Below are 121,896 nucleotides of genomic sequence, written 5' to 3' on the forward strand. Positions count from 1 at the left end.
TTGTCTGGAACTTGGAGCGTACCATTCCACATGCAGCTACAATTACGGGTGATTTATTTGTTACAGTAACGAAGCCAAAACAATTGTTTTAAGTGAGTCCGCCGTTTTCACTTCTTGTGGTTGAATCTACCACTAAATAGCTTTCTCTTGAAAGCCTCTCCTCTCTTTTTACTCTCCAGGCCCATAAATTATAAATGCTGTTGTCCTGAAATGGGTACGATGTGCATCTTCTGTCTGAGTCAGTCAAACGTTTGGGGTTGTGAGTCATTTTTAGGGACCTCTCATCCTAGATCTTGCGTACGACCCACGCCATTCAATCAACATCCAGACCCTTGTGTATCATCATTGCAGCTGAACTGTCTAAGGTGGCTGGGGATGGTAGCTATGAGTCGGACTCCATGAGAGGTGCGCGGCTGGAGCGATATGAGAGAAGAAGTTCAAAGGCGCCCATAACAAGTTGATAAGGAACAGGGGGAAATATGTTTGTGTTTATAGTCGTGATGCCTCGGAAAAGTCTGGGTTGAGGTTAAAGACTGTGGGCTTGGATTCACTTTATAAACGCACACATGCAGGCAGGCAGGAACACAAACCCAGGCAGACACACACACACACACACACACACACACACACCGCTACCTGAATGAGGATGAAAACATGACATTTTAGGTCATCCCATCTACGTTTCCACTTAGTGCTATTGTGGACATAGACGAGTGCTATTTTTACACAGTTTGAGTGGATTATTGAGGATTGTTTATTTTTGCCCATGATGATTACATCGCATAGCTGACATGAATCATTAGTCCACAAGGTATTGCATTGCATAATATCTACTGCTAAGAGAGAAAGAAAATGTGGTTTTGTTGAAAATGTAATGATTCTTTTCACTACGCGTGATTCAGCCATTGCCTGTGGGATTGACTCATTCTCTTTAAGATTTATGTCATCAAACACTTGGCCGCTTTGTGAGAGAAACTGCCAGATCTCATTTTTATAGTATTTTAATCTGCAGGGCTTTTTGGGGTGCTAGCTTCATGATAGTCATCTGATATGGCACAGGCTAGACACTATTCAGACCCTGCAGTCTGCTACTTGATATACCTTTGTTCTGTACCTTTGAACAGTAGCAGAAGCTGCAGGGAAAAAAATAAGAAACTGTACTCTGTGACTTGGGTATAAACTGTACAAATATGGCATGGCCTGGGAAAAAAATATCTCAGTGTCTCTCAGTGTCAGACTCTTAGTTCATTTGACCATGATTGAGTCATACTGTCTAGTCTATAAAAGTCTGCCTGTCTGTGTAGTCTTGAGACAGTGAGGGAGAGAGGAAAGACGTTCCCAGCCACCTGTTTGATTAAAGCAAAGATAGTCTGGTCTGAATGCTCTGAATCTGAATCTCTCTCTCTCTCTCTCTACCTCTCCCTGCCTACCTCTCCCTGCCTACCTCTCCCTGCCTACCTCTCTCTCTCTCTCTCTCTCACTCTCTCTCTCTCTACCTCTCCCTGCCTACCTCTCTCTCTCTCTCTCTCTCTCTCTCTCTCTCTCTACCTCTCCCTGCCTACCTCTCCCTGCCTACCTCTCCCTGCCTACCTCTCTCTCTCTCTCTCTCACTCTCTCTCTCTCTCTACCTCCCTGCCTACCTCTCTCCTACCTCTCCCTGCCTACCTCTCCCTGCCTACCTCTCTCTCTCTCTCTCTCTCTCTACCTCTCCCTCCTCTCTCTCTCTCTCTCCTCCTACCTCTCCCTGCCTACCTCTCTCTCTCTCTCTCTCACTCTCTCCTCTCCCTCCTACCTCTCTCTCCTCTCTCTCTCTACCTCTCCCTCTACCTCTCCTCTCTCTCTCTCTACCTCTCTCTCTCTCTCTCTCTCTCCCTGCCTACCTCTCCCTGCCTACCTCTCTCTCTCCTACCTCTCTCTCTCTCTCTCTCTCTCTCCTCTCCCTGCCTACCCTCTCTCTCTCTCTCTACCTCTACCTCTCCCTGCCTACCTACTCTCTCTCTCTCACTCTCTTTCTCTCTCTCTCTCTACCTCTCCCTGCTACCTCTCCCTCTCCTCTCCCTCCTACTCTCCCTCTCCTCTCTCTCTCTCTCTCTCTCTCTCTCTACCTCTCCCTGCCTACCTCTCTCTCTCTCTCACTCTCTCTCTCTCTCTCTCTCTCTACCTCTCCCTGCCTACCTCTCCCTGCCTACCTCTCTCTCTCTCACTCTCTCTCTACCTCTCCCTGCCTACCTCTCTCTCTCTCTCACTCTCTCTCTCTCTACCTCTCCCTGCCTACCTCTCCCTGCCTACCTCTCTCTCTCTCTCTCTCTCTCTCTCTCCCTGCCTACCTCTCTCTCTCTCTCTCTCTCTACTCTCTCTCTCTCTCTCTCTCTACCTCTCCCTGCCTACCTCTCTCTCTCTCACTCTCTTTCTCTCTCTCTCTCTACCTCTCCCTGCCTACCTCTCCCTGCCTACCTCTCCCTGCCTACCTCTCTCTCTCTCTCTCTCTCTCTCTCTCTCTACCTCTCCCTGCCTACCTCTCTCTCTCTCACTCTCTCTCTCTCTCTCCTAACTCTCACTAACTCTCCCTGCCTACCTCTCTCTCTCTCACTCTCTCACTCTCTCTCTCTACCTCTCTCTACCTCTCCCTGCCTACCTCTCTCTCTCTCACTCTCTCTCTCTCACTCTCTCTCTCTCACTCTCTCTCTCTACCTCTCTCTCTCTCTCTACCTCTCTCTCTCTCTACCTCTCTCTCTACCTCTCCCTGCCTGCCCCTCTCTCTCTCTCTCTCTCTCACCTCTCTCACTGCCTACCTCTCTCTCTCTCTCTCTCTCCTCTCCCTCCTACCTCTCTCTCTCTCTCTACCTCTCCCTGCCTACCTCTCTCTCTCCTCTCTCTCTCCTCTCCCTGCCTACCTCTCTCTCTACCTCTCTCTCTACCTCTCTCTCTCTACCTCTCCCTGCCTACCTCTCTCTCTCTCTCTCTCTACCTCTCCCTGCCTACCTCTCTCTCTCTACCCCTCCTACTCTCTCTCTACTCTCTCTCTCTCTCTCTCTCTCTACCTCTCTTTCTCCTCTTTAGACTGTCTGGGAAGACTTTCCCTAGACCTCTCTTGGCACATGTATTTGGGTTTTCCCTCTGACTCAGAACTACTCCAGCCTCTCTCCCTCCTTTTCCAGCCTTTCTTTTCCTCTCCAAGCAGACTGAGACTGGGGCGTGCCACCATGGAATGGGCCGGCAAGTGGGAGGGAGCGAGAGAAATGAGACAGGGAGAGACGGGAAGAGTAAAGACTAAGCACAAATTTGAACCTGGAACAAACAGACGGATACAGACAGATGGGGAGGGGGAAGGAGAGGGGGGAGGGGATGAGACGAGGGGTCAGGGACCAACATGTCCAATGTACCGTATATTATTTTGTATGCAAAGTCATGCAAATACTTGCGAATAGCTAGATTAGTGACATTATTGCATACCTGAACGCGTTTTGATCAGCTGAAAGGGTTTGACCCATACATAGATGATTTGCATTGGGGAACCAGGCTGCAGACAGACATTCTGCAACCTGACCTTACAGTCAGCCATCATGCTTTTTATTCAGGAACAACGCACTCACCCTTCAAAAAAATACTTTCCTTCCTATTCAACCACTTCAAGAAAATTCCATAGGTCTTTTTGGAAGGAACTATCCCCCACAGAGAATTGTAATCTGTTAGCTTTTCATTTATTTTGCTGCAGCTGTCAACCGAACATTAAGCATTTTTAACGGAACAGATCGCGTCATTAGGTTTGGAACCAGTAAGTCATCAAACACACACAGGCTATAAATGGACTTTGCTTTCATCTAAGTACCCTAGCAACATCACATGCAGCTGGTTTAAAGGCCATGAAACGTTTTCTGGGTGTTGTCCGCACTCCCACATACCTCTCATTACCACTGACATTGGAATGTGCAGTATGCAGGCAAGAATGTGATAACACCAACAGTTTTGTAATTCCTCATCAATGTTTTCCAGTCTGCATTCTGTGGAAGTATAGGCCTCGAATTCTAACCGACACATTTCTGACATTATGACTGTGGAATCCTGCTTAAGATCTGTTCTCTTTTCACTAAGCCTGTGTCTTGGTTGCGGCCATCCAGCAGAGTGTATTGGTCTTGTTTTTTGAGACACGCGGAGGGAGGGAGTTAGTCATCTCTCCCACTCTCACAGGTACACCTAGTCTGCTTACACACACTCCTGTTCAACTTTACTGAGGCATGGGGGATTAGCGTAACATAGCAAGTAACTGACGTGGTTTCTATCTTGTCTGCACAACAAAGTTTTCTCTCTGTTAGTCTGGGAAGGGCATTGTTTGCCAATGTGGTGCACCAACAATACTGCACCAATGAATTTGAGAATTATATGGCAAGTGTATCTACTATGCATGTCGCACGTTGGTCAAACAATATGTTTTAAAATGCATAGATACTTCTGATGATCAATTGTTATCCAAATTTAAAGTGTGTTCAAATTGTGTGGAATTGGGGTCATTTTGAAGATAGATACAGCTCTCATAGTAAATCCACTGTATTTCCCTGAGAATCTGAATTAGGCCATGAAGAGGCTTCCGATGCACTCTCTTCTGAAATCTTTCAGGACACTCACGCTGTGCTTAACAGGAAATCTCTTGGGCATGATGACAATTTGGTTTTTGAATTTCACCCCCAATAACGACTTGTTTCTTTCACAATGTTTATGCAAGTACGTCATCGGCTTGAGGCAAATTGAAATGACCATAAAACTGAAGGGAAGGAGAGGCAAATCAACTTTACTTTGTGAGGAAACCAGGACAGACAGGCAAGTGGTTTTTGAAGTAGGTCGCCTGCAAGCTAACATTGCCTAGCAACTGGAGTGGTCTGGGTTGGAGGGTGGAGGTGTGGGGGGGACTCTGGACAGGGACGTTTGTTTAATCAAAACTGTCCCCTCTGTCCCCACCCCCCAACTCCCACCCCACCAGCTGTGTCAGCGTGGTGTGCGTCTGAGCGAGTCAGCAAGCAGGCAGCCTAGACTGTGAACCGAGCAGCAGGGACCCCTACATACACGCAAACAACACACACAGAGCCAGAGGCAGCGTCTCTGTGTGAGAGTTACTGGGTCACTCCCAGCGCTGTGAAAGCTGGCCGAATCAGGTCAAATCTGTAGAAAGAGGGGAAATGAGGCCCACTGATCTGTAATCTCTCTCTCTCTCTCTCTGTCTTCCTCAGGGTCCCAGGGCTGGCTGACCTGACCTTTTCCACTGTCAGTGGGAGGGGTGTGAAGGGGGTAAGGGGCTCTGAAGTTCACAACCTTTGGCCACTCCCCTTAAAACCAATACTTTATTAGATTATAGCCATTGTTACGGTGGGCATTTTCCATCCATTTTTCTTTTGTTCAACTTTTGCACTAAATATGAAAGTTAAAATCATCATAATTTGTTATATGTTTGAATAAAGTACTTTTGCAACAAATTGCTGAGCTTACTTAGATATTGTACTTTGCACATACAGGAATACGCCACCAGTGTTCAATCCCCCAAACATAGACATGTTGACATAATTGAAATATTCCCGAAAATAAAACACAAGGGGCTGTAGTAGTTACCCAGTAATGAGACACAGCAATGAGACACAGCAATGAGACACAGCAATGAGACACAGCAATGAGACACAGCAATGAGACACAGCAGTGCCTCTGCTGGGTCTGGGTATGAATCTCTACAGTGCAGTGCCCAGTGTTGGGGAGTAGTGAACTACATGTAGTTCAACCAGTAATTTAGCGACATTTTGCAGTAACTTGGTGGTAGTCAAACTAAATACAAATCTTTGTAGTGTTTTCTGTAGTTATTTACTTTTTTGCCATGTAGCGGTGTAGTTAACTACTTTTAAAGTAACTTTAAAACTAAACTATATTTTTCATAAAGGTACCTTTTGTGTAGCTTAACTTCTTTAACTGCGAAGTAATTGGTAGCTTGGTAAACTATATTTTCAGAGTGGCTTCCCCAACACTCGGGGCGCCACATGTAGGCTCCCATTATGCCTTGCTTATTAACCCTTGTGACCGCCTGACAGCCAGGGCCACAGTGAAGGCACAAAGCAGTTCCTTTTGCCTTCGTGGAACCATCCTGCTGTAGAATGGGTGCCAATGGGCCCGGTGTTAGGGTGGCAGTAGTGGTAAACGACAACTGTCTGTTCAGCAAGGGGAGGGTAGGATCTGTGGTACATGACCTCGCATAAACCCCTCTCATCCCACCTAAAACCTAGGTCACAGTGTGATTAGTTAGGCAAGAGGATCCTCCTGCTTGAGCCCAACGCTTCACCAAATCAAATCAAATTGTATTTGTCACATGCTTCATAAACAACAGGCGTAGACTAACATTGAAATGCTTACTTACGGGTCCTTTTCCAACAGTGCAGCGTTATAGATAAAGCTAAAGAATATATTTGAAATAGTAACACAAGGAATAAATACACAGTGAATAACTAATAACAACAACGAATACAAATATCATGCTTATATACAAGGAGTACAGGTACTGAGTTGCTGTGGAGGGGTACAAAATAATTGAGGAAGCTATGTACATATAGGTAGGACTAAAGTGACTAGGCAACAGGATAGACAATAGACAGTAGCAGCAGCGTATGTGGTGAGTGTGAAAGTGTGCGTGTGTGGGGTGGGGTAGAGTCCAGTGTGTGTGCATAGAGTCAGTGCAAGAGAGTTAGCGCAAAAAAAGGGTCAAGGCAGGTTGTCCGGGTAGTCATTTGATTAGCTCTTTCGCAGTTTTGTGGGGTAGAATTTTAGGGGTTGAATATTTTTAGAAGATCTGAGAAGAAAGTGTAACCCTTTCCCCAGACTCAGATAGATCCACATGGTAACAATGGTGAAAAGGACATCTCTGTTAATGAACTTGTAGGATGTTGACTCGCTAGGGGGAAAACGAGAGGCGAGGTATATTACTAATGGATAGAGAAAGTATTCACAAACCTTGACTTTTTCCACATTTTGTTGTGTTACAGCCTCAATTTAAAATTGATTAAATTGAGATTTTTTATTTTTGTCACTAGCCTACACACAATACCACATAGTGTCAAAATGAAAAGCTGAAATGTCTTGAGTCAATAAGTATTCAACCCCTTTGTTATGGCAAGCCTAAATAAGATCAGAAGTAAAAATGTATTTACCAAGTCTCATAAGTTGCAATAAGGACTCTGTGTGCAATAATAGTGTTTAACATGATTTTTTAATGACCACCTCATCTCTGTACCCCACACATACAATTATCTGTAAGGTCCCTCAGTCGAGCAGTGAATTTCAAACACAGATTCCACCACAAAGAACGGGGGTGTTCCATCCCTCGCAAAGAAGGGCACCTTATTGGTAGCTGGGTAAAAATAATAAAAGAAGACATTGAATATCCCTTTGAGCATGGTGAAGTTATTAATTACACTTTGGATGGTGTATCAATACACCCAGTCACTATAAAGACACAAGCATCCTTCAAACTCAGTAGCCAGAGAGGAAGGAAACCGCTCAGGGATTTCACCATGAGGCCAATGGTGACTTTCAAAACAGTTACATAGTTTAATGGCTGTGATAGGAGAAAACTGAGGCTGGATATAAAAACATTGTAGTTTTACTCCACACTACTAACCTGATTGACAGAGTAAAATGAAGGAAGCCTGTATAGAATAAACAAGGCACTAAAGTATTACTGCAAAAAAACATGCCAAAGCAATTCACTTTTTGTCCTGAATACAAAATGTTATGTTTGGGGCAAATCCAACACAACATATTACTGAGTACCAATCTCCATGTTTTCAAGCGTAGTGTGGCTGCATCATGTTATGGGTTTGTTTCCCCCTTCTGATGACCAGGTGGCGAATCGCATCTCTGCATGTCTGGCAGACATATCAGTGTGGATGACGGATCACCACCTCAAGCTGAACCTCGGCAAGACGGAGCTGCTCTTCCTCCCGGGGAAGGACTGCCCGTTCCATGATCTCGCCATCACGGTTGACAACTCCATTGTGTCCTCCTCCCAGAGCGCTAAGAACCTTGGCGTGATCCTGGACAACACCCTGTCGTTCTCAACCAACATCATGGCGGTGGCCCGTTCCTGTAGGTTCATGCTCTACAACATCCGCAGAGTACGACCCTGCCTCACACAGGAAGCGGCGCAGGTCCTAATCCAGGCACTTGTCATCTCCCGTCTGGATTACTGCAACTTGCTGTTGGCTGGGCTCCCTGCCTGTGCCATTAAACCCCTACAACTCATCCAGAACGCCGCAGCCCGTCTGGTGTTCAACCTTCCCAAGTTCTCTCACGTCCCCCCGCTCCTCCGCTCTCTCCACTGGCTTCCAGTTGAAGCTCGCATCCGCTACAAGACCATGGTGCTTGCCTACGGAGCTGTGAGGGGAACGGCACCGCAGTACCTCCAGGCTCTGATCAGGCCCTACACCCAAACAAGGGCACTGCGTTCATCCACCTCTGGCCTGCTCGCCTCCCCACCACTGAGGAAGTACAGTTCCCGCTCAGCCCAGTCAAAACTGTTCGCTGCTCTGGCCCCCCAATGGTGGAACAAACTCCCTCACGACCCCAGGACAGCGGAGTCAATCACCACCTTCCGGAGACACCTGAAACCCCACCTCTTCAAGGAATACCTAGGATAGGATAAGTAATCCTTCTCACCCCCCCCCCCTTAAATGATTTAGATGCACTATTGTAAAGTGGCTGTTCCACTGGATGTCAGAAGGTGAATTCACCAATTTGTAAGTTGCTCTGGATAAGAGCGTCTGCTAAATGACTTAAATGTAATGTAATGTTTGTAATTGTTAAGGACTGGACAGTTTCTCAGGATAAAAATAAACTGAATGGGGCTAAGCACAGGCAAAATCTTAGAGGAAAACCTGGTTCGTCCTGAATTCACCTTTCAGCAGGACAATAACCTAAAACACAAAATCTACACACTGGTTGCTTACCAAGAAGAGTAGCCGAGTTACCGTTTTGGCATCTGTTTGAAAATCTATGGCAAGACCTGCACATTGTTGTCTAGCAATGATCAACAACCAATTTGACAGAGCTTGAAGGATTTTGAAATGAATCATGGGAAAATGTTGCACAATCCAGATGTGGAACGCTATTGGAGATTTATCCTGAAAGACTCACAGCTGTAATCTCTGCAAAAGTGATTCTGACATGTATCGACTCAGGGGGTTGAATCTAATCAAGGTATATTAGTGTTTTGTTTTTCATAATTGTTTTACAAATGTTGTAATTGTTCTTCCATTTTGACATCACAGAATATTTTGTGTAGAATATTGACAAAAATTGACAAAATTTTCTCCCAATTGGACAAATGATCAGTAACACAATACAATCAATTACAGTGTATGGCAATAAAAATAGAAAGTCCCAGGGTATTAGAGTCTACTGTTATAAAACTCAGTCATTGACACTGTTCGACCTTGCAAGCTTGCAAGCTAAAGTTTGTGCGCACGTTGGAGCTCAAATTAAGGTATAACGAATTATTCACCAAAATGAATGGAAACCCAAGCAACAGTCCGTTTTCCTAAATGCAATTCGTAATCTCTTCCGATGTAAACGTTTTAAGCTCAACAACAAATAGTGTTGTTTCTTTTCTCCTTACATCTCGAGCAGAATCATGCCTTCCAGTGCCTCCAAAGTCCCGTGCTACAGCAAACCCAGAGTTCACACAATTGGCCCAAAAACTTAACAAAGGCTTCTAATTGGCTAAACCAAACCAGGTTACTTTAGTTCACATCAACACTACCAATCACAATCTATGGAAATAATTAAGTGGATGGTACATCAAATAACTCAACGTGATTCTTAAATTATTGACATAACGCTTCTTTGAAGTTGAAACATGAAAGCAACACAATTTTTTGATGTAATGCAATTCCAAAAAAGGCGAAAATGTAGTGTTTCTAATACTTGGTTTAACAGGGTATTACACAAGTGATGTGAGAACTAGTGTAGGACACATTAAATCAAGTTGTGGGCCAGAAATGGCCCCCTGGCCTCATGTTTCAGACCTCTGGCTTAGGGTATCTTCTTAGTTGAGCTCATAGGTCCATAGTAGTAGTAGCTAACTAGCATCATTAATTGGTCAATTCAATGCAAAAAGGGAGTGAAATGTAATACTATCTCACTGCAACACTCAAGGACAGGAATTCACAGACGTGCATTTTTGTCAGTGTTTGTTATGCACATACAGGAAAAACATACTGTTTGCACACTGTCTCGAACATTTTTCTTCCACACATATAATTATCATGTCGGATTGTTAGGTTTACTGCTGCAGGGGCGGCTAAACTCACCAATCCCCTATTTTCGTTTACCTGGTACCAAAGACATTGTGCGACAATGCATTTTGTCTTCGACCCTGACATTAAATTTGAGCACAGAAGTGCTAGACATTTTGGCAGTATAACTAAGACCAGAGCAAAACCATCACCTGGAACTTTGTATTTCTTCTTGGGGTTTGACGTTTGTATAGAGATTTCGAAGGAGACTCTCTTTCCCAACAGCCTTATGACATTTGGACAAAAGCTATTTATAACAACCCAAAGGAAGCTAAGGGAGAGTCGGGGTGGGTTTGTGATGTGAGATAACCAGTGAGTAAGAGCGTTGGTTTTGTGAGCAATGCTGTGGGGCTGTGGGGCAGCTGAATGTGGGACGTTTGGCTTGTTATGTTGACCCTTGAGGGAATTGTCTCACATTTGAACTCACGGCTTCCTTGGCATTTATTTCAAAAATGTTACTCTCGGTAGTGTGTGTGCGAGCGTCTGCGCATGCATTCATATGTTTGTGTGTCTGTGTCTGTATCTCTGTGTGTAGTCTCAGCCCATGAATGAGCAGGGGGAGTGCGGGGAGACAGTGGGGAGAGTCAGAGGGATCAGACGTCTCACTGACTGGCCTGGTGGGCGGGTGGGTGGGTGTCTACTCTGGGACTCTGTGTGCAGTTGTTTGGCTCATGTGCCCTGCTCAATCATCGTTATTATTACAGGGTGGAGCGCTGGCTTTCCAGACACTTTCAGACTGGGCATGTATCCCCGCCTGTGGTGGGGATGAGTCAGAGTGCACTCAGATCCTGCTATGAGAACATAGGTTCCGTACATCTAGGATGTCTGTTTTCAACTCCTTGTCCTGTTCCCTTAGAGTTTGACTTAATTTATTCCACAAAGGTACTTTAGCGCTTGCATGCACTAAAGAAAACAAAACAAGCAAGTAAATGCAGTAGCAACCGATAGACACAATCAGCCTCTGTGGTTTTTACATGTGACAACCGCAGACCTCGTGCAAGCAGCTGAATCATTTACTCCACGAGCCTGGAGAGGTTTCACTCAACCAAACGCTCATCATAGCAGCATGAGTTCAGTTCCAAGTGGAGTATCTATCCCCCACCACCCGCTCGTCCTTCGTTGGCTAGAAAATGGGAACAGCATGGAGAGGGCGTCGACTAGGGAGAAGGGGGAGGTGGTGGGTGAGACAGGGTCAGGGCGCCAGGGGAGGGTGTCTATTTTTAGGGACTGGGCCAGCCTTGCGGCAAAGGCGGACGGGAGGAGGGGGATACGCTGGGGTTGCTGGAGCTTTGTGATGTAAATGGTGGCACACGCTGCTGTGGAGATTAGAGGCGGGCAGTGGTGCCAGGGAGGAGTTGGCATTGTTCTCTCCAAAGTGCCAAATTTGTCTTTTATGAACAGATTTGACCCCTGACCTTGGGGGCCCTGCCATGCTTTCCTCTCCTGATACCATTCAAGGGATTTAGGCTACTCAGAAAGTCAATGTACACTCTGAACACATAAACAACCAAATTTATGAGCATAGTTTGGACAAGCACACAGTGTGTCCAGAGTGTGGGTAGGGGCAGTTTTGGTAGTATGACGCAGATTGTTGCTTCATCCCTGATATATTCACAAGCTGTAAGGATCGAGTCGAGAAGCAGGGAGCCAAACATTTAATGAAGAACAGACAAGGAACAAGAAAGGAACAGCGTCAGGACACAGCTGGGGGGTCAGACAGATATAGGGAAGGAAATAACACAAGTGATTGAGTCCAGGTGAGTCCAATTGATCGCTGATGCCCGTGACGAGGGAAGCAGATGTGCATAATGATGGTGGCAGGAGTGCGTAATGCTGGGGAGCCCGGTACCCTCGAGCGCCAGGAGGGAAGAGCGGGAGCAGGCATGACACAAGCCTTGTAAGATGCCACCGCAAGATGTCTCAGTTTGACATGCGATGGAATCAGGAACATTAAGAAGGACTAGCTTTAGTCATCCACTCACCAAAGTCATTTCCATGAACTCACCGAGTTACCAACCAATTAACTAACAGATACACCCCACCTCCAGCAATAACAACAAGTCAAATCCTCTTTTCATTGTGCTAATCTTGTTTGTAGTATCATGACTGAACACTGTGGAGTTAGAATTGTGGAGTAGTTCAGTTTCATTGTTGTTTGTATACCATGAAGGCCATGGGAAGTTGGGAAAGTGCTGATGAATAGGACCAACCCTGACCCCCTGACACCCAATAAAGCACGAGGGCGGGCGGCTGCAGCACACGTCGCCCTTGGACAAAGCAGGTGTCAGGCCAGCTGGGTCGGCCGGTCCTCATCCACCGTCAACAAACCCAACACAGAGACCTTGTCCACCTTAGTCTCTCTTTGTTCAGGAAAACAGAGAGAGGAGGGCAAAGGAAGGGAACAGAGTGGTAGGTGTCTCCAGAGGAAGGGCCGTTGACAGTCTGGTGACTTAACAATCAGAATAGCGGAACTTTGACTGTGACAAAGAGCGAGAGGGTTGTTTGGAAACCTGTAACCAACAGGTTAGTGCGGCACTATGTCATTATATCAGGAATGAGGAAGAAAGCTATTGTTGAGGGCTTGACATGTCACTCCAGACAGGTAACCTTACCAACGGCTGAGGTTTATACTCCTGAAGGTGTACAGTGTTACATCTGGCATCTACAGTCAATGGGGGCGGTCAAAGTCGCACTAATGACACAGTAGCACTAGTTGTCCAGTTTCACAGCATATATGATGGTTGGGTCTTAGAGAATAGGTCAAATAGTTCAGGAGACACCTTGAGTTCCTCTGTTGACACCTGGCCTAGTGAAATGTCTTTGATAGAGGACAAAGACTAATGAATAATGATGCTACCAGTACTAGGCAAAAGCCCCCTCTTCACTTGTTTTATATCACCTGCCATCACATAGTTGGAGTGTAACTTATCCAATAGAACGGAGAGTATTCTTCAATTGCAGCTTCTCTAACATCAGACACTATATGTTCAGTGTGGTATACATCAGGGCAGTTTCCTTGGACCGTTACTCTCTATTTTTACAAATGATTTGCCACTTTCTAGAAGCTAATTCTAGAAGATGATTGCACACTCTAAACATCAGCACCTACATCCAGTGAGCTCACTGAGACTCTTAGCAAGTAGTTAGTCAGTGTCAATAAACTGGTCTTAAATACATCTAAAAACCAAAAGCATTGTATTTGGTTCCAACCGTTCTATTAGACCTAAAACTTAAGAGTAGTTGTGTACAAAGGGTGTGACCATTGAACAAGTTTAAGAAGTTGTAGTAACACTGGGTAGTCTTTTATCATGGTAAAGTCATATTGACAAAGTTGTTGTGAAGAGGTTGAGAGGTATGTCTGTTATAAAAAAGATGTGTGTTTGACACAAAGACAAACTGTACTAGTTGTTCAGGCTCTGGACTTGTCTCGTCTTGGTTACTGCCCGGTAATGTGGTCAGGTGCAGCAAAGAAAGACCAAGCAAAGCAAAACAAAGCAGCACACCTTGCCATTTGTAACAGTTTTCTTCCGTTGAAGGAGAGGACCAAAATGCAGCGTGGTTAGTGTTCAACATGTTTAATAAGGACAATAAACATGAACACTACAAAATAGAAAACAACAAATAGCCACAAAGACATAGACACAAAGACAGAAGGCAATCACCCACAAAATACCCAAAGAACATGGCTGCCTAAATATGGTTCCCAATCAGAGACAACGATAAACCCCTGCCTCTAATTGAGAGCCAATCTAGGCAACCATAGACTTACATAAACACCTAGACTAGAAACACCCAATAAACATACAAACCCCTAGACCAGGAAAAACACATAAATCCCCCATGTCACACCCTGACCGAACCAAAATAATAAAGAAAACAAAGATAACTAAGGCCAGGGCATGACACCATTACTGCAAAATCAAATCACATTTGATTTGTCACATGCGCCGAATACAACAGGTGTAGGTGGACCTTAACGTGAAATGCTTACTTACAAGCCCTTAACCAACAATGCAGTTTTAAGTAAAATTACAGTTACGAAAGTATTTACTCAATAAACTAAAGTAAAAAAATATATAAAGTTACAATAAAATAACAATAACGAGGCTATATACAGGGGGTACAGGTTAGTCTAGGTAATTGAGGTAATATGTACGTGTAGGTATGGGTAAAGTGATTATGCATAGACAATAAACAGCAAGTAGCAGCAGGGAAAAAATAAAAATAAAATATTTTAAAAAGGGGTGGTCAATGCAAATGGAAGCCATTTGATTAGCTCTTCAGCAGTCTTATGGCTTGGGGGTAGAAGCTGTTAAGAAGTTAAGAAGCTTTTGGACCTAGACTTGGCGCTCCGGTACCGCTTGCCGTGCGTTAGCAGAGAGAACAGTCTATGACTTGAGGAGAAATTGACTTTTTTAAAGAAACATTTGTGTGTTGAAAATGCCTAACCATAATCTATTTGCATATACTTCAGAAAGATACATACATACCCCACCAGACATGCCACTATGGGTTTCTTCATGGTACCCAAACCATATATATATATATATATATATTGTATTATTATTAATTTAATGACCTTGTCTGTAACTGTTCTGTACTTTGTCATGTACAGTGCATTCGGAAACTATTCAGACCCATTTACTTTTTTCACATTTTGTTATGTTACAGCCTATGTTACAGATTTTTATTTTAAGAATCCCTCATCAATCTACACACAACACCCATAATGACAAAGCAAAAACAGGTTTTTAGAAATGTTTGCAAATTTATAAAGATGAAATATCACATTTACATGAGTATTCAGATTCTTTACTCAATACTTTGTTGAAGCACCTTTGGCAGCAATTACAGCCTTGAGTCTTCTTGGGTATGATGCTACAAGCTTGGCACACCTGTATTTGGGGAGTTTCTCCCTTTCTTCTCTACAGATCCTCTCAAGCTCTGTCAGGTTGGATGAGGAGTGTCGCTGCACAGCTATTTTCAGTTCTCTCCAGAGATGTTCGATCGGGTTCAAGTCCAGGCTCTGGCTGGGCCACTCAAGGACATTCAGAGACTTGTCCCGAAGCCACTCCTGCATTGTCTTGGCTGTGTGCTTAGGGTCGTTGTCCTGTTGGAACGTGAACCTTCGCCCCAGTCTGAGGTCCTGAGCACTCTGATCAAGGATCTCTGTGTACTTTGCTCCGTTCATCTTTCCCGTCTCCCAATACTTGCGGCTGAAAAACATCCCAACAGCATGATGCTGTCTTGGAGCTCTACGGACAATTCCTCCGACCTCATGGCTTGGTTCTTTCTCTTACATGCACTGTAAACTGTAAGACCTTATATAGTGAGGTATGTACCTTTCTAAACCATGTACAATCAATTGAAATTACCATAGGTGGACTCCAATCAAGTTGTAGAAATGCCTCAAGGATGATCAATGGAAACAGGATGCACCTGAGCTCAATTTCGACTCTCATAGCAAAGGGTCTGAATACTTATGTAAATGTGATATTTCCGTTTTTGTTTGTTTGTTGTTACATAAAACCTTTTTTCACATTGTCATCATGGTGTATTGTGTGTAGATTGATGGGGGGAATAAGCCTGTAATTTAACAAAATGTGGGAAAAAGAAATTATTTCCGAATGCACCGTATTTGTACATTTTATGTGGACCCCAGGAAGAGTAGCTGCTGCATGTACAGTAGTTAATGGGGATCCTAATAAACTAAACTAAACTGGTGATGTGTGTGTGTGCGTCCGTGTGTGTGTGTGGCGCACTAAATATGTAACCACACTGCAAAGGTCATGCAGTTAACCTTTTATCAGGTTCTCCTTGTGAACACTAAATGGCCTCGAATCGATCATTTACCCAAAGAGGAAACCAGCCAGAGCTATCCACTCCTTCACAAAGACACCGCTAAGAACAAAGTATTACAGGCTTTTGAACTGGGGGTAAAGCTGTAAATAGTATTTCATCTGACTCACACACTATCATGTCAGGTCACGTGACAAAGACATTGAGGGCACATTGAGTAACGACCGCCTTCTAAAGGCATGGAAGTCCTCTAGGTAAGGGAAGACCACTGAAATCAGAAGGAGCGCTCCAGTGCCTTTGATCTGCGTTCAAACTGAATTACTGCATCTAGATTAGAACACATATGCAAATGAGAAGAGCGAGTCTTTTTGACATAGTGAAGCGGTACGGGTCACATGATGTTATTTTGGTCACTCTCCAGCACTCTGAATATGATCACATTTACAGCTCAGACAGTTAGTGACTTCTCTGTGGTGAGGAAAGCACCAAGTATCTTGGACTGTGTACAGTATGTTTGTGTGAAGTGCTTTGTGGCTCATTGGGAGGACAGGCCTATTGGAAGCATATTATCTCTTCTTCACGCACATTTCAGTGACAAAGTGTGTACATTATGTGGCTAGTCACACCGTTCCTCCCCTCCACCCTCTATCGCGCTCATTATTTCTCATTCTTTAAAATATACTAAAGTCAGTTCACACAAGCACTTAAACAAATTAAAGACACTGATGCCAATGAGAAAGCTATACTTCAATTCAGAGCCTCATGGCTCTGCCTGAAACGTCTTGGTCTCTTTCACATTACTCACGTCCTTGTGCATTTCCAGCTACAATGCTAATCCCTACACGCACTACTCCCTCTACTCCCTCTCCAAGCCTGGCTGCCTCGGTATCACTGTACACCCAAACCCCAAACTGCCCAACTCTCTCTCTCTCTCCACAATCAGGAGTCTGTGGGGGTGTAGTGAGAGAGAGAGAGAGAGAGAGAGAGAGAGAGAGAGAGAGAGAGAGAGAGAGAGAGAGAGAGAGAGAGAGAGAGAGAGAGAGAGAGAGAGAGAGAGAGAGAGAGAGAGAGAGAGAGAGAGAGAGAGAGAGAGAGAGAGAGAGAGAGAGAGAGAGAGAGAGAGAGAGAGAGAGAGAGAGAGAGAGAGAGAGAGAGAGAGAGAGAGAGAGAGAGAGAGAGAGAGAGAGAGAGAGAGAGAGAGAGAGAGAGAGAGAGAGAGAGAGAGAGGTGTGTCCTCATGACTTTGTGGGCTCCCCCAGGTTTTACTGGTGCCTTTCAATTAGGCTGCCATTTTAGACAAAGAGAATGGCAATGTAAACAATGGCCTATCTTCAGTCGCAGAGGCCTGAGGTTGAGGTCAACTGGCTTCCAGTGACTTCTGCACCCCACCAGTAGTTTAACAGATTATTTTAAGTGTCTCCTCAACTCCATCCTCTGGAGTTACAGGACAAAAGCAAAACCAAAACAGCATTTATCTATTTTCATTGTTGATGTGAGTTTTTTTTTAGCGTGCTATGTCCTGCACATAAAAATTGTAGTTGAATGTAGTTCTCAAAATGGCTTTATGATTAGAATACAGAGGAACAATATGAGGAAATGGTTCCAACTGTGAAAACCAATGACAACCAAACAATTCACCCATAATGCAGCGAGTGCAAAACAGTAGGCATTCAGGAGGTGGCTTCTGCAGTAAGCTTCCTGTTGCTAGGGAAAGAAACCTATCACAACCCACTCTGCACACCATGTCATTTAAAAGTGGAAATGCTGGTAATATTTGATTGAGACGTTGATCAGTGAGATTTCAAACTTTATTCACCCACTCAAAAAGACAGCCAGAGGTTTTTTGAATTACCAATGTGTTATCACTATGCTTCCAACTGTCTAAAAGCACATTCAAATTCCAACGGAAAAACAATGTCAGATTTTTGGTTGAGTTGTCATCTAAATGTGTTATCACCACGCTTTCAACCATTTAAAAGCACAACAAAGTTCAAATGGGAATTTATACAATAAATGAATGTGTTATCACTGTGCTTCATCTAATAGCAAAACAGAATGACCTGGATTGCAGTTGAGATTACATTAAAAGTACATAGTGAAAGTGATCGATGCTGTTCCAAGACTCTGCACAGATTATTATTGTAATTGTGAAGGTCTCCACAGAGCTGTGACCTTTGCGTGCACACCTTTTATGATTAGATAAGAAGACATTCATAGTTACAGTAGGCCAACGTTTCCCAAACTCGCTTCTCGGGATCCCAAGGGGTGCACATTTTGGTTTTTGCCCTAATATTACACAGCATTTTTGTTTGTTGCCCTAGCACTGCACAGCTGATTCAAATAATCAACTAATCATCAAGCTTTGATCATTTGAATCAGCTGTGCAGTGCTAGGGCAACAAACAAAAATACATGCACCCCTTCAGGTCCCCAGGACCGAGTTTGGGAAGCCCTGCAGTAGGCTAACGTCGATATTTGGCCATTTTAAGGGTGAATAAATACTGTTACACAAGTTAGTAAGACAGCCTTAACTTTAGGCTATTTACTGTATTAGAAAAAGATGATTGAATTGTGTTTTGTTGACAATGGAGGATAGTTTCATCTGAGCCACTGGCTTAATCCTATTCTTTCACTTAGATGTTTGGTTTAGTTGGAGACGTGAATCCAACATACCATTTGATAACTTGTCAACAAGTTGATAGACTATTTACTATATTGCAAAAATTATATATTGTATTGTGTTTGTCATGGGGAGCCATGGGTCAGCCAAGGGCCCTCACGTCAAGAAATTCCAGTTTGTCTACAAATTAATAATTTATATGTTGTATTCACGTTGCCATCTCAACCAATAATCAAAGATAAAGAATGGGACTAAATCAAATCAAACTAAAAGTGCATGTAAAGTTTGATTTGATTTAGTCCTATTCTTTAACCGACCTTTCAGGAATGACTTCGATAGCAACAGTGAATATATTTAGTTATTAAGAGGTCTCTGAATAATCATTCTCACAATAGCGCATTGGACGTAGGTTACATAAAAACTAAGCTGGGCTTGTTTAAAACCCTGTAATGAAGACCAAATTAATAGATGTAGATCAACTCTCCAGTAGGCGCTGCCCAGACGATTGTTTCTTATTTGATAGTGGATATAACGTTGAAGATCTGACGTTGTTTCAAAGGTACAAATTCAACATCTTTGATACAAGGTTTGTCTATGTTGAAAATTGGTTACAATGATGACATATTCTTGCGGTTGAAATGTCACCCTCAAAATAACAGTTTACGTTTCTGACTTTTTTCAAATCCAATGTATTTTCTTTTGTACAGTAGATTCCACGTCACAATACGTTGATAAAGGATGTTGAAACAATTCAACCAGCTTGTGCCCAGCGGAAAGTGGGCATGCTTTCTATTAGGCTTTTTTATGACCTTATTCCCTATTTAACTGGCGCCCTAAAAGGCAAAGTAGCATATGTTTATGGGATGGTGAGGTCATAAAAGGACTGCAGCATTTGTGCAGGTGAGCGATACGTGGCCATGTAGGTACTCAACTCACTTCCTATTGGGTTTTGCAATAGCATGCTGTATATTTTCATTTTCTCAGACATTCTTATCCAGAGTGACTTACAGTAGTGTGAGCATACATTTTCATACTGGTCCCCTGTGGGAATCAAACCCACAACCATAGCATTGCAAGAGCCATGCTTTACCAACTGAGCCACACAGGACCAGGACATGTATGATTTCCCCCTCTTGCAACAGTTTCTTTAATAATTGATTGGAAGCAAAGAATCAACGTAATAAACGTTTCTGGGCAATAAGCCAGCTACAGTACATTGCACTTAACGAGACCACCCAAGATATGACTGTGCTAAAAACATTTTTTTTTTTACAGCCATTTAGATGAAAGAAGAAAGAAACTGACACACACACATTATAAACAGTAGGGTACAGTGTACAAACACAACCACAAAGCATTTTGGGGCTTTTCTGAATATGATTACAATGGTTAAAGGGGGATTTGTTCAAATTCTAAATGCAAAAGGTCTGATTTGTTTATTCTTATCTCATTAGTTTGCCTAATTATACTGCAAAAGGCCTGTTGTGGTATGGTATTCAGTAGAGAGATAGATAGCTGAGCATGCTGCTTTCACACCTTGAACAACTGATTCCAGTTCAGCTCATGGTTCCCCAGTCCTATCTTTAACCATCATGAGCTACACAACCCAAACTGATCCTGGGCTTACCATTGGTTTGACTCTAACTTCGCTCTTGTTCATTATAATTGAAAAGGTACATAGTAAAGGAGTGATGGGATCCTTATGGGAGTATGTGAGGGCATGGTTATATACCGTAAGCAAATGCTCTATAAACTTAATAAAGCATGTAAGTCCCACAGATAATTCCCATCAGACACAGTTGTTAATCTAAGGTTTGTGTCTCAGTGAATATGCAAAGCTCTGTCTTCAGCAGGGTTTACCTACATGGACACCTTGGGCATCCCCGCTGAGTCATGTGGTGAGGGCTGCCCCCCCCCCCCCTCCCTGAGGCCCCTCATGGGCCAACAAAAACTCCCCTTGACTCGGGATTTTACTCAACTCAAGTAATTCAGGATGACTAGCTCATGAAATGCAAATACACAGCATAGGCTACAACATGACTTCTCCGTTTGAGAACTGAAACTTCCATCTGTTGGTTGAGATATTATTATCTCCATATGCAAAACTGTATATTCTTCACAAAGGATCGTCAGTCACAGAAAGGACACACATGACGACCGCAAGGTTCACCTCACAAAGTAGAACAGTTAAGTTATTCTTCTGATTAGATGGACAAACCTTAATAAATGTCCCTCTGTTGTTCAATCGATTGTGAATTAGGGTAATATGATGTTGGGTTCCAGAATAAAGAGAAGTTGGGTGGGTGGGGAGTGGTTGGGTTAAGGGAGTGGGGTGGAGAGGTTGGGGAGATGGGTTGGGGGCCCCTAACGTGGGTCTGTAATTAAGAGCTACTGCTCTACACTGGCCCAGCCACCTCACAGGCACTGAGTCCCCATTTAGCACTCGCCAGCACACAAAAGAGTCACCACATTTCTCTGTAGCCATTTGAGGTGAAGGGGGGGATAACCTTGAGTGGAAGATTTAATTTCTTCAAAAAAGGAAGAGTCAATTGAAAAATCCCTCTGGTCTAAAAAGGCCCAGTCTAAAGAGGGTACCACTCCCTTTACATTTAAATATAGCCAGAGCCTTCTAAAAATAGTCCTCTCAGCCCGCTATTTATAGCTGGAGTCTTACAGATTTAATTCTGTCAGCAACATTAAATGGGGCAGAGTAAGGCTTTGCTGGAAAGAAAAGAGCTCCTGTTCCTGTAGTTTATTTCTTTTTCTAGGCTGGCTTGATGTCAGCTGGGCTCAGCGTGCGTGGCTCCAGACTGCAGCCGCCCTGTCTTGCAGTAGAGCCTGCGTGCAGAGACCATGAACACAGCTATTGTGCTTTTCGGTGTGTCGGCCGGGAGCCCTCAGGGCAGCTCCTAAAACATTTTCCACCGTTTTTGCAGAGTGGCTGTTGTGACTTGGAAGACACAGCAAGGCATTGTCTCTCAGTGTGAGAAGTGGTTGTCGCACAATAGATCTTATTATCGCAGGGCTCACACACTCGCACTCTCCGTTGACGCTATGAGTTACCTTTGCTGTTTTTATGGCTTTGGGGTTGAAGCACTTCTAAAATATCCCCAACCATCACCTTCGAAACAATAATGGCACTTTATTTTACTTCAAAGTTAGCCAGCCCATGATTCATTGGCACTGATGCTTGAGACACAGTGAGGGAGGTAGGGTATTTTATGAGTGCCCATAAGCCGAGATGTGAGAGCATCAAAAGTGTCAGGTCAAGCAGACACATGTCCAAAGCCTATTCCACGACTCTGCTAAGATGACAAAAGGTCTCACTGGCCTCATGAGTTACCATTGGATGATCACTCTGCCACCATGCAGTCGCTTAAAATATATCATCTTACCGTGTTTAACAGCTTGAGGTCATTTGACCTCAAGTACCCTGGCCAGTTGACAATAACGTGTTTGTTCTGTGGTTTTGCTCACGCACTTGCCTTGCTGCTTAGTCATGGTTCATTATCATTATGCTTAGCTCTTTTATCAGTGAGGGACTAGGGGACTTAACTATAGCTATGGTTTAACAAGGGAAAGTCAAACAACATGCTTATTGACTGTTTGGTGTGCTGTTGGCATAGTTGCTATGGGACCTGCCCTAGACAGCGAAACACTATCCACTCGCCCTTGCAGCTTCTGTATCTTGAGTCAACTTGAACCTGTGGGCAAGGACGGTTCCAGGCGCAGTCAGTCTGTCAGACCAAGTTCAACAATGCGCCGCATTATAATCGCCTTATTACATGCTCGGGGGAATATTGGACCGAAATAAACTCTCATTGTTTCTTCACTTCCTGACACTTCAGTTTCAACCCCATTCTCTTAATGCTGAGTACCGATATGACCGCCATGCAGCAGTGGCTGAGAGAATATTCTGTTCACTGGCATCTGCTGTAAACCTCCTTTCAGTGTGCAATTGAGGCCCAGTTTATCACTACTCTGCTACAGTTTATAATGTTGAAACAAAGCATTGATCCTATTCAGATTAAAGTGTTGGATTCATTGGCAGCTCCTGTTTGATTCGGTCTAGATTGCAGGATGGCATGAGGTCGTAAAACACGCCTGGTGTCTTTTAATTTCTGTTTATATGCAGCTTTGCTGTGACCTCAGACTCCTAGTCTGGCACTAAACTAGGTTAGCGGTGCTGTAGGCTGCGCTGGCTCTTAGGATCTTAATTTGATCACCCTGTTACAGGAGAACATTCCTGCAATGCAGGACATTTTTTATGTGTAGTGTATTTAAGGTTGAAATTTCCACGTAGAAATTTCAGACTTGATTTTCCCTTACGAAAAATGTATCAACCCCTACACAAATGTCCATTAATTATAATCCACATTTCCTGTTGCTGCAGACCTCCCCCGACAGACTAGCAGGCAGACAGACACAGTGGTAGGGTGGGTGGGAGCCATCCCAGCTGCACACACAGATCAAGCCTCTATGTTTTGTGTGAGTTAGCATTAAAAGAAGTCAGAAAAACTGGGCGTAAGGCTATGCTTGAGTATGTCTCCAACTCTGCCTGTCTGTCTGTGTCGAGAGAGAACCAAACTTCTCTTTTTAGCTGTATCCCTTTGCAAGTCTCCTGCCAGTCTCTCCCATCCTACACACTTTAGAATACTCTGACTCTACTTTTCTGCACTCAGAACCACGGAAGGACTGCTGTATTAAGCACCCTTAAGGCACCCATGCAGACATATTACTTTAAAGCACCCATGCAGACATATTATTTTAAAGCACCCATCCAGACATTTTATTTTAAAGCACCCATGCAGACATATTATTTTAAAGCACCCATGCAGACATTTTATTTTTAAATCATCACTAATACATCTAATAAATCACTGTGTGTGAATGTTTAATATATGAATATTATAATTGATTTCCCCGAGCTTCTTTGGGCCACTGAAATGCTCATTCCGACTGTTAGCGTGTGGATACATTTTTGAATATATTTACATATACAGCCTGATTGGCTGATAGAATTGTCTAGAGACCACCCCCTTACCCATTCAAAAAACATTTGGAGCTGAGCCCTATACCATGAATCAGGTTTGAAGAGTTAGCAAGGTAACTTTGGTCAACTCTGAGTTCAACTCGGGATAACCGGTACCACGAAAGTGGCTCACCTTTTAGCCTGGTAAGTTTCTATGGCAATGATCATACCCATCATACTCTCCCTTTCTGTCATCATCCCCTTCATTTAAGGAAGAAAACTGATTCAATATTTTATTAATCAAATTTTTTTTTTGTGTGTAAAGAAATAATGTCTATTACATTACACATTTAGTAATGACATAATTTGCTTTCCAAACAATGTGTATTTCGTATGATTGTATTTTGAAATTTGCGACAGGCAAACTGACAGCCGCAACCAACCATAGACATGTAATTCATAGATGGTAGTTCCCATTAAAGTCAAGACTAGCAGCCGAGCCATTGCTACCGTACCCATGAGTTTAACAGTCAATTTGCCAGGGTTAGAGGTTTCAAAACCCCTTCTATGGATTAAATGTCTATAGCCACAACGCAACAAGCTGTCCCATAGATAGAAGAAGGGAAGGGACGATAGGAGTGGGAAAAGGGTGCTTGTGATTCGATAAGCACACCAAAGCACGCCAAAGACGGCATTATAGATAAGTAATCAAATAAAAACTGCACAAGCCTATTTCACACCATAGTCTGCTGAATTTGCAACATAACTTTTCTTTCATTTTTGATATCAGGCACAAATGAAAACCGTGCCAATATATCCTCTAAACAACGGCTTCAAGGGCATTACCACTTTTACATGTTACCAAAATATTCAAATAATGATTGACATATTTTCATTCAAAGCGGTTTTTTAAATTCATTTATTCATACTATTTCATCCTTCCACAAGATATATTCCCGACGCAAATCTAGGGTTACTACCCAAGCCGGCTGGTTGTTCGTTCTATAGGTTTGGTTGCCAGAGACTGGCTGGCAACGTTCTTCCTAGTCATTTAGTCTTTTTGTTCAGTATCTATGGATATTTATTCTAAATGTTCCATTGCCATACTGGCTGGCAACGTTCTTATCCCTTGCTTGCTAGCTAGCCAACTATGCCTAATTTACAGTCACATCAAAAAGTGCAGCCAGAATAACAGCAAAATTAACACCGGCTGGAAGGTGCTTCCTGTACCAAACTAAGCATTTCTAGAGTAGTCCTCAAGTACATTGAAGTTTCACGCTTTTTGTTCTGACAATCAGCCAAATGTTAGCTTGGTCTTCGATCTGTTTGTGCGATATAAAAAATCAAATCAAATCAAATTTTATTTGTCACATGCGCCGAATACAACACCTTACAGTGAGTGAAATGCTTACTTACAAGCCCTTAACCAACAATGCAGTTTTAAGAAAAATACCTAAAAAGTAAGAAAAAACAACAACAAATAATTAAAGAGCAGCAGTAAATAACAATAGTGACAATACCGTTACAGAGTCAATGTGTGGAGGCACCGGTTAGTCAAGGTAAATAAGGTCATCTGTATATGTAGGTAGAGTGATTAAAGTGACTTTGCATAGATAATAACAGAGAGTAGCAGCAGCGTAAAAGTGGAGGGGACAATGCAAATAGTCTGGGTAGCCATTTGATTAGATGTTCAGGAGTCTTTTGGTTTGGGGTAGAAGCTGTTTAGAAGCCTCTTGGACCTTGACGCTCCGGTACCGCTTTCCGTGTGGTTGCAGAGAGAACAGTCTATGACTAAGGTGGCTGGAGTCTTTGACAATTTCTCGGGCCTTCCTCTGACACCGCCTAGTATAGAGCTCCTGGATGGCAGAAAGCTTGGCCCCGGTGATGTACTGAGCCATATGCACTACCCACTGTAATGCCTTGCGGTCGGAGGCCGAGCAGTTGCCATACCAGGCAGTGATGCAACCCGTCAGGATGCTCTTGATGGTGCAGCTGTAGAACCTTTTGAGGATCTGAAGACCCATGCCAAATCTTTTTAGTCTCCTGATGGGGAATAGTTTTTGTCGTGCCCTCTTCTCAACTGTCTTGGTGTGTTTGAACCATGATAGTTTGTTAGTAATGTGGACACCAAAACAGCATGATTGGACAATAAAACTCACATCGCTGAGCTTACTTTATGCAGGTTTGTATTGTGTAGTCCTGTCCTATGCAACTGTAGGCCTAATTGAAAAGTAACTCAGTCTGTGTCAGCTATTGTGTTTATTGATTAATTCCAGTTAATCATTTTGTATTAAAAAAGTCTAGGTATTCAGCCCAAGTTTACCCTGGCCAGAAGGACAGGGCGCATAGTAGGCTAGACTATGCAGCTGCTGTTGTTAGCGGCCTACAGTTGATCAGACTGAAAAATGGTCTAGTTTCCATGCAACACAGCATATCAGATCGCTAATGTTTAGGTGTATAGGCTGCTACATTTATGAAATCATTTTTGCTTGTGTCTGTCGTGAGTGATTTATTATCACTCTTGCTAAATAAATACCTGAGGAAAGCGGACAGCACACGACCTGCGATTTCCGATTTCCCTGAATCTGATTGGTCAAGATACACAAAGCGCCTGCAGAAACACTCGAATGTGAAGAACTCGGATGTGAAGGACAGATAAATTGTGCGACAGTTGACAATTCGTGATGCAAATTGGTCTAAAAAAACAGTACTTTGGCCCTCTTTTTACTTTGGCGACAATATTTTTTATTAAACTAAATCAAAAGTGCTTTGGCAAATTCTGCGAGTGGCAAATGTGGCCTCACTTTTTCCAGCGGACCTGCCTTGTGGTCCTCCTCATCCTGCAGGCTTTCCTCAGTGATGACCCTTAGCGCATAAGAAAGGGGACCATGAATGGAAGGGGATTGTGTAGCTACAAGTTATTAACCCGTTTGCCAGGTGGCAAAGTTACCTTTTATAATCCCAAGGTTTTCACTCTAACATTTGAGAAAACATGCAACATAATGTAATATTTGATAGCCCATAACTGAAATATTTATGATCATGCCTGTAAGTAGCTGTCAAACCACATCCTGAGCTTTCGTTGTCATTATCTATTATCATAAGGATTAGGCAATACAAACACAAAATACCTAATGTGCTGCTTGTTCACCGTTGTTGATTCACTGGTGGAGGAAAGGTCGGTTATTTTTATGCTGAAAGACAAATTCCAGAAAAATAGCTTAGCGTTAAAAAATGTACACTACCGTTCAAAAGTTTGGGGTCACTTAGAAATGACCTTGTTTTTGAAAGAAAAACACGTTTTTTTTGCCCATTAAAATAACATCAAATTGATCAGAAATACAGTGTAGACATTGTTAATGTTGTAAATTACTATTGTAGCTGGAAATGGCAGATTTTGAATGGAATATCTACATAGGCATACAGAGGCCCATTAGCAGCAAACCATCACGGCCTGCAACGAAAACATGCAGTCTCTCCTTCACTGCAGCCGAGGTGAGTAAAACATTTAAACGTGTTAACCCTCTTAACCCTCGCAAGGCTGCAGGCCCAGAAGGCATCCCCAGCCGCGCTCTCAGAACATGCGCAGACCAGCTGGCTGGTGTGTTTACGGACATATTCAATCAATCCCTATACCAGTCTGCTGTTCCCACATGCTTCAAGAGGGCCACCATTGTTCCTGTTCCCAAGAAAGCTAAGGTAACTGAGCTAAATGACTACCGCCCCGAAGCACTCACTTCCGTCATCATGAAGTGCTTTGAGAGACTAGTCAAGGACCATATCACCTCCACCCTACCTGACACCTTAGACCCACTCCAATTTGCTTACATCCCAAATAGGTCCAGAGACTACGCAATCTCAACCACACTGCACACTGCTCTAACCCATCTGGACAAGAGGAATACCTATGTGAGAATGCTGTTCATCGACTACAGCTCGGCATTTAACACCATAGTACCCTCCAAGCTCGTCATCAAGCTCGAGACCCTGGGTCTCGACCCCGCCCTGTGCAACTGGGTACTGGACTTCCTGATGGGCCACCCCCAGGTGGTGAGGGTAGGCAACAACATCTCCACCCCGCTGATCCTCAACACTGGGGCCCCACAAGGGTGCGTTCTGAGCCCTCTCCTGTACTCCCTGTTCACCCACGACTGCGCGGCCATGCACGCCTCCAACTCAATCATCAAGTTTGCGGACGACACAACAGTGGTAGGCTTGATTACCAACAACGACGAGACAGCCTACAGGGAGGAGGTGAGGGCCCTCGGAGTGTGGTGTCAGGACAATAACCTCACACTCAACGTCAACAAAACTAAGGAGATGATTGTGGACTTCAGGAAACAGCAGAGGGAACACCACCCTATCCACATCGATGGAACAGTAGTGGAGAGGGTAGTAAGTTTTAAGTTCCATCGGCATACACATCACAGACAAACTGAATTGGTCCACTCACACAGACAGCATCGTGAAGAAGGCGCAGCAGCGCCTCTTCAACCTCAGGAGGCTGAAGAAATTTGGCTTGTCACCAAAAGCACTCACAAACTTCTACAGATGCACAATCGAGAGCATCCTGGCGGGCTGTATCACCGCCTGGTACGGCAACTGCTGCGCCCACAACCGCACAACCGTAAGGCTCTCCAGAGGGTAGTGAGGGCTGCACAACGCATCACCGGGGGCAAACTACCTGCCCTCCAGGACACCTACACCACCCGATGTTACAGGAAGGCCATAAAGATCATCAAGGACAATACCCACCCGAGCCACTGCCTGTTCACCCTGCTATCATCCAGAAGGCGAGGTCAGTACAGGTGCATCAAAGCTGGGACCGAGAGACTGAAAAACAGCTTCTATCTCAAGGCCATCAGACTGTTAAACAGCAAACACTAACATTGAGTGGCTGCTGCCAACACACTGACTCAACTCCAGCCACTTTAATAATGGGAATTGATGGGAAATTATGTAAAATATATCACTAGCCACTTTAAACAATGCTACCTAATATAATGTTTACATACCCTACATTATTCATCTCATATGCATACGTATATAATGTACTCTATATCATCTACTGCATCCTTATGTAATACATGTATCACTAGCCACTTTAACTATGCCACTTTGTTTACATACTCATCTCATATGTATATACTGTACCCGATACCATCTACTGTACCTTGCCTATGCTGCTCTGTACCATCACTCATTCATATCTTTATGTACATATTTGTATCCCCTTACACTGTGTATAAGAAATTAGTTTTGGAATTGTTAGTTAGATTACTTGTTGGTTATTACTGCATTGTCGGAACTAGAAGCACAAGCATTTCGCTACACTCGCATTAACATCTGCTAACCATGTGTATGTGACAAATAAAATTTGATTTGATTTGATCACTTGACTGCTAAAAAAAAAACAAGACACAGAGGTTGCTGGCCATGTGCTCTACATGCTTCCAGCCAAACCAAGCACTGGCAATGTATTTGAAATTCCTGTTCTTTTCTAGATTTCTCATGAAAACATGTGTATCTCTGTGAAATGACACTGTTCTGTTGCACTGTGCTTATACCAAGCTGTTTATTCTCAAAGCCTTTGACATTTAATTCAGCTCGTGTCATGCTAATTCTGCTTTTTGTGACCTGCGAAAACAACTTTGAAGAGAAGATCACAAAATGTAAACTCCTTAAAAGTTGTTGAGTGAAAGCTGCATAACTATGTCAACAGAGCTCGGTGTTTATTATTATCGGTTGAATTAGGTAACGAAATATGGCATTTGCACCCATGATTATTCCCAATCATACAGTCATCTGCTGCTTCACTGAATTGTTTTATTGCATTTTATAATACAAGCTCTTATTTTAAATGATCTTTTATTTAGCTCCATTGTGTGTGCAAAAGTGAACGTGAGTGTGTCTTTAGCCTGCCTACCTGACTTCGCTCTGGAAAAGAGCGCCACACTGGCTATGCAAATTAACCGTTTGAAAAACCTACTCGAGCGCACTTCCCGTCAAGACGCGCCGCTCGGTCCGCATTCTTTGCATTCCAGCGGCCCTGCCTATGCACGACGCGCACGACACAGAACCTTGGCGGAAATCGTAGGAGATTCTCGTTTTCTCATGAGTGAACCAGACCGTGTCGTGGTGATGATGTGTAATTAAACAGCAATAACAAATATGTGACATTAGAGAAAATAACGAGTGTTTCCCTGTCCTGAGTGCCTTCTAAATAATATACAGTATTATAATGTTGTCGTTCGCGGATATAATTGGCGTGATTTATTTATTTTTTCTTCAAAAAACCTGCCACATTTCTCAGCACCAGAAATTCTCAATTCTGCTACGACTGATCATCTTCCTGTGACTGCGATGCAGCATCCAATGTCTCAAATCCAACTTTACATAGGAAATGAAACTAGGACCCTTTGTTTTATGTCACATGACCTGGATTTGATTTTTTTTTCTTCTAGAAATTAGAGTTACACCAAAATTATTTACATTTTCTGAGGATGGTGCTGGACCATCGACATAAAAGGAAAAGGGGACAGTTTGATGAAAACTCTTTAAATTAAGGTACAAATCCAGGTCATTTGACATGATTCATCAAAATAAAGGGACCGAGCAATGACGAATCCGCAGGACACCCATACGTGGTAGAATACATGTCAGTAGCCAAGTGTGGTTGCTTCAGGTTGTACTCTTTATTTAACAAAAATAAAGACTAGAAACACTGATACAGAGCCAGCAAAGATACTCTGGCTACCCCTTACCGTTTCTATGGCAATGTGACGCACACTTTATCGAACTGCATTGTGTGTATGTGGCCATCTCACTCCATAAAAACAGAGCAGCAATAGATCTGGGCATGATGCTATGAGAATGAAGACTTCAAAAATAGCCTTCTATCTCTGTAGCAAAAATATGCCTTCTATTTAAGGAATGCATGACACTCTGTTTTAAGATTTACCAGAGATATTATTGTTGCTTTCTAGTGCAAAATATTTATCTTACATGTCTACAGAATGAGACATATACAGTCTCTCATGTGCTTGCCTCATGTATTCCAATACATCTTAAAAGCTAGAAGGGAGATACAATTCTGGCTGTAATAATGGCCATGAATGATGTCCACAAAATGGCAATCAATATTTTTGCAAATGTTGAGACGAGAGAATATTGCGTTTTCTCTCTCTCTCTCTAACACACACACACATGTGGAAAACTCTGTGACATTTGTTTGATGTCTGTCTGGTTGCAGGACAGCCAGAACACAGGTATGATGTATATCTTGGAGCCACACACTGGATCCCATTTTACGCTCTAAACCACATGCTCTTCTGATAGAGAGTAAGTGTTTATGGCAAAAGCCATCCCAGAATTACATTTGAAATTTTTGTAGATGCTCTTATCCAGTGAGTACATTCATTTTCATACTGGTCCCCCATGGGAATCGAAACCCACAGCCCTGGCAACACAAGCGACGTTCTCTACCAACTGAGCCGCACAGGACCACTTCTATGGGGCTCCTGTTCTTGGTATCATTGGTTACATGTAACTCCTCCCGACATGTACAACGTGCTGCAGGGATAAATGACACAGTCTATTCTAAAGCCTTATCACACCAGTTTGGGGCCTATTTAGTCTCGGACACTGATCTGTGGTTGCCATAGTGACCTAATTATTGTGTGTGTGTGTGTGTGTGTGTGTGTGTGTGTGTGTGTGTGTGTGTGTGTGTGTGTGTGTGTGTGTGTGTGTGTGTGTGTGTGTGACCAATGATCCCACGGCACACCTACTACTAGGGTTTCTTTCACGATTCGCTTTCTCTCCCTGTCTATCCCCTTCTATTTTGTCTGGACAGGATTCCCCAACCTCACTGATAGAAACCTGCAAGTGCAGTGACAGTGGTTTTAGATTAGGCTATGTTCACTGTTTGCACATATGTACAGTAAAAGTCAAAAGTTTAGACACATCTACTCTGTCAAGGGTTTTTCTTTATTTAAAAAAAAATATTTTCTACATTGTAGAATAATAGTGAAGACATCAAACTATGAAATAACACATGAAATCATGTAACAAACAAAAAAGTGTTCTTCAAAAAAAGATTATTCAAAGTAGCCACCCTTTGCCTTGATGACAGCTTTGCACACTCTTGGCATTCTCTCTACCAGCTTCATGAGGTAAGTACCTGGAATGCATTTCAATTAACAGGCGTGCCTTGTTAAAAGTTCATTTATGGAATTTATTTTCTTCTTAATGCGTTTCGGCCAATCAATTGTGTTGTGACAAGGTAGGTGTGGTAAACCTATTTGGTAAAAGACCGTCCATATTATTGGCAAGAACAGCTCAAATAAGCAAAGAGAAACGACACTCCATCATTACTTTAAGACATGAAGGTCAGTCAATACGGAAAAATTCAAGAACCATCAAGAGCTATGATGAAACTGGCTCTCATGAGGACCGCCACAGGAAAGGAAGACCTAGAGTAGGTGAACGGATGATCTCCATGTCAAGATCGGACCAAGGCGCAGCGTGATTACAGTTCCACATAATTGAATAAAGTGAAACTATAAAACAAAATAAGAAACAAACAACGAACCGTGACAACACAGGTGCTACATACACTAACTCAAAAACAATATCCCACAAAACACAGGTGGAAAAAGGCTACCTAAATATGATCCCCAATTAGAGACAACGATAACCAGCTGCCTCTAATTGGGAACCATATCAAGCACACCAACTTAGAAATATGAAAACTAGAATACCACCCTAGTCACGCTCTGACCTAAACACCATAGAGAACCAAGGGCTCTCTATGGTCAGGGCGTGACAGTACCCCCCCAAAGGTGCGGACTCCAGCCGCAAAACCTGAAACCAAATGGGGAGGGTAGGGGGGTTGATTAGTGTCGGTGGCAACTTCGGTGCGGGGCGAAGAACCCGCTCATCCTGTGGAACCGGCAGCATCGGGGGCGGCTCTGGTACGGGCCGAAGAACCCGCTCATCCCGTGGATCCAGCCATGGACCTGGGCTGAACAATGTGCCTGGACTGGACCTCGGTGTCAAGGAAGGCTCCTGTCATGGAGTGGGACTGGACACCAGCCCTGGCCTGGACCTCGGTGCAGAGGAAGGCTCCCGCCATGGAGCGGGACTGGACGCCATATCTGGACTGGGCATCGGCGCAGAGGAGAGCTCCTGCCATGGAGCTGGACTGGACGCCGTGTTTGGAAGTTCGGGAACGTTGACCCTCGCTGAAGGTTCCAGACCGTTGACAGTCGCCGGAGGTTCTGGGCTGTGGACCGTCTCAGGAGGTTCCGGGCTGTGGACCGTCTCAGGAGGTTCCGGACTGTGGATCGTCTCAGGAGGTTCCGGACTGTGGACCGTCTCAGGAGGTTCCGGACTGTGAACTGTCGCCGGAAGCTCTGGACTGGGAACTGTCGCCGGAAGCCCTGGACTGGGAACTGTCGCCGGAAGCCCTGGACTGGGTGACACTCCACATGTGTGGTTCCCATTGTGAAGCATGGAGGAGGAGGTGTGATGGTGTGGGGGTGCTTTGCTGGTGACACTGTCTGTGATTTATTTAGAATTCCAGGCATACTTAACCAGAATGGCTACCACAGCATTCTGTAGCTGTAAGCCATCACATCTGGTTTGTGCTTAGTGGGACTATCATTTGTTTTTCAACAAGACAATGACCCAACACACCTCCCGGCTGTGTAAGGGCTATAAGGCCAAATTGTAGAGGGATGGAGTGCTGCAACAGATGACCTGGCCTCCACAATCATACGACCTTAACCCAATTGAGACGGTTTGGCATGAGCTGGACCGCAGAGTGAAGGAAAAGCAGCCAACAAGTGCTCAGCATATGTGGGAATTCGTTCAAGAATGTTGGAAAAGCATTCCAGATTAAGCTGGTTGAGAGAATGTCAAGAGTGTGAAAAGCTGTCATCAAGGCAAAGGGTGGCTACTTAAAAGATTCTAAAACAAAAAAATATATTTAGCTTTGTTTAACACTTTTTTGGTTTCTACATGATTCCATATGTGTTATTTCATCGTTTTGATGTATTCAATATTATTCTACAATGTAGAATGGTACTCTATGTACTGTATACGTATAATAAAAGGTGTATCAGAGGACATACACTGAGTGTGCAAAACATTAGAAAAACCTGCTCTTTCCATGACATAGACTGACCAGGTGAATCCAGGTGAAAGCTATGAACCATTATTGATGTCCCCTGTTAAATCCACTTCAATCAGTGTAGATGAAGGGGAGGAGACAGGTTAAATAATAATTTTCAAGCCTAAACGATTGAGACATGCATGTATATGTGTGCCATTCAGAGGGTGAATGGGCAAGACAAAATATTTAAGTACCTTTAAACGGGGTATGGTAGTAGGTGCCAGGCGCACCGGTATGAGTATGTCAAGAACTGCAATGCTACTGGGTTTTTCACACTCAACATTTTCCCATGTGTATGTATCATGAATGGTCCACCACCCAAAGGACATCCAGCCAACTTGTCACAACTGTGGGAAGCATTGGAGGCAACATGGGCCAGCATAACTGTGGAACGCTTTCCTTGTAAAGTCCATGCCCTGACAAATTGAGGCTGTTCTGAGAGCAAAATGGGGTGCAACTCAATATTAGGAAGGTGTTTTTAATGTTTTGTACACTCAGTGTAGTATAGCCTGCAGTATGTAGATTTTGGACTGTAGATGTCCAGATAAGCTTGTTTCCCTCCCCTTAAACCACCTCTGCACTCTGCAGCTTATTTTATTATATATTGCAGCTCTCTGTCCAATTTTTTGGAGAGAAGATTTGGACTTATTTGCCTATTACAACATCATTACTAGGCTACAGCTCAACCCAGTGGCACCCTTGTCTCTCCGATGTACCAACCTATCGTAGTTCAAACCTTAAGCCTTATCTAGATCAGCCAACTGTCTGTTACCTGTGTCCCAGACAGGCCAACAATAGATTGAGTGAACTGCCGTCAGTGACCATTTCTAGGACTAAGCTGTACCCTAGGCACACGAAAGGTCCAGAACAACTGCCAAGTCAAGGAAGTATACTGCATTTCTGGGCCTATATGGAGTCACAGTCTGTTCCGGGGCAGGGTGTCACAACAGTGCTGGCCGCCATCCAGGATGTGATGTGGTTACCAGTAAATCCAGGAGAAGGGTCTGCATCCTCAGCTATCTGTACACCCAGATCTTGATACACTCTGTTTGTTTGCACAATGGGTTTTGAAAGAGGATAAGTGCCGTCAACAGTATAAGGAAGGAGAATATACCACGAGCCATGCTGCAATCCTTTTTTCAGTTAGTGTCTCATTGGGGGCCTATTGTGAGGGAAAAATCTGTTTGAAACTACAGTACAGCCCACCTGTTTGGTTGGTTCCTATTTGTCTTTTTAAAAACAAAAGACCCATAACTTAAACTAGGTTTGACCTGTTTTTTTACACGAATTGTACGAATTGCACAAAAAAACTCAGGTGAAAGGATTCAATCTTTACGTAGACCGATTCGAGATTTGAGAGCTTAGATGCTTCTACTACCCGTGCATGGCATTTGAGTGATGAAGGCTCTCTGGATATCAAACTGTAGGCTACTGTGGATGCATCACAGCATCAGAAAGCTACTGTCTGGCCTAAAGTAAACAGTGTATCTCAACAATGTATATGAAAGTACAAGATTGCATTTAATAATGGTGTTGTGAAGCCTACATCTTGGTGAGAAATAGCAAGACATTAGTTCATATGCATTAGGCTGGGTGTCATTTAAAACTACAGCCTTGGAAAAAAGGTATATAGTCTACATTCTGATGCAGGTTTTCATTCATGGCTGTAAAGTTGAAATGGTATCAAGTATAAGTAAAGTATTGGAACTGTTTTAAGGAAGTGTTGCTGATTCCATGTGTACATTATAGACAGGACACGGGTGAACATAAAATACTCTGAATTGGTTCCTTATAATCCAATAGGTATAGGCCTGTTAATTACTGTCTGATTGATTCCCAGCTGGAGTGAAGTTCATATATGTGCAATACTGTACAGTAGGCCTAGGTTACCAGAAACAATGTTGGAGAACACTGAAACAGTACCCAAAGCACACCTCGGCAAATAATTGCACGCCCCCTTTCCCATAGGATAAAGCACTCAGAGAATTCAATTTCAGTTCAATCATTTATTCAAATAAGTTTAACATTCTATTCAACAATGCATTTCACTGTTATATATTACTCTGTTCAACTTAAATAATGGCAATACATTAGTTAATTGTGTCAATGTCAAATAAATCAATACATGGTAACATTGTGGTATTGTTACATTGTGGCATTGTTACATTGTTTGTGACCCTCTTAACAGGCAGCCACCTGGCTATGAGTGTAACCAGAATACTCTATCAAAAATATTTTACACAATACCCTATCGATATCTCTTACACAATAACAACCCATAGGCATTGTTGCTCTGAAGACTTCTGCATTGCACTGTTACTCATAACATCCAACTGTAGAGCATTGCAGTCATTCACATTGCATTTGATCATAAACACACTGACTTCCACGTCAGAAAGCATAGGGTTAAACTCAGTTTCAAGTCTGTATTCTCATTGATACAGTTGCTTTGTCCCTCCTCTCAAATAACGAAACTGCAAGTCCGTTCCCACGCGATGCAACCGCCCCCGCCGGTTGTTCCAACATGGCTGGGCAAACAGCAGCGAGATTTCTCTACAGTTCGTTCCTACGCCCCACTCCCGCCGACACAGTTCCTTTCCGCGAAGGAAGAGAGCGGGGTCAGATGCGTCATGGTTGTATGCGCATTGTCCATCGGAACCTTCGCATGCTCATCTCCGTCACTGGATAGCGGCCCAGGGCAGGCATACACAGGCATGTCGACGATGCCCCTTCTTGAACGCCTTTCTCATTCTAGAAGAATGACGACTTGTTCACTTGTTTTCATCGCTTTCACGTTTCTCAGCGAGGGTCATTAGTTCAGCGCTCCTGCAGGGACAGGTAAGGTACCCATTGGTTCTTGCAGCGACTCTCCTCGCAGTAGTTGCCGACATCCTGCAACGCTTGGCATTTCAGAGATTGGCACTGGGTGTTCTGTAGGCAAAAGGGGGAGATATCGTCAGGAATGTCTTGAATTAGGACATTGTGATGATTTGATCATTTCGATGTATTCAAAATGAAAAACTACGCATAAGGCCTATTGCCCGTTCAATTGTAATCCAAATAAGAATATAGGAGGGTGTACTTACAGTGACAAGGATGCAGTGCAGATCATTGGGCTCGTTGCCGTTGCTGTCAGCGGTGCTTGGCTCGCCAAGAACCTGAGCGAGGCGCCTCATGCCGGAGACACGCAGTATGTTGATGTCGTTGTCGCAACAGAAGGCTTGGATGAGCGTGAAGTGAATCTGCAGTGGAATGACATCCTCGTCAGTCGCCAGAACACACAACACAACACTGTCAGGATCACTGCAGAAAGAAAGGGAATAGTACATGAATGATCTGTTCTGTATATCAAATATAGATACATATGCAGACAAAAGTCTTGCAGTGGGCGTCATGCTTGCAGCTATGCACCATTGACTCATATTATGGAATGGTCAATAATGTACTTACACATTCATCAGCTTTGCAGACTCGTAGACTCCCACAGTCAGACAGTCTTGTTGCTGCGCTGCCACCAGCAGCTCTTCTAGTGCTTGATTCACGGTCTCCATCCTTCAAGAAAAATAAATTATGTTAGTTATGCACCACAATTGAGAATAGGTTACTAACACCTGGTGAATTCAGTACTGAGGCTATATGTGCTTCACGGTTCACTGCCAAACCATCTATTCTCAATGCACACTGTTGCAGCAAGGTGTCGGCTATTATGAGCGACAAATGTACAAGGAACTTACTTTTTCTCAGTGATATTGCTTCCAACGAGTTCCTCCAGAGTCATATTGAAATCCGTAATTGTATAATCCACAAGGATATCCAGGATAATCTCCAATGAGTATATTCCCGAATCGAGGTTTGCAGAACGTCCGTGTCAATGAAGTAATCCAATATGGTATAGGTTAACTTGCAGTGTTTCAGCGTAAACTCGCTCGTTGTTGAATTGCAAAGTCCTTGTAATAGTTCTCCTGTCTGTGGCTCAGTGGTTTCTGACACGATCGTGCGAAACTCAATGGTTATATCCACTCTCGTAATGGGCGTGGTGTTACTCAGTCGCTACTTTCCTGATTTGTTCATTGGTATACATGGAATCCCTACTCTTTTCAACCATTGGCTGTTTACGCCAACACATTTCGGGGACCCACGTGGGCTGTCTCAGAGAATCCCCCACCTTCCTCGCTCAGTATCAATTTGTTTACTTCTACGGTGTGCCACGGAATTAATTTCCTTAGCTTCTCCATTGCTACGTATTTCTTCATATTGGGGTCGTCACTGTGATCATGTCTATGAAAGTATGTTTGATTTAACATAAGCTATATTGTTCCATTACATTTTTCAATACAAAACTTAATGCAATTGTTTTTATGCCAAAAATAACATTGTGACAAAGTCCGTTGGTTGATTGCACCGCAGTCGGAGGAGTTTGCAGTGAGGGATACATTGTTACCATCCATGTTTGTTACCATGGCACCTGGCCTCCCTCTTGTTAAACCACGTGCAGCAAGCAGCCCATAGTACTGTACTGTGTAACCAAGATGCGTCCAGACAGTTAAATGACATTTTCTTGGGGTATCTGCTCTCCTACCTTTTTCTGTCTGAAAGTCGTCTATCTTCTAGAATGTGACCGAATTTCTGCAGTGAACTCAGCTACCTGGAACTCTCATCACCTATACCTAGCTTCTAGTTCTACCGTGGCAAATTACATCTGCAGTCACATGATCTATTCGTGGATTGCCTTATCCTATCTGTTACGGAATCTCACTTTACAGACAGACAGGTAAACTAGGCTACTCCATTCGTCTCAATTATAATTTCTTACAATCCATATGTTGCATGATACTGAAGGCTACTTACTATATGGGCCTATGAATGCTTATTACATTGTTATTATATGTGCATTGACCTATAGCATCCAATACTTATAGGTTTATATGTTAGCCAATACTCTCGGGAACAGTTTACAATTATGTTTTTAAGGCCTGTTCTATACAGTATGGTGATTGTAAGAAAGAACAGTGGGGTTTCACATTAGATTGCTCACCACGACTCGCCCCCCAGTGGACTCTGTGCTGCATCGCAAGGAAACTGCAAGTTGAAACATGTAACAAGTTGCAACTCTTACTGTCCCCCCTTATGCTGAATTGTGTCATGAGACCAAGACCAAACTCTCACATTGTACTGAAAAAGCCACATTTCTGCAGATAATGCAGATACTCTGCAGATGAAATCCATATAGATAAAGTAGACTGCTTACTAATTTGTATAAATAACAACTTTTAAATAAACCTCATGTTATTGTTCAACTCCAGGGGCTACATATTTTAATAGTCATATTGGCTCAAAACTTTAATTGTTTGCTTAAGCATGTACCTAATGAGAGTGCTAGAACAGTGATCAGAAAGCCGTATGTGCAGTGAGGCTATAATAAAACGTTATTCTTCTTAGCGTGGAGCGCCGTTTAGTGGCCAATTGAATATCTACACTCTCGAAGACTGATATTGATTCAGACGAGTCGCGCTTTACACAGTATCAAGTGTGGCCCGGTTTGGAGACATTCGCTGATTTGTTCCCTGATCTGCTCCCAATTCTGAAATCACGCGTTTCACGCTAAATGAATGTAAACCAAATAGACAATGGGGACAATTAGCAACCACTACTTGATACTGCAGTAGTGTAGTTCAGGTTTGATAGGCTTATATCATAAATTGTCAAGCGACTGGAAAGGCTTATCTTGAGCTGTGAATAGCGTAGTTGTGATGAAATCAAATTATAGCACACTAGTCCACAAATACAATCTAGGCTATCGATGTTCTTCTTCTCTTGGTGAAGATGTCATGCACTGTCAACTTTGTTGCAGTTGATCAATTCCTTGATAAATCGACGGATTATGTTATTAACAAATATATGTGACTGCTTAGCCTATATTTGATCGTTAGTATTTCTGGGCCCCGAATTTCTGGACTCATATCGGTGTGAAACTCTAGTCACAGATGAAAGGGAACGTTCTTATCTTCTGCCAAATCCATTCCGAACGGTATCTGATTATAAGGGGGGAATTGCGTGCTTTAAAAAAAAAATAAAGAAGTAATTTTGGTAGACCTGCAGCTTGTAATACAGAGGTCTCGCGTTCTTCATCTGGGGTGCATGGAACGACACCCTGGGGAACTCACTGTGGTTATCCTAACACGGTAATTAATATTGAGGGCCAACTAGAACTCTGACTTTCCGACAAGATCATTGACGTCATGATTTGACCCCGTATTTTTCCGAGTTCCCAGTTGTTTTGAACGCACCATTAATGTAGCCTAATTGTGTTATTGACTGTGAACTTGGGAAAAAACGTGGTCAAATCATGACCTTCAAGTCGGTGCTCTAGACAGATGCCAGAGTTTCCTACTTGGAATTTCAAGTTGGGATGACGGTTCAAAACTCATTTTCCCGATCGGAGCTCGTTTTCCCAGGTTTGTAGTTATCTTGAACACACTGAAGTCGGATATTTCCGAGTTCCCAGGTGTTTTGAACGCTGCACAATCAAAGTGTTTGCTACTGAACTTGACAATGGCCTAATGTCACGAAAACTATAACAAGTTAACGTGTGTTTAATTCAACTAGCTAGTTATGGATGAATATTATGAAAGTATTGTTTTCCGAAGTGAAAGAGTCGAGGTAAGGGTTTTTATCGCATAATTTTAAGTTACTAGCTAACTAATGTTACAATCTCAACCAAGCTGATGATGAGCCAGTTAACCACTGAGACAGTTAATAGCTAACGTCCATGGTTAGCTACTTCTTATTATTACGAAGTTAAAATGTAAAGTATGTTGTTTCTGTTTTGATGTAGGATAACGTGTCTTTAGCTGTGGCTACTGACGACTCCGCACTGGTAAAGGCCTATGAAGACGCCCTCCGAACATTTCGGGTAAAGTTTGACAAGTATACAAGTGGATGGATAAACTAATTCGGTGTAGTGCGGAGCCATACATGTTTTCTCCCCTAAATACTTGGCTCTTATGTAGCGTTACTTAGCTAGCTAGCTTCCTTCAGCTCAAAGAGACTAGACAAAGGGAAAGGAAGCGCCTCATGAGATTTGTCCCTTGTGAGTCGATGGTGGTGGGGAGTATTTTATTACTGATCCCCATTAGCTGCTGCTACTCTTCCTGGTGTCCAAATAAGCGGCAATTACATACAAAATAAAACAGTACATGACACACTATACCACAACATATCTATACTGAACGAAAATATAAATGCAACAATATAAAATATTTTACTGAGTTACAATTCATATAAGGAAATCAGTCAATTGAAATGAATGAATTAGGCCCTAATCTATATCTGGGAATAAAGACATGCACTTGTTAGTAGCATTAAAAAGAAAGGTTGTGGCGTGGATCAGATAACCAGTCAGTATCTGCCTCATGCCGCGCTACATCTCCTTCGCATAGAGTTGATCAAGCTGTTGATCGTGTCCTGTGTAATGTTGTCCCAGTCCTCTTCAATGACTGTGCAAAGTTGCTGGATATTGGCGGGAACTGGAACACGCTGTCGTTCTTGTTGGTACAGAGCATCTCAAGCATGCTCAATGGGTGACATGTCTGGTGAGTATGCAGGCCATGGAAGAACTGGGGAATGTTCAGCTGCCAGGAGTTGTGTACAGATCCTTGTGACATGGTGCCGTGCATTTTCATGCTGAAACATGAGGAGATGGCAGCAGATAAATGGCATGATATCTCTGCATTCTAATTTCCATTGATAAACTGCAATTGAGTTCACTGTCCATACCATAAATGACATTGGAGGCAAAATGAATGTCAATTTCTCTTTTATGGTAGAAAAATTAACATTTAAATTCTCTGCAACAGCTCTGGTGGACCTTCCTGTAATCAGCATGCCAATGGCACGCTCTGTCAACTTGAGACATCTGGGTCATTGTGTTGTGTGACAACGGCACATTTTAGTAGCTATTTATTGGCTCCAGCACAAGGTGCACCTGTAAAATGATCATGCTGTTTAATCAGCTTCTTGATATGCCACCGGTCAGATGGATGGATGCAACATTATTTTGTGAAATAAGCTTTTTGTGCGGATGGAACATTTCTGGGTTCTTTTATTCGGCTCATGAAACATGGGACCAACACTTTACATGTTGGGATTATATATATATTTTTCAGTGTAAAATACAAAATCCATAATACAACAATATTAAAGTGTATAGTAGTGTGTGTCTGTTTCTTCACAATCCGCACTGTTCCATAAGGTGTAGTTTTATCTTAACATTTTTATTTTTATTAGACTGCTTAACTGAGTTTGATGTGGAATAGAGTTCCATGTAGTCATGGCTCTATGTAGTACTGTGTGTTTATTTTATAAACATCTTTAGGGGGTAGAGCAGCTTTAATATTGCAGATTGTAGCTTCCATCAATGTAATTGACTGCATGATTATCAGTCCCCCATATGTTTATATATATATATATATATATATATATACTGCTCAAAAAAATAAAGGGAACACTAAAATAACACATCCCAGATCTGAATGAATGAAATATTCTTATTAAATACTTTTTTCTTTACATAATTGAATGTGCTGACAACAAAATCACACAAAAATTATCAATGGAAATCAAATTTGTCACACTCAAAATTAAAGTGGAAAACCACACTACAGGCTGATCCAACTTTGATGTAATGTCCTTAAAACAAGTCAAAATGAGGCTCGGTAGTGTGTGTGACCTCCACGTGCTTGTATGACCTCCCTACAACGCCTGGGCATGCTCCCGATGAGGTGGCGGATTATCTCCTGAGCGATCTCCTCCCAGACCTGGACTAAAGCATCTGCCAACTCCTGGACAGTCTGTGGTGCAACGTGGCGTTGGTGGATGGAGCAAGACATGATGTCCCAGATGTGCTCAATTGGATTCAGGTCTGGGGAACGGGTGGGCCAGTCCATAACATCAATGCCTTCATCTTGCAGGAACTGCTGACACACTCCAGCCACATGAGGTCTAGCATTGTCTTGCATTAGGAGGAACCCAGGGCCAACTGCACCAGCATATGGTCTCACAAGGGGTCTGAGGATCTCATTTCGGTACCTAATGGCAGTCAGGCTACCTCTGGCGAGCACATGGAGGGCTGTGCGGCCCCCCCAAAGAAATGCCACACCATGACTGACCCACCGCCAAACCGGTCATGCTGGAGGATGTTGCAGGCAGCAGAACGTTCTCCACGGCGTCTCCAGACTCTGTCACGTGCTCAGTGTGAACCTGCTTTCATCTGTGAAGAGCACAGGGCCCCAGTGGCGAATTTGCCAATATTGGTGTTCTCTGGCAAATGCCAAACGTCCTGCACGGTGTTGGGCTGTAAGCACAACCCCCACCTGTGAACGTCGGGCCCTCATACCACCCTCATGGAGTCTGTTTCTGACCGTTTGAGCAGGCACATGCACATTTGTGGCCTGCTGGAGGTCATTTTGCTGGGCTCTGGCAGTGCTCCTCCTTGCACAAAGGCGGAGGTAGCGGTACTGCTGCTGGGTTGTTGCCCTCCTACGGCCTCCTCCACGTCTCCTGGTGTACTGGCCTGTCTCCTGGTATCACCTCCATGCTTTGGACACTACGCTGACAGACACAGCAAACCTTCTTGCCACAGCTCACATTGATGTACCATCCTGGATGAGCTGCACTACCTGAGCCACTTGTGTGGGTTGTAGACTCCGTCTCATGCTACCACTAGAGTGAAAGCACCGCCAGCATTCAAAAGTGAACTAAATATCAGCCAGGAAGCATAGGAACTGAGAAGTGGTCTGTGGTCACCACCTGCAGAACCACTCCTTTATTGGGGGTGTCTTGCTAATTGCCTATAATTTCCAAATGTTGTCTATTTCATTTGCACAATAGCATGTGAAATGTATTGTCAGTCAGTGTTGCTTCCTAAGTGGACAGTTTGATTTCACAGAAGTGTGATTGACTTGGAGTTACATTGTGTTGTTTAAGTGTTCCCTTTATTTTTTTGAGCAGTGTATATACATTTTACAAACACAATATATTTTACATTAGTTATCTTTGTGTTTTGTTTTAGTCCCACCCTTCAGCTCCACTCAACCCCTCTCATCTATCTTAACAACATCCAGTAGTACTTTGCATTTCCCATAGTCTGTTCTGGACTTGGGGACTGTGAAGAGACCTCTGGTGGCATGTCTTGTGGGGTATGCATGGGTGTCTGAGCATTTAAACTGACAGCTCGGTGCTTTCAGCATGTTAATACTTCTCCCAAAGACAAGTAATGATGCAGTCAACCTCTCCTCTACTGTGAGCCAGGAGAGATTGACATGCATGTTATTGATGTTAGTTCCCCGTGTACATTTAAGGGCCAGCCCTGCTGCTCTGTTCTGGGCCAACTGTAATTTGCCTATGTCCCTCTTTGTGGTGGCCAGAATTTGACCATAATTTGACTAAGCAGTAGTCCAGGTACGACAAAACTGGTGCCTGTAAGACTTGTTTTGTTGACGGCGACGTCTTGAAACGAAAAACAGTACATGAATGTCACCCTAATGAATCTCCTTTGTTTCGTTCATACTTCAGAGCTTAAACAATGAAAAAGAGAGTAGTGAGAAGCTTTGCGACAATCTACAGAAATTGTTTGAATCAGAACTGTCCAAATCTTGTGTGCCAGGTCTGGAACCAAGTGACCCAAGGGCAGACTCCAAGGTTATAAGTCTATAGATAGACTGACATTTTTGGGGTGTGCAGGCTTGAAGATTTTTCTCATCATTGTTTCATCTTGGTATCTGAGTCTCTAAATGTTTTGTGGTCAGAGGATGGCCCCTTCTAACTCATGACATTCACCCCTTGTGAATCAAAGAATGGGAGGCACGTGTTAAAACCCCCCAAAAATAGCATGAATGTCTCCTTCATGTCTGGCTGTCTTTCAGATTATCTTGTGTGCAATAGAAATGAATGGTAATTAATGTATTGTGCAATTTTGGAGTTACTTTTAATATAAATAAGAATAAAGTATGTTTCTAAACACTTCTACATTAATGGGGACGCGACCATAATTACAGGTCATCCTGAATTGTGAATAAGGATGAATGAGAAAGTTAAGAGGGTCAAATATCATACCCCCAAGACATGACAATAATCCAATCCTGTAATATTTGTTTCATCCTTTTTAGAGCTGTAATGATGAAAAAGAGAAGCTTGGAAACAACCCACCGAAATTGACAGATTCAAAACTCCCCAAATCTCATGTGTTGAGTAAGGAGCCGGTTGAACCAAAGGCAAACTCAAAGGTAATCAGTTAGGCTTTACGGGAGACTTGAGTTTTTGGGGATGTGGTCAGCAGGTGGCACCTTCCAAGTCATGAGATTCATCCTTGTGAATTGAGGATGGGAGGAATGTCTTAAAACCAAATAGAAGAACACTTTTCCAAAACGGAGTCCTGAATAATCTCCATCGTTTCATCTTTTAGAGGGATGAAAAAGAGAGGTGAGAAGCTTGCAGACAATCCGCAGACGCTGTCTGAATCATATGTGCCAACCAAAGGACCAGTTGACCCGAAGACAAACTCAAAGGTAATCAATTAGGCATAGGTTGAAAATGAACACTTGGAATATGTAGGGTTGATGCTTTTCCACAATGCTCTTTCTGTGATTCTTTCAATAGTGGGAGGTATGGTCCCAGTTAGAGGTCGACCGATTGTGATTTATCAATGCCGGTACCGATTTATTGGTGGACCAAAAAAAAGCCGATACCGATTAATCGGTCAGAGGGACAAGTTACAACGTATATTTGTAGCAAGTAGAATTTGATGCATTCAAAGTATTTGGGTTTTTCAATGGTAAATGCAGATGAGCAACCCTGTGCTTCAGCCTAAAGCCACTATGCTGCATCAGTCGAGCTAAAGGTTATAATGGTTTTAAAGTGACAATTATATTTCAGATGGTGTTTAATTTGAATTTATTTTGGAGTAGAATGTCCGTTTAAAAAGTCACCAGAAATGACCTTCTCTGTTGTTGTCCCCCCCCCAAAAGAAAATCCAGGGGGGGGGGTAGACCCCAGCCCCCCGCTACCTTTGCCAATGCTACTGAAAAAATCCTAGCAGAAACACAACTCCTCTTGTATATTTCTTTCATCCTTCAGAGATGTAATGATGAAAAAGATAGCGAAAGAGAAGCTTGGAGATAACCCACCAGAACTGAGAGAATCAAAACTCCCCGAATCTCAACAAACTTTTGCTTAGGGCCCTGAAAGGCTAGAGCCGGCTCTGACTGCATGTGTGGGTATGGATGTGGGTACACAGACCTGTGAGCCACTGCGTTCAGATTTTTTGTGGTCCCCACTCCCATCAAAGTTGGCCATCCCTGAGTTAGGCTATACAGAAGACTGAGATTGTGGCATGTGGTCAGCGGATGGCCCCTTCCAAATCATGAGATTCAACCAAAACCAAAAAGCAGGAATTTTGCGTTTTTATGTCTTTATCAGGAGAACACTTTGTTCTTGTAGCAAAACGTGCTACGGTGTAAAATGTTTTGCAACGGTGTGTGACTAATAAAGAAACCCATGGTAAAAGATTCATGATAGCACTGTTAACTCGACTTCTTTCGGTTCCTTTTCTCAAGCTTGCTTTTATTACTACCAGTTGTAGTAATAAAAACACCTATGTGTACCAGGTGTGGAGGCTGGGATACCGGTGTCGTGCGGTGTACTCCGAGGATGGCCTGGTTTACCCAGCGGTGCTGGTGTGGTTGAGAGGCGAACGCTGCCGGGTGAAGTTTGAAGGCTTCGGGAATGAGGAAGAGCTGGAGCTGAGCAGCCTGCTATCTCCAGTAGAACTGGGAGGCCACAGAGGAAGAGTTGATGCCAAAGTGCAACAAGGGGTAACACTTCACTTGAACATTCATTTTTGGCCTTGTATGACAGATGGAATAAGTGTTACTTGTAGGGTCATCATGTTATAGTATCAAAGTTTAAATTACCACAAACATGTCAGTCAATCCAGGATAAAGCAGTGCGTGGGTCTGTCCAATAAGGCAATTTTCTTGTCCCTAGGCTGTTGATGGGTTCAGCTCCACTAGTAACAACAATGCTGATTGGAAGAGGATGGAAAGAGATTGGAGGACAGCTCAACAAGAGGGACCAGAGGAGCTGTCCTCACCTCAGCCACCTAAGTTTGCTCCAGTGAGTCTGGGTGCTGTTCCCTCTGTTTCAGGACACCTGGAATACATTGTTGACCAATGGTCATGCTTTACTGAGGTCTGATGTTTACTGATAATGAAGTTTGCATTCAATTATTTAAGACTTGTCACTATGGCATGGGACAATTCTGATATTTGTTGTAAGATTTGTGTGTGTGTGATATTTAGGGAAAAGACTATGGCAAAAGCAGCTATGACTTTGGCAAGGAGCATGGGGATAAGAAGAAGCCAAGTGGCCGGCGAAAGGTACCAAACAATCACCCCTTTTCCTTCTTTCCTCCAGTGCCACCGCCCAAGGACTCTGGTGAGACTGCTGTGTGTGTTCTTACCTACATTTCTATCTTCAACCTGTGTGAGACTGTTGTGTTTATTTATTTACTTATCTATTGTTCACCTAATACCTTTTTTTTGCGCTGTTGGTTAGAGCCTGTAAGTAAGCATTTCACTGTGCTGTTGTATTCGGCACACGTGACAAATACACTTTGATTTGATTGGCTACCTCCAGCCTGTACATCCAACAAGAATAATGTTATTCAATGTCTGTGTTATTATGTCGTGGGTGTGCAATAAATTGGGTTATAAATAAGAGCTACTCAGCTTGTATTTCATATACGTGCCTTCGGAAAGTATTCAGACCCCTTGACTTTTGCTACATTTTGTTAGGTTACAGCCTTATTCCAAATTGTTTATCCCCCTCATCAATCTACACACAGTACCCCATAATGAGGAAGCAAAAATAGGTTTTCAGAAATGTTTGCTAATTTATATATTTTTTAAACCAACTTAAATAATCATATTTACTTAAGTATTCAGACCCTTTACTCAGTACTTTGTTGAAGCACCTTTGGCAGCGATTACAGCCTTGATTCTTCTTGGGTATGAAGCTACAAGCTTGGCACCCCTGTATTTGGAGAGTTTATCCTATTCTTCTCTGCAGATCCTCTCAAGCTCTGTCAGGTTGGAAGGGGAGTGTTGCTGCACAGCTCTTTTCAAGTCTTTCCAGAGATGTTCGAGCGGGTTCAAGTCCGGGCTCTTGCTGGGCCACTGCGTTGTCTTGACTGTATGCGTAGGGTCGTTGTCCTGTTGGAAGGTTATCCTTTGCCCCAGTCGGAGGTCCTGAGAGCTCTGGAGCAGGTTTTCATTAAGGATCTCTCTCTACTTTTCTCTGTTCATCTTTGCCTTGATCCTGACTAGTCTCCCAGTACCTACTGCTGAAAAATATCCCCACAGCATGATAATGTTGCCACCACCATGCTTCACCGTAGGGATGGTGTCAGGTTTCCTTCAGATGTGACGCTTTGCATTCAGGCCGAAGAGCTCAATCTTGGTTTCGTCAGACCAGAGAATCTTATTTCTTAATTTCTGGGAGTCTTTAGGTGCCTTTTGGCAAACTCCAAGCGGGCTATAATGTCCCTTTTTACTGAGGAGTGGCTTCCGTCTGGCCACTCAACCATGAAGGCCTGGTTGGCGGAACGCACAGAGGAACTCTAGAGCTCTGTCAGAGTGACCATTGGGTTCTTGGTCTCCTCCCTGACCAAGGCCCTTCTTCCCCGATTGCTCAATTTGGACGGGCGGCCAGCTCTAGAAAGAGACACAGTCCTGTTTCGTAGCTCTGCGGACAATTCCTTCGACCTCATGGCTTGGTTTTTGCTCTGACATGCACTGTCAACTGTGGGACCTTATATGGACAGGTGTGTGCTTTCAAATAATTTCCAACCAATTGAATTTACCACAGGACTCCAATCAAGTTGTAGAAACATCTCAAGGATGATCAATGGAAACGGGATGCACCTGAGCTCAATCTCGCATCTGAATACTTATGTAAAATAAGGTTTTGTAAAATCAGTTTTGTATAAATTTGCAAAAGTTTCTGAACCTGTTTTCGCTTTGTTATTATGGGGTATTGTGTGTACATAGATTGCTGATGAATTTTTGTATTTAATACATTTTAGAATAAGGCTGTAACGTAACAAAATGTGGAAAAAGTCAAAGGGTCTGAATACTTTCCAAATGCACTGTAGGTGTAATAATGGTATCTTCTCCTCCAGGACTTTCTGCCTCCTCCTCCACCTCCACCGTGTGTATGGCCCCCCCGAGCAGTGCTTGCCGATGCTAGCGATGGGCTAGACTCAGCCGTGACAGACATATCCAGCATGCTCCTGTCCTGGTACCTGTGTGGCTACCACACCGGCTGCTACATGGTTAGCAAAAGCCTTTTCCATTTCTAGACCATGCATTCCTATTGACAGAGACGTTGCCATGTGCATTCAGAAAGTATTCAGACCTATTGTCTTTTTCCACATATCGTTACATTACAGCCTTATTCTAAAATTAATAACCCTCCTCAATCTACACACAATACCCCATAATGACAAAGCGAAAACATTTTTTCACATTTATTACAAATAAAAAACGGATACCTTACTTAGCAAAAGGTCTGAATACTTATGTATGAGCCTCGAAATTGAGCCCAGGAGCATGCTGTTTCCATTGATCCACATTGATGTTTCTACAACTTGATTGGAGTCCACCTGTGGTAAATTAAATTGATTGGACATGATTTGGAAAGGTACACACCTGTTTATATAAGGTCCAACAATTGACGGTGCATGTCCGAGCAAAAACCAAGCCATGATATCGAAGGAATTGTCCGTAGAGATCTGAGACAGGATTGTGTCGAGGCACAGATCTGGGGAAAGGTACCAAAACCTTTATGCAGCATTGAAGGTTCCCAAGAACCCAGTGGCCGCCATCGTTCTTAAATGGAAGAAGTTTAGAACCATCAAGACTCTTCCTAGAGCTGGCTGCCTGGCCATACTAAACAATTGGGGGAGAAGGGCCTTGGTCAGGGAGGTGACCAAGAACCCGATGGTCCCTGACAGAGCTCCAGAGTTTCTCTGTGGAGATGGGAGAACCTTTCAGAAGGACAATCATCTCTGCAGCACTCCACCAATTTGGTCTTAATGGTAGAGTGGTAAAGGACTCTCACACCATGAGAAACAAGATTCTCTGGTCTGATGAAACCAAAATTGAACTCTTTGGGCTGAATACCAAGTGTCACTTCTGGAGGAAACCTGGCACCATCCCTACGGTGAAGCATGGTGGTGGCAGCATCATGCTGTGGGGATGTTTTTCAGGGACTGTCTCGGAGATGAGTCCAGGATCGAGGGAAAGATGAATGGCGCAACGTACAGCGCGATCCTTAATGAAAACCTGCTCCAGAGCTCTCAAGACCTCCGACTGGGGCGACGGTTCACCTTCCAACAGGACAACGACCCTAAGCACACAGCCAAGACAACACAGGAGGGGCTTCGGGGCAAGTCTCTGAATGTCCTTGAGTGTGCCTTCAAGAGCCCGGACTTGACCACGATCGAACATCTCTGGAGAGACCTGAAAATAGCTGTGCAGTGACGCTCCCCATCCAACCACCCAGAGCTTGAGAGGATCTGCAGAGAAGAACAGGATAAACTCTCCAAATATAGGGGTGCCAAGCTTGTAGCGTCATACTCAAGGCTGTAATCACTGCCAAAGGTGTTTCAACAAAGTATTGAGTAAAGGGTATTTAAACATTTTTTTGCAAAGTTTTCTAAAAAACAGTGTTTGCTTTGTCATTATGGAGTATTGTGTGTGTAGATTGATGAGGGGGGGGGGGAACGATTTAATCCATTTTAGAATAGGGCTGTAACGTAGCAAAATGTGGAAAAAGTCAAGGGGTCTGAATACTTTCCGAATGCACTGTAGGTTTCTAGGTAAATGTCAGTACTCATTTAACATTTCAGGGTCTCGTATGGGGTATGACATGAATACTTGTTTTTATTGTCAACCTTAAATTGACATCTCCTTGATATTCTTCTCTCAGATTGTGATTTTGCGCTGAACTGCTTTGTAGTGATTCCATAATGAAATATGGAACTTAACTTGTTGGTACTTAGGCAATTCAACAGACGAAAACAAGTTGCAGGAGGGCTGATAAAGAGAAACAGGCAGAGGAATAAGGTAAAGTGATATACCTTCATGCGGTTTCAATTCCAATTCCACTGCTTTATCAAAGGTTATTTTAAATATTTGAATTGTGATGTGGGATGTCACTGACACTATCTATCGATTAAAACTGTAGGTCTATTTGAATCTTACAAAAGTAAAGGCCTAAGTTTTGCGGTCACTGAAGATTGCAGGCTGAGTAATTCTAGTATGAGGATATATTAGGACCGAAGATACCACCCTGGGGAATTCCACAGGTAGGCTATGTACTATTAAGCTCTCATAACTGCCTGCCTGTTCCCTTTCTGATGGGTTTTTAATTTTATTTATTTATTTCACTTTTATTTAACCAGGTAGGCAAGTTGAGAACAAGTTCTCATTTACAATTGTGACCTGGCCAAGATAAAGCAAAGCAGTTTGACACATACAACAACGCAGTCACACATAGAGTAAAACAAACATACAGTCAATAATACAGTAGGAAAATAAGTCTATATGCAATATGAGCAAATGAGGTGAGATAAGGGAGGTAGAGGCAAAAAAGGCCCTAATGACGAAGTAAATACAATATTGCAAGTAAAACAATGGAATGGTAGATTTGCTGCAGTGGAAAAATGTGCAAAGTAGAGAGAAATAATGGGGTGCAAAGGAGCAAAATAAAATAAATAAATACAGTAGGGGGATAGGTAGTTGTTTGGGCTAAATTATAGATGGGCTATGTACAGGTGCAGTAATCTGTGAGCTGCTCTGACAGCTGGTGCTTAAAGCTAGTGAGGGAGAAGTGTTTCCAGTTTCAGAGATTTTTGTAGTTCGTTCCAGTCATTGGCAGCAGAGAACTGGAAGGAGAGGCGGCCAAAATAAGAATTGGTTATGGGGGTGACCAGAGAGATATACATTTAACATACATTTACATTTAAGTCATTTAGCAGACGCTCTTATCCAGAGCGACTTACAAATTGGTGAATTCACCTTCTGACATCCAGTGGAACAACCACTTTACAATAGTGCATCTAAATCATTAAGGGGGGGTGAGAAGGATTACTTATCCTATCCTAGGTATTCCTTGAAGAGGTGGGGTTTCAGGTGTCTCCGGAAGGTGGTGATTGACTCCGCTGTCCTGGCGTCGTGAGGGAGTTTGTTCCACCATTGGGGGGCCAGAGCAGCGAACAGTTTTGACTGGGCTGAGCGGGAACTGTACTTCCTCAATGGTAGGGAGGCGAGCAGGCCAGAGGTGGATGAACGCAGTGCCCTTGCTTGGGTGTAGGGCCTGCGGGAGATGACAAGTGCCTGGATTAGGACCTGCGCCGCTTCCTGTGTGAGGCAGGGTCGTACTCTGCGGATGTTGTAGAGCATGAACCTACAGGAACGGGCCACCGCCATGATGTTGGTTGAGAACGACAGGGTGTTGTCCAGGATCACGCCAAGGTTCTTAGCGCTCTGGGAGGAGGACACAATGGAGTTGTCAACCGTGATGGCGAGATCATGGAACGGGCAGTCCTTCCCCGGGAGGAAGAGCAGCTCCGTCTTGCCGAGGTTCAGCTTGAGGTGGTGATCCGTCATCCACACTGATATGTCTGCCAGACATGCAGAGATGCGATTCGCCACCTGGTCATCAGAAGGGGGAAAGGAGAAGATTAATTGTGTGTCGTCTGCATAGCAATGATAGGAGAGACCATGTGAGGTTATGACAGAGCCAAGTGACTTGGTGTATAGCGAGAATAGGAGAGGGCCTAGAACAGAGCCCTGGGGGACACCAGTGGTGAGAGCGCGTGGCGAGGAGACAGATTCTCGCCACGCCACCTGGTAGGAGCGACCTGTCAGGTAGGACGCAATCCAAGCGTGGGCCGCGCCGGAGATGCCCAACTCGGAGAGGGTGGAGAGGAGGATCTGATGGTTCACAGTATCGAAGGCAGCCGATAGGTCTAGAAGGATGAGAGCAGAGGAGAGAGAGTTAGCTTTAGCAGTGCGGAGCGCCTCCGTGATACAGAGAAGAGCAGTCTCAGTTGAATGACTAGTCTTGAAACCTGACTGATTTGGATCAAGAAGGTCATTCTGAGAGAGATAGCGGGAGAGCTGGCCAAGGACGGCACGTTCAAGAGTTTTGGAGAGAAAAGAAAGAAGGGATACTGGTCTGTAGTTGTTGACATCGGAGGGATCGAGTGTAGGTTTTTTCAGAAGGGGTGCAACTCTCGCTCTCTTGAAGACGGAAGGGACGTAGCCAGCGGTCAGGGATGAGTTGATGAGCGAGGTGAGGTAAGGGAGAAGGTCTCCGGAAATGGTCTGGAGAAGAGAGGAGGGGATAGGGTCAAGCGGGCAGGTTGTTGGGCGGCCGGCCGTCACAAGAAGCGAGATTTCATCTGGAGAGAGAGGGGAGAAAGAGGTCAGAGCACAGGGTAGGGCAGTGTGAGCAGAACCAGCGGTGTCGTTTGACTTAGCAAACGAGGATCGGATGTCGTCGACCTTCTTTTCAAAAAGGTTGACGAAGTCATCTGCAGAGAGGGAGGAGGGGGGGAGTGGGAGGAGGATTCAGGAGGGAGGAGAAGGTGGCAAAGAGCTTCCTAGGGTTAGAGGCAGATGCTTGGAATTTAGAGTGGTAGAAAGTGGCTTTAGCAGCAGAGACAGAGGAGGAAAATGTAGAGAGGAGGGAGTGAAAGGATGCCAGGTCCGCAGGGAGGCGAGTTTTCCTCCATTTCCGCTCGGCTGCCCGGAGCTCTGTTCTGTGAGCTCGCAATGAGTCATCGAGCCACGGAGCGGGAGGGGAGGACCGAGCCGGCCTGGAGGATAGGGGACATAGAGAGTCAAAGGATGCAGAAAGGGAAGAGAGGAGGGTTGAGGAGGCAGAATCAGGAGATAGGTTGGAGAAGGTATGAGCAGAGGGAAGAGATGATAGGATGGAAGAGGAGAGAGTAGCGGGGGAGAGAGCGAAGGTTGGGACGGCGCGATACCATCCGAGTAGGGGCAGTGTGGGAAGTGTTGGATGAGAGCGAGAGGGAAAAGGATACAAGGTAGTGGTCGGAGACTTGGAGGGGAGTTGCAATGAGGTTAGTGGAAGAACAGCATCTAGTAAAGATGAGGTCGAGCGTATTGCCTGCCTTGTGAGTAGGGGGGGATAGGTGAGAGGGTGAGGTCAAAAGAGGAGAGGAGTGGAAAGAAGGAGGCAGAGAGGAATGAGTCAAAGGTAGACGTGGGGAGGTTAAAGTCGCCCAGGACTGTGAGAGGTGAGCCGTCCTCAGGAAAGGAGCTTATCAAGGCATCAAGCTCATTGATGAACTCTCCGAGGGAACCTGGAGGGCGATAAATGACAAGGATGTTAAGCTTGAAAGGGCTGGTAACTGTGACAGCATGGAATTCAAAGGAGGCGATAGATAGATGGGTAAGGGGAGAGAGAGAGAATGACCACTTGGGAGAGATGAGGATCCCGGTGCCACCACCCCGCTGACCAGAAGCTCTCGGGGTGTGCGAGAACACGTGGGCGGACGAAGAGAGAGCAGTAGGAGTAGCAGTGTTATCTGTGGTGATCCATGTTTCCGTCAGTGCCAAGAAGTATACCTGCTGCAGCGCGTGCTACAGGTTGGTGATGCTATGGTGACCAGCGAGCTGAGATAAGGGGGGACTTTACCTAGCAGGGTCTTGTAGATGACCTGGAGCCAGTGGGTTTGGCGACGAGTATGAAGCGAGGGCCAGTCAACGAGAGCGTACAGGTCGCAGTGGTGGGTATTATATGGGGCTTTGGTGACAAAATGGACGGCGCTGTGATAGACTGCATCCAATTTATTGAGTAGGGTATTGGAGGCTATTTTGTAAATGACATCGCTGAAGTCGAGGATCGGTAGGATGGTCAGTTTTACAAGGTTATGTTTGGCAGCATGAGTGAAGGATGCTTTGTTGCAAAATAGGAAGCCAATTCTAGATTTAACTTTGGATTGGAGATGTTTGATATGAGTCTGGAAGGAGAGTTTACAGTCTAACCAGACACCTAGATATTTGTAGTTCTCCACATATTATAAGTCAGAACCGTCCAGAGTAGTGATGTTGGACGGGCGGGCGGGTGCAGGCAGCGAAGGAGAGTTGTAGGGCATTGAAGCTCGTCTGGAGGGTTGTTAACACTGTGTCCAAAGAAGGGCCAGAAGTATAAAGAATGATGTCGTCTGCATAGAGGTGGATCAGGTTTAAGACCCAAGATTGGGGAAGAAGAGGAAAGAGCTGTCCTGTTGCAACAGGAAAAGAGTTCCAAAGACTGAATGTTCGTGTACTACACAGAGGTAGTCTAATTTGTGGCCCTGCATCACAGTGTTTTGACAAGAAGGTGATGTGAGTAAGCAGTTAGGGGTATGTTGACGCTAGTTCAATATGGCGTTAACTCAGCTCTTTAAGAGGCTTTTTGGAAAACTATCTTTTACTTTTCAGTTTTTTTTATACTGTTGATAAAAGGTTTGCCAAAGATAGTTTTGGGGGGGGAAGAGAAAATAATGGGATGCTAGTTTTTGGTCAAGTGGAAACCATTAGAATGAATTGATCCCTCAGCTGTTGTTAGGAAATGTTAGTTTCAGTTCATTTGAGGAATTTATTTTACTGCTGTACACTGCAAATATATTGAACAAAAAGAATGCAACAAACAACAATTTCCACAATTTTACTGAGTTTTAGTTCATATAAGGAAATCAGTCAATTGAAATGAATTCATTAAGTCCTAATCGGGATTTCACATGATGACAGGGGCACAGTCATGGTTGGGCCTGGTAGGCCCACCCACTTGGGAGCCAGGCCCAGCCTATGAGAATGCATTTTTCCCCACAAAATAGCTTTTATTATACACAGAACTACTCCTCAGTTTAATCAGCTGTCCGGATGGCTGGTCTCAGACTATCCCGAAGGTGAAGAAGCCGGATATGGAGGTTCTGGGCTGGCGTAGTTACACGTTGTGTGGCCGTACTGCCAAATTCTTTTTGAGGCAGCATATGGTAAAATATAAAATTCTCTGGCAACAGCTCTGGTGGACATTCCTGCAGTCAGCATGCCAATTGCAGGCTCCCTCAAAACATTGAGACATCTGTGGCATTGTGATTTTCTTTTTTTAGAGTGGCCTTTCATTGTCCCCAGCACAAGGTGCACTGTGTAGTGATCATGCTCATCAGCTTCTTGATATGCCACACCTGTCAGGTGGATGGATTATCTTGGCAAAGGAGATGCTCACTAACAGGGATGTAAACAAATTTGTGCACATATCAAGAATAAGCTTTTTGTCTGAATGGGACATTTCTTCTGTGATCTTTTATATCAGCTCATGAAATATGGGACCAATACTTTACATGTTGCATTTTATATGTTTGTTCAGTATATATTCGGACAGTCTGGGTGCTGTTTTCTCTGTTTCAGGACATCTGGAATACATTATTGACCAATGGTCATGCTTCACTGATGTCTGCTTACTGATAAGGAAGTTTGCGTTCAATTATTTCATACTTGTCACTTGCTTTTTTTGTCAAGAGAAAAGGATTACGACCAAGTCACATGCCTTGGCATTTTGTTATGCATGTTTTATTTAGATGCAATTGAATAGTGATTATTTAAAAGGATAGCAGACATGATAAACAATATAATATCTGACTGGTGGCAATTGGGTCTCTCAAATCACCCAGCATGGTTTACTCATCTCCTCACCTTTTTCCCTGAGATTCACCACATAGTTTTCTTCAGGACATAAGAACTATAGTGTCAATATTATGCCAATTAATTAAACTGTTTCTCAGAAATGTGTGAGCGAATAGGGACTAGTTACATTTTTACACTTTTATAAAACACTAATGTAATATTTGCTAAAATATGCAATTTTTCAGATGCGTCAAGTATATGTGCAGCCTAAATGCAGAAAATGTGATTTAAATCATTATTTGAGTCTTAAATGACACACACCCTCACCAGTCACCACGAAATTGAACTTTTAATAAGTCTATGATCTGTGTGGATGACGCAGTGTTCCAGATATAACACTCGGGGCCAATTTGAAACGACTCTTAGGTCAAGGATGAGGAGATGGGAAGCAGATGTGGTTAGACGTAGATGGTCGAAAGATCAAATGACCCTTAGACTCTCAAAATAGGATTGATTTAGTATCTCTATTGGGAATTTGAATACTGTAGTTAGACAATTTTATGTAAAGAGTTCTTTGCAGAAACGCTGTAAGATTTCTATGGATTTTTGTCTAGGATACACAATAGCTGCCAATATACAGTACCAGTCAAAAGGTTTTTATTTTATTTTATTTGAGTATTTTCTACATTGTAAAATAATAGTGAAGACGTCCAAATTATGAAATAACACATGGAATCATGTGGTAACCAAAAAGGTGTTAAACAAATCAAAATATATTTTATATTTGCGATTCTTCAAAGTAGCCACCCTTTTCCTTGATGTTCAGGTTATTAACAGCTATTATTCGGTGTAGCATGGGTATTTCATGTGAACAGAAAAAAGCCAGCCAACAACTCAAACTTTGCTATTTTGATTATCACATTGACGCCTCTCAATCACTTTGGGGCGTCAACTCTAAAACTCTAATTCTCCGGAGGGAAGAATATGTTGGAAATGCCAGTTTTCCAGACAAAATGCCAGAGTTTGAGTTGAATAAGTTATGTTCCCCTTAGAAAATGTCAAAAGCACATGTATACAAAAAAAACATAAATCCACACCATTGCACTTCTCTCTCCAGTGTCTATGTACTGACATGTGGAACTGATAGATGCGAAAACACACGTTACAATTTACACACATTTCAAGACGTTAACATGTAAACTGTTTTTTCCCCCGTTATGTGTTGGACCCCAGTAAGACTAGCTGTCACCATTGGCGTCGGCTAATGGGGATCCTAATAAATCAAATGTATAGGCAATGTGAACACATTTGACTCATGTCACCTGTCAAATCCTTCCATCATTTCAGTGTTATGATTATAGTAACAGATGATGTCAATGAAAAGTTGGTCCAGGTGGTCTGCCAGCCGGAATACGAGCCCAGACGTCTAGACCTACTGCTGCGCCTGCCCCGCCCGCGTCTCTTTACTATCGACCTCCAATCAGGTTCAGTGCATTTCAACACCATAAACGGCAGCCAGCTCCTCCTCAGCGCTACCTACTCTGTGTTGGTACTGACGACCAGCTCCCACGACTTTCTGGAAACGCGCTCCCCTGAAGAAGACTCAATCCAGACACCAGATGAAAAAAATGATTGAAATGTTCTTTAGTTAATGCTTGCTGGAATAACATGATTACGTTTTATAAAGGGTTTATAGGCCTACCAATAGGGTTCTAACTTCTAAAAAGTAAATTGCTCAATGACTCGGACAGATGGTTTTGTGTGCTATCAATTCACACACAGCATGTGTACTGATTGCGCGAATGGACACTAATGCATATAGCTCATAATGGTGAAACTGTTAGATTGTCTATGTTTGTAAGCCACCATTGCAGACAGAAACATGGACATGCCAAACTAAACTTGTTTCTTCTCTGTAGTAAGCAGACTTTGTCCTAGAATTAGAAGTTTGGTTGGGTTCCCATGGTAAGAGGACTGGGTTTAGGATTTACTTTATTGTAATATAACTGTATTGTAGAAACTTGTTAAACATTTCGATGCTCTGGCATTTCTTATCATTTGAGTGACCATTATTTTGTGTCTGATATTGTCAAGTAGGTTAAATTGTACTAGAGCAAAAATAAATATGTTCTCTGTGTCTCTGTACCCACAGTGTGATGCGGCTCAGCAATGTGCAGTTGGCAAAGGTGCAAGAATTGGGAAGTTGTGCGAGTGTTCACGGGGAACGAGGGAATCGAGGATGACAGCTACCATCTGATCAATCATCACACAGTATGTGGACAAATATTGTTTTCTCAAATGTTTCTCTTTTAGATATGTAAATGTTTGAGAATTGAATAAACGTTTTTGAAGACTTCTCTTTAATTAAAGAAGTAAACGTCTTTACTACCTACATCTCTGCATTGAAAATGTTGGGAGATATTACTCTAGAGGGCGCAACAGAGCTGAAATTTCAAGAGGCAAAAAATGTCCACGTGTGAAAAGGAAACTACCACCTATTTTTATTAATAATAATAAATACAAATATCACAGCATTGTATTATCTGTCATCATTATGCTACCATAATAATCAAAATTGGCCTTAATTGATATATTTTAGACTAAATTTATTTTAGACTTTATTTTCAATTTGTCCAGAGAATATAGATTTGTATCAGATTGAAAATGTAGGACAGCAATGACAAAGCAGTGATGATTTATTTATATACAGTGCCTTAACGTATTCACACCCCTTGACTTTCCACGGCTACATTAAGTACTGCAGTGCATCTCGTCATGGACTGCATCAGATTTGCCTGTTCTTGCTGTGAGATGTTACCCTGCTCTTCTACCAAGGCACCTGCAAGTTCCCGGACATTTCTGGGGGGAACGGCCCTTGCCCTCACCCTCCGATCCAACAGGTCCCAGGCGTGCTCAATGGGATTGAGATCCGGGCTCTTCGCTGGCCATACCAGAAAACTGACATTCCTGTCTTGCAGGAAATCACACACAGAACGAGCAGTATGGCTGGTGGCATGGTCATGCTAGAGGGTCATGTCAGGATGAGCCTGCAGGAAGGGTACCACATGAGGGAGGAGGATGTCTTCCCTGTAACGCACAGCGTGGAGATTGCCTGCAATGAAAACAAGCTCAGTCCGATGATGCTATGACACACCGCCCCAGACCATGACCGACCCATCCCGCACCAGAGTACAGGCCTCGGTGTAACGCTCATTCCTTCGACGATAAACGTGAATCCGACCATCACCCCTGGTGAGATAGAACTGCAACTCGTCAGTGAAGAGCACATTTGTCAGTCCTGTCTGGTCCAGCGATAGTGGGTTTGTGCCTGTGATGTTTGGTGAGGACCTGCCTTAGAACAGGCCTACAAGCCCTGTCCAGCCTCTCTCAGACTATCGCAGACAGTCTGAGCAATGATGGAGGGATTGTGCGTTCCTGGTGTAACTCGGGCAGTTGTTGTTGCCATCCTGTACCTGTCCCGCAGGTGTGATGTTCGGAGGTACCGATCCTTTGCAGTTGTTGTTACACATGGTCTGCCACTGCTAGGATGTTCAGCTGTCCGTCCTGTCTCCCTGTAGCACTGCCTTAGGTGTCTCACAGTGCGGAATTGCAATTTATTGCCCTGGCCATATCTGCAGTCTTATAGTTAGATTAGATTAAACTTTGTCATTGAACAGTAGTACAAGTACACCACAATGAAATGCTGTTAGCATCTAACCAGAAGTGTAAATAAAAGAGTACAAAAAATGTACAAGTGAAACAATTAAGTACAATCTTTGTTATTAAGTGGGATGTAATTATTGTGCAATGAAGGCAAATTGAAAGTGCAAGGAGGCATGCAACTGAAATGCAGGCAGAGCAGCAATGAGGTTACCGAGGTAGACATGTACATGTACAACTGAAAAATGTCCTTAATCAGACTTTGCAAAGCAATGTCAGAGTCAAATAAAATTTTATTTGTCACATGCGCCGAATACAACAAGTTCCAACAGCGCAGTTCAAGAAGAAGAAAATATTTACAAAGTAGACAAAAATAAAGAGTGACGCAATAAGAATAACAATAACGAGGCTGTAACGGGACACTGGTACCGAGTCAGTGTGCGGGGGTACAGTCGAGTTGAGGTATATCTGTATTAGTAGGTGGGGGCGAAGTGACTGCATAGATAACAAATAAACAGCGAGTGTACAAAAGGGAGGGGTCAATGTAAATTGTCCTGTGGAGATTTTATGAATTGTTCAGCAGTCTTATGACTTGGGGCTAGAAGCTGTTGCAGGGCTTTCCTCTGACATCGCCTATTGTATACAGGTGAAGTTGGAAGTTTACATACACCTTAGCCAAATACATTTAAACTCAGTTTTTCACAATTCCTGACATTTAATCCTAGTAAGAATTATCTGACTTAGGTCAGTTAGAATCACCACTTTATTTTAAGAATGTGAAATGTCAGAATAATAACAAAATAGCATAGTTGGTTGGGAGAATGTAAAACGTCAGGATGTTCTTTATCACCATCTTGCAAAAAAACAGTAGTACTGAGTCCAGTAGTACCGTGTAGTACTGAGTCCAGTAGTACCGTGAAGAGTGCAAAGAGAGTCGGGCAACAAGGTCCCTAAGAGGCAGTACTAAGAGGTGGGATATGGCTAGTGCTATGTCACAGAATTCAGCAGGGTTACAATAGCTGGAAAGGTACTGTTCTTGAGCCTGCTAGTGCGGGAACGTAGAGACATGTACCTTTAGCCTGATGGTAGGAGGGAAAACAATTTGTGGCATGGATGTGAAGTGTCCCTGATGATGCATCACGCCCTACGCAGACACCACTTGCGCCTTTTTTGACCAGCGTTGAGGTGTTGATGGTCCAGGAGAGGTCCTCGGAGATGTAGACACCCAGGAATTTGAAGCTGGGCACACGCTCCACCTCAGTGCCATCAATGAGAACTGGGGCGTGGCTGCAGCTTTTAGACATCATGTAATCCACAATGAGCTAAAAATTCATAATCCTTGAATACATGTAAGTATTCAACCCCCTGAGGCAATACATGTTAGAATCATCTTTGACAGCAATTATGGCTGAGTATTTCTGGGTAAGTCTCTAAGAGCTTTGCACAACTAGATTGTACAATACTTGCCCATTATTATTTTCATAATTCTTTAAGCTCTGTCGAATTGGTTGTTGATCATTGCTAAGTCTTGTCATAGATTTTCAATCAGATTTAAGTCAAAACTGTAACTCTGCAAGAGGAACATTCACTGTCTTCTTGGTAAGCAAATCCATTGTAGATTTGGCCTTGTGTTTTAGGTTATTCTTCTGCTGAAAGGTGAATTAATATCCCAGTGTCTGATGGAAAGCATACTGAACCAGGTTTATCTCTAGGATTTTGACTGTGCTTAGCACCATCCCATTTATTTATTTTTATCCTGAAAACCTCCCCAGTACTTAATGTTTACAACCATACCTATAACATGATGCAGCCACCACTATGCTTAAAAATATGGAGAGTGGTATTCTGTAAAGTGTGGTATTGGATTTGCCCCAAATGTAACACTTTGTATCCAGGACAAAAAGTTTATTGCTTTGACACATTTTTTTCAGTATTACTTTAGTGCCTTGTTGCAATCACAGGATACATGTTTTGGAATAATTTTATTCTGTACAAGCTTCCTTCACTCTGTTAATTAGGTTTGTATTGTGTAGAAACTACAATGTTAATCCATCCTCAGTTTTCTCCTATCACAGCCACTCTGAAACTGTTTTAAAGTCACCATTGGCCTCATGGTGAAATCCCTGAGCGGTTTCCTTCCTCTCCAGTAACTAAGTTAGGGAAGGATGCCTGTATCTTTGTAGTGACTGAGTGTATTGATACTGTACACCATCCAAAGTGTAATTAATAACTTCACCATGTTAAAAGGGATATTCAATGTCAGATTTTATATTTTACACATCAATCAATAGGTGCTCTTCTTTGCGAGGCATTGGAAAACCTGTATTTTTTATATTATTTTATTTAACTAGGCAAGTGAGTTAAGAACAAATTCTTATTTACAATGACGGCCTACCAAAAGGCAAAATGCCTCCCGCGGTGACGGGGGCTGGGATTAAAAATAAATAAATAACATAGAAATATAGGACAAAACACACATCCCCAGAAGAGAGACAACACAACACTACATAAATAGTGACCTAGGACATCAACATAGCAAGGCAGCAAAACATGACAACACAACATGGTAGCAAAACAACATGGTAGCAGCACAAAACATGGTTCAAACATTATTGGGCACAGACAACAGCATAAAGGGCAAGACGGTAGAGACAACAAAACATCACGCAATGCTGCCACAACTGTCAGTAAGAGTGTCCATGATTGAGTCTTGGAATGAAGAGGTTGAGATAAAACTGTCCAGTTTGAGTGTTTGTTGCAGCTCGTTCCAGTCGCTAGCTGCAGCGAACTGAAAAGACGAGGGATGTGTGAACCAGGGATGTGTGTGCTTTGGTGACCTTTTAACAGAATGTGACTGGCAGAACGGGTGTTGTATGTGGAGGATGAGGACTGCAGTAGATATCTCAGATAGGGGGAGTGAGGCCTAAGAGAGTTTTATAAATAAGCATCAACCAGTGGGTCTTGCTATGGGTATACAGAGATGACCAGTTTACATAGGAGTATAGAGTGCAGTGACGTGTCCTATAAGGAGCATTGGTGGCAAATTTTATGTCCGAATGGTAAAGAATGTCTAGCCGCTCGAGAGCACCCTTACCTGCTGATCTATAAATTATGTCTCCGTTATCTAGCAAGGGTAGGATGGTCATCTGAATCAGGGTTAGTTTGGCAGTGGGTGAAAGAGGAGTGATTTCAATAGAGGAAACCAAGTCTAGATTTAACCTTAGCCTGCAGCTTTGATATGTGCTGAGAGAAGGACAGTGTACTGTCTAGCCATACTCCCAAGTAATTGTATGAGGTGACTACCTCAAGCTCTAAACCCTCAGAGGTAGTAATCACACCTATGGGGAGAGGGTCATTCTTCTTACCAAACCACATGACCTTTGTTTTGGAGGTGTAGAGAAAGCTTGTTGGACACTAAAGAAAGCTTTATTGTAGAGCATTTAACACAAAATCCAGGGAGGGGATAAGACTGTATCATCTGCATACAAATGGATGAGAGAGCTTCCTACTGCCTGAGCTATGTTGTTGATGTAAATTGATAAGCGCGTGGGGCCTAGGATTGTGCCTTGGCGTACTCCCTTGATGACAGGCAGTTGCTGAGACAGCAGATTTTCTGACTTTATACATTGCACTCTTTGAGAGAGGTAGTTAGCAAACCAGGCTAAAGACCCCTCAGAGACACCAATACTCCTTAGCCGGCCAACAAGAATGGAATGGTCTACCATATCAAAAGTTTTGGCCACGTCAAAAATCATGTTAAACACTATCATTGCACATATAGTGAGTCCATGCAACCTTTTTTGACTTGTTAAGCAAATGTTTACTACTGAACTTATTTAAGCTTGTCATAAAAAGGGTTTGAATGCTTATTGACTCAAGACAATTCATTTTTAATTAATTTGTAAAGAATTTTGAAAAACAATTCCATACCTATTATGGGGTATTCTGTGTAGGTCAATTACAAAAAATACATGTAAATTGAATCCATTTTAAATTCTGGCTGTAACACAACAAAATGTGGAAAATGTGTCAATGGGTGTGAATACTTTATGAAGGCACTGTATACACTAGGTGACTAATAGGCCTCCATCTTTCACAATATGGCTGAACCTAACCGAAAGGCAAACACTTTCAGCTGATTGCGAGGAAACGCGCTTCGGTCAACTACAGTCGGTTATGTTCGGCTATTGTTTACATATTGTGCATCACATGCAATGCGTCAACATATTAAAAATCAAAGCAACAGAACCTACCCGTGCAACTCTTTCTTGTGGATACCCTATCTCCACATCCTACATCCAAAATGACCAACAGCATGCACAACCGATAACGTGTAAATATACTTTTATTCAGCATTCTGCCTTGTAGAGACCACTGGCTCTTTTGAACAACTTCTTTCAGACTGATATTCATGGAGTAACCATGTTAGTGCCAGGCCTCCCGGGTGGCACAGTGGTCTAAGGCCACCAGAGATTCTGGGTTCGAGCCCAGGCTCTGTCACAGCTGGCCGCAACCGGGAGGTCCATGGGGTGGCGCACAATTGGCCCAGCGGCATCCTGGTTAGGGAGGTTTTGGCCGGAAAAGATGTCCTTGTCCCATTGCGCACTAGTGACTCCTGTGGTGGGTTTGACGCAGTACGCACTGACACGGTCGCCAGCTGTACTGTGTTTCCTCCAACACATTGGTGCAGCTGGCTTCAGGGTTAAGTGGGCACTGTGTCAAGAAGCAGTGCGGCTTGGTTAGGTTGTGTTTCGGAGGACACACGGCTCTCGACCTTCAACTCTCCCGAGTCGGTACGGGAGTTGCAGCGATGAGACAAGACTGGAACTATAAATTGGATACCATGAAACTGGGGAGAAAAAGGGGTAAAAAACAAAAAACAAACAAAATATTTTTAAAATAATTTACTTGTGGGTGATAAGCTCTAGTCTTGAACCCAAGACTGTAGAGGTAAAAATACTGCCTGCAGTCCCGAAGGGATCATAAAGTCATTTGGCTGACTGTAAGAATGTGCAGTAATTATAATAAGAAATATTCTGGTGGTTATTGGAGATTCAATAAATCATTGTTATTGCATGATGATTTAAAAAATGTGATTAAGAATCAAATTTCTGTTTACTGGAATTTAGCTACCTTTAATGCAGAATATGGGAAATATTTGGACTTCTGAACTTCTGAAACGTAAAATCCGCTCAGCCTGTATTACTTATGGGAAATGGCTTGCTTTAAGAAGGAGCTGTGAGGTAGCAGAGCTCTCTAGGACAATTGTTGATATCGCAGAGATTGAGCATCTTGATCTTAATGAGAAAGCTAAATTGAATGATTAACAGAATCAACTTGATACATTTTATGTGGAAAAGGCTAGAGGAGCCTTCATAAGGTCCAGAAAACAATGGCTTGAAAAAGGCGAAAAGAACAGTGGATACTTTTTTTATTTGGAAAAGAGGAGCGGGGAACTCAGCACACTTCGGAAATGTAAGATTAATGGGGTAACCTCTGAAGATAGAGAGTTATTATCAGACTTTGCCACTAAGATTTATAAGAATCTATACTCCTTAGTTTTTTTTGGATTTTTTAAATTCACCTTTATTTAACCAGGTAGGCTAGTTGAGAACAAGTTCTCATTTACAACTGCGACCTGGCCAAGATAATGCATAGCAGTGTGAACAGACAGCAACACAGAGTTACACATGGAGTAAACAATAAACAAGTCAATAACACAGTAGAAAAAAATTAAACATAAAAAAAGGGAAAAAAAGAGTGTATATACATTGTGCGCAAAAGGCATGAGGAGGTAGACGAATAATTACAATTTAGCAGATTAACACTGGAGCGATAAATGATCAAGTGGTCATGTGCAGGTAGAGATACTGGTGTGCAAAAGAGCAGAAAAGTAAATAAATACAGTGCCTTGCGAAAGTATTCGGCCCCCTTGAACTTTGCGACCTTTTGCCACATTTCAGGCTTCAAACATAAAGATATAAAACTATTATTTTGTGAAGAATCAACAACAAGTGGGACACAATCATGAAGTGGAACGACATTTATTGGATATTTCAAACTTTTTTAACAAATCAAAAACTGAAAAATTGGGCGTGCAAAATTATTCAGCCCCTTTACTTTCAGTGCAGCAAACTCTCTCCAGAAGTTCAGTGAGGATCTCTGAATGATCCAATGTTGACCTAAATGACTAATGATGATAAATACAATCCACCTGTGTGTAATCAAGTCTCCGTATAAATGCACCTGCACTGTGATAGTCTCAGAGGTCCGTTAAAAGCGCAGCGAGCATCATGAAGAACAAGGAACACACCAGGCAGGTCCGAGATACTGTTGTGAAGAAGTTTAAAGCCGGATTTGGATACAAAAAGATTTCCCAAGCTTTAAACATCCCAAGGAGCACTGTGCAAGCGATAATATTGAAATGGAAGAAGTATCAGACCACTGCAAATCTACCAAGACCTGGCTGTCCCTCTAAACTTTCAGCTCATACAAGGAGAAGACTGATCAGAGATGCAGCCAAGAGGGCCATGATCACTCTGGATGAACTGCAGAGATCTACAGCTGAGGTGGGAGACTCTGTCCATAGGACAACAATCAGTCATATATTGCACAAATCTGGCCTTTATGGAAGAGTGGCAAGAAGAAAGCCATTTCTTAAAGATATCCATAAAAAGTGTTGTTTAAAGTTTGCCACAAGCCAACTGGGAGACACACCAAACATGTGGAAGAAGGTGCTCTGGTCAGATGAAACCAAAATTGAACTTTTTGGCAACGATGCAAACCGTTATGTTTGGCGTAAAAGCAACACAGCCCATCGCCCTGACCACACCATCCCCACTGTCAAACATGGTGGTGGCAGCATCATGGTTTGGGCCTGCTTTTCTTCAGCAGGGACAGGGAAGATGGTTAAAATTGATGGGAAGATGGATGGAGCCAAATACAGGACCATTCTGGAAGAAAACCTGATGGAGTCTGCAAAAGACCTGAGACTGGGACGGAGATTTGTCTTCCAACAAGACAATGATTCAAAACATAAAGCAAAATCTACAATGGAATGGTTCAAAAATAAACATATCCAGGTGTTAGAATGGCCAAGTCAAAGTCCAGACCTGAATCCAATCGAGAATCTGTGGAAAGAACTCAAAACTGCTGTTCACAAATGCTCTCCATCCAACCTCACTGAGCTCGACCTGTTTTGCAAGGAGGAATGGGAAAAAATTTCAGTCTCTCGATGTGCAAAACTGATAGAGACATACCCCAAGCGACTTACAGCTGTAATCGCAGCAAAAGGTGGCGCTACAAAGTATTAACTTAAGGGGGCTGAATAATTTTGCACGCCCAATTTTTCAGTTTTTGATTTGTTAAAAAAGTTTGAAATATCCAATAAATGTCGTTCCACTTCATGATTGTGTCCCACTTGTTGTTGATTCTTCACAAAAAAATACAGTTTTATATCTTTATGTTTGAAGCCTCAAATGTGGCAAAAGGTCGCAAAGTTCAAGGGGGCCGAATACTTTCGCAAGGCACTGTAAAAACAGTATGGGGATGAGGTAGGTAAATTGGGTGGACTATTTACCGATGGACTATGTACAGCTGCAGCGATCGGTTAGCTGCTCAGATAGCAGATGTTTAAAGTTGGTGAGGGAGATAAAAGTCTCCAACTTCAACGATTTTTGCAATTCGTTCCAGTCACAGGCAGCAGAGAACTGGAAGAAAAGGCAGCCAAATGAGGTGTTGGCTTTAGGGATAATCAGTAAGATACACCTGCTGGAGCGCATGCTACGGGTGGGTGTTGCCATCGTGACCAGTGAACTGAGATAAGGCGGAGCTTTACCTAGCATGGACTTGTAGATGACCTGGAGCCAGTGGGTCTGGCGACAAATATGTAGCGAGGGCCAGCCGACTAGTGCATACAGGTTGCAGTGGTGGGTGGTATAAGGTGCTTTAGTAACAAAGCGGATGGCACTGTGATAAACTGCATCCAGTTTGCTGAGTAGAGTATTGGAATCCATTTTGTAGATGACATCGCCAAAGTCGAGGATCGGTAGGATAGTCAGTTTTACTAGGGTAAGTTTGGTGGCGTGAGTGAAGGAGGCTTTGTTGTGAAATAGAAAGCTGATTCTAGATTTGATTTTGGATTGGAGATGTTTGATATGAGTCTGGAAGGAGAGTTTACAGTCTAGCCAGACACCTAGGTACTTATAAATGTCCACATATTCTAGGTCGGAACCATCCAGGGTGGTGAGGCTAGTCGGGCGTGCGGGTGCAGGCAGCGATCGGTTGAAAAGCATGCATTTGGCTTTACTAGCGTTTAAGAGCAGTTGGAGGCCACGGAAGGAGTGTTGTATGGCATTGAAGCTCGTTTGGAGGTTAGATAGCACAGATAACAGTTAGAGTGACTCTAAGGATCTCCTTGATTCTATAGAGAACTCGGTTAGTGAAGAATTAAATCAGTCTTTATTTATTTATTTATCAATTATGGACATACAATATATGTTGGTCAATTACGAAATAACAAATCTCCAGGTTGTGGTGGATTTACCTCTGAATTTGACAAAACCTTCTCTGAAGAAATAGCACAATTTTTACTTGAAACCTTTAAGGAGGCTATAAAGAAGGAAGAACTACCTGCATCTCTGAAGCAAGGGGTTATTACTCTTATACCTAAACCACACAAGGATCTATTAAATATTGATAATTGGTGTCCAATCACACTCCTAAATAACGACTACAAAATTATCACCTCAATCTTTGTGAAGGGTTAAAGTCATGCTTGAATGATCTGATTGATGAATGTCAATCAGGGTTTATGAAAGAGCGTCATATATCTAATAATCTGAGGCTGGTCTATTGGTTGACTTCCCTGTTATCTTATTTTGGGATTTTCAGAAAGCATTTGATACCGTAAATCACAATTTTATCTTTGATTGTCTTAAGCATTTGAAGTTTGAACCTTTTTTTGTTGATGCTATTAGAACTCTGTATAATGGTGGCAATAGCTTTATCAAACTCTTTCATGGAACATTCTCAAGGTTTAACATTTACAAAGGAATACGACAAGGTTGTCCAATCTCACCTTTTTATTTTTGTTAGTATCTCAAATCTTATGCTCACTAGTTTATCAAAGTCAATTTGAAGGCATTACATTCCAGGCCAGAGAGATCAAGATATCCCGACTGGTGGATGACACCTCACTTTTTTTGAAAAATGTCACAAGCTAGATTAGCATTGGATATTGTGAAGCAGTTCTCCAAAATCTCAGGTTTGGTTTTAAATCTTTCCAACTGTGAGATGTTTGTTCTGAAAGGAGCTGTCAATCAGCATCTCTGTAACATACCTCGGTGTAAAGATCACCAAACATCTTAAGGCGGTGAATGTTCTTAATTTGAATCCTGTAACTGGATCTATCAAAAGGTTGAGTGATTTTATCAAAAGCTGAGGGGCTATCTCGTGCATCCTATCTTTTTTTCATCTATTGACTTTCCCAAATCCACTTGCTGTACCTTAGATAGGCTATTGTACAACTTCATATGGAAAAACAAGCCACATAAGATAATAGATGTTATCACCAACAGGGTTTGTGATGGCAGTCTAAATGTCTTAGACTTCACTCTCTTTTATCAGATATCAAACGTCATTTAAAAAATTATCATAGTTTCTGGAATATTATATCTCATTTTGTTTTCAGAAGCTCTGGGCTTAATTTTTTTACTACAATGTCCCTATATTGTGGGTAAACTTCTTGTGAAATTTGTGGATTTTCACAAGCAGGCTTTAACGTCCTGTGTTTTGCTGTATAAAAACAACTTTTCACCTCATAGATGTTTTATATGGAATAATGGGTCGATATTACTTAGAAACAAGATGCTATTTTACCGTAACTGGTTCTCCAAAACATTGTCCTTGTCAGCCAATTAGTTAATATTAGTGGGAATCTATTTACGCGGAGAGAATTTATGGAAAGATACAACTGTGAGGTTTCAAGCTAGGAAAATGACACTGTTATAAAAGCTATAACTAGTGGGATAAAAACTTTACTTCAGAATAATGCATATTTTGAAACATCTCCTATTGTAAGCGATATCCAGGTGAATGGCATAGGTTTACTAGATAATAAATTCAACAATTGTTTATTAAGGGATATTTTATACAGGAATTGTTTGTTTGATGTAAACTGGCGCCATGCTTGGCTCACTCCACACAAATGTATGGTGACCAATAAAGTAAAGGATATCTCCTTTATGATTATCCATAGATTCTACCCGTGTAATAGCTTGATTTCTAAATATATACCTAATGTTACCAGTGAACGCAGTTTTTCTGAACTAGAAACGGAATCTATCGATCACTTATTCTGTAATTGTTACATTGTTACTACACTGATTCCACAATTGAACGTCAGTATGTCATATATCTCTTTATTTTATTAGGAACATTTTTCAAACAAATCAAAATGTATCTGATTTGGAAAACTATTTTGAATCATTAAAACGTATACAAAACAAAATGTAAAACAAAGGATTCGATACATGTCTGTATTTGATTTGATATAATGTGGATTTGTATTATTATTTTTCTCCTAATTATTTCTTTGTGTAATACCTCTGGCAGTTCTGTTTTTTGTGTTTTGCATGTTACCGTTTAATAAAATATATATATTGTTTCATTATTTTTTTGGAAAAAAAAACCCAGTTGAAATTGATTTTCACAGTCTGAGCTAATTTCTTTTTTTCTTTTTCTTTATTTCTTAAAAAAAAAATCTAAATACAGATCAACAATTTACATTCTTACATCATACAAAACAGAATGCAGGGATTAATGAGAAAATACTAAAACTGTCACTTTCTGACCTTAGTTCCTTTGTTTTGTCTTTTGTTTTAGTATGGTCAGGGCGTGAGTTGGGTGGGTTGTCTGTTAGTTTGTCTATGATTTACTATTTCTGTGTTTGGCCTGGTATGGTTCTCAATCAGAGGCAGCTGTCAATCATTGTCCCTGATTGAAAACCATATTTAGGTAGCTTGTTTTCCATTGTGTTTTGTGGGTGGTTGTTTCCTGTTTAGTGTTTTTGATTCACCTTTCAGGACTGTTTGTTTGTCGTATTTGTAGTTTTGTCTGGTGTTGCATATTTCATTAAATAATATGAACACTTACCACGCTGCACCTTGGTCCTCCTCACCTTCTTCCACCGACGACAAGCATTACAAAAACAAATAAAAAATATGAAAAAATAAACAATTCAATTGCAATTGTAATCTCTCTGAAAACATCTTATTGTAATGATTTAGGAAAATGTTATTCTTGTTATTATGCACTAGGGTTAATGTTTTAATTAAATAGTTAAATTCAATCACAAAAATTGTAATTTTGGTGTAGAATTTTGGAATTTTTGTTTTGTGTATAAAGTATTTGGCAACAAGAATAAAAAAATTCACAATCATTTCAATGGTCTTGTTATTATTGCAATAGTAACATATTATATTTTTCATGTCAAAAACATGGGTAGTCATTCATGTCATGTAACTGCCAATTTCTGATCTCTGTATCAATGTCAAATAAACCAAATCGGATGGACAGTGGACCACTTTGTGAGGTTTTTAAGAGAGTACTTTTTTATGTAAATCTGTCAAATGAGTAATTGATTAAGTATCTGTAGATTGGTGAAAGGACCATCCTTAAAATGACACTTTTAAACAAACACTCAAAAGGTATATATACAGGTAGAGGTCGACCGATTAATCGGAATGGCCGATTAATTAGGGCCGATTTCAAGTTTTCATAACAATCGGAAATCGGTCATTTTGGACTCCGATTTTTTTAAATATATATATTTTTTTACACCTTTATTTAACTAGGCAAGTCAGTTAAGAACACATTCTTATTTTCAACGACGGCCTTGGAACTGTGGGTTAACTGTCTTGTTCAGGGGCAGAACGACAGATTTTTACCTTGTGAGCGCAGGGATTCATTCTTGCAACCTTTACGGTTAACTAGTCCAACACTCTAACCACCTGCCTCACGAGGAGCCCGCCTGTTAAGCGAATGCAGTAAGAAGCCAAGGTAAGTTGCTAGCTAGCATTAAACTTAATCATTCATAATCACGAGTTATAACTACACATGGTTAATGATATTACTAGTTTATCTAGCGTGTCCTGCGTTGCATATAATCGATGCAGTGCGCATTCGTGAAAAAGGACTCGTGGCGCAACGTGTACCTAACCATAAACATCAATGCCTTTCTTAAAATCAATACACAGAAGTATATATTTTTAACCTGCATATTTAGCTAAAAGAAATAAGTATTTTGCAAGGGTTTCCCAAAATTCTGACACAAATTTACATTCAAAGAACAAGTGAGACACATTCTCATGTTCTTTTTCACAGAAAACACAGATATCAACAATAGCCACAAATTTGGATATCATAGATTTACATGGATATATCGAATGTAAAATTTAAAAGTGCACTTCCTTAACTTTGTTTGGTATACAATATTTGTAAGGCCTTAACCATGCATTTTTCCAGACAATGTCAGGAATAAGCATGTTCCAGAAAATTTCCTCTCTGTGTAAATTGGTTTTGAGAATGAAGAACTTGTCTTATATATTTATTACAACAAGATTTCTCAAGTAAGCCCAAGCCTTCCAATCTAAGTTCTGGATAAACTTTGTGATCATTACCAAAGCTAAGATGAGTTTTCATTAGTGTAGTTAGACCACTGGGAACGGCTTTGATCACAGAAATAAACTCTTCCAAAGTTATAAATTGTTCATATGTGAGAATATTACCCTTGTCGAAAACATCAAGAACAAAGTCAATATTCCTCTCATGCCAGCTGGGGTAGAACAATGACTTATTCCTTACAGTTATGTCTGAATTATTCCACAAAGGAGCTTTATTGGGCAGGAAATTTTCCAGGCTATTAACACTTGTTGGTGAAACCTAGCCAGTTTAGCAGGTCATCTTTCAGGAATATAATTACATTTCAGTAAAAATTGAAGACCTCCCAATTTATTAAACACATTCTTTGGAATGAAATACCATATTGAATCAATATTGATCAAACATCTTTCAACCAGTTGATCTTGAAAGTGTTTTCTCATAGATGTTTTGAACGCACTGATGAAGTCTGAAGTCCGAGATTTTTGAGTTCCCAGTTGTTTTAAACGCGGCAGCAATGGCCAATACATCGCATTAGCAGTCCAGGGTTTATATACACCATTGGTTCTTTAATGTATCGTTAACACTGGCCACAGGGATTCGGTTGGTCTTGCGAAGTGTCAATCTACAGATTTTCCGCCCTATAGATAAAGTATGGGCGTCTCTGTATGACATCATTTGCCAAACTTTTCAACATGGCGACACAACAAACGGAAGCGATCGAAGCAATGGAAAATGCGAACCGAACTTCGCATCCTGGCTTCAGTAACGACAAGTATTCTCTGCTCGTCATTGTCGGTGGACATAGTCGGACTGGATTTGTGGACTACGTGGTGGCAGAGATAAAGAGAGGTAAATGTGGCTCAATGTTGATTGATTTAGTGCCAGACCGCGCTTCCACCTCCCGATTTGGCTCGAGCTAGCGCCTTCAGTACAGGTGACGTTGCATACTGTATTACTGCGGTTTCAAGTATATTCCGTCAACAAATGGTTCTAATTGCAAATCAACACACACATCAGCCAATTGTCACTGAAATATCCCACTAGGGTCGTGAATGTATGTAAATGTTTTCCACGACGAAATACAACGTTAAAGATGATGCCACATGCAAACCCCGTTTGTAGTAGACATTAAATGGAAAGATAAGGGAGGAAGAAGCCAGCGAGGGATATAATAGCAACAAGGATGTTGGATCTCCTGGCAGATGGTTAGCAGAGGGCATCTGCATGGTGTGTAAGTTAACATAACAAAATGGTCAATATGGTGTGTTTAGTGTAAGGTAATAAAACAAAATGGGCAATATTATTTTACTTCGAATCTGATTTACCAGTTGATCACTAGTTTTGGATGATCTTGCCTGATAGACTAGCTGTCAATCAGACCGTAAACTAGACCGCTAGGTTAGCAACGGAAGGTTAAACTATTTAAAATGATCAGGCAAAAAGGTAAAGTTAAGAGACCAATTAATGCAATGGCATGGTTTAGCACTTGCTCTATAATGATTAGTTCTGACATTTAAATCTTAAATACTGTTGTCAATATTTACAAATACATATTTTGTGTAAATTATCATTATTTAAATGTAACACATTTCAGCACTACATAAAGTTTTTTTTTTACACACATTTCGCAGTAATCATTCTGGGATTCAAGTGTCAGACATGTCCCAAACCCTTCCTCCAAACTTTTTTGCTCGCTTTGAGAACAATACAGTGCCAATGACACGGCCCGCTACCAAAACCTTCGGACTCTTCTTCATTGCAGCCGTTGTGAGTAAAACATTTAAACGTGTCAACCCTCGCAAGGCTGCAGGCCCAGACGGCATCCCCAGCCGCGTCCTCGGAGCATGCACAGACCAGCTGGCTTGTGTGTTTACGGGCATATTCAATCAATCCTTATCCCAGTCTGCTGTTCCCACATGCTTCAAGAGGGCCACCATTGTTCCTGTTCCCAAGAAAGCTAAGGTAACTGAGCTAAACGACTACCGCCCCGTAGCACTCACTTCCGTCATCATGTAGTGCTTTGAGAGACTAGTCAAGGACCATATCACGTCCACCCTACCTGACACCCTAGAACCACTCTAATTTGCTTACCGCCCCAATAGTTCCACAGACGACGCAATCACAACCACACTGCACACTGCCCTAACCCATCTGGACAAGAGGAATACCTACGTGAGAAAGTTGTTCATCGACTACAGCTCAGCATTTAACACCATAGTACCCAAACTCGTCATCAAGCTCGAGACCCTGGGTCTCGACCCCGCCCTGTGCAACTGGGTACTGGACTTCCTGACGGACCGCCCCCAGGTGGTGAGGGTAGGTAACATCTCCACCCCGCTGATCCTCAGCAATGGGGCTCCAGAAGGGTGTGTTCTCAGCCCTCTCCTGTATTTCTTGTTCACCCATGACTGTGTGGCCATGCACGCCTCCAACTCAATCATCAAGTTTGCGGACGACACTACAGTGGTAGGCTTGATTACCAACAACGAGGTGAGGGCCCTCGGACTGTGGTGTCATGAAAATAACCTCATACTCAAAGTCAACAAAACAAAGGAGATGATTGTGGACTTCAGGAAACAGCAGAGGGAGCACCCCCCTATCCACATCAACGAGAGGGTAGTAAGTTTTTTAAGTTCCTCGGCTTACACATCACAGAGAAACTGAATTGGTCCACCCACACAGACAGCGTTGTGAAGAAGGTGCAGTAGCGCCTCTTCAACCTCAGGAGGCTGAAGAAATTCGGCTTGTCACCAAAAGCACTCACACACTTCTACAGATGCACAATCGAGAGCATCCTGTCTGGCTGTATCACCGCCTGGTACGGCAACTGCTCCGCCCACAACCGTAAGGCTCTCCAGAGGGTAGTGAGGTCTGCACAACGCATCACTGGGGGCAAACTACCTGCCCTCCAGGACACTAACACCACCCGATTTCACAGGAAGGTCATAAAGTTCATCAAGGACAACAACCACCCGAGCCAATGCCTGTTCACCCCGCTATCATCCAGAAGGCGAGGTCAGTACAGGTGCATCAAAGCAGGGGCTGAGAGACTGAAAAACAGCTTCTATCTCAAGGCCATCAGACTGTTAAACAGCCACCACTAACATTGAGTGGCTGCTGCCAACATGCTGACTCAACTCCAGCCACTTTAATAATGGAAATTGATGGAAATTGATTAAAAAATATATCACTAGCCACTTTAAACTATGCCACTTTGTTTACATACCCTACATTACTCATCTCATATGTATATACTGTACTCGATACCATCTACTCCATCTTGCCTATGCTGTTCTGTACCATCACTCATTCATATCTTTATGTACATATTCTTTATCCCCTTACACTTGTGTGTATAAGGTAGTAGTTGTGGAATTGTTAGGTTAGATTACTCGTTTGGTTATTATTGCATTGTCGGAACTAGAAGTACAAGCATTTTACTACACTTGCATTAACATCTGCTAACCATGTGACAAATAAGATTTGATTTGAAAGTACAAGGCTTCATTTTCTGTTATCTTACCTAGAATGACTGTATGATGTGCAGGTGGTCACCAGAGTTCTAATTATTGGCTTTGATGACCTTGTCATTGAAGCATATTCATAAAAATGTTATATGCTATTTTGTTGCCAGTATATAAAGCTTGGGCAGTTAAGATGCATTTTGTTTTCTGTCTGTACACCATATAAGATTGTTCTTGATGACTGCAAGTGCCTCTGAGTGAATTAAGGTAACTGTGCACTTCTATCACAAGTCCCATTTATTTCAATTCCATGATCACATGACATGATGCAGAGTTGCCTCTGTCTGGTAGTGGCAGGGGCTCCAGTTTGTGTGTGCATTGGAATTTGCTTGGCTCGTAGTGTTGAGAAATCCAATAGCTGTCATTTCCCACTTCTGATTAGCTGAGGGAAGCTGTTTTATGCGGAGTTCATCTTTTGCAGACTTGCATTACTAGCCACACTGCAGATCATTCTTTCATCCCATTGCAACAAGCCAATGGAAGGGCTCAACATTTGTACCCGCAGCTCTAGCTAAGGAGCCGAATAGCTTTTGCCTCACTTTCCAAGGACATTTGCTCCAGAGAAAAGTTGTGACATGTTTTGTTTACTCAACACGGCAGTAAACACATTGAGCAGGCGTTGACATTTTAGATGACATTTAGCCTACGTTGTATCTTCCTCATCCCTTTAAGACTGCTTGACTTGGTGGAAAATGTATCTAGGCTTGCATCCATAAAATGCACTGTGTTTAAAGACTCCTGTCTGGTTCCAAGATGCCACTGTGTAGGACTTCTGGAGGTTTTTCTCACCGGGGAGGGACACCACTGTGCACTGACTTCTCCAGGGTCAAGACAGGGGATCATTGTAAATGTCTGGCCTCTTGAGACCACTCCAGACCTCTGGGTCCTCTAGCCTCACACGAAATCACGGAATGGGTGGGCTTTTTCCCCAAGCTTGTAAGGGTTTTTGTAAGGGTGCCTCCTTGCTGTTTGTTTTAGTTTAGTTACTGACATACAGCCCTGCGCATCTGTCAGGGTGTTGCCTTAATAGCTCCGACTTTGTAGAAAGAAACAGTTTGTGGTGAGCTTCGAACACTCCAAGGCTAGTAACATTCACAAAGCTTGTTTGTAACTTGTTTGTAGCTGATTTATTTTTTTCTTCCCACTCATGCTTCAATGAATAGCAGGAAATTATATTTCCAAGTAACGTCAACATCCTGATTTGTGTGTCACCCCGTGTTGCGTTAGTTAATGGAAGCATATGCCATTTTCTATTTTTTATTTCTTCCGGCTACTTCGAAAATGAGTAACAAATCAAATGGTGATAAGTGATTCCTCAAACACAGACAAAAAAATAATGATTTTGGGGATTTTCACAAAATGTAATCCATAGAATAGTCCTTTGGTAGAAGGATTGTTGACATATACAGTGCATTTTGAAAGTATTCAGACCCCTTCCCTTTTTCCACATTTTGTTACATTACCGGATTGTGTAGAGGCACAGATCTGAGGAAGGGTACATCATGTCTGCAGCATAGAAGATCCCCAAGAACATAGTGGCCTCCTAAACTTCTTCCATTTAAGAATGATGAACTACCAATACTCTTCCTAGAGCTGGCTGCCTGGCCAAATAGAGCAATAGAGGGAGAAGGGTCTTGGTCAGGGAGAAGACCAAGAACCCAATGGTCACTGACAGAACTCTATAAGTTCCTCTGTGGAGATGGGAGAACATTCCAGAAGGACAACCATCTCTGCAACACTTCACCATTCAGGCTTCTATGGTAGAGAGGCCAGATGGAACTCTTCAGTAAAAGGCACATGACAGCCTGCTTGGAGTCAGCCAAAAGGCACCTGAAGACTCTGACCATGAGAAACAAGATTCTCTGGTCTGATGAAACCAAGATTGAACTCTTTGGCCTGAATACCAAGCATCACGTCTGAAGGAAACCTGGCACCATCCCTACGGTGAAGCATGGTGGTGGCAGCATCATGCTGTGGGTATGTTTTTCAGTGGCAGGGACTGGGAGACGAGTCAAGTTTTAGGGAAAGATGAACAGTGCAAAGTACAGATGAAGAGCTCAAGAACCTCAGACTGGGGGTGACGTTTCACCTTCCAACAGGACAACGACCCTAAACACACAACCAAGACAACGCAGGAGTGGCTTCGGGACAAAAATTCTGAAAGTCCTTCAATGGCCCAGCCAGAGCCTGGACTTGAACCCGACCGAACATCTCTGGAGAGACCTAAAAATAGCTGTGCATCAACACTCCCCATACAACCTGACAGAGCTTGAGAGGATCTGCGGAGAAGAATGGTACGAACTCCCCGAATACAGGTGTGCCAAGCTTGTAGCGTCATACCGAAGAAGACTCGAGACTGTAATTGCTGCCAAAGGTGCTTTAAGAAAGTACTGAGTAAAGGGTCCCCACTAACATTTTTTTCGATATTTGCAGAAATGTCTAAAATCGTATTTTTGCTTTGTCATTATGGGGTATTGTGTGTAGATTGATGAAAAAATTAATATTCAATACATTTTAGAATAAGACTAAAACGTAACAAAATATGGAAAAAGTTAATTGGTCTGAATACTTTCTGAATGCACTGTTTCTACCTCCATTACTCCAGTATCCATGCACATTGCAAATATGGTATTGGAACTGAACCTGTGTGTCTATAGTATGCTTACTTACTTATTGTGTTTGTCATATTTCTTATTTCTCATGTTTTCTTTTCTACGGATTACATTGTTATTGATTATTGCATTGTTGGGTTTTGAATTTGCAAGAAAGGCATTTCACTGTACTTGTGCATGTGACATTAAAACTTGAAACTGAAACTTGAATATTTCATGGCCCTAAACCCGCCCACCCTGCGGATATAACCGTGGGGACTGCGTGTTATGAGTCAACCCGCGCATCACTTGTACACCTTTAGTCACTCACCCTTCTAGATATCTTAAAACAGCCTAACCAGTGCTAGCTAACTTCTTTCACCAATTAGCAGGCTGGTGTTCGACCTGTGGCAAAATTGGTTCGACATTGGATAGTCTTCTTTTGTCTGGGTTACATGAGGAATCACTTTGATTTGATTTCTGTGCCCTTTGCATAGGCTTGTAGACTCTGCTGCTACATTTAGCATGTTCTCTTTCGGATAGTTTCCCCATGCTCACAAACATTACTTGATTCCCATAAATTCATGCAAGTTGGCAACTTGTGTACCATTACAGGGATTGACTGCAAATGTCAATGAATAGTTTTGGTCTCAAAATATATAATTGTCATGCCTGCGTCAGTGTGCCTTGGCAGCGTTCAGTGTGATTGAATGGTGAAGTCTCTTGAAGAAGCCAGCAGCCCTGAGTGCCCAGCTACGCTGCCGAGCATAAATAATGCAACCTATTTACTTCAGCTTGGCTTCACCAGCGTGCCAGAGAATAGAAGTCTCCGTTGTCAGGACGTACACGTTGGTTCCTTCACTACCCCTTTAGCATTAGCTATTCGGAGTTACCTTATCACCATCCAGACCTACTCCAACAACCGTGCAGTTCAGAGGCGAGGTGTGGATGTACTACCCATAATACCGAGCTTGGGCTGGGGAGGGTACTAGGGACAGCTGTGTGTCTGAGTGTGAAAATACTGGACTCTGCCTGCATCTTGTTGAGAGCCCCATAATGAGACTTGATGTGTAAAGTTCAGTCAATAGCAGTGTTTCCCCTAGGATTTTGTTTTAAAGCAATGGAGAAGTTAGCCGGCTACGGGGGTCTGGGTGAATTCCCCCTGGAAGATTTGTTTTTGTAGACTGTGAATGTTACTTCTGGTGACTTTTTAAAAACCATTTCAACTCCAATACATGAACATTTAATTATGCCAAGCTCATACTGACACATACCCATGAGCCCCCTGTCTTGCATCCTCACCCACTGAGTCCCGACCGACACCGGATGTCCATGAACTTGAAAAGTAGTTGAAATTTGGTCAGTCCACCCTGGCCTTGATGTTAACGTCCACAGAGAGCGGACTGGACCAAATCTGAGCCTATCATGGACATATGTTTAGCAAGTTTTGATAGTACAGTGACTACAGCACAGTCGATTATAGTACAATAAAGATGTCCAAAGGAGAATGACATTAATTTCCATAGTTATGCATTTCTGTGTAGTACAGATGGGGGATTCATTACCATAATTCCATTACCAGGTGTAAATCCACTTCACTTACTGTAGTTTAATAACCAAAATAGATTCTTTTCAAACTCAAGGTGCCATGTCATAGCTGACATACCATTCTTTCTGCAGACATCTTTGAATCTTAATTTGGAGCAGATATTTAAGAGTTTTTGAAAAACCTGGTTGCATTAAAAACAGATTTTATCGTAATTTCATTACCAAAGTTCTTCCACTAAATTTAGGTTTTGTAAATTTTTTCCATGGAAATTGTTAAAAGTAGTCCTCGTGCGTAGAGTTGTATGTTTTGTTAAACTTTTGTTTGGCGTACATTTTAATGCTAAACTGTGTTTAAAGCTTAATTCTGTTACAGTGGAATTGCCTGTCAGTATCTGTGTTGAGGCTATGTGACTGATGTCACAAACACTTCCTCTGTGTGTGTGTGTGTCACACTGCTCACCATATCCTTCCCTTCCTGGTTAGTGATGGAGGCAGGCGCTTTGTTACTGAATTTGTTTGGGGAACAAGCCTGAAGAAACGGTCTTGTTGAAGATTCTGAGTATAACATGATTAAAAGTATTTGCTGATGACTGTCAAATTTAAATTTCTGTATGAATGCAGCCCCTGAATACTGTATCCCTCCTACATGGTCAACATGCTTGGGATTGCTGGCAAAGTGCAAATAGAAGAGGGGCTTCCTATTGAAAGAACAACGCTGTGCAGATGGTCTGTCAGTTAGTTGGTTCAGCTGTGCTGGTTCTTATGTGTTGTTGTAATGTGCTGATGGACGGCCTAGAAAAGATAACAGACATTTTGACCTGCTGGGGTTTTCTTTGCTCCAACCCAACGGTGGGTCAAACCAGCCCTAGTCTAGCCCAGACAAGTCTTCTCTTGTCTGAGACTTAGCAGCTGCCTCTGTGTACTCTAGAATCCTCTCAGCCCCATTTCCCAGCTGCTACCACCAGTGTCCAGTGTACTCCCTCTTGAGTGTCTGTGTTGTATGTGCCACTGGCTTAACACTAGACCCGCTAAAGCGGCCATTTTGACAGCTCATGAATTGATTTTATTATTCTGCCATTTTTAAAGCCATATCCCCTCCGTTGTTGACTTTTCCTAAATAAGTCTATATAACACACTGTCGTTGTTAGAATTGTTATATCACAATTATAACCAGTTTTAGGAGGGCGTGTCATTATTTGAATGGTTTTCCCCGTTGCAACTTCTCCCATCAGAAGTTCCTGCTCTGCTCATTCTCCCAACGTTGGAAGGTGCAGTGGCCAGTTGATAATCACCCCGGTAATTGCCTCAACTGAACCTAAATGAATCATGACCTCTCTGATTATTCTTCTGATTCTACACCTCCGAGGCCTAAGTGCAAAAAAGCTAGAACGGTGTGCACTGAGCAGGTCCCCCGCGCCACCACCAAATGAAACGGTCAGAGAGGAGAAAGGAAGGGAAAGGCACCGTTTCTGAAAAGATCCACATCGGGCAGCAGGTGAGCAAGTGTCGGAGAATGTGGCGATGAGGCTTGTGGAACTTTACATTGGCAAGGGGACAAATGTCACAGTGGACAATTTCTTCACTTTACTGTCATCGGTGAACAAGTTGCTTGCAAATAAAACAAGCTTAGTTGGCACCATGAACAAAGCAAGACTGGGGGCTTCCTCCCTCAAAATAAGGCACCTGCACAGTCGTGTACTCCACGACGTTGCTGAAGAATGACAACACTCACACTATACCAATTAAATGCAAGGAAGAGGGGTTCTGTCATGAGCAACATGCATCCGACAGTTACCATCGACGGGGAGACAATAAAGAGAACCGGATACTGTTACGCAGTATAACCAAAGATATGTCAATATTGCATAATACACATTGCCATATATATACTGAACAAAAATATGAAGGCAACATGTTAAGTATTTGTCCCATTTTTGAGCTGAAGTTAAAGATCCCAGAAACAATCCATACTTTCAAAGTACTTATTTTGCTAATTTTGTGTACAAATTTGTTTATCCATGTTAGTGAGCATTTCTCCATGGCCAAGATAATCCATCCACCTGACAAGTGGCATATCAAGAAGCTGATTAAATTGAATGATCATTACACAGGTGCACATTGTGCTGGGGACAATAAAAGGCACTCAAAAATGTGCAATTTTGTCACACAACACAATGCCACAGATGTCTCAAGTTTTGCAGGAGTGTGCAATTGGCATGCTGACTGCAGAAATGGCCATCAGAGCTGTTGCCAGATAAATTAACATTACGTTTTCGACCATAAATTGCCTCCAACTTTGTTTTAAAGTTTTGGCGGTACGTCCAACCGGTCTCACAACCGCAGACCATGTGCATGGCGTTGTGTGGGCGAGCGGTTTGCTGAAGTCAACGTTGTGAACAGAGTACCTCATGGTGGCATTGGGGTTATGGTATGAGCAGGCATAAGCTACGGACAACGAACACAATTACATTTTATTGATGGCATTTTGAGTGTACAGAGATACTGAGTTCCTGAGGCCAATTGTCATGCCATTCATACCTCGTGTTTCAGAATGATAATGCATGGCCCCATGTCGCAAGGATCTGTACACAATTTTCCGATTGCCACTAGGCATGAAAGGGGGGCAAAAAAAATGTCATGCTCTGATCTGGTGATCTACTTATCCCTTATGCAAAACAGCCAATGGCTGTGTTTGTCTGTACGGCGCTCACTAGCGTCTGAATATTTTATTCAGTGTTTGCTAGCACCAGCTTTGGCTGGACCAAGTTAATACAATAGTTGATACAATGTTTCATATTTCTTGCAAACAGGCCATGCATAGCCAATGTGATTTATAGGATATTTGTTTCATCAGGATATTTTCTACCTTTGGGCTTCAATGTGGGACTATCATTTGTTTTTCAACAGGACAATGACCCAACATACCTCCAGGCTGTGTAAGGGCTGTTTTACCAGCCGGCTGATATGTTGATGTCGTTCAGCCACGACTCCGTGAAGCATAAGATATTACAGTTTTTAATGTCCGGTTGGTCGTTTAATCTTCCTCGTAGGTCGTAGATTTTATTTTCCAATGATTGCATGTTAGCTAGTAGAACGGAAAGAAGTGGGGGTTTATTCGATCGCCTATGAATTCTCAGAAGCCCGACCTCCATCCTCATTTTCTCCATCTGCACGCAAATGACTGGGATTTGGGCCTGTTCCCGGCAAAGCAGTATGTCCTTCACGTTGGACTCGTTAAAGGGGAAAAAATGATACATTAGGTATATCAGATGACCTGGCCTGCACAATCCCCCGACCTCAACCAAATTGAGATGGTTTCGGATTTGTCGGACCGCAGAGTGAAGGAAAAGCAGCCAACAAGTGCTCATCATATGTGGGAACTCTTTCAAGACTGTTGTAAAAGCATTCCAGGTGAAGCTGGTTGAGAGAATGAGAGAAGTGTGCAAAGCTGTCAAGGCAAAGGGTGTCTATTTTTGGTTACTACATGAGTTCATATGTGTTATTTCATAGTTTTGATATCTTCACTATTATTCTACAGTGTAGAAAATAGTAAAAATCAAGAAAAACCTTTGTGTGTGTGTAGACAGACCGACCGACCGAGACAGACATACATCTGTATCTCATTTCGACCTATCAATTGGTCGAAAGAACAGGAGACTCTCGTTTTATCAAATATTTTTTTTAGTCTGGGATGGCCCTAGTAAAGAGAGAGGAAGAGGCGAAGCGAGGTTTCAGTCTCGCCAAAATAAGCCCAATGTGTTTCTATGGGCGTATTTTGAACCTCAGCTTGTCGCCTGCCTTCCCTTCTTTGGGACAACGACTCAATTGAAATTGGGTGACCAGTCCTCTTCTGGCTGTGCCGGCTGGAGATTATAACAGAATATGGCCAAGATGTTCAAACGTTCATAGATGACCGGCAGTTTCAAATAATAATCAGTGGTTGTAGAGGGTGCATTAGGTCAGCACCTCAGGAGAAAATGTCAGTTGGCTTTTCATAGCCGATCATTGTTAGACAGCAGGTGCGGTGGTGAGAGGGTTGAAAACAGCAGGTCCGAGACAAGGTAGCACAGGCCAGAACAGTTGAAACTGGAGCAGCAGCAGCACGACCAGGTGGACTGGTGACAGCAAGGAGTCATCAGGCCAGGTAGTCCTGAGGCATGGTCCTAGGATGATATTATATTAGGATGATCATCTCGTCATTACATACAGATCTCTGGTGTAAATGGGAAGGTGCACACAGCACAGAAGGAGACGAGACCAAAAAGACATGAGAACAAGCGGCAATAAACGCTCATAGAAACAAAAGAAACAAAACCTTGATGCTTTGCGATACAGGCATTTGGAATATCACGCAAAAACATTCATTCGACTTCATTAAATTTATCGTCCAGCCCTTGTGTGTGTATAAGGTCCGGTGAGTGCAAGAATGTCAGTGCAAAAGAAGAGTGGCTCAATGCAAATAGTCCGGGTATCCATTTGATTAACTGTTCAGCAGTCTTATGGTTTGGAGGTAGAAGCTGTTCAGGAGCCTTTTGATCCCAGACTTGTCGTCGCTCTGCTACTGCTTCCATTGCGGTAACAGAGAGAACAGTCTGACTTGGTGGCTTTCACAATTTTTAGGGCTTTCCTCTGACACCGCCTGGTATAGAGGTCCTGGATTGCAGGATGTACTAATTGATGTACTGAACAGTACGCACTACCCTCTAGCGCATTGTGGTCGGATGCCAAGCAGTTGCCATACCAAGTGGCGATGCAGCCGCTCATGATGCTCTCAATGGTGCAGCTGTGTAACTTTGAGGATCTGAGGGCCCATTACAAAACTTTTCAGCCTCTTGAGGGGGGAAGTGGCGTTGTCGTGCCCTCTTCAAGATTATGTTGGTGTGTTTGGCTCATGATGGGTTAGGGCTGAGCAGTATACCCTTTTTTACGATATACTGTTATTGATGCACGGACCAGTTTGGGTTTTTACTTTACCTTCTATAACGGTATTTGAATGTTTGGTTTGTTAAATGTTATACGCGGTGTGTAACGTCCATTTTTATAGTTCGTTACTTGAGTCCTCTCGCCACTCTCTCTCGATGCCGCTTTCCACACAGACCTTTCACTCAAGGAGCTCATTTGTTGTTCCTCGACCACAAGACACTTGCGTTCAGTCTGCATGGTCAATGCAGCACATGCAACAATGTTGATGACAACGACTCTGTTTTCACTTTGCTTCTTAATATAAATCCACAAACGTAAACTCACCCCATTCTGTACAAATGTGCGCAATCGCAACGTTCAAACGAGGCTACAAAGAAAACGAATGGGACTGTAGCGACTGTGTTGACTTCAAAATCTGGGGTGTGAATTACGTTTCTATTCAAGAGTTGATCGACATGGTAATGGCTCTATAGGATTGGAGTAAAGTTGAGAACTGACCCTCCGTTACATCGTGACGTGTCATGGCGTAACGTACAGCACGCATAAAGCATCTATTTGTCTTACAATCTCTCTCCACCAGGTGTAGCACTTCTCTCATTGTTTAAAAACAAGAAATGGACAGTGACGGGGGTAAGCGGGATAACTAGTCATTTTTTGCATCATCATTGCATGCGATCTTCATTCTCAAAGCCGCTGTTTACTTCTAAGATCACTTTAGCACCGCCCTAAAAAACCCATTCAAAACCTTCAAATAAGTATGTAATGACACATATCAACTCTTTATAGTGTTTTATTTACATTTTAGAGGCCATAAGGGGATAAGTTGGACAGATCGAGTGAAAAAAACAATGTTCCCACACATCTCTCCTTCTCACTATCACGCATTAGTTTCCCGTCCCCACCCGCCATTTTTAGACCCGACGGGGCTCATTGCCTTCTTGAATTATGCAGAAACGGGCAGCGTGGGGTTCATGTAATTGATTCTGTTGGAAATGGGAGAAGTTGTGCTTTACAATGGTATTGACATTACAGTTGATCTGGAAGTATTACGTTTTTGGGGAAGCTAAAATTAGGTCAATTTTACGTACCAAGGCGATGTACAAAAGTGAGTCAGTTTACGTTAACGTTTTTATAATTACACTATTAGTTTGTGTTTCTTACATCTGCACACAGCTAGTTTCTTAGCAAGTTGTTCCTAGATCTTGTTAGCTGCTAATGCTAATCGCTAGCTAGCTAATAAATGTACTGAGTAAGAGCAAACATAATTAGCTATACAGTCTAATTCTAGTGATGGTTTAGACTCAAATCAGCATGTTTTTGCAACAGTATCTTCCAAATTAAAGAGGAATACACAAAGCAAGAATGTTAGCTACATGAAGTAGCTAAGAGAAAACGTGGCCCATCTTTTTTTGGGGGGGGGGGCCATATCACCCAGCCCTATGATAGGTTCTTAGTGATGTGGACACAGAGGAACTTGAAGCTCTCATACCGCTCCAATACAGCCCCGTTGATGTGAATGGGGGCGTGCTCGGCCCTCTGTTTCCTGCAGTCCACGATTAACTCCTTTTGGCTTGCTGACGTTGAAGGAGAAGTTGTTGCCCTGGCACCACATTGCCAGGTCTCTGAGCTCCTCCCTGTAGGCTGTCTCGTCGTCGGTGATTAGGCCCACCACAGTCGTGCCTTCTGCAAACTTAATGATGGTGTTGGAGTTGTGCCCGGCCACATAGTTGTGGGTGAACAGGGAGTACAGGGGGGGACTAAGCATGTGGTGGATGTGCGGCCCATCAGGAAGTCCCTAATCCAGTTGCAGAGGGAGTTGTTTAATCCCTGGGTCCTTAGCTTAGTGATGAGCTTGGAGGGCACTATGGTGATGATCACTGAGCTGTAGTCAATGAACAGCATTCTCATGTAGGGGTCCCTTTTGTTCAGGTGGGAAAGGGCAGTATGGAGTGCAATAGCGATTGCGTCATCTTTGAATCAGTTTCGGCGTTATGCAGGCTTGAGCAGTAGGTATACCGGGGTATTTGGAAAAAGCCATGGTATGGGTTTTCAATACCATCAAATAGGGCTTGGCAATATGGCCAAAATCTCATATCCCAATATAGGTCATTTCATATAACGATACATATCACGAAATACGCATTTTCTGTAAATTCAATTAATAAATAGTTTATATAAAATGACCATGTGAAGGCTTATTTCTTATTACATTTTTAATTATACTCAACAAATAAAAGGTATTTGCATTTGGCACCTTGGGTCGAGTGTTTGCACCACCTCACGAAACCCCCTGTTTCTCAACCGTGTAAATTGGGGCCATGTCTTTGCAGATGCAAGTTGTAACTGCAGCTGTTCTCCTTCCATCTTTGTAATTCTTTGCCATATGGTGTGCCGTGGGCAAAAGCCTCTTGCAACGTCTGAGTCTGGGGTTTGTTTTGAGCACTCAACTGTACTTTTTTGGTTCTCATCTGTAGACTCTCTCCGTACTGTTTCACGTGATTCTTGCCTAGGTGGTAAGAGGTTAGTGGTGTTTGAGCCTGTTGTTGGGTCCGGCCTGCGGCACATTTTGCAGAGGACGGTTTTCTGGTCCGTGTCAGACTTTTCATACCCAAACCACGTCCATGCGACCGAAGTAAACCTTCTTTTAGGTACGGTCTCCGTGCTCTGTGTCGCGTTCACTCTCCATGCTTGTTTGTGTTACTAAGCGACTTCTAATTGCCGAACAATATTGCCGGAAAGAGTGTGATTTGCGACACCACGAAATTAAGGATAGAGCATAATATTAAACGATAGAAAAATGTCTATCGTCACACGATATATATCGCCCGGCCCTGCCGTCAACTATTTTTTGGGGGAAGTGTTTCAATGATTTTGAATATTTGTAGCAACTTTTTAAGTGAATCCCTGCTGTCGACTTGTGCAATACGTTAGGAGATAAAGCAGATTGCGTTCTTCATTTCACATGTCACATTATTTTACTGTGAAACTTACCGTAGATCCCCAGAACGGTTGAGCCAGTCATGTGTTCCTTGTGAAGTGCATAACAAGAGAAAGCTGGAGCTGGTGAGTCCAGTAAGACCCTTTTTAGTACTGTTTTCTTTTTGAATCAATTCATTTCACTTAGAATGTGCATGCAAATCAGGACAAATGGCTAGATCTTTTCAATGCAAGTTCCAAATCACTGCCAGACAAAGATGTTTGCCTGTTGAGGTTATACAGAAGTAAAGTAATGCCCAGATCCATGTTCTTCCCTAGCCTGGGTGCTATTCTGAGACATTTGCTTCAGTCTTTTCAGTCTAGAAATGAAACTAGGAATTGTTATACAGTGGGGCAAAAAAGTATTTAGTCAGCCACCAATTGTGCAAGTTCTCCCACTTAAAAAGATGAGAGGCCTGTAATTTTCATCATAGGTACACTTCAACTATGACAGACATAATGAGAAAAAAAATCCAGAAAATCATATTGTAGGATTTTAATGAATTTATTTGCAAATTATGGTGGAAAATAAGTATGTAATTTGCCAAACAGTCCAGCAGTAGCCTAACAATAGTGCCACAGAGTAGAATAATGAATTTTATAGATATCGTCCCATCTTCATTTATTATTTCCATAATGAGATGAAACAACCTTGGGCTTGGTCCCTAGACCAGTGGTCTAACCTTTTTTTGTTAAAATGTTCATGCCAGGAACTGAGCACTGAATACAATTTGTTGAGGAGATACTGTCCTCTCGGGAGACAAGTGGGCTGCCTGGCAGTGTTTAAAAAAAATCTTCTACTGCTTTTTTTCTCTGTTTTTGGAGAAGTAATAAAAATAACATGTGCCGATGAGGTCGGAGCTAAATTTGTCCCAGCCAGACAGACAGAAGGGGAGTCTGCTTCCTCTTGCTTTGTCATTGTCCCTCTTGATCTTCACTATGGTGAGCGAATTCAAAAGCAGATTTTCTCTCTGCAATGTTTTTTTTTTTTTAGTTCAGATTCATGTTTCATCATACATATGGTCGTATAGGCAGGGGAATGTGTTTTTTAGTCTTTTGCCCTTGTGTTCAAATAGGCCTGCAGTATGTCTTCATTACAATATTTATATTATTAAATTAGTCTGTCAATTTGCTCACCAGGGTCTACTTCGCTGTTTAGCATTCATTACTTTTTCTAGTAGAGTTGAATCTGATATTGCCCTCCCACTGTTAGTTTATGTCATCACCACATGCAATGCTTAAGTCCTTAAATGGCCAATCTCTTTACTGCAGTGTAGCTCTCTTGTCATGCAGGGCACGTCATATGCACCATATGAATTCTGTGCCCTCCCATTTTGAATTTGACACTGCAACCGTGTACCACATTAGACGTGACAGACATACCCTTTGTATACATTTTCAGGCAGTATAGGTCCACGTTTTTTAACCTATGCTATATAGCTTAATTGCAGTAAAATTGTAGATGAAATGTATACATTATATTCTGTCTTATCCATTTGTCATACTCTTAGTTCATGTCTTGGTCATTTTATTGGTTATAGTCTATTTTTCCATAATGTTATTGTACTTCTGCTATGTCATTGAGTCTAGGAATTTGAGGCCTCCGTTCACTTATTAGCTGCATGGTATTTATAGCATGTTGACGTTACAAAAAGTTCCTCCAACAGTGACAGAGCCATAACCTATTATATTGTTTACTGTATGTGAGTTACTTATTAAAGGTGCAATATGCAGAAATTGCTCCACCATTTCCTAGTTGCTAAAATTCGAATAGTTCGCCTAATTTCCGTTTGTGACTAAACAAGCAGTCATTGTGTAGATAATCATTGTACCACCTAATCCAGCTGTGAAATATATTTTCCATGACCAAAAATATTGTATTTTCAGCTGTTTGACGCTGTTGTAGCCCAAAAAGTTACATATTGCAGCTTCAACTCAATATGTTTGTAATTTCATTACCGGTACACAAGTAGCATTTTCCATGTTGTCTGTGAGTTAGTCTCTCAGCCCATCCCTGAAGTCTTTGCTTCCCCAGTTGTAGTTTCAGTTTGAATCCTTCCCTTTTCCCCTCTAAAAACAATCCCTTAGCCTGACCGACATTAACACAAACCTCAACGATGTAATTCAACTATGCTGTGTTGTCCAATAATCGGGTTGTAAAATGGCAGAGAGCTATGTTATGTCTGTGTATGTTATTATGAAGCAACTCTGAGCCTGGGCACGTTCTACTTCCAGCTCTGGCTAATTACATGTTGACTTGAGTATTGAGTGTTCTCCTAACCACCCTGGTGTGTGTGTTTTCACAGGCATCCGCTCATGGGATGTGGACCTGACATTCTGTAACCTGGACGAGCAGCTCAAGCTCTTTGTGTCTCGACACTCTGCCTTCTTCTCGGAAGAAATAAAAGGTAAGGAGCTTTTTACATCCGTCTATCCTTCTGGGTAAAAACATCAGTGACTGAGCTGTGAAACCCCTCCCTTTTGGCCCTCGGTATTAAAAGTCTCTCGACACAATGGTGATCATGGCAAGTGATCTGTCGTCCTTGATCGGCTTGGTTTCGACTGTACGTCTTTATCCGTTTTAACGCAGAAAATGACGTCTTAATGGTTCCTGTTGTGGTTGGTATAGTGAGGACCAGCAGCAGTAACTTGCGACAGTCTGTGTCAGGTCATGCTGGAACAAATAGCTGAGGAGCTGCCCAGGTGATTTGTGTCATACCATTTGTGAACTGTACTTGGAATATTTTGACAGGCTCTCGTTTGCTGGTGTTGTGAAATAGTTTTTTTGCGGTCCACTGAGCCAAGGCAATTAAGTACACCAAATTGGTCAAACTTGGCTCTCTTCTGAACATAGATATTGTCCAGTATGTTGTTATAGATTCGCCCCCTCTATACTCGTTTACTATGAGTTTAGCTTTCTGCCAGGCCCAGTTCATTGCATTTCAGCTCGAATCGCTCATAGGAACTAGAAGTCTTGTCGCTGCCGTTCTGGTGCTTTCATTGTATCACCGATAGGGTGGAAAATTCCATCATAGGTCATAAGCAAAAAGCAAACACGGTGGCGTGTTTCAGCAAAGGCATGTAATAGTTCCACATAGTTGTCCCTGGGCCTGTTTGATGAGCTGCCACTCATCGTTACCGCGAAATGCCAACTCCTGTTGACATAGGTAGAATGATGTAGCATTAATTAGCTAGGTCTTAACAAATCTCACCATTCTCTTTGACCTTTGCATTGTGCATGCTGATGTTCAATCTCTGTTGTTCATTCAATGCCAGATCTATCCGTGAGCTGCCAAATGTTTGAAGAGCTATTGATATAAACAATGCCATTATTTATCCTGTCCAAATATTGACCCTTACTTGTACGCCTGCTATTATTTTCATTATGTTGTCTGGCTCCTTATCAAAGTTCATTCAATGAGTTACATTGAATATCTTTGAATGCGGTTTATGACCCACTTTTCAAACTCGACAGCTGTGAAATTGAGCAAAGACACATGATGAAAAGCAGAAAAAAGCTTTACTAATTTTCTGTGAAACACATTTACATCTCATGACAGTCACAGTTCTTAGAGAAGATGCCATAAGCATAAATTAGTCAACCATTCTAAATAGTACAAGAGAGTTGCTTTGATTATCCATTCTGCCATGCTCCAACAAACTGAGCCATTGGAACCTCCTTACATTACTCTATAGCTTACAATCAATTTCGCATTCTATAATTGACCCCTGTTAGGTGTGTGTGTGTCTCCCTCCCTGCTGTTGGCATGCTGGGTCACAGTGGTTAGCAACACGGCAGTACCCTTGGACTTGGGGTTTGCGTGCGGAGAGGCCGTGGCAGCCGTTAGCTGGGGGCTGCAAGCCGCTTGTGGATTAGAAAGTTTGACTGGCTCAGCTGGTCAGGGTCTGCTCAGTCAGGCAAACACTAGCGAGTTTACACTTGCCCAGCGTCTTCACACTCGAGTGGAGATGGAGCTCGCTTCCCCACGAGATTTTATCTCCCGTGATAACTCCATCTTTTACATCTGGTTGCTCTGCCAGCGTCTTTCAATTCAGCCCCACTGAAAAGCCTCATACGGATAGACTGATGAACTTTTCAGGTGAGTGGGCTATTTATTTATTTATTTACCATCCAGATAATCGACAATACATCTGGAAAAATTCTAGAATTTACTGAGAAAAATACTTGTTTTGTCTTCTCCTCAGCTAAACATCTAGCGTGTGCCCTTCTTAGTTATCTGCCCATCTGCCGCTAATGATTGACTCATGTCTGTTTTATTTGACTGGCTGAGATGGTGTATGCAATGCCATGGGTGGTAACGGTTGCTGTCCACTACCAGTGGCCAGCTGGCTGTTTCTTCATGTCAGGTCAGTTGATAATTTAAGCTAAGTGATGTTTTCCAAAGCCCAGATAGCGACCCACCCTAGTTACAGCAGGAGTTGTCTTGCATAGCCAGATGTCGTATTCTCATGTTTGCTCTGTATAGTGACGCCTGGAAATGTCAGCTTTCTCATGGCGAGAACACTCCTGTGAGATCCAGAGGCCAACAAGCAACCTCCCTTTTTTGTCTGCTTGTAGAATAACTTAAATGCCACGCACACCAGACTATAGCTGTAGAAATACTGCAATTAGACCTGTACTCTGGAGACAATCTTATTGGGCCTCAAGTGCTCTTCCTTTTACACCTCAACAATGCAACTTCAACAGAGTAGCTCCTTCCGACTGTTATTTGTATCTTTGCAGTGTAGTTTGCGTGGAGAGTTGGTGGGGAGGACAGAGGAATGAGACGGGTTGGTTGATGGAAAGCAGAGTGAGAAATCCCAGTGAGAGTGGGAGGAGGAGAGAGTGTGTGACCTCACAGCTGAAAATAGTTTGCCACAGCTTGCACCATCCTCGCCCTGAAGCCCATCTTCCCTCAGTCACCAGAACATTTGTTTATCCTCGGGACAACTTCCTCCTCGAGTGTCAAGAACTACCTCGCCCTACCTTCAGGCCTCTCCCATTCACAAACTGTGTGTCACACCCCCAGCACCTGCAATACATCCACACTTTCACTTTCGTGCTAGCTCAGGCTATCGCAGCTCTGTAAAAGGAATACTATGTTACTGCACTGCTCCACTATGGAATCTGTGCTGCAGAGCCTCTTCCGGGCAGCAGGCTGACTGACTAATGGCAGGCCAGCTGTTGAGGAATGTGGGGCGTCAGAGCCTGTATGTGTGTGTGTTTACACTAGAGGAGTGCTACTGGGCAGGGTGGTGCAGGATGGGGGAGCATGACAGTCATCAGGGGGCACATGGTGTGCCACACAGTGCCTTGCCTTGCTCTCATTTCACAGGCCTACAGTATAACCTTATCCAGAATGGGCTAATAATACAAATAAGTTAGAATATACAGTATATTGGAGGAAAGTTACCAAACAGAGTGTCACAGTTTTAGTAATTAGGTTACTCTATAGCTGTAAGCTCATGAATATGATACTGATAGATATGTTTTGGAAAAGGGGACTTCTACCCTTGAGGCTGACTGTCTCCTGTTAGTGGGCAGGGCTCCAGGCTGACTGTCTCCTGTTAGTGGGCAGGGCTCCAGGCTGACTGTCTCCTGTTAGTGGGCAGGGCTCCAGGCTGACTGTCTCCTGTTAGTGGGCAGGGCTCCAGGCTGACTGTCTCCTGTTAGTGGGCAGGGCTCCAGGCTGACTGTCTCCTGTTAGTGGGCAGGGCTCCAGGCTGACTGTCTCCTGTTAGTGGGCAGGGCTCCAGGCTGACTGTCTCCTGTTAGTGGGCAGGGCTCCAGGCTGACTGTCTCCTGTTAGTGGGCAGGGCTCCAGGCTGACTGTCTCCTGTTACAGTGGGCAGGGCTCCCGGCTGACTGTCTCCTGTTACAGTGGGCAGGGCTCCCGGCTGACTGTCTCCTGTTACAGTGGGCAGGGCTCCCGGCTGACTGTCTCCTGTTACAGTGGGCAGGGCTCCCGGCTGACTGTCTCCTGTTACAGTGGGCAGGGCTCCCGGCTGACTGTCTCCTGTTACAGTGGGCAGGGCTCCCGGCTGACTGTCTCCTGTTACAGTGGGCAGGGCTCCCGGCTGACTGTCTCCTGTTACAGTGGGCAGGGCTCCCGGCTGACTGTCTCCTGTTACAGTGGGCAGGGCTCCCGGCTGACTGTCTCCTGTTACAGTGGGCAGGGCTCCCGGCTGACTGTCTCCTGTTACAGTGGGCAGGGCTCCCGGCTGACTGTCTCCTGATTTGGTCGCAACCCCCCCCCCCCAAAAAAAAAAAAAAAACATTTGGAATTTGAGGTTTCACCAATGTGATTACTTTGGTGGAAGCAGACAAGTCTAATGTGTTTTACAAAGTATATTGAAAGCAGGTGCTTCAACACACGTGTGGTTCCTGAGTTAATTAAGCAATTAACATCCCATCATGCTTAGTCATGTATAAAAATGCCCCGTTGCCCATTATTCAGCTACCATGGCTTGAAGAAGAGATGTCAGTGTCTGAAAAAAGGGTCTCAAAGGAGCATAGGCTGTTTAAGTCGTGTGTGTCTGTGTTTGTCACAAGATCTCAATTGAACACTTATGGGAGATTCTTGAGCGGCATCTGGGACAGCGTTTTCCACCACCATCAACAAAACACCCAATGATTGAATTTCTTGTGGAAGAATGGTGTCGCATCCCTCCAACGGAGTTCCAGACACTTGTCAAATTCATCCACGGTGCTTTGAAGCTGGTGGCTCGTGGTGCCACAACACCCTATTAAGACACTATGTTGGCGTTTCCTTTATTTGGGCAGTTACCTGTTTTCAATGGGATTTTATTTTTTATCAGAGCTGCTTTTATCATTATTTAATTTGTTATGTTCAAATGATGTCCATGTATTGAAGCCTAAAAAATTAAGTGGTTATTACTGTAAATCCTTTCATGGCTGAGGATGTATTGGTATCTACTACTGCCACATTGCATATACATACTGTGAATGCAACTGTTTGGTAGTACACATCCAATTCCCTTCGTATGAACTCCGAGGACAGTGCCAAAAATGTCTTTATTTGAGTCAGTTCTCATGGATAATCCAGTCAGAAGCCCAGTATTTTATTGTATATATTCTCCCTGTTAAATGAATATGACCTTTTTCTTTTAGCAAGATTAAGACCACTACTAATGTCCTTCAAGCAGTCCGCTCTGGATTCTTTGTGATGAAAACAGGGTAATGTATGTCACTGGCATTAAGGCTGCAATATGTAACTTTCTGGGTCACCTGACCAAATTCACATAGAAATGTGAGTTATAGATATGTCATTGCAAGCAAGTCAAAGAAGCGGTAGTAGAGCTGTTATAATTGCACTTTCTATGCTTCCATTTACATTTAAGTCATTTAGCAGACGCTCTTATCCAGAGCGACTTACAAATTGGTGAATTCACCTTCTGACATCAGTGGAACAGCCACTTTACAATAGTGCATCTAAATCATTTAAGGGGGGGGGGGGGGTGAGAAGGATTGCTTTATCCTATCCTAGGTATTCCTTGAAGAGGTGGGGTTTCAGGTGTCTCCGGAAGGTGGTGATTGACTCCGCTGTCCTGGCGTCGTGAGGGAGTTTGTTCCACCATTGGGGGGCCAGAGCAGCAAACAGTTTTGACTGGGCTGAGCGGGAACTGTACTTCCTCAGTGGTAGGGAGGCGAGCAGGCCAGAGATGGATGAACGCAGTGCCCTTGTTTGGGTGTAGGGCCTGATCAGAGCCTGGAGGTACTGCGGTGCCGTTCCCCTCACAGCTCCGTAGGCAAGCACCATGGTCTTGTAGCGGATGCGAGCTTCAACTGGAAGCCAGTGGAGAGAGCGGAGGAGCGAGGTGACGTGAGAGAACTTGGGAAGGTTGAACACCAGACGGGCTGCGGCGTTCTGGATGAGTTGTAGGGGTTTAATGGCACAGGCAGGGAGCCCAGCCAACAGCGAGTTGCAGTAATCCAGACGGGAGATGACAAGTGCCTGGATTAGGACCTGCGCCGCTTCCTGTGTGAGGCAGGGGCGTACTCTGCGGATGTTGTAGAGCATGAACCTACAGGAACGGGCCACCGCCTTGATGTTAGTTGAGAACGACAGGGTGTTGTCCAGGATCACGCCAAGGTTCTTAGCGCTCTGGGAGGAGGAAACAATGGAGTTGTCAACCGTGATGGCGAGATCATGGAACGGGCAGTCCTTCCCCGGGAGGAAGAGCAGCTCCGTCTTGCCGAGGTTCAGCTTGAGGTGGTGATCCGTCATCCACACTGATATGTCTGCCAGACATGCAGAGATGCGATTCGCCACCTGGTCATCAGAAGGGGGAAAGGAGAAGATTAATTGTGTGTCGTCTGCATAGCAATGATAGGAGAGACCATGTGAGGTTATGACAGAGCCAAGTGACTTGGTGTATAGCGAGAATAGGAGAGGGCCTAGAACAGAGCCCTGGGGGACACCAGTGGTGAGAGCGCGTGGCGAGGAGACAGATTCTCGCCACGCCACCTGGTAGGAGCGACCTGTCAGGTAGGACGCAATCCAAGCGTGGGCCGCACCGGAGATGCCCAACTCGGAGAGGGTGGAGAGGATCTGATGGTTCACAGTGTCGAAGGCAGCCGATAGGTCTAGAAGGATGAGAGCAGAGGAGAGAGAGTTAGCTTTAGCAGTGCGGAGCGCCTCCGTGATACAGAGAAGATCAGTCTCAGTTGAAGGACTAGTCTTGAAACCTGACTGATTTGGATCAAGAAGGTCATTCTGAGAGAGATAGCGGGAGAGCTGGCCAAGGACGGCACGTTCAAGAGTTTTGGAGAGAAAAGAAAGAAGGGATACTGGTCTGTAGTTGTTGACATCGGAGGGATCGAGTGTAGGTTTTTTCAGAAGGGGTGCAACTCTCGCTCTCTTGAAGACGGAAGGGACGTAGCCAGCGGTCAGGGATGAGTTGATGAGTGAGGTGAGGTAAGGGAGAAGGTCTCCGGAAATGGTCTGGAGAAGAGAGGAGGGGATAGGGTCAAGCGGGCAGGTTGTTGGGCGGCCGGCCGTCACAAGAAGCGAGATTTCATCTGGAGAGAGAGGGGAGAAAGAGGTCAGAGCACAGGGTAGGGCAGTGTGAGCAGAACCAGCGGTGTCGTTTGACTTAGCAAACGAGGATCGGATGTCGTCGACCTTCTTTTCAAAATGGTTGACGAAGTCATCTGCAGAGAGGGAGGAGGGGGGGAGGAGGATTCAGAAGGTGGCAAAGAGCTTCCTAGGGTTAGAGGCAGATGCTTGGAATTTAGAGTGGAAGAAAGTGGCTTTAGCAGCAGAGACAGAGGAGGAAAATGTAGAGAGGAGGGAGTGAAAGGATGCCAGGTCCGCAGGGAGGCGAGTTTTCCTCCATTTCCGCTCGGCTGCCCGGAGCACTGTTCTGTGAGCTCGCAATGAGTCGTCGAGCCACGGAGCGGGAGGGGAGGACCGAGCCGGCCTGGAGGATAGGGGACATAGAGAGTCAAAGGATGCAGAAAGGGAAGAGAGGAGGGTTGAGGAGGCAGAATCAGGAGATAGGTTGGAGAAGGTATGAGCAGAGGGAAGAGATGATAGGATGGCAGAGGAGAGAGTAGCGGGGGAGAGAGAGCGAAGGTTGGGACGGCGCGATACCATCCGAGTAGGGGCAGTGTGGGAAGTGTTGGATGAGAGCGAGAGGGAAAAGGATACAAGGTAGTGGTCGGAGACTTGGAGGGGAGTTGCAATGAGGTTAGTGGAAGAACAGCATCTAGTAAAGATGAGGTCGAGCGTATTGCCTGCCTTGTGAGTAGGGGGAAGGTGAGAGGGTGAGGTCAAAAGAGGAGAGGAGTGGAAAGAAGGAGGCAGAGAGGAATGAGTCAAAGGTAGACGTGGGGAGGTTAAAGTCGCCCAGGACTGTGAGAGGTGAGCCGTCCTCAGGAAAGGAGCTTATCAAGGCATCAAGCTCATTGATGAACTCTCCGAGGGAACCTGGAGGGCGATAAATGATAAGGATGTTAAGCTTGAAAGGGCTGGTAACTGTGACAGCATGGAATTCAAAGGAGGCGATAGACAGATGGGTAAGGGGAGAGAGAGAAAATGACCACTTGGGAGAGATGAGGATCCCGGTGCCACCACCCCGCTGACCAGAAGCTCTCGGGGTGTGCGAGAACACGTGAGCGGACGAAGAGAGAGCAGTAGGAGTAGCAGTGTTGTCTGTGGTGATCCATGTTTCCGTCAGTGCCAAGAAGTCGAGGGACTGGAGGGAGGCATAGGCTGAGATGAACTCTGCCTTGTTGGCCGCAGATCGGCAGTTCCAGAGGCTACCGGAGACCTGGAACTCCACGTGGGTCGTGCGCGCTGGGACCACCAGATTAGGGTGGCCGCGGCCACGCGGTGTGGAGCGTTTGTATGGTCTGTGCAGAGAGGAGAGAACAGGGATAGATAGACACATAGTTGACAGGCTACAGAAGAGGCTACGCTAATGCAAAGGAGATTGGAATGACAAGTGGACTACACTTATCGAATGTTCAGAACGTTAAGCTTACGTAGCAAGAATCTTATTGACTAAAATGATTGAAATGATACAGTACTGCTGGAGTAGGCTAGCTGGCAGTGGCTACGTTGTTGACACTACACTAATCAAGTCGTTCCGTCGAGTGTAATAGTTTCTACAGTGCTGCTATTCGGGGGCTAGCTGGCTAGCTAGCAGTGTTGATTACATAACGTTACGTTAAAAGAACGACAATAGCTGGCTAGCTAACCTAGAAAATCGCTCCAGACTACACAATTGTCTTAGATACAAAGACGGCTATGTAGCTAGCTAGCTACGATCAAACAAATCAAACCGTTGGACTGTAATGAAGTGAAATGAAAATGTGATACTACCTGTGGAGCGAGGCGGAATGTTGACCGGGTTGTTGAAGTTCAATTCGGAAGACGTTGGCTAGCTGTTGGCTAGCTAGCTAGCAGTGACTCCTACGTTAAGGACGACAAATAGTTGGCTAGCTAACCTCGGTAAATTAAGATAATCACTCTAAGTCTACACACTCTAAACTACACAATTACCTTGGATACGAAGACAGCAAAGACAACTATGTAGCTAGCTAACACTACACTAATCGAGTCGTTGAGTGTAATAGTTTCTACAGTGCTAGTGGACGTTAGCTAGCTGCTGTGCTAGTGGACGTTAGCTAGCTGCTGGGCAGAAAGCAGTGTAGACTACGTTAGGACGACGAAATACGATAATTACGCAATTATCTTTGATACAAAGACGGCTATGTAGCTAGCTAAGAAGAAATTGCTTAGATTAGACAAATCAAACCGTTGTACTATAATGAAATGTAATGAAAAGTTATACTACCTGCGGACCGAAGTGTAGATGCGACCGCTCGCTCCAACCCGGAACCGGAAACGGTTTCTTACGCTTTGTTTTTGCGTCTTTTACTTTGGGTTTTGTACACCAGCTTTAAACGGCTGAAAATACAATATTTTTGGTTATGGAAGAGCTATTTCACAGCAGTTCAGATGGTACAATTATTCCCTACACTATATTTGCTTGTTTTGTCATATTAACCGAAACAGTAAACATTTTAGCAACCAGGAAATGTCGGAGTGATTTCTGCATCGTGCACCTTTTTTTAAATCCGATTGCTTTGGTGAAAGCAGACAATTCAACTTGTTTTAAATTGGCTTTGAATAATAGCTTTCTATGATGAAATTGCAATTTGAGTTGTGAATCAGACACTTGTTTTGGTTTGATTGTGTATGTCTAATAGGTGTCATGGAAATCAACACTGATTTGACCATTGTGTTTTCAAATATCCCTTAAAATATGTGCAGTAATTTCTTTGTTGGATCATAAAATCAGAGTACATTATATTAAATAGTTTGTTTTCATGCACTCTTGTCAAATGCTGAATGTTTATAAAAATGTGTTTTCTGCAACAACAGAACATTTTTTTCCCCCTCCACTTTATCAAACAATTCGCAAAACGTCACCAATGCTGCTGCGGTCATTCTCTGTGGCAATATGTTGTTCAAAGTGGCTAGAGAGGAAGCAGTAATGAGAAAAATTACATACTACTGAAAAACGTATATGCTGCTGAATATATTAAGATATAAGCTTATGCATCCTATATGAGGACTCATGAAAGGCGTTTGGCTACGTTTCATTCAGTCGCACTCCATTTAATAAGAGAACAAACGCAAAGCTGGCACCTGTCGTCATTCCAATCCTCGCAACTAGACCAGTTTATTTATCTGATTAAAAGAGAAGAAGTCCAGACAGTCTAGGCCTATATTTTAGGAAACTGTCGGGATGGACATAGAGAACTAGGGAAGTGATACACGCACACCCGTCCACCTAAAATGACCCATCAATCAAAGCCGGCTGCAGCACGTCCCTCTGACACAATCAAATCACATTTGTCCTTTCCTAAAAACGTATTCGCTTAAAATCCTTTCTGTAGGATATCAAAAAATGGTCTACGTTGTAGGAGAACGCTAAATCAATGTAGCATGTGATCTACATTGACGAGGGAAGTTAAGGGGGATAGAGACAGCTGTGATAGGCATGAAGATGAAATTGATAACCATTAGAAAATAAAAAAAAACGCATGCATGCGCAACCTGTCCGTAACGTAATGTTCAGCCGTTGATACATTTTTGACGCAACGGGTAGTCATGTTGACACCAACTTTTTTTTTGAGTGCTTTATCTGAATCTGTGCCAACCACTTATTGATAAGGGTAAACTCCGGCTGATAGCAATTCATGTATCTCCGCTGGCAACTCCACTGGCCTATTTCTTCTCCCCTCTAGTTTGAACGAGAAGCCAATACACAGTGCATTCAGAAAGTATTCAGACCCCTTGACCTTTTGCACATTTTGTAACGTTACAGCATTATTCTAAAATGGATTTAAAAAATCATCCTCAGCAATCTACACAATACCCCATAATGACAAATGCGAAAACAGTTTTTTTTTAGAAATGTTAGCAAATTTATTAAAAACGTAAAACAGAAATTCCTTATTTACATAAGTATTCAGACGCTTTACTATGAGACTCGAAATTGAGCTCCATTGCATCCTGTTTCCATTGATCATGCTTGAGATATTTCTACAACTTGGAGTCCACCTGTGGTAAATTCAATTGATTTGGAAAGGTACACCTGTCTATATAAGATCCCACAGCTGACAGTGCATGTCAGAGCAAAACCCATACAATGAGATCGAAGGAATTGTCTGTATAGCTCCTCAGGTCCCCAAGAACACAGTGGCTTCCATCATTCTTAAATGGAAGAAGTTTGGAACCACCAAATAGCTGGCCGCCCTGCCAAACTGAGCAATCGGGTGAGAAGGGCCTTGGTCAGGGAGGTGACCAAGAACCCGATGGTCACTGACAGAGCTTAAGAGTTTCTCTGTGGAGATTCTTCAACAAAGTACTGAGTAAAGGGTAGATGAACCGCAATGTAGTTTGAAACTTTTTTTGAGGAATTAAAAAAACTGACAGAGGCCTATTCGAGGAGAGAAACATCGATTTGAACTTCTTGCTTGCTGAATAGCTATAAAATAGGCTACAGTGTTGGCAATGAACTGGTGGGGAAGTTTGAATGATGGGAGCGACGTGTAACTCTTGGTGTGATGTGATCACATTGGCTAAATTGACATCTTTCTGCACTGATGCATTGCAAATGTAAAAAAAACAGGCAGAGAGAAATTAATTAATTTACACAACGAGCCTACAGATCTCTGTGGCAGTGTCCCAGATAATAATTTCTATTGGTCAACAGCTTATTTTCACGTGAAAAAAAGATTTAAAAAATCTAAACTGCTCCGGATAAATAATTGACAGATTGTGACAGGATGATATTTTTGCAGTTGGTGTGAACAGCATCATAAACAAGAGCAAGGGTCTTTACTGAAAATAGGCCTTTTAAAAGGTTAAATCATGGCAGGAGCATTTGATTCTTATTAAAGAGATGGCGTTCAGACAAGCTACTTTAGAATCAGCGAACTCATACACCACCATAAAAGGACCTGTCAATCAAATACACCAACCTATGTCAGACACAAGCAAATATTTCTCCTTTCCTTAAAACAGAAAAGAAAACTAGGCCTACCTTAGTGAATTGACAAGGAAAGTATGAAGGGGAGAGAGACAGTTATGCAATCGTATGAAGATGAAATTGACAATCATTAAAATATAAGTAAATACACGCAACATGTCCATAGCCTATTTATCAGATTCCAAATTGTACCATGCCAGGTTGGAGAGGATTGGCACAATATCCATTTGACAGAACATTAACCCATTATAGGCCTCCGAACCAGAATACCTTATTGAATAATTAAATATCATTTTAATTAGTCTTTTTTACAGACCTATTTATTTACTAATAAGCAATGATGGGCTAAATTACTTCTATGCTCCTTTGAGGCAAGTAACACTGAAACATGCATGAGAGCATCAGCTGTTCCGGATGACCACGCTCTCTGCAGCCGATGTAAGACCTTTAAACAGGTCAGCATTCACAAGGCCACAGGGCCAGACAGATTACCAGGATGTGTACTCCAAGCATGTGCTGACCAACTGGCAAGTGTCTTCACTGACATTTTCAACCTTTCTCTGAGTCTGTAATACCAACATGTTTCAAGCAGACCACCATAGTCCCTCTGCCCAAGAACACCAACATAACCTGCCTAAATGACTACCGACCCAGAGCACTCACGTCTGTAGCCATGAAGTGCTTATAATTGGCTGGTCATGGCTCACATCAACACCATTATCCCAGAAACCGTAGACCGATTCACAGATGATGCCATCTCTATTGCACTCCATACTGCCCTTTCCCACCTGGACAAAAGAAACACCTATGTGAGAATGCTGTTGATTGACTACAGCTCAACGTTCAACACCATAGTGCCCTCAAAGCTCATCACTAAGCTAAACACCTTTCTCTGCAACTGGATCCTGGACTTCCTGACAGGTCGCCCCCAGTTGGTAAGGGTAGGTAACAACACATCCGCCACGCTGATCCTCAACACGGGGGCCCCTCAGGGGTGCGTGCTCAGTCCCCTCCTGTACTCCCGGTTCATTCATGACTGCACGGCCAGGCACAACTCCAACACCATCATTTAAGTTTGCTAATGACACAACCATGGCAGACCTGATCACCGACAACGATGAGACAGCTTATAGGGAGAGGGTCAGAGACCTGACCGTGTGGTGCAAGAGATGATTGTGGACTACTGGAAAAAGAGGACTGAGCACACCCCCATTCTCATCGACGGGGCTGTATTGAAGCAGGTTGAGAGCTTCAAGTTTCTTGGGGTCCACATCACCAACAAACTAACATGTTCCATGGTGGTCTGCTTAAAACATGTTGGTATTACAGACTTGGACAGGGAGAGGTTGAAAATGTCAGTGAAGACACTTGCCAGTTGGTCAGCGCATGCTCGCAGTACACGTCCTGGTAATCAATCTGGCACTGCGGCCTTGTGAATGATGACCTGTCTAAAGGTTTTAATCAACTTTCTCCATTTATAGACAATTTGCCTTACTGTGGAATGATTAACATCGAGGCTTTTAGAGATACTTTTGTAACTCTTTCCAGCTTTATGCAAGCCAAAAATTCGTAATCTTAGGTCTTCTGATCTCTTTTGTTCGAGGCGTGGTTCACATCAGGCCATGCTTCTTGTGAATCACAAACTCAAAATTTATTTTTATATTTTTTTATAGGGCAAGGCAGCTCATTGATGGGACTCCAGGTTAACTGGCTTCTGACTCCAATTAGCTTTTGGAGAAGTCATTAGCCTAGGGGTTCACATACTTTTCCCAACCTACACTGTGAATGTCTATTGTGGTGACTTAGATGAAGATCACGTTTTATGCAGAAATCCAGGTAATTCCAAAGGGTTCACATACTTTTTCTTGCCACTGTACAATTACCTCGACTAATCGGGGCCCCTGTACATTGACCCTGTACCGGTACCCCTTGTGCAGTGGGGCAAAAAAGTATTTAGTCAGCCACCAATTGTGCAAGTTCTCCCACTTAAAAAGATGAGGCCTGTAATTTTCATCATAGGTACACTTCAACTATGACAGACAAAATGAGAAAAAAAAATCCAGAAAATCACATTGTCGGATTTTTAATGAATTTATTTGCAAATTAACAAGGCAGTTAACCCACTGTTCAATTACAGCGTCACACACAGTCAACTGCTGTTACTGTACTTTTACTGCAGTTTCAAAACTGCAATCATTTTTTGTAAGGGTGGTTTTATTCACCTTAAAAAAATACATTTTGATTGAGATGACCATGTAGAATGTGTAGATTGCACCAGTGCGACCAAAAATGTATTTAATTCGCACAGCCAAGTCAAAGGGTCACAAAGTTCAACTAAATGTTTGCGGTCTGGAGCTGGGGGGGTTTACTGGCTGCCCTGTTTACCTTCTGCGATTTACAGCTCAGATTAAATCCCTCTATCCAGGGGGAGCGTGCACTGCTTATTTTTATTTTATCTATTTATTTATTTTTTTTATAACCTTTATTTAACTATGCAAGTCAGTTAAGAACAAATTCTTATTTTCAATGACGGCCTAGGAACAGTGGGTTAACTGCCTGTTCAGGGTCAGAACGGCAGATTGGTACCTTGTCAGCTCGGGGATTTGAACTTGCAACCTTCTGGTTACTAGTCCAATGCTCTAACCACTAGGATACCCTGCTGTGGTCCGTGTGTGTTTGGATAGACCTGCAAATGGCAAACTTTAAAAAAGAATGACAATTCACCTCAGAAGGAAGCCAGAGGAGAAATATGGCAGAATCTTAAAGATATTCCTCTTTCAAAATCCTGATTTCAAATCTTTGCTTTGCGGTCTGACTCATCCAGTTGAAGAATAAAGGCAGAAACTGGAACCATCCAGCTCTGTTTCCTTTCAGCCATATCGCTGTGAATATTTCAGGCTGCTTTCAGATTTGTCTTTTCCAGCCGCACAGAATGATACAATGCAATGTGTGTATGTACATTAAGAACCTGACAGTAGAAGGATCTGCCCCAAGGGGCAAATGGAGCCAACTCCCAGAGAGCCATCAAAGATGAGACGTCAAAGAGGGCAGGGGAACGGAGCGTGGATTTTGTTGTAGGGTAATCCTTAAAAGTCCAGTTTAGCTGGTTTTCATTTGCACAATGTCTGTCTCACGTGGTGGGGAGTCGGATGCTGGCCTTTGTGCCGCTCAAGGTTCTCCCTGCAGGTGGCACTTCTCTGATAGGACAGGGCTCAACTAGACACGAAGCACATATGGAGAAAAGGACTGTGGTAGTCATGAAGCCTTTTGTTTGAATAATTCTAGTTATTCATGGATTCAACTAATATCTGTTCTCTGTGAGATTCACACTGATGGACCATTATATACACGATCTGGTCATGGGTTTGTTGAATCATTCCAAAATAGATTTAAGATCATTTGTGTCAACTTAATTCTTTGCTTCCTTGTGCTATTGTGTTCTCTGGCTGTGTATAGCCTCTGCAGCTGATGCCATAGCAACGCTGTAGCTCGCCTAGCTGACAGGAAGGAAGTGCTTTCTCATGTGTTGGGTTTCGTCTCTACACCAGGGTCAAGGTTGGAGCCGAGGCCCTCTCTTTGAGCACGTCTCTTTTTTTTTTTTTTTTACACGTTCTATTGACTGGAAAGAATGGTTCCTCTTCTTTCAGCACAGCAAATAGGGTTGACGAGGGCAATGACAAGGGTGGGAAATTGATATGCCAATGACATTGGTTTCTCAATGCTGTTCACAACTACCTTCTGTGCACTTCAGTGATGTTCAGGGGACTGGCGATAACCAATGACCAACTTGTCTTCATATAAGGACGCAATCATGTACAGTACTCTGGGGGGCGTTACCAGACAGTGGACAGTAATTGGTTCACTAGATAATTGAGTGACTGAGCACTATGATCTCCATGTTCTAATATACCATAGTTACTTCCCTAACGGGGTGGTAATTCAATAAGAGGTTCAATACCTGCTAGCACGTGTGACGACAGCAAGCAACAATTACTTTCTAAATCTCCCTTCTTGGCTGGCTGGACCATCCACACCAACAACCTGACCTGTGCTGGGTTTCTTGGGTAACAGTCCACTCACTTTTGGATCTACTGAGCTTTTGGTTAATGTGCATTTGAGCTGTTGTTCATGTAGCAGACACAGTGTAGTAAGTGACCAAACTTTTGCAGTGTAAATGTTCATACAGTTAGTTCTGCTTTCAGTTTTTCCCCTTCTATCTCACTGGCAGTCCTTTCTCTCGCTCCCGCAGACTTTTTAGCCATACAGTGTGTGTTACATATAGAACCCATAAATACACAGTTCTTGATTTCTGCTGGCCTTCCATGATTATTTCACCTTTTAGATCATGTAGCTCCACTACCCCAGGCACAAAACAGTCACCACGCCCACCCCCTAATAATGATTGGGATTCGGTGTGGAAAATTGTAGGTTAAATGGAGATGCTGTTGGGTGAATGCCACTGTATTCTGTCATGTGATGCAGTAGGATTTTGACTCACAGGTCGTTTATTCAGCCTAGATAGCCTCGGCATGGCATTGCAGCTTTTGAACCCTGCTTATAACTAGAATTCTAAACAAATATAGACTAAAACAAAAAATATGATAAAAGTGTTGCTTTTTTTAAAATTTCTCTTGAGTTTTATAGCATTATTGTATATATGTATTTTCTTTTACCAATAACATTCTAACTTCTGGTAAGTCATGTTTTGGTTTTTGCTTCAGCCCTGTCTGGTTTCAGTGCCTTGCCTTGTTTTTAACCTATGCTCTCTTAAGACCTGCACTAAAAGTTAGTTACACTGCAAGCCCAGGGTTTATCTTTGTGCTATGCAAAGCTCTGTGCCTCAAACTGTGCACAGGGCTCGACATTCACTGTTGTCATCTTGTCCAGGAAAAGTAAAAAAAAACAAATTGTTGGACAAGAAGAAGATAGATTTAAGTTGGACATTTTAATGGAAAAGTAAAACAAATATATAAAATCATTATTCTGACCAGAATTGGATCAGAGAGGCCAACATTGGAATAATATTCAAATCTATTTTTTTATGTACATAAATAAAAAAGCCTACATGTAAGTGTAGTAGATATGCATATTGTCCAAACCCATGAGGACATGAGGCGCCAGAAAATGGCGCCTTATGACATAAATATGGGCTAAATGCCAGTCATGTTTGACAAATATAATGAAGGATAATTACCATTAAGGTCTAAAGGCTTTATTCTGTCGACGTGCTCGAGGGACGGTTCATTCAAATGATCACAAGACCTGAGAGTGAAGGACGGTGCCTGTTGCGCACCGCACATCACCCACCTTGAATCTGAGCTGAGGCGATCAGCATTTTGAAACTATTTCACCATAAATGTAGTTGTTTAAACCCTGTACGTTTTATGTCTTATGAAGCATGTCTTACCCTGTTTCAAAGTAACCTGTCCTAGCCAAAATATGACTATAGAAGTGTTGAATGTATTATTTTATTAGCACTTAAATGCTGGTTTCAATTGCATATTTTCTCATGTTATATTGGTTTTCATTTTTTTTATCAATTGTTTTAGTGTCCAGCACCCAAAGGCATAATCCTAGTCATATTAGTAACCCATGCTAGTTGATGCATCTTTAGATCTCCCCGCTTTCTTAATTTCAAACATATTTTAATCTCTGTCAAGTGAAACCCATGCTATATCACATCCGGCCGTGAGTCCCATAGTGCGGCACACAATTGGCCCAGTGTCGTCCGGGTTTGGCCGGGGATAGTCCGTCATTGTAAATAAGAATTTGTTCATGGAGCCGCCCCCTTTCCCCCCCAATTTTACGCCTAAAATGACATACCCAAATCTACCTGCCTGTGACTCATGACCTGAAGCTAGGATATGTGTATTCTTGATACCATTTGAAAGGAAACACTTTGAAGTTTGTAGAACTGTTAAATGAATGTCGGAGAATATATCACATTAGATCTAGTAAAAGATATTACAAAGAAAAAAACATGCCTTTTTTTTGTACCATCTTTGAAATGCAAGAGAAAGGCCATAATGTATTATGCCGGCCCAGGCACAATTTAGATTTTGGCCACAAGATGGCAGTGTATGTGCAAAGTTTTAGACTGATCCAATGAACCATTGCATTTCTGTTCAAACTTTTGTATCAAGACTGCCCAAATGTGCCTAATTGGTTTATTAATACATTTTCAAGTTCATAACCGTGCACTCATCAAACAATGGCATGGTATTATTTCACTGTAATAGCTACTGTAAATTGAACAGTGCAGTTAGATTAACAATAATTTAAGCCTTCTGCCAATATCAGATATGTCTGTGTCCTGGGAAATGTTCTTGTTACTTACAACCTCATGCTGATCACATTAGCCAACGTTAGCTCAACCGTCCCGCGGGGGACCCATCGATCCTGTAGAGGTTTTAATTAACTGATTTGCCTAGTTAAGTAAAGGTTAAACATATATAAAAAAATAAACGCTTGTGCATGTTGTGCGGTTTTGAGAACAGTGTTTTGCCACTAAATGCATTTTGGCACATTAATGCGTGCATTGTTGACCTTTATAATATGACAAAATAAAACTTTGTAATTTTAAGCTAAACTATCTGATCTGTTGCATCAGTCTCATTGATTATTTTTTATAGGGATTTATTTTTATAAAGATTTGGTTGTAAATGTAATGTTGCAATATTTTATAGGCAACCAATGGTGGCCAACCATCCTCCAGGAGAGCCTTAAAGTGTGTAGTATTTTGAGACGGGCTTCAATATGCAAAGAAGCCAATAGGCAGAGTGTAGCCTACATTGTCTGATTCTCTATGGTAAAAAATATGGTAATGAGTTGTGTTTTGTAAGGTGGTTCCTTGCATCATTCAATGGTGATAAGTGGCTAAAAATGTCAAATCAAGCCCTGGAGCAGCACACTAACTGTGAGCTGGTCAAGACTAACAGACTACACTAGAGATTAAAGGCTTTATAAATACATTTGATTTGATTGAGCTGAAGTGATCTACATCTGCTAATCGGTTTACTGTAAAACAAAACAAAAAGAGATATTTTGACATCTGATTTTCCCAACCTTTTTAACCTTTTTGGTTGATGCAGTATCTGTTATTCCCAAACTATCCACATATAGCATAGACTATTGCCCAGTACCCATTGTTTTTGTCAGGTCTAAAGGAACAGGCTAGGCTCTATTTTAACCCCTACCTCCCTGGAGCCTTTTCCCTCACTCTCAGGTGTCTGACCACTTTCTCCCTCCTTCCCTATAGGCCAGAGGACACTGCAGCACAGTGGAGACGTTCTAGACACCAAGGTGGTGGGGAACCCATCCCATGAGTTGGTCTGCTCAGAGGTGAGACTTAATTAGGCTACATCTCTCACTGTTGAATGTCAGACCTCGGTGTTGAAGTCTTATTTCTGTTTCAAGGTATATTTTGTGTAGTCCAAATTCATTTTAAAATACTGGAAAATAAACTATGTTCAGAATGACAATAGGATATTTACTAAGGTATGCTCTGCTTTGCATAACATTTGCTTTGTCCTGAGATGGAAAGGATCCAATTGCTCAGATGACACCTGCAGTACACACTGCCATCACATTACACGGTTCTTTGCCCTGCCATCTGGCGCTCATTTCATACTGGAAAACCTATCCTGTCGTTGCTGTAATGAAATATAGCCTGCCCCACTTGAACCAACAATCTACTTCATTCAGCCTGTGCTTGTCAGCAAATGCTTGTGATGCTTAATTCACCGATATTTCAGAATGCATTCAATATTAGGGGAAATAATCTCTTGCGTTCTCATTCTGTATGAGCATATCTGCGGGTCAATTTGGGAATTATTTCAATGTCATGGCTGAACAACGTTTGCAGTATGTTTAGTACTGTAAGGAGTATGTGAACAGTAATTCCTGAAATACTTTCTCTGGGAAAGGATGGGGGGGATGAGGAATTTGAGAAGTTTTGTAACAATAGAATATTGCCATGGAGTTTGAGGGGCTGCCTTTTTTATCTTGAAAATGTTAAAACACGTGATCCTTTTTTATTGATCACTTAATAACATTGTATGTAGGCTATACATTGAAATCAGCATCTGGGTTGATTGTGGCCTAAGTCACCAAAACAAATTGTGTGCAGCCTTTTTTTAAATATACGATCTGGCTTGTATGCATGGAATTTGGATCAAGAAGAAGATCGGTTTGTCTTGCCATGTTCCTTTTTTATCATATAATAGACTAAACATTTAAAAAAAACTTGAATGAGGGGCCTTGTTTATCTGTATTTTCAGTGACACTAAGCACCATCTAAACTATTGCCCTATTTGGAATTGTATAGGCTACTAAATGGAGCTTAATTTCATGACTACTTTTCCTTCCATTTCCCTAGGTGCGCCGGCTTATATCTGACGTGTCTCGCCACAAGTTGTTGGTTCTTGCTGGACAATGTGTCGAAGAGGCAGGAGACCTGGTCTTACAAACAGGATGTTTCTCTCTCAGTGACTTCATTCAGATATTTGCTGATGAAGAGGTGAGTTATTTTACTGTAATATACACGGAGTATACCAGACATTTGTCATAGGAATAGCAAATGTTCTTAATGTTTTGTACAATCAGTGTATATTCTAAGTTACAGATTTAATATAAATTCAAAGCATTATTAATAAGCTGGTCAAGTGATTTTACATCAAACCATTCTATCCTTTTGAATAGATTGGAGAGTTATTGAGTTCGGCAGACCCTACACAAAAAGCTAGCCTCACACTGAGTTGTCCTAACACTGGAGTGTGGAAGAACTCAGTGTTGGAGAAACACAACCTACAAGACTTCATTGACATCAAAACAAACCTGCCATCAGTGCTACCTGAAATGGAAGGTCTGCAAGAGTTCACAGAATACCTCTCCGAGTCCCTGGAGCCACAGTCGTCTTTTGAGCTGCTGGAGCCCCCCAGTACTGTGGGCTTCCTCAAACTCTCCCGCCCCTGCTGCTACGTATTTCCAGGTGGGAGAGGAGACTCTGCCTTCTTTGCTGTTAACGGTTTCAACATCCTGGTCAACGGTGGGTCCGATCCACGCTCCTGTTTCTGGAAACTGGTTAGACATCTGGACAGAGTTGACTGCCTGCTCCTCACCCACATCGGTACTGACAATCTTCCAGGGGTGAACAGTCTTCTCCAAAGGAAAGTGATAGAACTGGAGGATGAACAATCTGCCGACTCTCAGATCAATGAGGACTGGATGAAAAATCTAATTTCTCCTGATATTGGCATAGTTTTTCTTAATGCTCCAGAGAGATTGAAGTCATTCGAGGGTGATCCCAAAGAACTGCGGAGCTGCGATCAGGTGGCACTCACGTTGCAGCACCTTGACAGGCTAACAATCAATCCAGAGCCTCTTAGTCGCTCAAATGGACCCGCCATTGAGCCTGTTATACTTTTCCAGAAGATGGGAGTCGGTCGTCTAGAGCTGTATGTTCTTAACCCAGTCAAAGGCAGTAAAGAGCTTGAGGCTTTGATGAAGAACTGGCCCGGCAATGGATCTAACATGAAAGGCTCAGAGATACCCCTGCCTTGCCTTGTCTCCATCTGTGCCCTATTGGTGTGGCATCCTGCCAGTAGTCATGAGAAGATCATTCGAGTTCTCTTCCCTGGGTGTACTCCGCAGGCCAAGATTCTTGAAGGACTTGACAAAGTAAAGCATCTAGAATTCCTGAAACACCCCGCCGTGAGCCTTAGGGACCTCGAAGCATCCAAATCAGATAAACAACCAAAGCGTGCAGAGAGTCGGGAGAGCCTTAAGTCCCTTCCCAAGGACTCCAGACCTAGCAGTGCCTTGCTGAAGGACAAACTTGGACGTGGGGACCTTAGGAAACAAGACGTGAAGACCAAGCCCAAAGGCCCAAGTGACATTGCTCCTAAAGAAAAGGAAGGGGATGAGAAGTTGAAGTTGAAGGATGTGGATGCTAAACAAAGACTTCCAAAGCCTGAAAAGCTTATGACAAAGAAGGAACCTTTAAAGGATGAGAAAAAAGAAAAAAAGAGGGATGAGAAAGCCTCTGCTGGTGTGGCCAAAAAGGATGAGAATGTGGAGAAAAAGAGAGAACCAATTAAGAAAGAACCTCTTGGTCTAAAATCAAAGAAACCTGATCCAAAGAAGGAGATCAAGAAGGAAATCAAGCCAGATGAGAAGAAACCAACAAAACCTATCAGCAAGGATGTCAAAAAAGTGACAGCTGGACCTTCATTAGGAAACGCAGAAGCAAAAAAACCTGTAGGCAAGAATGGAACTTTGAAGAAGGATGCAATCCCCAAGAAAGACTCATTAAACAAGGGGGGAAAGTCAAAGATGAGTAAAAAGACAGAGAATCAAAACGCTTCAGCCTCTGAAGGGGATGCGGATCGTTCTAAGATGTCAACGCCTGAAGACATGACAGAGGAATTCGAGAAGCTCAGAACAGAAAATGGAGAGTCAGAGAAAAAGACTGCTGTTGTAGTGAGCACTATAGCTAACAATGAAGGAATGGCACAACCTGAAACAGAGAATGGATCAAGAAAAAATGCAGAGAAGGGCGACATTTTGGAAAGTCCAGAAAAGTTCCGCTGCATGGAGACACTTCCAAATCCAGAGAAGGCCCTGGGAACCACTTCACCTCTTGCCAAAACTCCTAAAAGTGACCGCAGTGTGAATTTTGATATTACACCAACTGAATACAGACTTCTTGATGGGGCCCTGCGAAATGGACAAGATGCATGTGCCAGCTCAGATGAGAAGACTTTAGAGTTGGTCTCCCCTGCTGACTCAGCCCCTAATAGCGCTGGGCATACCCCTTTCCACCAATCACCTGAAGAGGATGCTCAGGGCTCTGGTGAGGACAGTAGTCTCGGGGGAAGGGTGCCGAGCCTTGGGTTTGAAGACTGCCATGTCATGGGTTCTTGCAAGAACTCTGAGGTAGGCTCCTTGAAGGGGAACCTAGAGAACTCTACATCGTCCCAGGAGAAGCAATCAAGCCTTTTGACACTGAGTCCCTTCATGCTGCCGGACTCTGTCTCCCCCAATATTACCTCTATGCCTGCTGAAATCGGTTCCCCACACTCGACAGAAGTTGATGAGTCTCTTTCCGTGTCTTTTGAACAGGTGCTCCCATCTATTGATGAGTCACCCAAGGGAGACCATATGGACAGGTCCTACTCTAATGGGCATTTTGCTGATCCTGACCCCAAAATGGGGATGTCCTTACCTTTGAGGACATGTCATAACATGCGTCCGCCAGGGGATGGCTCAGAGGAACGCCTTACTGGATTTCAGGGTCTTCTCCCCGACGTTCCCCATGACGTCGACCTCTGCCTGGTCTCACCTTGTGAATTCAAGCACCCGAAATCCCCAGAGAACCAACAACAGCATTTGTCTCCGGGGCTAGCGACAGGTAGCCCGCGGGAACTATCAGAAAACAGCGACCACTCCCAGGACCTAGCTAAGCCACAAAGCGTCATTCATAGTGATCGACATTCGCCACAAGGTCAGGAGACTCCACCCACATCTGCTAGTGAGTCCCTCAACACAGCCACAGATTCAGACATACCCCCAGGGACTGAAGACTGCCCCTCCATCACTGCAGACATGGACTCTGATGAGGATTCTGGGAGTTTCCCACCCCACCATCCACACGACCATCCCAGCTCTCACTCCTCCAACAGGGGAGCTCAACATTCCTCTCAGGACCCCCCCCCAGCCCCAATGAAGGACCTGCCACCCTTGCCGCCTCAGCCCGGTGCCTGCATGGCTGACCCTGAGGCTGATGCTCCAAGCAAGACCTCAAAGAGCAGTGCCACAAAAACCAAGAAACCAGCTGGGATCACACACAGGTTAACGTCAGCCACCAGTACGACTCTGAACAGCAAGACCAAGACTGGCAGCACAACTGGTACGTTGAAAATCACCTCAAGTCTTGACACAAGGCCTTCATCCCGCAATACCACTAATGGCTCCAGACCTGGGACTGCAAGGTCAACTTCTTCAGGTAGGCACAGTCAGTGTTTTACACTTAGAACGATGACATTTGATAATCTTTTATTACTTGATTTCTAAAATCAATTTACAAAGCATTAGGAACACCTTCCAAATATGTGACTCGTTTCAGGAAACTAGGCGTATGTCGAGCTTCACTACTTCACAGGAGAATCATTTGAATGTAAACTTTTTAACCTGTCTGGGAACGTAGCGGAACCCCTCGCCAACGGCCAATGAAATTACAGGTCACCAAATACAAATCAACAGAAATCTCATAAATCAAATTTCAAGATACAATTCTTGGTAATCCAGCCACAGTGTCTGGTTTAAAAAATGCTTTACAGCAAAAGCTCCACAAACAATATTTAGGTCACCACCAAGAGACAGAAAAACCTAGCCATTTTTCCAGCCAAAGAGAGGAGTATCAAAAAGCACAACTAGAGGTTAAATTTATCACTAACCTTTGATGATCTTCATCAGATGACACTCATAGGACTTCATGTTACACAATACATGTATGTTTTGTTCGATAAAAGTGCATATTTATATCCAAAAAATCTCATTTTACATTGGCGTGCTCTATTCAGTAGTTCTAAAACATGCGGTGATTTTGCAGAGAGCCACATCAATTTACAGAAATACTCATAAAAAGTTTTATGCATGGAACTTTAGATAAACTTCTCCTTAATGCAACCGCTGTGTCAGATTTCAAAAAACTTAACGGAAAAAGCATACCATGCAATAATCTGAGTACGGAGCTCAGAGCCCAAACCAGCCAAAATAAATATCCGCCATGTTGCACAGTCAACATTAGTCAGAAATATCATTATAATTGTTCACTTTGATGATCTTCATCGGAATCCACTCCCAGGAATCCCAGTTCCACAATAAATGTTTGATTTGTTCGATAAAGTTCATCATTTATGTCCAGATTGTTGGAGGCGTGCATGGCCACGCAGCCATAGGTGAATAGGGAGTACAGGAGGGGGCTGAGCACGCACCCTTGTGGGGCCCCAGTGTTGAGGGTCAGCAAAGTGTAGATGTTGTTTCCTACCTTACCCACCTGGTGTGGCGGCCCGTCAAAGTCCAGGACCCGATTGCACAGTGCGGGGTTAGGACCCAGGGCCTCCAGCTTAATGAGGAGCTTGGATGGTACTATAGCGTTGAATGCCTAGCTGTAGTCAATGAACAGCATTCTTGTCTACACTGATTGATGTGGATTTAACAAGTGACCTCAATAAGGGATCATAGCTTTCACCTGGTCAGTCTGTTATGGAAAGAGCATGTGTTCCTAAGTTTTTGTACAATATGTGTACATTGTGTTTTATGCCTAACTCTGCTTTGTGTCCTACAGGTTCTGTGGGCAGCAAGGCCAGTGCAGCTGGAGGGGCACCAGTTTATTTGGACCTGGCTTATCTCCCATCTGGTTGTGCCTCTACCACCATTGACGTGGAGTTCTTTCGACGCCTGCGCTCCTCCTGCTACATTGTCAGTGGCAATGAACACCTGAAGGAGTCTGTCATGAGACCTATTCTTGATGCCCTACTGGACGGGAAGACAGCCTGGCCCGATGTGCAGGTCACCCCCCCCTCCTCTTATTTCTCATTTTCCGCATTTGTAGTAAGTTGTCAAAAGTCTGTCTACTTCTATGTACTCATGCTCTCATTTTTATTTACCCATCTACCTTTCTACTCTCAGGTGACCCTGATCCCCACTTTTGACTCACTGACGATGCATGAGTGGTACCAGGAGACCCACGAGAGGCAGGGGGAGCTGGGCATTACCGTGCTGGGCAGCAACAGCACTGTGGCCATGCAAGAGGAGACCTTCCCTGCGTGTAAAGTGGAGTTCTGAGAGCGAACAAGATGAATCTTCAGATCCCTGCACTCTTATCCACCAAAGTATCTCCCTCACTTTATCTTCTCTTAAATTGTGATGGACTCGTTTCCCCCCTCTAAACTGACGATTTCCCACCCTAGCATGCATCACGTATAGCCTGGTGGATTAGCAGGCTTTTCTCCTCCTTTCAATCTTATTAATATAGAGCAGACTCCAGCATCTTTCCCTGGGTACATCTATACCATGGATATGAAGGCAGAACATGATGATGTCCAAGAGTCTTTGGTCTACCAACATGAAGAAATGTTGTTCATTATGAATGCTAGGTAAGGTGGACTTAGAAGACTGGCAATACTAATCGAAGTTCCTCACACTTCTTATCAGCAGCCAGGTAGTTGTGATCCAAATCCGCAACAGCCCAGAGAAAACTAGTCGACAGCCCCAAGGAGGCAGAGGGTTTCCTACAGCTGAACTCCTGAGTTCTTCCTTCAACGATGAATCATTTCATCCGTATAGCATTTCATAGGTATATTTAGCCCTGCACCCATTTGCACAGTTATCAATTTCCACAGACAAGGGGACCGCAGTGAGAGAATCAGTGTTACAATAGAATAGGATGTCCGTCAAAAACTTTAAAAAGGCAGAGGGTGTGTGAGCGGAGGTGAAGATGGGACTTTGTTGTCTCCTGGTGCACATGTAGTCATGCAGAGACCTCAGCACTTACTGAAGGACGACGACATGTTTCTACATCCCATTTTGAGTTTCATAGACGGTCTATGAACATTATAAGGAGATCGCCAATGTCTTGGAAGGTAATGGTATGCATGTGAACAGAAGGATTACTCTGACATTGATAAATAATGGAAGTCCACGTTTCAAGAAATCATGAAATGTGCAGTATTTTTGTGTAACATTCAGATCAGTCACTTTAACCCTTCATCTAGAGCGCATACTGTGGTATACTCTTTTGACAGTGTGTTTTTAAATGAAATGGCTTGGTAAATACTAGGTAATAATTTGTACTCAAAATAAATACTCGTAAGTAATTTTAGATGGAAGTCAATAGACAATTGAGTCATTTATGTACCAACTCGCATGACTGAATTACAGTTCTAGTACCGAGTAGTTATTTCATGAAAAAATGCACTTTGAATGAAGTGTTAACAGTACAGTATATTTCCACACTAATAAACCAACTGTATCCAAACCTCTATTTGAGTCCCTCTTCAAGACCAGAGTTGTTTTTATCATAGAGAAGCTGCATGATGTCACCATCCTGTAATTATAATTATAAACTGGAAGGGTTGAAGGCTGCTGTTTTTCTGAAAGCCGAGGTATATCAGACCGAATACCATAGGTATTTCCCCAAAAATATTTTTGTTCTAATTACTTTGGTAACCAGTTTATAATAGCATTAAGGCACCTCTGGGTTTTTTGGTATATGGCCAATATACTACAGCTACTGGCTGTATCCAGGCACTCCGTGTTTCGTCGTGCATAAGAACAGCCCTTAGCCGTGGTATATTGGCCATATACCAAACCTCCTCAAGCCTTGTTTCTTAAGTATGCCATGTCAATGGGACCACTGAATGTCACATGCGCCAGAGGTTAAGCTTCACGGAAGAGGGATTCACAAAATGAGAAGTCATTAGCAATACTTTGCAAGACAGTCCATTCCATTTATCACAGAGTGGTTATTATTGTGCCTAAGTGAACTAAAGGAAATGCTAAACATATGATTTTTAACAAGAACGGAAAATCACCGTTATATCAGCAGTCGCTTGTGTATCTGGTTAATTGCAGTAAAATGTAAATGATGTTATCTGTGAATGTCGACGCTTTTAGCTCTCTATCAAAGCAGATTGAGTCCAAATGCATGTCAGCACTGCTTGCACATCCATGCCCACCACTTTGCTTGCAGACCACGCACTTGTGTTATATTGCTCTTTGTTACAAAGGATATTTTCATTTTATTCAAAGAGAAGGGATATGAAAGGATTTTAAACTTTTTTCCACTTGGGTTAAATAACTGTTATTCTTGGAGAAATGTACTTGTTTTTTTTATTTTTTACTTACACTTGAAATTATATTTTTTGGGCCATGCCGAGTTGTAAAAGCATGCAGATCTCACAAGTTAAAATCTAATTTGAATTTAATTAAATGCCATGGCTCTTTGAGAGCACCTTGTACATTTGAAAATATCATGTGAAAAGGGTGTGTTCAGCCAGACACATGTTGGCAGATCATATAATTCTAATTATTTCACACAGAAAAATGTAGTGTCATCTGTTTTTATTTTATCAATCCATTAGCAATTCTATTTTTGTTTTTCCTAAATTGAGTTTTCTGTATATCAATAATGTGGTGTGGCTACTTTATCACTTACTATCATTTGATTAGCAACAGGCTACTCGCATGATATCATTAGCCAATGGCCGGACAGAGTTAGTGGAACCGAGCTCACATTGTCATATGGAAGAGTGTTTAACGGCAGCATGTTTTTTGGTACTCGCTGTAAGTCTGAGCAAAAAGGATTGAAAGTGGATTGCATGACACTGATCACTTATTTGGATAGCTATTTCACACTACTGGAGTTAAGTAATATATCTCATACTAATCTTAACGTTTGACAATCCATCATGTCTGTATTTGTGTGCACCATATATCACGACATTCTATATATCAGATTCTGGACTCAATGCATTGGTTTGGATATTGTGTGTCTCGTAACACCCGCTGTTGTTCATAACATGACTTGGCTTTGTTCTCAAAGATGTGTCCCAGAATGTCTACTACCACCTATTGATTCTCCCTCCTTGTCACAATATTCTGAAAGCCATGTTCAGTGGTATATTTGGCTCATTGGAATTAATAGAAGAACAAAATAATAATTCTAAAGAATGGTCCTGTGTTTCTCTGGTTCCGTCCCTGCCCCATTATAATAAAACTAGGTGACTGAGAAACCTCTTGTCGAAATCGGAGGCACTCCTGCGCTTCAGTCACAATTTAAGTGACCGTAGCACTTTGCATGGACATAGGTGTTCATATCTGTAAATCACGCCGCAACATAACTAAACCCATTGAGATTAATATGTTCTATTGGTCTTTGGCAACCAAGTTGAACAGCACATTTTGGGAGATGGTATATCATTTCTTTAAAGCCTTTATATTTCAGTTTTTGGTGCTATATTTTTTATACTTAGACACCTCTTTGCCCTTGCACCTATACATCTATGTTTGTCTATTTACATAACCTGTTGGTGGTTCACACATCCCTTGCAAGTGTCTGGAATTCACCCAGGAAATGCTATGAATGTCTGTAAAAATGTCATTAGACTGTTTCAGCGGTGTCACATGAGTGTGGTGGTTAGATTAATAATGACAGGGTGGATTGATTCAGTATTGAAACACTAATTTTAGTTGTTGTTGTTTTTTTGCAGTATATATATATACCCCTTTTATAAATGTGTGTGCTTAATTGGTGTTGTTCCCCTGACTTTTCAAGCAGGTAGCCTAGTGGTTAGAGCGTTGGACTTGTAACCAAACCAAAAGGTTGCAAGATCAAATCCCTGACCTGACAAGGTAAAAATCTGTTGTTCTGTTCTGCCCCTGAACAAGGCAGTTAACCCACTGTTCATAGGCTGTCATTGAAAATAAGAATTGTGTTCTTAACTGACTTGCCTAGTTAAATAAAGGTAAAATTTAAAAAAAACCTGTTACCTTCTGATCCCTATCACAGTCCACTACGTCAGTAGGGGTAGGGCACCACTCCTTTTTTCAGTCGATTAGAAATGTGATTAGTTATGTCGGATAACAAACTGTATTGTGATTCGAACTGGCGATCTTGTCTGTCATAACCTGTGGTTTAACGCGCTCCATCCACCACCAACCTGCTTTCTTTTTTTTTACTCTCACCTGTAAACTCCACCCACTGACCTGTCGCTCTGCCCACTGAGCTTTCATCCAACCAATCACATTTGTATCTGACAGTGCCCCGGAGGAGGAGCTGCCATCAGAACACATTGGAGGCCAGTGTAAGGACTGTTTCTACAGTTGTGGCTAGATGGAGTACAGCTCCATCTAGTTGTCGTGTTGTGACAACACATGTTGATAACTAGTGTTTTAGCTAAGCCTTACCCTTTTCCTAACCTTAACCTAATTCTCCTAACCTGCTACGTTAGTTCTAACATGCTACGTAAAGTCACAACTGTAGAAACCATCAGTCCCAACAAACCAGTATCACCACACTGGGATTCAATTTGAATCTTGGGATATAGGCTTCGCTGCTTTTAAAGGCAATGTTCCCGCATTCGCGAGATCACGGTAAACACTATTTGTTGCCTCAATCTGAATTGACCTTTTTAAAGGGTCAGTAAGCAGTTAAAACAATAGCAAAGCAGGTGACCTGCCACTGTTTTGGTAAAAAGGGCTGGAAACTGTCATCATTCTCAACTTCATAGACTGTGCTATGGGTGCGAGGAATTACTGTCCACGATTTCAAAATCAGATTTAACCATGTTTTGAGGGTATATATCGAGCTAAGCTTGATCACCGACAACGATGAGAAACCCTATAGGGAGGAGGTCAGAGACCTGGCGGTGTGGTGCCAGAACAACCACCTCTCCCTCAATGTGAGCAAGACAAAGGAGCTGATCGTTGCCTTCAGGAGGGCCAAACAGGCCCCCATTAACATTGACGGGGCTGTAGTGGAGCAGGTCGAGAGTTTCAAGTTCCTTGGTGTCCACATCACCAACAAACTATCATGGTCCAGACACACCAAAAACGGTCGACTGAAAAGATTTGACATTCTCCTGTTCCAGACCCTAGTAAGGACAACTATTAGACAGAGATAACAGCAGCATAGTATTCAGTGCAGTCAAATGTTAGTATAATGAAGCCTGTTTCTTTGATGTTTTCTGTCTGCAGATGAAGAGGTCCCTATGAATGTCCCAAGAGACTAAGGCTATATACTTGTATGCCACAGGTTATGTGTACATATTTAGCAAATGTTGTATACAATTAAGTCAAACACAATGTACACCTGTATTTATTTGGACCGTTTGTTCATTTGGCTTTACTCTATTTTGGATTTGAGATTAAATGTTTTATGAGGCAACAGTACCGATGTCAAATTTTGTTTGAGGGTATTTTCATATGACTCTTACCGTTTTATAAATTAATGCATGTATTTCGTCGTCCCCGTCACCCCCATTTTGAAGGTGTCATAAGTAATTTGGACATTTTGGAGAACGTTGAGTGTTTGTGTAACAGTATAACTTTAGACCGTCCCCTCGCCCATACCCGGGCGCGAACAAGTGATCCTCTGCACACATCAACAACAGTCACCCACGAAGCGCGCACCACCGCTGACTAAACTAGCTGTTTCACATCCGTTACATTTGGTCCCATATTCCTAGCACGTGACTCTACAAGACTTGTTGGATGCATTTGCCGTGTGTTTTGGTTTTGTTTCGGATTATGTTGTGCCCAATAGAAATTAATTG

At 42.9% G+C, this 121,896-nt stretch overlaps 3 protein-coding genes across 3 annotated transcripts; 2 read left to right on the forward strand and 1 right to left on the reverse strand.

Annotated features, from left to right (window-relative positions):
* Positions 1-35,874: 35,874 nt before the first annotated feature.
* Positions 35,875-37,872, reverse strand: LOC135512629 (growth arrest and DNA damage-inducible protein GADD45 beta-like). Its single transcript, XM_064934847.1, has 4 exons — positions 37,618-37,872; positions 37,334-37,435; positions 36,970-37,186; positions 35,875-36,814 (listed from the first exon to the last, which is right to left on the reverse strand). The coding sequence occupies exons 1-4, from the start codon at positions 37,659-37,661 to the stop codon at positions 36,701-36,703; spliced, it is 477 nt and encodes a 158-aa protein (XP_064790919.1). The 5' UTR covers positions 37,662-37,872; the 3' UTR covers positions 35,875-36,700.
* A 7,476-nt stretch (positions 37,873-45,348) lies between these two features.
* On the forward strand, positions 45,349-59,168 carry LOC135511441 (survival motor neuron protein-like). Its single transcript, XM_064932948.1, has 7 exons — positions 45,349-45,447; positions 46,546-46,752; positions 46,925-47,053; positions 47,239-47,316; positions 49,119-49,271; positions 51,003-51,066; positions 58,796-59,168. Exons 1-6 carry the CDS (start codon positions 45,349-45,351, stop codon positions 51,063-51,065), a joined length of 729 nt encoding a protein of 242 aa, XP_064789020.1. The 3' UTR covers position 51,066; positions 58,796-59,168.
* Positions 59,169-73,642: 14,474 nt separating this feature from the next.
* Positions 73,643-121,508, forward strand: LOC135512630 (microtubule-associated protein 1S-like). The gene is made up of 7 exons (XM_064934849.1): positions 73,643-73,815; positions 90,835-90,936; positions 109,818-109,900; positions 110,937-111,077; positions 111,260-114,563; positions 115,908-116,131; positions 116,252-121,508. The coding sequence occupies exons 1-7, from the start codon at positions 73,659-73,661 to the stop codon at positions 116,405-116,407; spliced, it is 4,167 nt and encodes a 1,388-aa protein (XP_064790921.1). The 5' UTR covers positions 73,643-73,658; the 3' UTR covers positions 116,408-121,508.
* Positions 121,509-121,896: the final 388 nt, after the last annotated feature.

The sequence above is a fragment of the Oncorhynchus masou genome, chromosome 24, assembly GCF_036934945.1.
Source record: "Oncorhynchus masou masou isolate Uvic2021 chromosome 24, UVic_Omas_1.1, whole genome shotgun sequence".
NCBI classification, from domain to species: Eukaryota; Metazoa; Chordata; class Actinopteri; order Salmoniformes; family Salmonidae; genus Oncorhynchus; species Oncorhynchus masou.

Bases quoted from the DNA above. Each gene is read 5' to 3' on its own strand.
- LOC135512629 (XM_064934847.1), bottom strand. From the start codon at position 37,661: ATGACTCTGGAGGAACTCGTTGGAAGCAATATCACTGAGAAAAA. The intron at 37,187-37,333 runs GTAAGTACATTA...TTCTTTCTGCAG, and splicing joins TCTGCAAAGCTGATGAATGT to TGATCCTGACAGTGTTGTGT. The intron at 36,815-36,969 runs GTAAGTACACCC...TTTTGCCTACAG, and splicing joins TGCACTGCATCCTTGTCACT to AACACCCAGTGCCAATCTCT.
- LOC135511441 (XM_064932948.1), top strand. From the start codon at position 45,349: ATGAAAAAGAGAGGTGAGAAGCTTGCAGACAATCCGCAGACGCTGTCT. The intron at 45,448-46,545 runs GTAATCAATTAG...TATGTGTACCAG, and splicing joins ACCCGAAGACAAACTCAAAG to GTGTGGAGGCTGGGATACCG. The intron at 49,272-51,002 runs GTTAGCAAAAGC...GTTGGTACTTAG, and splicing joins ACCACACCGGCTGCTACATG to GCAATTCAACAGACGAAAAC.
- LOC135512630 (XM_064934849.1), top strand. From the start codon at position 73,659: ATGGCGACACAACAAACGGAAGCGATCGAAGCAATGGAAAATGCGAAC. The intron at 111,078-111,259 runs GTGAGTTATTTT...CCTTTTGAATAG, and splicing joins AGATATTTGCTGATGAAGAG to ATTGGAGAGTTATTGAGTTC. The intron at 116,132-116,251 runs GTCACCCCCCCC...TTCTACTCTCAG, and splicing joins CAGCCTGGCCCGATGTGCAG to GTGACCCTGATCCCCACTTT.